Source organism: Daucus carota, chromosome 5 (assembly GCF_001625215.2).
Source record: "Daucus carota subsp. sativus chromosome 5, DH1 v3.0, whole genome shotgun sequence".
NCBI lineage: Eukaryota > Viridiplantae > Streptophyta > Magnoliopsida > Apiales > Apiaceae > Daucus > Daucus carota.
In genome coordinates, this window is record NC_030385.2 from 8315323 (window position 1) to 8459501 (window position 144179).

General features: G+C 34.6%; 7 protein-coding genes and 2 long non-coding RNA genes across 16 annotated transcripts; 8 read left to right on the plus strand and 1 right to left on the minus strand.

Annotated features, from left to right (window-relative positions):
- Positions 1–2322: 2322 nt before the first annotated feature.
- LOC108219810 (zinc finger CCCH domain-containing protein 37-like) lies at positions 2323–13098 on the plus strand. The gene is made up of 12 exons (XM_017393336.2): positions 2323–2588; positions 4483–4730; positions 5740–5799; positions 5902–5979; positions 6073–6135; positions 6228–6419; positions 7260–7297; positions 7403–7449; positions 7550–7668; positions 8074–8127; positions 8217–8354; positions 12719–13098. The coding sequence occupies exons 1-12, from the start codon at positions 2486–2488 to the stop codon at positions 12842–12844; spliced, it is 1266 nt and encodes a 421-aa protein (XP_017248825.1). The 5' UTR covers positions 2323–2485; the 3' UTR covers positions 12845–13098.
- Positions 13099–13376: 278 nt separating this feature from the next.
- On the plus strand, positions 13377–24502 carry LOC108223123 (ABC transporter D family member 2, chloroplastic). The gene is made up of 10 exons (XM_017397220.2): positions 13377–13653; positions 13744–13945; positions 14087–14154; positions 18754–19080; positions 19184–19348; positions 19552–19780; positions 20753–20991; positions 21079–21394; positions 22106–22374; positions 24030–24502. The coding sequence occupies exons 1-10, from the start codon at positions 13453–13455 to the stop codon at positions 24213–24215; spliced, it is 2202 nt and encodes a 733-aa protein (XP_017252709.1). The 5' UTR covers positions 13377–13452; the 3' UTR covers positions 24216–24502.
- A 2636-nt stretch (positions 24503–27138) lies between these two features.
- On the plus strand, positions 27139–29109 carry LOC108222681 (protein SOMBRERO). The gene is made up of 4 exons (XM_017396565.2): positions 27139–27302; positions 27593–27822; positions 27934–28205; positions 28321–29109. Exons 2-4 carry the CDS (start codon positions 27651–27653, stop codon positions 28879–28881), a joined length of 1005 nt encoding a protein of 334 aa, XP_017252054.1. The 5' UTR covers positions 27139–27302; positions 27593–27650; the 3' UTR covers positions 28882–29109.
- Positions 29110–40616: 11507 nt separating this feature from the next.
- LOC108220941 (NAC domain-containing protein 46) lies at positions 40617–42941 on the plus strand. The gene is made up of 3 exons (XM_017394840.2): positions 40617–41005; positions 41321–41625; positions 42073–42941. Exons 1-3 carry the CDS (start codon positions 40810–40812, stop codon positions 42703–42705), a joined length of 1134 nt encoding a protein of 377 aa, XP_017250329.1. The 5' UTR covers positions 40617–40809; the 3' UTR covers positions 42706–42941.
- A 1635-nt stretch (positions 42942–44576) lies between these two features.
- Positions 44577–48316, minus strand: LOC108222640 (uncharacterized). Its single transcript, XR_001807025.2, has 3 exons — positions 46244–48316; positions 45785–45982; positions 44577–45129 (listed from the first exon to the last, which is right to left on the minus strand). It is a non-coding gene; the product is annotated as an uncharacterized LOC108222640 (long non-coding RNA).
- A 12-nt stretch (positions 48317–48328) lies between these two features.
- LOC108221925 (myb-related protein 2) lies at positions 48329–51254 on the plus strand. 2 transcript variants are annotated; one of them, XM_017395783.2, is made up of 7 exons: positions 48329–48581; positions 48685–48901; positions 48984–49060; positions 49361–49418; positions 49506–49590; positions 49673–49742; positions 50124–51254. In XM_017395783.2, the coding sequence occupies exons 2-7, from the start codon at positions 48691–48693 to the stop codon at positions 50745–50747; spliced, it is 1125 nt and encodes a 374-aa protein (XP_017251272.1). In that variant the 5' UTR covers positions 48329–48581; positions 48685–48690; the 3' UTR covers positions 50748–51254. The 2 variants fall into 2 exon arrangements, with proteins under 2 accessions (XP_017251272.1, XP_017251270.1); XM_017395781.2 differs by having other exon boundaries at positions 48424–48581; positions 49503–49590.
- A 1659-nt stretch (positions 51255–52913) lies between these two features.
- LOC108223027 (uncharacterized) lies at positions 52914–70771 on the plus strand. Of its 6 annotated transcripts, none has more exons than XM_017397068.2 (16): positions 52914–53225; positions 53306–53437; positions 55874–56011; positions 56194–56244; positions 56432–56521; positions 56609–56755; positions 56994–57101; positions 60361–60429; positions 62168–62890; positions 63206–63373; positions 68159–68327; positions 68526–68671; positions 69083–69349; positions 69446–69580; positions 69689–69867; positions 70537–70771. In XM_017397068.2, the coding sequence occupies exons 1-16, from the start codon at positions 53133–53135 to the stop codon at positions 70601–70603; spliced, it is 2682 nt and encodes an 893-aa protein (XP_017252557.1). In that variant the 5' UTR covers positions 52914–53132; the 3' UTR covers positions 70604–70771. The 6 variants fall into 6 exon arrangements, with proteins under 6 accessions (XP_017252557.1, XP_017252559.1, XP_063949077.1 ...); XM_017397070.2 differs by having other exon boundaries at positions 52922–53225; positions 55895–56011; XM_064093007.1 differs by having other exon boundaries at positions 52951–53225; positions 55895–56011; positions 68171–68327.
- A 38692-nt stretch (positions 70772–109463) lies between these two features.
- Positions 109464–122586, plus strand: LOC135152972 (uncharacterized). Of its 2 annotated transcripts, XR_010292355.1 has the most exons (4): positions 109464–111395; positions 111507–111598; positions 121913–122179; positions 122289–122586. It is a non-coding gene; the product is annotated as an uncharacterized LOC135152972 (long non-coding RNA). The 2 variants fall into 2 exon arrangements; XR_010292356.1 differs by lacking the exon at positions 111507–111598.
- A 14125-nt stretch (positions 122587–136711) lies between these two features.
- Positions 136712–138905, plus strand: LOC135152717 (uncharacterized). Its single transcript, XM_064093799.1, has 10 exons — positions 136712–136834; positions 136932–137201; positions 137278–137327; positions 137392–137562; positions 137644–137823; positions 137908–138012; positions 138098–138176; positions 138256–138360; positions 138450–138540; positions 138661–138905. Exons 1-9 carry the CDS (start codon positions 136712–136714, stop codon positions 138534–138536), a joined length of 1170 nt encoding a protein of 389 aa, XP_063949869.1. The 3' UTR covers positions 138537–138540; positions 138661–138905.
- The last annotated feature ends 5274 nt before the right edge of the window (positions 138906–144179 follow it).

Here is a 144179-nt window from a genome sequence, read left to right on the forward strand (position 1 = left end):
TTCATAATGTTTGGATTTGGACTCTTTTCGGTCGCATCGCATTTACAACTGTCAACAGATAATAAGCCTGTGCATATTTGTTTTTTAGATTTTAAGATTTAATAGCTCCTTAATCACTAAAAAACACGGAACAGGCGACCAATAGTATCCGAAAATCGGAGGCACAGGGCAATTGGCAAGGGTTTTAAACAATTTAGCAATATCTGTCAATTTTCTTTATAAATATCTTATATTTTTATATACTCTGATCAATATTTATTTAAATTTTATATTTATATATAAACTTTTTAATTTTATAATACATTCTTTCAACATCTGATATCATATTATATTTAATTTTCTTTGTAAGTATCTTATATTCTTATATTATATTTTAAATATTATATTATATGCTTTTCGTATATAATACAATTTAAATGATAATGACATTGAAAAACTATTATTTTGTTAATAATTTTAATAACGGGAATGATATCTTGTTTTATATTAATAGTTATTTATCAAACGTTACTACATATATGATACTAGAATAATATATATAAGTGTACAATTTTCAAGAAATAAAATAATATTAGAGTAAAAAATTCTTAGCCCAGGCAAGATCAAAATCCTGGATCCGCCCCTATCTGCTTCCAAAGCATATTAGATCCTTAGTAGTTTTTCATCCAATGACTCTACTAGACATAACATCGGCAAGAACATTATGTAATAAGTGCCTCACTTTTGCATCCTTGCTAATTGAGGAGATATCATCTGGAGTATAATCCTTAATCTCTTTGGATATCAGCTTTTATTGTTGTTCACCTACTGCAACAGAGATCTTTGTAGGCTTATGTGTACTATCATAAATTCAGTCTGGATATTCTGGATCTGTAGCTTCCAAGAACATAGCCATTTTCACTTTCTTAGAAGGATACTTAAATATCCTTAATATAGGAACCCTAATAGATTCATATCTACTGGTTGTTAGAGTCTGTATCTTCTCAGTCATGATTGTATAACTTTTTGGGTCTTAATTGTTGTACAATAACAGAATATCTCTGATACCATTTGTTTTGCCTGGAACCACTATAGAAATATAGTGGATATAATCAAATCATACTAAGAAGATAGTATAAACTAAAACTCAGCTTTTATTCAATGTATATAAGAGCATCTCCAAGAGGCTCTCTATTCAAGCTCTTAAGTGAAAAAATAAAGAGTCATGCATAAATTAGAGCTCCAAGAGACTCTTAGAGGCTTTTCAAAAAGTTAAGAGCCCACTCTCTCTTCTCTTTTTTAGGAGCCACAACTTGGCTCTTAACCTATTTTTATGAATAAAAAACTCTTTTCCTCCGATTCATCCCCACTTTTGAATTTGGATCTTTGTTTTAGTGGAGCCCAACATGAATAAAATATAATATAGAGAAGAAATATAGAGAACATTATTGGAGTTCATGCTCTTAACTTTGTACTAAATCACTAAAAGCCCAATTTTTTTATATTATATTTACGAGCCAGTTAGGAGGCTCTTGGAGATGCTCTAAACTAATACAATAGAAGAACTACTACTCTCTTGGTGCTATTAGGTTACAAAGAATGATACTATTAATATGCAAAATAAGTTCTATAAAGTAAACATATCTGTGTTTATATAGAGACATAATTACATGATATCTACCGATTGATATAATAATGATCTTCTTCCTAAAAGATATTAATAAGAGATTATGTATTAATATTCTCTAAAACCCTTAGCTGTCGTATCTGCAAGATATATATCTACTTTATTCAGTCCAGATCCACTCTGGATTAATCAAAATAGTTAAGTCTGATATCATCAAATAGGCAACAAGTTCAACCAGCAGCTTGCTTGAGTGATCTGTTCCTCGACTTGCTACACTTGATTTTGCGCCTATACGCAAACTCACATTCATCTATGCGGAGACTAGAGAGTTCATCTATTACTTATATCTTCTACTTTTCGTGTTTTATTATTTTGTGATTATACATATATAAATATACTAATAAATGATATATATGTATATATAGAAAACATTACAACTATAATTTAATAAATACATATATGGATAATACGAAAAATATATATTTTTATCATTTCATATGTATTATAATATTATTATTTAATATCTATTTTTTTATGTCGTTTATCCTCGTGTTGTTCTTTCAAATGATAAAACACGAGCACTGTTTGTGTCGTCAAAAATAAAATTAATAAAATTTGAAGTTATTCGGATATTGAGTATTAAATTGATAAATTCACTGTCGAACTTCACTTATTTGTAAAAAGAATTTAGAAAAAAAGCAAAGAGAATGAAAAAGAAAGAACATTTACGATAAACAACAGTGCTAGGGCAGTCTTAAGTGTATAAAACAGATTCGGTGGTTGCTCATCGGCCGTTTTGCTAAAAAAATAATAAAATAAATAGGAAAATTCCGACCGGCGGCGAATATACTTCCAGAAGCTACGACGGATCGTTACTCAATGCTATCCGGCGGTTACTCCTCCGCCGACATCTGGAGTGCTCCTCCCGGCGTTAATGCTGCCGCCGATCCTCTCTCTGCCTACAAACGTGTCTCCGCTGAAGGTACTACATATAAACCCCAATAAATTAATTATCTCGATAAAGTTCTATTTTTTGGGTCCCAACATAACAGAGAGAGACACATTGTAATTTCCAACTCTGTGGATAGACTAATTTAATTCTCCAGTCCTGAGACTCAATTTATTTGTCTGAGAATCATAATGACCATTTTGTTATGTAGTTTTAGTATATACTCTAATTTGGTTGGTTAGTTATTGCTAAACATGAATTTGAAGTACATGTCTGTTTCTTCTTATTGGCTTTGTGTCATTTGTAGCTCGGCAAATGTTTCTCTGTGTCTTATTAGGGAGCAAGTTAGGTTTTTTTAATACTTTTGGTTTGCGTTTATAGTTTGGGAAAATCGAAACATTTCCAAAATCTGATTCCGTAACGTATGATGTTAATTTTTAGTGGAAATATAGACAATTGCAAACGTTAAATTACGATGATATGTTTGCTTACGTTACAACTCACTGCAATTCCTAAAGTAGCACATGTTTACTACACAACTTGCATTGCCACGCCAATGTTTGTGTAGGGTTGTAAGAGCAACTACAACAACATCTTAGTTCATTCCTCAAATTTAAAATAAAATATTGGATCCTAGTAACTTAAGACATCAATAGCTATTCTCATCTCCAACAACATTCCTTATATTCTTTCTTTATATAATATTTTATCATTAAAAGGTATCATTATTACAAAAAGTGAAAAGAGAGAAAGTGTTTGTTTCTAACTTATATTATAAAATAAGAGTTAGGAGAGGAGAGATGTTAGCTAAAGATAAGTAATGAGAAGAAGATCTTAGTGATTTAAGGAATCACTAGGATACTGTCGGACTGGTTTTATTCCCCACATTCCTTATATTTTAGTTTAAGACTCCAAAGCTAAGCTGTTGGAGTTGCTCTAAGTAACCTAATTAGGAATGGATTGACACAATCAAGAGTTTGTAGTGTTGAGGGAGGAGGTGCTTGATGTGACATTTGCTTTGTTTTGGTGTTATCTAATTGTGCATTTGTTATACTGTTGTTTGATTTTAGTGAGTTAGGGGGATTCAGCCACACATGAGCGATATGATGATTGAACTAGCTTATATTTTGGTATAAGCCGAATTCTTGTAGGAGTTGCTTATGGGTTTTAATTTAATTAAAACCATAAATTTTTGACGAAAGGAATTTTGAACTAACCTAGAGATCTTTATTTGTAGAATCATCCATTTCTCACATTTCTGTAATGATTGGCGCAAATCTAACAACCCAGTCCCACATGAAAACTTTGAAACACGTGGATCAATCAGTTTAGAAAAGGTAAGCTCAAGTCAAACCACCGAGTGCACAACAAAGGATATCATTTTGGTTTCTGTATTGAGGTTTGTGGATAACCCAATTTAGTTGCATTTGGTCCACTGGAGTTAATACTTGTGTTGGATTTGGGTTCGGGATAAACCCAATCTTCAATTAAGCATAAGGATTTGATCTGGGTTGTCACTCAATCTTTTACCACATCTTTCATTGCGATTTTAATTCGGTCAATCTTTTAGGAATGGTCATACCTTGAGTTGGACCTCTACTAGGAATGGTAAAAGTGGTAGTAGGTTATATTTCGGCTTTTACATTTGAGTGCCTCCTATTCTTATCTATTATTGAGAGAGATATGAATTGAAATATATTATTTTCATATAGATCTGGGAGAAAGCTTTCACTATAGTATTAGGTGATTCTCAATTTTATTTTGTGTTATATACAATTATTATAAGTATTTTGTTGTATATACTTGCTGTTGGAATTCTTCTAGTACTCTTTTAGTTGTATACTATATATCTCTGGTAGACCAATATCATAAATTAATAACATATATTTCTTCTGTGTTTTTTTGTGCACATCTACTGTATACTTAGCACTCTATCATCAGACTGTTCTGGGTGCTTATAATACAACTGGTCAAAGTGATGCCTGGTATACTGCTAGTTCTTTAGCCAAGCGCCCTAGATTCGACAATGCAATCAATTTGCCAATATATCCGCAGAGGCCAGGGGAGAAGGATTGTGCCCATTATATGCAAACGAGAACCTGTAAGTTTGGAGATACCTGCATGTTTGACCATCCTCTTTGGGTTCCTGAAGGCGGAATCCCAGACTGGAAAGAGGTGACAGTTTATTGCCAATGTTATTTTCTTCTTATTTAAGTAATATTTAAGTACCACTTTCATAGTAAACATATTTTATAATACTAAAATCTCTTAAGAGTATGTTTCAATTAATCTTCATTTTGGTAAAAGTGTTTTCCTACTACATTTTCTTACTAAAATTATATGGTTCTCAGCCAGCTGTACAAAAAATATTCTACTAAATAAAATACTAATCAGTTTGACATGAAATTTGAATAACATCTTGAAGGCATATTCATGCAAAATTATATGAAAATTTTGATTCATGTCTAGATTTTGATTTAGTTGTTAGTGACCCGGAACTGGTGAGTTATGTGTGATAGTGTAGGAATGTGTACTGTACAGGTGGTTTATGCTCAGGCTATTGTTATTGTAGTGAAATTCTGTGCATCAGTTCAGGCCTTTCTAGTTCTTTCTGAGCACACAGTAAATTTTAGTGGGGTCAACTAACTTATAATTTTCAGTAAAATGCGAAAGCATTGGTGTTAAAATATACTCGCTCCGTCTCATCTAATTCCTAGTAGTGTGAAAGAGTAAAAAAAGTGGAGTAAAATGAGGGGACCCATTAATATTTAATTGATAGATTTAGAAAAATGGATGACAGTATTGGGGGAGATTAGCTTTTATATGATAGAAGGTAACTATTTTTGGAAAGTTTTGATATGTCTATGTTATCTTAAATCTGTGTTTGTTTCATCTGTAAAAGTATGTAATAATTGTTTATACTCTATTTCTTTAGAAATTATTTAAAAAACGGTAAATAAAGATGGTTATAACCTGTCTAGTGCCCAGAGGAAGATGGGCCTGAGTTTTTGTAATCATTATTATTGAAAAAATTTCTTCTCTTTTTCTTGATTTGTATATTTTACAATTTGGTTTCGATAGTGGCATCTTTATGCCATTTAATGGGACCCTGTATAGCTTAGCTAGTTGATGCATGTTTTGAACTCGCAAACCATATTTTTTGATTCTCTACTATTATTTGCAGGTTCCCCTTAATGTTACAAGTGAAACTCTTCCTGAGAGACCTGGATTTCCTGATTGTCCAGTAAGACCATCATTAAATACTTATACTGTGGATTAATTTTTTTAAAGAACTATGTTTGTGTATACTTTTTTCTGTTTAACTGGCTTTTTTCATGCATCACAGTACTTTCTGAAAACCCAGAGATGCAAATTTGGTCCCAGGTGCAAATTCAATCACCCACAAGATAAAATAGCTCCTTTGGTATAAGTACCTGGACTTTGTCTGGTTAAATGTTCATACTTCTGTTTCTGAATTGCTAACAAATTTTCTTTGTTTTATCTGAGTTGAGTGTAGGCTGCTCTAGGGAGTGCTGATGTCTCTGTTTTACCTGAGAGGCCATCCGAGCCCCCATGTGCAGTATGTTATTATCATTTCTAAAGTATGTTTGTGTCACTATTGTATATGCTTTACCTGTTGATTTGCTGATTCTTGATTTAACGTCTGATAAGTTCTATACAAAGACTGGGACATGTAAATTTGGAGCAACATGCAAATTCCATCATCCAAAAGATATTGTAATTCCATCAGCTGGACTAGATAATACTGGGGCAGTTGTGAGTGCTGCTGGAGATGTTGCAACTGCGAAGCCAGTTTTTTCCCCTGCATTATTGCACAACTCCAAAGGTCTTCCTATCAGACTGGTAATTTACATGTGTATCTGAATTGATAACAGTTTAGGTTTTTTGTATATATTCTAATTTATATTGCATGTGAGGTTAAGAATAAAGGCACAACCGCACTAATTCTCTATCATTTGAAGAAGCCAGCCTTATCACCTATACAAAGATTTTCCAATAGAGTACTAGCTTCTCAGATGAAATTTCACTAATTCAGAAGGTGAACCATACATCTCGGCCGACCTCAGTAATAAAAGGAGGATCTTTCTTGAGAGAAGTTGGATATCAACTTAGTGAAGTTTTCAGCCTTCAACTACCAGTGCTAGATCTTAAAGAATCGCATTTGTTAAAATCATACCTTTTTAAACCACTAAGAATACGCAACCATTAGTAAGCCTCCAAATTTTGGCAGAAATTGTTTTGTGTACTAAACTGATTTGAAAAATAATCACTTGTCTCAGAGAAAAATGTAGTACATTAAGGAGAGGGTTTAGCATCTGATGTGAGACATAAAAGGTAAAACTCTTCTGTATATGGTGCGTTAATACTTAAGCGTAATGGTAGAATTTGTACCCAAGATAAAGCTATTTTGCTACTCAGAATATGAAGTCTGAGATATATAATTTGCACACCAAAGATAAATATTTAAAAAAACCAGAACTTTAAAGGTATACTCCCAAAAGATAATGGTGAAGTGGTGGTATCTCTTACACAGAGGAGATTGTAATTGTGTATTTGATTTTTTCATTTGTGTTGTATTAATACTCTTCCTGCCATCTTGAGCATGGATATTCTTTCTGTGGCGACATCTCTCCCATCCTTGATATTTATTGAGCTTTTTTTATGTTTTTTTTTTAATATCAGGGTGAAGTAGATTGCCCGTTCTACCTGAAAACTGGCAGGTTAGTCTATCTGCCTCTCTAACAAGTAATGTCCTTGTGCAAAAATTGATTAATATTCGATGGATGAATTTATTTTGTCTGAAAATATTTGAACTGTTATTTCAGTTGCAAATATGGTGCTACTTGTCGCTATAACCATCCCGAAAGATATGGTATGTTTGTTAATTTGTTTGATTTTGCATACTGGAACTAGATGTATCCATATTTTTCTATCTTGTGTGTTTTAGCATTAATTGGTAGTGCTTTTGACAGCAATCAATCCACCTGCCGCTGCTGCTGCTTTTGTAGCCCCAGCTTCTCACTTTAATATTGGTTTTAACCCTTCTGCATCATATATACAAACTGTTGACCCTAGGTTGACTCAAGCTACGGTAAGTGAATCATTTATGCTTATATGGGCTTTCTAGTTTGTATAAAAGTATATTAGTTCAAAAGCATTTATATTTTGGAATTTTTTTAGTTCCTTCTTTTGTGCTGCATTTACTGATCTCAAGTATTAAGCTACCTGCGAGGTGAATTTATGTTGTTTGAGTAAAGTTTGCATTACTATTATGTATTCATCTACTTTGACAGGTTCTGTGTACCTCAGTTGTTATATCTTAATTTTAACTATTATTCGAATAAGTCTGATTCTGAACATGTATTCCTACTAGTACCACTCCGATTACCTTTTTTGAGACGCATACATGAAAAAGCCAACATAATTAATCTTGTAGTCGCATATACGTGGGGATATATTGTTATACACTGACTGATATTCTGGTCTGTTCTTGCAGCTTGGAATGGGTTCAACTATCTATCCCCAGCGACCTGGACAAATTGCATGCGATGTGAGTGATTAGTTTTTTTTTCCACATATTAATCTGCTCTCTAGTGATTGTTTGTAGTCTATGTGTTATGTACCCGTCTTCTGTTTTAGTTTTATATGAAAAGTGGAGCGTGCATGTTTGGGGAGACATGTAAATATCATCATCCTATTGATCGGTTGACGCATGCACAATCTGAAGCCCAGCAACCAAATGTTAATCTGACTCTTGCAGGGCTACCCAGGAGAGAGGTATCTGTTTTATGATTTTCAATACTTAAACTTGCATATTTAACCCGCTATATTTTGATTTAAGATTTGAGTTCATCATGGCAAAATTATTTGTTGCTACTTTTGCAAGTTGGCCAATTTTTGTAGAGTAATTATGCAAATCTTTGACTGCATGTTACATAAGTAACATCTTAATATCTTCCATCTTAATATCTGAAATTCATATCCTTTATTTTCAAAGCTGATATGTCCTCGGCACAAAAATATAAAAAATGCTTTGTCTGCAATTTTTTACTAGTGCGGGGATAGGGACACAAGAATGTAGTTTTAAGCAGCAGTATCGTTGTTAACTAGTTTGAGGCATGACATCCGCAGGGACACATCTAAATTATAAAATGATAAAATGACTTGGACATAATGAGAGAGGGAAAAAAAGGGAAAGATAAAAGAACCCCATTGGGAATGGAATTTTTACGCATGATTAAGGTTTTTCTGAAATTAATGTAAACATTCTATGAAAGGTCATGCGCTTAAAAAACTCAGACTTGGGCTTAAGCGATATCTGCTTCTTAATACTAATTTATTGTTAATCATCATAATAGAAGCTAATTTTGATACAGTATTTGCTTTCTGTATCACTTCTGCACCATAATCAAATAATAAAATAACTCTTATTATAAATTTAGTATCACAATTATTTAAGGAAACAACTTTTATATTCAACCGGGATCGGGTACGAATGATCTGGTACAAATGATCTGGATCGCTGTATGTGGCTGCATCCCACGTTCCTTGTTTCCATGGGCAGCACTTAACGTGGCATCCCACGTTCCTTGTTTCCATGGGCAGCACTTAATGTTCAAGTTTCAATTTCTTAAAAAAAAAAGTTTTAAGCAACTCATTGTCATTAGATCATGAAAACGTAAGCAATCGAAAAATTCCGTCACCTAGATAGGAAACATCTTCTGGTGGATTCATTTTTTCTGAAATTTTAAATAGTAATATTCCCTCCGTCCCACCCATATGAGTTGGGCAAGTTAAGAAAAGTGTGCAAGAGCAAGTCTAACAAAATCCTAGTATATGCATTATAAATATAATAATATATAGTGTCCTATTGATTTAAGGCATGAGTTTTGTATATCAACTCCAACAATATGCCTTATGATAGTGCCTTATGATTAATATAATATTATATTTTAAATTATAATTGGAGGGAATGGAAAAGATGAGAGAGAAGAGTGTAAAAAGTGAGGGAAGGAAATTTTTTATTGGTAGAAGTGAAATAAGGCACGCGTAGTGATGCCTTAAAAATGAGGCACTTGATGGATGTGATGGATGTCCTAGTGTTTTAAGGCACCACCAGGACATTGTTGGAGTACATATTTATATGAAATGCCTTAAATTCTATTTTAGAACACTAGTTTAAGACACTCTTGGACTTGCTCTAAATTATGTAAAAAAATGGTTGGGACTACAGCCGTAAACGAGTCGAGTTGTTCGTGAACAAGCTCAAATCGACTCAGTTCTTTATAAAGTTGGAGTTCGAACAACAAATTTTGTTCATTGAGGAACACGAGTCGAGTATCATTAGTGTTTGACTCGAGCTCGACTTGACTCGTTAAGTTCGAACTCGAGTTGTTAGAACAGAATATATATGAATTTTTTTTAACTTTCTCATGTGTAAAAAAACAGAGGTAATGAAAAACAATATTTGTATGTTAATTTCTAGTTTTCTACTAACTTCCATCAATCACATGGACCTAGATAATTATATACTATTTAATATGTAAAATTTGAAAGTATGCAAAAAAACATTGCTTCATAAGACTAGCATAAGTAGGGATGGCAACGGGTTGGATCGGTTCGGTTTGGATATCTAAGATATCCAAATCCAAATTATTTTTAAAATCCAAATCCAAATCCAATCGGGTTTCACGTATCGAATCCAAATCCAAATCCACGGATTTCGGATCGGGTTCGGGTTTGGGTTTATCCAAAACCTGAATTCCAAAAAGTAAGTAGTACTATAGTGATTTTCAGTGGCGGATCTGACTATAATGTTAAGGGGGGGTCAAACACTAAAAATTAATTTGAGAATTTCAAACAAGAACATACATAACAGTTAGCAAATAATCATATATTATAATAATGTTATTTTTACAAGATCATCAGCCTATCCTTCATACTCTGAAATCTGTTCATAAGTGCTTCATTTTCAATTTTTTTTGAATACATCTCTCTCAATATATGTAATCAAACAATCATTCAACCAAGTATCTCCCATTCTATTTCGAAGCGTAGTTTTAACAAGTTTCATAGCAGAAAATCGTTGCGGTTGCAACTGGTAGAACCAATGCCAATTTTACCAACAAGTAAACCCAAAGAAATCCAATATCCTTTTGTTTTTCAACCATCTTCTGAGCAAGATCAGGAATTCCTTTAAGACTTTGAAAATCAGCATTGCCTCTCATATCAATTATATAGTTTGTAAGTTGATCTTCAAGTACCATAAGACGAGTATCATCAAATTCTGAGAAATCATAGTTCCGAACACGTTTTGTTTTAATAACAAAGTTATCTCTATATCTGGTAACATGCATTATCAAAAAAATTATAGTTTAGTTTACTAAATAACTTAGGAAAAGCAAGTAAATAAGTAATGGTTCTGGTCCAGACATTTAATCGAACATGTTAGTGACAAACAAAAAACCTATAATTCAAGCATAAGAAAAACAGAACTAATCACAAGATGAAAGAATCGTTATTAATTATTATACGGTGTTTACCAATAAAAGAAAATTTACTAAGACATTGAGTTTTTCACCTTGCAATTTTTTTATTTGATCGCTGGTTGTAGTCAGTGGTTTAGCTCAATATCTGGACTCAGTGGAATTGTTTAGTACTTTAGTGGCCGCGAGCAACTGAGGGGGTGTGTCTGTTTGTAAAAAGTGTGTTAACTTTTACCAAACCCTACTTATGTTATATTATAACTTTATTCTTTGAAACAAAGCAAAAGAAATATATTTTTTTCCTTATTAATTTTGCCCTTAATAAAAAATATGTATAAAAAATATATATGAAGTGGGGCCAATTTTTTGTAAAAAAAATTAAGAGGGGTCACAAAAAAATTAAGGGGGGTCAATTTTAATTTTACAACCTAAAAATATGTATAATATTAAAAGAAATAAATTAGGGGTCAGTTTCCCCCTTGCCCCTACTAAGATCCGCCTCTGGTGATTTTACCTTTGATTTCCTCACACTTGAATTTCATTTTATTTTATATTTAAACTACATTGATAATAAAGCATTACACATTAATAAAATCTTAAATCGTATTTAATAATTTCTAAATAAAAATCTTCATTATATGGAGTCTGAAAATTTAAAGTAATTCACTAATTAAACAAAAAAAGACACCATCACCCAGGAATATACACATTTGCACTTATATATATATATATATATATATATATATTATTAGCAAAATTAAGTATATAGTACATTAGTATATTATATACTTATATATGTGTGTGTGTGTGTGTTCGGTTTTTTTTCGGGTTTCGGGTTCGGATTGGATATTGGATTTTGGGTCGGGTTTCGGTTTGAAATACCTAATATCCAATTCCAAACTCTTTCGGGTTTAATAAATGGATCCAAATCCAAATCCAAAATATCGAACTCATTAAATTCCATTCGGGTTGAAATGGATCGAATATCTATCGGGTCGGTTTTTTTTGCCATCCCTAAGCATAAGTAGTACATATTAACATAACTTATTCTGGCCTGCCCCTGTTCATAGAGTGATACACCAACATTACATAATTGCTCCATTATTTGCTCCATTGTTGATTGAGATTTGTTTTATCATAATTTTGTAATTTGAGATTTAAAAATTTTTGTATTTAAATGAGGCCAAAATTCAAATTTTCACGAATTAATAGACTCGAACTTGACTCAACTCGTATCTTCGCCAGCAACTTGAACTTGACTCGGTTCTTAATAGACTCGAGTTCGAATAACAAAATGTGTTTGATAAGCTTAACAACCTAACTTGACTCACAAAGCAAAACTCGAAATCGATAAGCAAGAACTCGTCTGGGCTCGGTTCGTTTACGGCCCTGGTTGGGACTATAAGAGAGTATTAAACAGTTTCTTCCTTCAAAACTAAGAGCCTGTTTGGGTTTACTTAGAGCAAGTCTTGTTAGGATTTGTGGCCCCAAAACCTTCCCTCTCAATCTTATTGAGGTAAAAGGTCTTGTTTGGTCCCTCTTTGTAAGTGTGTCCTGCTAAGTTCATGGCTGTGTTGTATATATTTTCGTATGTATGTGTTTTAAATTTATGTGGTATGAATGTTTATGATGCAAATTCTGTGATCATGTCAACAGGGTGCTATTAACTGTCCGTATTACATGAAGACCGGTGCGTGCAAGTATGGTGTTGCATGCAAATTTGACCACCCACCTGCTGGTGAGGTCATGTCTACCAAATCTGAAGGGACATCGGCTGTCTGAGTGCAAGATGGAGAAACTTTTAACTTCATGGCAGCGTAGCCGATTGTTGCAGTTAGTTAATAGGACTCCTGGTTTTTTTAAAGCGGAGCTCTCCTTCAGCATATATTTGATACTGGGTCGACATCTGTGTTAAAGATATTTATCCTGTATAGCTGGTGCAATTGCCCAGCTTATTGTTTCTTCTGTATGTTATGTCAAGACTGTTTCTAGTATTTTATTTCAATACTGATTATATCGGGGTGTTGATTCTTCAAGCTATTCTTGAATTTCTTTTTTGCATCAAAATGTGTAACTTAAGATTTAGGATAAATTGCAGTCAAATTGGATTATCTTCACAGATCTTGTTTTTCGCAAGTCGAACGTTTAGTTAATATGAATGTATTATTGGTTGTAAACGGTCAGATATTTGTGAATATAAGTGATCTGGATATGGTAAATTGGCTGCTATTTATTTATGATTTAACAACCCAAGAAAATATGATATAATAATTATCAAAATGCTATTGAAAAATATTTATAAAAAATATAACAATAATTTTCTTTCATGTAGTGATAAGAAGCGAGTGAAGGAAAACAAAACTCTGAGAGAGAGAGAGCGCGCGAGAGAGATGCAAGCACAGTGTATCTCGACAAAAGTGTCTGTTATAGTAACCCCTCGCCACCGCAACCGTCGTCAACTATGCCTCATCTTCTCCCCGCCGCCTCCTTACAGTCTCACAGTGTCGCCGGAAAACAATCTTCTCCGTCGCCGGAAAAATTCGACAGTCACTCATGTTTCCTCCTCGTCAGCATCTGAGAAGCCTAACCAGGTTTCGTGAAGCTTGAAATTATTGTACAAGTTTGTTATTGAATGTGCTTGATGGATTATAAACTCACTCTATGTATATGTGTGTATCTAGAGTGATGAACAAAGAAAAGGCTCGGATCTTCAAACACTTGCCAGGAGGTTCTGGAAAGTAGCAGCTCCGTATTGGTATTCGGATGATGACAAGAAGCAAGCTCGATTACAGCTTGCTGCTGTCTTCGCCTTAACTTTTGCTACTACTGGAATCAGCGTTGGATTCAATTTCCTCGGTCGTGATTTCTACAATGCCCTTTCCAGTAAGATAGCTAATCGTAGTTTGTTGTAATCTGAATTAACCACATACCGAATATTTCTTTCATTTTAGCTTATATGTAGTGACCTAAGTTGTTGTTCTCGTTTCTTGCTGACATATTGTTGACTGTTATTATTAATGCAAGATAAGGACCAAGAACAATTCACCAAGCAATTGCTTTACTACCTTGCCAGTTTTGCTGGAGGAATTCCGGTGAGCACATTGCTCCATTCTCCTCTCTTAGGTATTGCTCACTTAGTCTTTTATGCATTTTTTACTAGGAAATACCAAAACTTCAATGGTAAACATGTCATGGAACAATTTAGGAAGCTCGTGCTGACACTTACTATTCCCTCCACTTCCAAATTTCTAGATAAAAACTTGTTCTAAATTTATTCCTAATTAGAATTAAGTTCTATTATATATAATAACATCAATATCTTGTACCTTTTTCCTAATGGACATACAATTGTTGTAATTTTCTTGGCACTAAAGCAAGTCATTACTTCTTTCCATATTTCTTGTACTTAGTCGTGGATTCTTAGTAAAGTATATATCGTTTCTAAAGACTTCATTCAATCTCCGGTTCTTAAGTATGGCGAGTAGTACAATGATAGCTCTTTATGGTTGGTGATAGCAGGATTTTTTTTCACATATACAACCGTTAAAATATAGTTAGAAGAATTAATTTATCTACCAATCGGGACTAATGTAATGCCTTAGCATCCACTCTTAAATGAGAGCAAAATATACACTGTTTCATACAATTAGAATTCACGAGTGTAACCAAAATGCTTAATACCTTAACTACTTGATAATATCTTAATTACTTGATTTAGAATCTGAATTTTAATGAAAGTAGGAGTCTAGGATTGCATGTATGGTGTAACTTCGAATTTTATTTAGTAAGTTCCAAATAATATACTTACTTTGGATTGAAGTAACAATATGCTTTTTTGGTATATGGATCACTGAACATGTAATGTGTTTATAGCATTACCACTATCAGTATTCTAATACTTTGATGACATGTATTAAGTAAAATCACCGAGGTTACGTAATACTTTCATAATTTTTGTTAAGGAATGAGGAAAGGAAGATAATTTAATATTTTGAATATTTGTGGTTAAAATTTTATATGAGTTGGGATTTTTATTAAGCGATTCAGTGCTTGACTTGATACGTGGTCGTCTTTGATTTGACTCGTTAAAATTATTTAACGAGGATCAATTTATTGCTCAAGGCTTATTATATGTCTGATAATATATTATGATCTTTCTACCTAAAAGTTTTAAATGTAACAATTACTTAACATGATATTAGAGTTCGGTTGAGAGAGCGGTGTCGGATGCGAGTCCTCTTGCCCCTATATGTTTAATTTTTTATTTGTTTGTCTAGTCTGGTTTGATGTATATTTGTTTAATCTTATAGAGAAGTGTTGAATAATTTGTGATCCTGGCAAGACCTTCCTCTAATAATTTTAGGTTTTAGATGAGTTGGTTACTTCAAATTATATATATACCATATATATACTCCCTCCGTCTCAGCAGGTTGTTTACTTTCACTTTTTGCACGCATTTTGAGGCTCTTATAAAGTATAGTTCCAATTTTTTTTTTTCTTTTTTGAATAAAAGTTTAAATGTCAAACTTTTATTCAGGGAAAAAAGATTTTAAAAAAATATTTAGAACTATACTTTATAGGAGCCTCAAAATACTTTATAGGAGCCTCAAAATACGTGTTAAAAAACCCTGTTGGGACAGGAGTAATGGTTATAAGCCTCACATATAAAGCATGTAGATATATATATTCGGGTCTGTCTTATTTTACATCTCCCAAGACTTTTTGAACTTAATTTAAGGTGCATAAAAAAGATAATTCTAATTATTATTTTTTGAATTTTTTTAATGAGTAAAAGTTATTAGTTCTACTTTTATTCAGAAAAAAAAATTTAGAAAATAATAAACATAAGTACTTTTTATACTCTAAGTTAGTAATGTCTTTGACTTATTATTTTTAATTATAACAATATATACAATAAATATGTTAAAGTTTATAATAATATGTATGAAATAAAAAAAATAATCAGTGACAAATCCGATATCGTCGATCATGGTAAAACCTTGAGGAAAAAAAATGGAGTTGGGATGTTGAAACGATGGTAACTTATAGTGCAAAGGAAAAGCGGTGAAGGAAAAAAGGACTAGATAAAGACGAAGTTAGGTATTTATGTTCAAAACTGTATTTTGTGATTCATAATTCTTCTAAAATCTGGAGGGTTAATTTTTTTTTTAAAAGTGTGGTTGAGGATATGTTGCTCAATTTTCAACAGTAGTTCGTTCGTCATTGGGCCTGAGCAAGCATGAGCATATATATGTATCTATTATATAATGGTTTGGGTCAATTTTAAGGTTATTTCGAGATGGCTCAGAAATGACCCAATTTTTTCAAGGTAGTTTAAGGCTCTGTCTATGATTGCTATTCACAACTGTAATGCTTTTAGGAAAAATTGCAATAAAAAAAGTGTTTTTGCTGGAATCAAGTAACTGTTTGGTAATATTTTTGATGTTTACGTTAATTTAGGTATGATATTTTTGGTGAGTTTTGGTTGAGATTCGTCACAAATGTTAAAAAGCAGCTTTTTTCAAAAACATTTGTGGAGCTGCTTTGCTGCAATTCAGAAAAGCGAGCTTAACTGAAATGTTGTTGCTGTCAGCAACAGCAACCAAACAGGGCCTAAGTCAGTCCAAAATTGACAAAAAAATCCCGACCTTATTCGTATAGTTCGGGTTGTGTTGCGTCGGATTTTTCCACCTTAGTATGCATGCATCGAACCTTAATGAACAGCTCGAAGCAAAGTTGAGTTTGGAAAGTTAGCATTGAACCAAAAATGATCAACCCAACTCAGTTCAGCCCGACTTGGTTACAACCATAGCCATGGTAGCTAGAAAGCAGGGGTGTGGCACTCACGTGGTGCATTGCGCACCCGGTGCGGCGGTGCGCGGCAGCATATGCACGGAGTGCGCCACCTGGCGTGTCGCCGTAATTCTTTAACGGGATTCGTGAGGGTGCGGAATAGGGGGTGAGGGAGGGGCACTTTTGGTAATGTTTTTGGTCTCTGTCACCACCATCGGCCAGCTTTCTTCTTCTGCCATCTCCATTCTTTCTTTGCAGATCGTAATTTATGTTGTGCTAGATACATAGCCATTTATTTGAATATCCATGAGTATATGTATGTTTATGTTTGTGTGTTCAAAAGTTATGTACGTGTATATGTGAATGTGAATTATTGATTCTTGACTTTGTATCTTAGTGTTTGGGAAGAAGCAAAAGTTAATGCTGTACATGTAGAATGGGAGTAGTCAATCACATAGACAACACGCATTCCTAGTTAGAATATTATTATTATAAACTTAATGGTTGTCTCGAAAAGAATAAACAACTAATAAATAGACATAAGGTAAATAGGTGATATCTTTTACAATAATGTTACCCGAACAACTAGATTTGAGAATTTAAATAATATATTTTAAAAAAAAAATACAGTATTTTAAATGAATTTTTTATTAATTAAAAAAATATTAAATAATATATATATAGAGGGTTACTCCAGTGAGAACTTCTTAAAATGAGAATCGTGAGAATTTCCTTAATTTATCATATTTTGACTAATCTAAACATCAAACTAGTGGGTTACCCAATATAAAAAAAGTATATTAAACTAGTCTCTCCCTAGCTAGTCAAAAAAAAAAAATTTAAAAAAAATTCAAAAAAAAAAGTCCACTGCCACGTCATCAGTGTTTTTTTTTAAAAATTATTATTATTATTTTTTTTCGGCTAGCTAGGTGGAGACCTTAATGATATACATTTTTTGTGAAGGTGCCCCTAGCGGGGCCCTTCAAATGAATGAGATTTTGATAAATTAAAAAAGTTTTCACGGTTCTCATTTTAAGAAAGTTATCATTTGAGCAAGTGCCTATATATATATATATATATATATATATATATATATATATATATAGTGTTAAGTTCTATGGAGTACATAAAAACAATGGAGTATTGGAGTACAAATCATAATTTATTAGTTTGATCCTATATAATATCTTTGATTATCCAAATTTTGATATAATCTATCATTTATAAGTTGTCTTGCACATAATTGTCAATTAATCATTAATATCTTTCAACTTTAACAAGTATTAAGATTATTGTCCTGCTTATTAGTTATATTGCAGAACATAGAGTCCTATGATTTATAAAAGTAATTATTCTACCATTTGATCACGATGTTTATGTTGCAGAACATAATGGGCAGGTTGTCAAATATTTACAAATATTATTGGACAAAAAAAATTGAAATTTAGATGACTAGATTACATTTTATCAAACTTTGTACTCCAATACTCCAATTTTTTTTGTACTCCATAGAACTTAACTCTATATATATATATATATATATATATATATATATATATATTAAAATATTATTTTATTTACCGTATCCCGCCGCACCCGTATCCCCATATATTCAAATTTCACGAATTTACTTATCCCCGCACCGCGTAACCCCGAACCCGCACCCGCACCCGCACCCATGCTTCATAGCATGGTAGTGTTTTCTTTCCTGGATAGCTGATAGGCTTATAAGTATAGGGGTGGGAAAGGTGATTACCAAACTTTAGCCTCGTATGGCACTAGGAGCACCTTTCCAGTTGTCGAATTATATATTTCCAATATTATATAAATTGTCATAGTTATACTTTTCATTTCATTAATGTTCAGGATTGTAGCTCATTCTTTCTTTTCTTTGGCAGGTTTTTGTGCTTAGAGATTATGCTAAAGATACCCTTGCTTTGAGATGGAGATCATGGATGACCACCTATTACATGGAACGCTATCTGAAGAATCAAACCTTTTACCAAATACAGTCTCAATCTATAATTGATAATCCAGATCAGCGAATTGTAGATGATTTAAGTTCCTTTACAGGGATTGCACTTTCATTCTCTTTGACACTCTTCAATTCTGCAGTGGACTTGATATCTTTTAGCAATATTCTATTGGGCATTTATCCGCCACTATTTGTCATTCTTCTGGTGTATTCAATTGGTGGAACAGCTATTAGTGTTTTCCTTGGGAGGGTAATATTCTTGAGCATGACAGTTTAACTTTTAACTTTGCCATAGTTTCATGATATGAATTTCTCTTAATCGAATTAAGGCGGGCTGTTGCATATAAATTCAGGGACTAGTCACCTTAAATTTTTTGCAAGAGAAAAAAGAAGCAGACTTTCGCTATGGACTTGTGCGAGTTCGAGAAAATGCTGAATCGATTGCCTTTTATGGTGGAGAGGAAAATGAATTGCAACTACTGCTGCAGCGCTTCAGAAGTGCCTTTGAAAATTTAACTGTATGTAATCAATACAGTTGTTTATTTTATAGGCTATACTTAAACATAAAAAATAATATTTATACTTGTATGCAAATATTTTGATGGTCATCTTTCCAATAAACGTCTAAATTATGGTTTTAAGTTGGATTAGGTTTTGGCAATTCTTTACAGAAAAAAACTAACAAACGTATTTTTGTGTTACATTCATCTGAAAATTGCAGCAATTGTTGATATCTTCCAGAAACCTGGAGTTCTTCACCAATGGATACCGCTATCTGATTCAAATTCTTCCCGCTGCAGTTGTTGCGCCATTGTATTTCGCTGGAAAAATTGATTTTGGAGTCATCAATCAGTCTGTATCTGCATTTAACCATATTCTTGGAGATTTCTCCCTTATTGTGTTTCAGTTTCAGTCAATCAGTGCCTTTTCAGCTGTTATTGACCGTCTAGGTACCTTCTTTTGCTTCTTATCCCATGCAATCCAGTTTCATAACTAATCTGATCGAGTCTCATAAAGCTAGGTGCTAATTACTCACTTTGCCTATACAATAATAGTAAGCTTTAAGTGAGTATGTTTTTAAAAAACTGAAGTAAGAAATGAATCATGTATTTCTTTACCTTGATCACTAGACTTTAGATGCAAAAAGACACCTAATATTTGCCATGTAGCAGCAAAATAAGATATGCTTATGATTTCCAGATTTATATGAATGACCTTTAAGTTGTGCTTTGGCTATAATAATTTTAATATAAGTGTGTGTGTGTGTGTGTGTGTGTGTGTATTTCAAATTTATCGATGCTATGAAGCTTCTGTGTACCTAAATGTTTTAGCTCTCTCCCTCATTTTAAATTTCTTAAAACATCTCACTTTGGCACCGAGGAGAAAAGAGCCCTCGACATGGATGCCACAACATGATGTAGCTGTTATTAATTATCTGCTTCTTTGCATATACTACACCAACTTGGGTTCTATCAAACTCATTCTTAATAAAGCTTCCAGTGAGCTCAAGTTTGACATTCCACTTGCTAGCATCATGGGCAACAAAAGCCTAAGTTTTATCCTGTACTAGTCACAAGTAGTCGAACTGTATTCTGAGGACTATATACTTTGAGTTGCCTTTGACTATCTACAGAAGGACAGGTAAACACTCCCAAAAATCTGTCTTATACTGTTGTTGGGGTGATAGCTTTTACCTCCCAGTTGCTAACGTTTATTTCTTCCCAAAATTCTGTCTTACAATTTTGTTGGGTTGATAGCTTTCACCGCACAGTTACTGATGTTTTCTCTGATTAAAAGCAGGATTATTCCCTGTGGTTGTACACCTGGATGTGGATATTGTTTTGCTGAAATTGAAGTTATTTTTTTGTTTCTTCCCAAATATTTTGCGATGTATCATTTTTTGAGCAAATCTGTACATGTAGGTGAATTTGATGATGTTCTGGATAGTGGAAGTTCTAAATCTTCTGAGGACTCCTTGATAGAAATTCAACTTTCATATGACAATGTCAAGAAGTTAACCTTACCAGAAGTTAATGGATCCATGCCCCTCGATGACAATGAGAAGTTGTTGGTCATAGAAAATTTGACTGTACAGACACCTACAAAATCTGTACTTGTCAAAGACTTGTCACTGCAGATAAATGAGAAGGATCATCTTCTGGTTCGCAATCTGTTAAATGAAGTTTAAGTACTGAACTGACAAGCAAGTATAGCCCGAGCTAATCTAAGTTTCTATCCCCATTTATAGGTTACCGGACCAAGTGGGAGTGGTAAGACTTCATTGCTAAGAGCTATCGCTGGTCTCTGGAGTACTGGTAAGGGAAGCATCAGATTCTATGGGAAGACTGCTGTGGATTCTAGCATACCCCCTTCTTCAGATTCAACTCCTCTAATACCAAGTGCTCCAACCAATTCCAGTGGAAATCTAGAAAGACCTAATTCTAGAGGAGTATTTTTCCTTCCACAGAGACCATATATGGTTTTAGGAACACTTGCTCAACAGTTGCTTTATCCTACATGGACAGAGGAATTCTCTTCCACACCTGACACTGCCAAGTCAGCTGGTATGCAATTTACTTCTTTATCACCACTTATCTTATGCCTTTATATGCCAATACATAACAAAAGGAGCTAATTTTTTCATTATATGCGTAAGGGTTGTTAATTCCAGACAGTCTCAGTCGCAGTGGGTTTTATTTTGTCCAACTACTTCATGTGAAAATGTAAATTTTTTACAAATTTCTGTGTATGTCAGAGAACTGTATAGTAGCCTACCAGTCTCTCATATGATATTTTCTTTGCCAGGTAGTCAATGATCATGGCATGTCTGTTAATTTTACAAAATTTGAACTCAAAATATAAAAGACTAGTATTTGCCCATGTGTTCCGATACCTTTTCTCATGATTATTAATACAAATGTATATACTAGTAAAATTAAGTACCATATAGTCAAGAGAAAAACACGGGCTGATACAGTGTTTTACTTGTCCCAATTTTACTAGTGAACATTTCGGATATTACTTTATGAGCTTGGAGACCATTTTTAACGGTTGTACTTCTCCCATTTCTTCCAGCTTTGTTTTTGGTGCTTAGATAAGTTTCTTTCAAGCTCTCTAATAGTTTCAAATAGACAAATTAATAGAGATAACTAGTGATAAGCTAGTCTCTCTCTGCATCCATGACCATCATGATGATTCCATAAAAGAGATAAATAAGTAGTGGTGGAGGTATTACGCTTCTTAAACTAATGTTGTTACTTAAAATTTAAATATAGGTTCACTGCCGTTCCTTGTTCGGGCAGCACAGGTAGACTCTGCCAAAATAAAATCTCCGAAGCCCACATCAGATGAATTACTCCAAGTCCTAAAAGATGTTAAGATTGAGTACATATTATCCCGCTTTTCTCTTGATTCTACGTGTGAGTGGTCAAGTGTCCTTTCTCTTGGTGAGCAGCAACGTCTTGCATTTGCACGCCTCTTGCTATCGAAGCCATACTTGGTTCTACTTGATGAATCTACAAGTGCTCTAGATGAAGCTAACGAGGTATACTCTCTCTACTTTTTTGCCGTCTGTCTTGAACTGTGCAGTATTGTGGAAGCCTTGGATTAAATTGCTAATATTGCAAAAATACTGAAAAAGGTTAGAAACCAGAGCTAGATTCTTTAGGAATAGGATTATAGATTAGATTATTATTCCATTTCTGTTGGTCGCTACTGTAGTTACCACCTAGAGAATATTAGTTTTGACTAAAGGAATTGAAAATGTGTAATGACAATGTTATTTCTATGACTTGTTTCAGTTATCTGGTCAGTCAGTGAGTTTGGATCAATCTCTTGTTCTCTTTATTGGTTATAGTTTACTAGGCAGAGTGATTTGTTGGTTTGCCAGCAGTTGTCAAATCATAGATAAGCTGTGGGTTTTGTATTTAACACATGTTATTCAGTTATTTTATTAAGCTTAGCTTTTATATTTTCCAACAAACTAAATTATTTGTTTGTCTGCCTAACCGAGAGGGAGGTTGAGGGGGGAGTAAAGGGACTTCTTATTGTGGCTGGTTGCGGGTGATATTCATGCATTGAAAGAATCTGTTTATATGAGTTGGAATGTGAATGGAATGATAAATAAGAGAAGAACAAATTGGTGTAGCAGTGAGGAACCATCACCTTCCACTTGTTTCTTCTCAGTGCAATGGTATTCTAGAAATCGGGAGAGTACTTGGGGGTGTACTTGATATCTTGTTCTTTTCGCAATCCGGTTCCCTCGAAATAGGGCGGCTAATCATTTTTCCCAAAATTAGTCTAAAATCCAATCCAAAGGTGGAAAAACAATTTTTTTTGTAGATTGAAGTCAAAAAATAAAGTAATTTGATTTTGAATATTTGTCTATAAGAATTTTTGTAACTAAAAATCAGGCACAATTGATTGTTGTATCTGTATAAAATTAATAATTTACTGGCAGACATTTTCACCGATTAACCCTTCCAAGTACTCCAATTTACCCTAGTAATTGTGGCAATCCTTCTCTAGCCTTGTCAAACCGGTTCCCCTAATATGCCATATTCCTTTGGATCAGTGTTTGTCATCCAGAATGTTAATTGTTGTAACACAGTCAGTTCCTCATTATTTATCATGTATTGCTTTCTATGACAAAGCCAAGCTCCTAATTTCTATATCATTAATGAAAATATTAGGCACCCAATCAAGAGGCATCCCTGATGCAATAGAATTCTTTATTTTCTCAAGGAATGCCTGTGAGCATCAAATTCTTGACTGTTCTTCAGCTAGCTACTTGATTCCCCACAAATTCTATAAAATGTTGCTCTATAAAGTAACTGAATATTATCTTGAGGTAAAGATATAAGACGATAGACATGAGATCTCAGATTCCCACACCATTTTGCTTGCTCTCATTTTCCTAAGCAACTTCCTAAGTTAAATCATTTCTATTTTCTAGCTAGCATATAAAGACCATAACTGATATGGTCAGTGTACTTAAAATATTGTAATGGACCTCATAAAATTGTTAGGAGTCTAAGACTAAATGATTCAAACACATCAAGATAATTGCACTGTACCATATCTGATTATGGCAATGTGGTACATTGCTAGTTATTTCCAACCTTGGTGCATATACGTTCTATATCTAGATTGATTAGACTCTTCTTTCCGACATTGTACATTGTTTGCTTTTGCCTGCAGGAGCACTTGTACAAGCAAATTGAAGCTGCAGGAATAACCTACATAAGTGTTGGTCATCGAACATCTCTTTATAAACACCATAACAAGAGACTATGCATATCTCCTGCAGACCCTGATAGTGACGAGCAGAAGTGGTTTATCGAGTCCATCATCAAAGAACCTATACCCAGCCCAACAAGATTGTAGCCTCACTATACAATGGACTACATTTCGGCAGATAGCAGCTGTCTAGCCTGATTAGTTAGATCTCAAAGGCGCATCGGTTACATAATCAAAACCAAAGGATGATAAGAAAACAGAACAGCTCTAGTATAGGGTTTTTATTTTTGAGAACCAAAATATAGATCAGATGAATGGGATATTGACCACGGATAAACTCTATGTAAAAAATTGGTTGGACTTTGTTGAACAGTCTTAAAGTTATGTATAACAGTTGAAGTTGTTTTATGGTAAACTGATGAATTGTGATGGCAGCAAGTAGCATGTTATGTTTCACAATAATTGCACCATTCATTAAGTAGATTGATATTATTATGCAGTGTTCGTAAAGGCAACGGAGGTTGGTTGTATCGGTGAGGCGATACATTATACTATATATATAACAGGGTTTTCGTTTTTCTAGTGTGTGCCCATGGTCACATGTTAAGCGTGAAATTTTATATGTTTGGGAGATTTTGATTGGTGTGATGATTATTTATGCAGGGGTTCACCATTATTAAGATATGAGAGTCAATAAGAATGAGTCCACTTATAAAATTCAGCGCTTAGCATGTGCTGATGGGCACACACTAGAAAAACCGTACTCCCTCCGTCCCTTTTTACTTGTCCCTTTTGAAAAAATAACGCATCTTAAGAAATTGTTAGTTGAATATCTTGTTTTCATACATATCCTTAATAAATGTAATGAATTAGATAGAGTTGTGTATATATATATGCTAGTCAAACATTGGAAGTTGTTACTTTTTGGAAAAACATACAAAAAATTGCTTTGAAAAGAGAAGTGGACAAGTAATTTGGGACAAATTTTTTTTTCAAAGTGGACATGTAAAAAGGGACGGAGGGAGTATATAATATGTAGAGGTCTACACCAATATATTGCTTGCCTTGTGGTGCGGTATGGTGTAATGTGAAGAGTAGTGGTGTTGTGAATTTATACAGCGTCAGCTCTTGTAACCTCCTCCTCCGTGTTTGACCAGTAATCATCACTAGTAACATTGCGTAGGAATCCCTTTGGGTGTGAAATAAAAGCCGTTCTGGGCGGAGGGGTTATTTAATTGTAGCGTATCAAGGATGAGTTTATGAGGATCGAGGGGGCCTGGGATTTTGTATAATTTGTTGGATCAGGAAGCGTAAATCCCACGGAGTTTCGGGCATTTTGCTTTCTCTGCGCCTGCCCAAATCCCCTGCTTCACGTGCTTCGTTTTGATTTTTTTCAAGGAATAGAACCTCCTATTCTTTCCATCCTTGTATTTCTTCAAGATTTACTGTTACTTTTACAATATAAACTTGTAACTCGGCTCTTTTCCTTTTTATGCCAAAAACCAATAAGCAAGGTACCATACTTAACATCAGACGCATTAAGATCGTTTATGAATTAAATTTAGTTCGACTCAGAGTGATTGGATTTATTTACCAACCAGTCCCCAGCTTGAACTAAGTAAATAAATGAGATTCAGGACTCGATTAGTTCACGATCAGGTCGAACTTTTTCACGACTCGATGAATTTTTTATATCAAATTATTATTTATATATGTGGCGGAGGTAAATATATACTATTATCATTCAATAGAAATATAAGCAAAATCTAAAAACCCAATAATATTTAGAATTTAATATTTAAAAATATTGTATATGACTTGATATGTTCTTAAATAATGCATTTCATAAATAATACTTATTATTAACGAGTCGAACTTATACAATTTTTGTAATTAGTTTAAAAAGTCACCTCAACTGGTTAATATTTATAATTTTTTTAAATCAACCGACTGAGACAAAACTCAGCTAGACTTTGCTAGTACACCATCACAGCACCCTCCGGTTAATATTTATTAAACGAACTTGCACATTTGATGGTTTCATAGCCGAAGAATTCACATCTCCTTAAACAAATGGAGGAAAGTTGGCATGGATTTTATAGGGATTAGGTGCATATAATAAAGCAGCAAGCACGTGAAGCCTTTAGATGTGGAATAATGGAATGAATAGGAGCTTCTATTCCTTGATGTCTGTGTGTACTTATATGTATAAATATTCCTCGTTTGACTGACAGACCATTCATGACTGTAAACAGATGAATACTACCAATAAAAACCATAAAACTATTGCAAGGGAATTGATTGATGATAAAAGATAGGTAGCCAGGTCAAAAGTAAAATCAAGGAAAAGTGTTTAGATAGGCTTGGCTGGCTTGGATTTAGTAGCCTAGCTCTTGACAAATTACCTGAATTTCATGCCCTAATGTGGCGACTATTGGATTAAGGTCTCCTGTTCAACCAACATTTTCCATTCCTACATCTTTTCTTGTTTACCTCTCCTCTCCATTGCTCCATGCTTCTTCCTAGCTTGACATTACAATATGGGATGTTAATTTCAATAATATAATGTTCAAAACTACTATAAGTTTTATACTTTAATAATTTGTCAAATCAAATAATACACAACTTATTTTGTAACAAGATATTCTCTCCGTACTCTTTTACATGTCCATTTTAACTTTGAACCATACAAATTGACTATAATTTACATGTATCTCATAATTAAAATAATAATACAAATTATATTATTAAAAAGTATATTTAGTCTATTTTAATATGTAATTTTCAGATTTTACAAATATTATTGAATAGATAATTCGTAATATTTAGTCAACAATTGATCAATTCAACTCCTTAAAAATCAAAATGGATATATATGTAAAGCCGTAAAGGGGATGGAGGGAGTAAATTATTTTTCCACTTTTAGAGTTATTATGAAGGTTTAAATGAAAAATATATTTTCTTAAAATTAATAGTATGAGAATAGATGGAGTAATAATATACAATAAATGTGGCTCATAGGATCCTAGATAGCTAGTGAATATTAAAAGAAATGGTCTATACTTCTGTACCCAACAATCCACGAACCCTCGGTTATATCAACTGCATACTTTCCTGCTACCTAAGCTTCACACGGAGCCACACCCACCTCTCCAGCTCTCTCTTTCGATCCATCTCTGTCCTTTTCTCTCTGTCTCTCTCACCAAATCTACAGAAAACATTTCACAAACTCAGGTACGTTAATTCTCTCTTGTTTTTACTATCTTGGCACTCATCTCTTGTTTCTTTCCACTTCAATTCTCAGAAAACACTGACCTTGTTCTGCTCTACTCATGCATGCTGTTTTCTTACATCTTTGTATCTAGCTGTCACTTGTCACAGTTGAAACTGGCTCTATGGTTTTATTCGATGAATATTGTGAGATGAACTTGTCTTTAGGGTTTGGCATATATAGCTTTAGGGTTTTTTTCATGCAGTACAGATTATTGACTATGGTTGTTTCTTTTCGACTTTGATTTTCACAGGGGTTGATTCTAATTTGAGCAAGCTTAATTAATTATATAAGCTAGGGTTGCAGCGTCGATGATGATGACAGGAAATGGGCAGCTATCAGTTCCTCCAGGGTTTAGATTCCACCCAACAGATGAGGAACTGTTGTATTACTACCTCAAAAAGAAGGTCTCTTACGAATCCATTGACCTAGATGTCATCAGAGAAGTTGATCTCAACAAATTAGAGCCTTGGGACCTCAAAGGTACACTTATATAACATATACTCCCCCTGCCCCAATGGGATGTATACGTTCACTGTTATGTAACACATATGTAGCAAGTGCTAATTTGGTAGTTGAATTATATGCATGCAGATAAATGTAGTATTGGATCCGGGCCTCAAAATGAATGGTACTTCTTCAGTCACAAGGATAAGAAATATCCAACCGGAACCCGGACAAATCGGGCCACGGCTGCAGGCTTTTGGAAGGCCACCGGGCGAGACAAGGTGATCCATCACCTCACCAACACCAAGAGAATTGGGATGAGGAAAACACTTGTTTTTTATACGGGACGTGCCCCTCATGGCCTCAAGACTGACTGGATCATGCATGAGTATCGTCTCGAAGATGATAACGACATTCAGGTAGTACAATACTAATCTTAAAATATACAATTCTAGACTTATTGTGTATTGTGATTATTATGTTAATACCTTAATTTTACTTATTATTGTGTATTTGGTTTCAATATTTGAGCAGGAAGATGGGTGGGTAGTTTGCAGGGTATTCAAGAAAAAAACTCACACAAGAAGCTACGAATCCGAAATCCACTCTCACGAAGAAGACCAAGCGGCAAGTGTTCGTAGGCTCATGGAGCCGAAACAAAGTGACCAAAATCTGCACACACTCTATCATGATCATCACAATGGTACAATATTTCATGGATCAATGCAGCTTCCACAATTATTTAGCACCGAATCATCCGCGGCCATTCACCACCACCACCAACATCCATCTAATTTCCTATGCCCTCAGCTCGGCTCTTTGAACAACAACATTAATGAGGACAAGGACTGTTCTCAAAGCTTGCTAAGGTTGACATCCACGGCTAGCCCGTATTTCGTTCCACAGGAGAAGTTCACCACGGATTGGTCTTTTTTGGACAAGCTTCTCACATCTCATCAAACTATGGATCATCAAAACAGATCATCGTGTAACCCCTCGTCCCAACCGATTGATCATGTGGGTTCTTCGATGTCAGTGCCAAGGTTGCCATTTCAATATCTTGGTTGTGATGCGAGTGACAATTTCAAAATCTAGGTGAGATTGTAGTATCACTATGACTATGGATCGGATACGTTCTTTTCTCCGGCCAGCTATACAATCAATGTCAATCTTTTTGCTTGTTGATCAATTTCGTTTTTAATACATCGTCATATCTTTTGGAGTTTTGGTTGTTTTAGTTAGTGTGACTTAATTTATATAAACTCTCCTATGTCATATATAACTTATTGAAAGTAATGGTATCGCAATAAATCAATGGCTTACTTAACTTTTATTTTGTTATAAAGAAAAATAATGATTTTTTTTTTTTTGAGTAAATGATAAAGTGGTGGCTGTTGTTTTTCAAATTTTACGAGATGTTGGCTAGATTTTAAAAACTACGTAATAGTGGCCGCAGTTTATTTTCTTATTTTAATAAGGTGGCGGTCGTGAACCTCCGTTAATTTTCCATCGTTAAATTCAAAAAATAAAAGAGTAAATGATAAAGTGGTGACTGTAGTTTTCCAAATTTTACAAAATGTTAGGTGGATTTCCACCACTTTGTTATTTACTCTTTTATTTTTTGGAGTTGGGCGGAGAAAAATTAACGGAGATTCACAACCGCCACCTTATTAAAAGACAGATGTAAACTCCGGCCACCATTTTGCCTTTTACTTTCTTTTTATTTTTTGTGTTATGGGCAAATATTCACCCTCTGTCAATCGAGTCTTGGCTTTGTAATAGGTAGTGAATAAGGAAAGATTTAAGAGGGGTCCGTTCTTGCTAAGAAAAGGGCGCGTCCCCCGAATGAGCATGGCCTGTAAAGAGAAAAAATCAGAAAATCAAATTCTGATAAAAAAGAGTTACTCCCTCCGTCCCTTTTTATCTGTCCATTTTGGAAAAAAAAACACATACCAAGGAATAATTGATTGTATGAACTTTTTCATTAAATACCTCTAATTAATATCTTGAAAATGGTGGAATACCCTACTTTATGTCTTGAAAACATGAATTCAACCAAGTTTTAAATAAGCCAAGCCTTGAAATTTGAAATTATGGAGATATATTTGAAAAACTATCATTAAATATAGTTTTGAAAGTATAAATGGACAGATAAATAGGGACAAATTTTTACTTCCAAAGTGGACAGATAAATAGGGACGGAGGGAGTACTATTTATACCTTGTGTTTGGGGTAATTGGTTCCTCTATCAGTGGTTGAACATCCAAGGGGACAATGAGTGGTAACTCTCCCTTGGTTGCCCTTCAAGAGATGAACAACTCCCTCCATATCCTTTTCAATTACAACAGGATTTCAAATGTGATCATCCAAGTTTGATTCATGATTCTGAGTACCAGCAGCTGGAGTGAAAAATTGAGTAGTACCTATCGATCAATAATCAGAGTTTGGGGTTGAGTTGTGTGCAGGAGAAATGTGAGTGAAAGGATATCTTCCATAAAAGTTTATTTTGATATTTGTATAATTTACATAAAATTTAAATTCACTTGCAATCCTCTGTAATAGCATATTTTATTTAAATGATTCTGTCAAAAGCCAAATGATCAACTATAACTCAAAAATATTGTTCCAAATATAAAATATAGTCCTTATTTTATCAAAAGATTTTTAATTTACTTATAAGGAGTATTCAAAGTTTTTAAACCATAATTCATTAGAAAAGAAATATCATTTAATGGTATTTTTTTCTTATTCTAATTGCGAAAACAAATTAAATGCAAAAAAAAATTCAAAGGAATATACATCCGTTATATTCTTTTGACATTTATTTAAAAAGACAAAATTTATTATCAAAGTCTTATACTTTAAAGTAATTTATTCCAAGATACACAATTTATTTTTACAGAATAAATTATTTTAAATCCCTCTAAATTATTTTCTTCATTCTCAAAATATTCTATCCTCAAGGAAATATATTTTAAAGTGTTTACTTAAGTCAAAATATTAGCCAAAGTTCTGTTCAAAATTGCAAAAGGCTAATTGTATTTTATTCAAACCCGGGAACCGGTTTTTATCGTTTTAAATCCAAATAAAATACTTCTACTTGTTAAAATAACTTGAAACTTGATATGATCATTTAAATAATGTTTCTGGTGCATAATAAAAGTTTCGTAATTTTCTAAGAACTTTGGTCCGGATACCACTTTCAATGGTTTGACTGTATGTTCAAGTCGATGTTAGACCAGAATTTCCAGACCACCATTTTTTATTATTCTATGATTTATCACAATTTTTCTGGAATTTATTTAAAATTGTTTGAAAAATCGTATTATTTAGTGTAACCATTTTTACGTGCGACTCTTCAAGGACATTTTGGATGCTGAGATTTTTGTCATAAGATTTAGGTCAACTCTTGCATAAATCTACTTTATGCTTTTGAGAGACAAGGGGACAAAATGGGGGATAAACCTACCTTAATATAATTTATTCAAATTTCCTTTACTTTTCATTTCTTTTTCCACCCCAACTTTGCCTATAAATACAACCTCTCCTCAATCCATTTCTACCAAGTTAAGAGCCATCAAAGTGCTGAGAATTTTCAATAAGTGTTAAAGTATTCAAGTTTATATTCCCTCTTTAAAATACTCTCTTCAGAACCTTCTTATTTAAGATATATAGTTATATAACACACACACACACACACACACACACACACACACACACAAAAGGTTTTGATATACAAGCTCTCTCACACCAACCAAGCTCAACCACCACCACTTCCCGGAATCCGTAAGGGCTGTCCAAGGTTATCCAAGTGCCAAAATTCGGTGAACCTCCGGAGAATTTTTCCGGTCATCTCCAAAAGTGGTAACTTCTCTTAGCTTCTTATTTGTTTCTTACCGACCCTGTTTTTTTTAGAACTTTTTGCTCAAACTCTATTCATCTTTAAAAGTTCTTCAACAAGGTTCTTTGAACGAGAACGAGAGATTCGGATTTGTTGAAGATATCAAAGATATATTCTTCATTTTCAAAATGAACAAAGAAATAAACAAAGTCTGTAAAAATACCCAATCTCTACAAAGAGTCAAAAGATTTGAACAAAGCTTCAAGAGTACTTTATCTCTATAAGAGATATATTTGTGGTAAAAACATCGTAGTTCTTCCATCTATCACTTTCGTGCTGCGTGGAAGAAATATATACGACCAAAAAATCTTTTATTCGCTATAACTTCAAAAAAAGAAAGTTCAGCGACTTATTTGTTATTATTATCTTAAGCTGAATTTTGAAGAAGCTAAAGAAAGCTCATTCGATCTCCCAACTAACTTAAGTATATTACCTTAGAATAAATATCGAATATTTCGAACTTTGTTCGAAGAAGCTTTGTTATATTCTTAGACTTCAAAAGTCACAACTCAAAGAGGTTAACCACTATATATTGTTTAGTGTAATTGTTCTTGACTACACCAAAGTTGTGTACGAAGCTGAAGAAAGGATTATTTAAAATCTCCGAGATCTCGATGTATATCTCTAAACGGAGTTTTGTAATCCAATTATTTCTTAATCATCATTTAAATTAAAGGAAAGAATGCTTGTGAAGTTTTGAGCATAACTTGCTTGACTTAAAAGACTTCTCTAATTACTTCAAAAAAAAATCTTCCTTGGAGTAATTTAATTTGGCCATAATATTAATAAGTTAAATATTATTGTCACTCCCGGACTAGTACTGTAACATACTAGTTCAAAACATATCTTCTATAATTGTTTGTTTGTCATAGATATTGTGTTCTAACATTTGTAGTGAGGTGATAATGAAGTGAGGTGATTCTTGTTCTAAGACCCAAGTCAAGACGAACTAACGGGGAGTTAGTCATCTTTGCACCGTGATGAACAGAAAAGATCCAAAATCTAAGAACTAAGATCCAAGATTGGTAAAAGCTTGGGTGTACAAAAACTACATCAATGTTCTACATCGACTTTGAAAAAGTAACGTAGAGTTACGTTCTAAGATAAGTCACGTAAAAGTTTTACATTTATTGTGAAGTTGTAACGGGTAGTTACAAACCAAGATAAATATTTGTAAGGTTAGATGTAACGGCTTCTCCGCCAGCTATAAGGAGTACACGCATCTTTCTTATAGTGAAAAATATCGAGTCTAGAGAGGAGTCCGGGGACTGGACTAGAGGTGAGCGAATCTATTAGAGGTTGTGCCATTTAAAACTTTTAAATATTTAAAACTTGGAAAGTATTATTTTGAAACAAAGGTGTTAATCTAATAATAGAAAGCCATACGACATCTACACCAATGATCGAGTCGAACAAACTGATAAATTGCAATCGCCTGTTCTACTCCAAATCACTAAATCCTAAAGAGAATATCACTAAATTGTACTAAGAATATCACTAACTTGTATTGGTTTCTAGTTTTTATTTTAAGAGTGGTTTCTATTTGATCATGAGCCTATATATATATATACATATATATATATATATATATATATATATATATATATATTTAGAGTCCTACTCCAATGGAAACCAAATTAGCCTAAAAACTAAAAACCAGTTTCTGGACAGTTTTTTATCACTATTTTTAACTACAGAAATCACTAATTTGTACATAACATATCACTAATTTATATATAGCATATCTCGCGAATATAAATATACACACACACATATATGCAATGTATATGACCATCATCTTCACCCGAATCGTAATAATGGAACTCTTACCACCATTACCAAACGTTTCTATGACTTGCCACCATTGTCTATAATCACCATTAGTCACATACACTTTCCATCATAACTTACAAAACTAACGACTACTTACCATCATCATACAACTTCTCTTGCGGCTTCCTACCAACAAGAACCTTTAGATAAGTAGATTTTCTCAATTTTGATAATAAAAATCGCTGTTTACATTATGTATAAAAACAGTGATTAGTGCAGTATAAATTAGTGATACCCGTAGTTATAAATAGTGGTAGGGAAACTGGTTTCTAGTTTTTATTTTAAGAGTGGTTTCTTTTTGATCATGAGCCTATATATTTATTTATATTCAACTGGATCGGGTCATTAACGGATCGGATCACCTTAAATCCATATCCGCTCCATTTATAATCGGATTTTTCTTATCGGATCAGATTTCAGATCGGATTTTTTCCGGATGAATCCATATCCGTTAAGAAGGTTCCGGATCGGATCGGGTCGGAGCTCCGATCCATTGACAGCCTAACTGCAACGGATCCGTTTCGGTGATGACTACATCTATAACAAACTCGTGAAAACAAATCATTTATGATTTAGTTTTTACAATAATCTTGTACAATCAACGAATAGAATTTGGGGATACTATTTTCTCCATTCTTAAATAATAACCTATCATATGTGAGAATCAGTCAGATTAATAATGTATTACCAATCCTCCTTAATTGCGCTTTTGACGGAAAAACCTGCCCCAACCCCAACGTCGAAGAACGGATTTATAGTAATAGCAAAACATGAACGGATTTTCTATGGTGTGCCCAAGGGCACACAATAATCCCTAACTCCAATAAAAATAGCTTCTTTTGATTGGTGGATGAACAATAAATGATGATGGCCCCTCCTGCATTCACATCAATTCCACCAATCAAAATAAACCATTTTTATAGAATTTAGTGTTTATTGTGTGCCCTTGGGCACACATTAGAAAGACCGAAACATGAATGCGTGTATGCTAAAATTAACATCTGTTTCGATCTTTGTTTTTGTTTGTATGTAGGATTAATTATGTTGTCGATCAGAATTTTAAAACTCCCTGATTTAATCGATTAATTCTTGTAATATGAGACCGACTGATTCGATTTTTGAAATCTTTATAAGTTTTCTTAATCGGAGTATGTATAATAATTTATTAAATTTAAGAGACTGTATTACTTTAAATATGATTTCTGTGATACTGTTGTCAATACATATATGGTTGAATCAGTTATGTTTATTAACATGAGCTAGATGAAAAGATAGAGGGGTTGGCATGTGTGGCAAAATATTAAACAAACTACCAACAACCCAGTAGATGAAAGTCAAAAATATTGACATTCAGAAAACAAAATCCACTTGAATATTAATTTGTTTTATAGTGCTAATTGGTGATTATGACTTTTAATTAAGATTATCTTGGGGACGGTACGGCATGGGGTGTGAGCCTGTGACTCACTTCCCTCTCTTTTTTCTTTCCTTTCGTGTCACTATGATAATTAACGACCGCTAATGGTTTGATTTTGTTCCAAAAATGACGAATTATAAATTATATATTTATCGGTATGACTGTGCTATATCATTCACAGCGTAATAGTGAAGACATTCTGATAACTTAAAATAAAAATATAGATTTTTAATGGCTATCATATAGAATATGGTGAGATTCTCATGTTATTTTTAAATTTCACATTTTTCTCCCACTCTATTCTTACATTTTAAATACTCATATAATAGTGCAAATCATTTAATTTCAGAAAACAATACCTTTTTTTACCCACCACTTTTCAGACTCATAAACAAAATTATATTCTCTAACTTATTTCGAAGCCTTCATTGCCTCTTTAATATCTTCCTTTATTTAATTATTTTACTATTTCAGAAACAATGTAGAACAGTTAATCACATAAAATAATATTAAAGCTTTTACAAGTCGATATTTTATATTTGAACATATACATGTATACACAAATTTGTGAAAAAAGGAGTTGCTTACTTAGACGGTGTTTGCCCCAGTTTATAGCCCATGCCTTCACTTATCTATGACTTTTAATATGAAAAATATCTGTTTGTATAATAAATCAGAAGTCAGCTTAAAGTCAGAAATAGGTCAGAAACTGATTTAAAACCAGAAGTTAGTTTGAAGTATTTTTTCCGGTGACTAATGAACCTTTTTTGATAAAAAAATTCCTAAATCATAAGTTACTCATAAATTATTTTTATTTTTATTATTATATTTTTAATAATTTATAAGTTATTAATAAGTCAAAATTATCTAAATAAACATTTTAAACTCTAAGTTTATCAGACAAATCACGTTAAGTTATAAGTTATAAACTCTGTCAAATGGACTCATGATCAAATCAACTTTTCTTAAATTCGTAAATAAATTAGTTGACAATTTATGAATGAGACAAAATATGTCGTAGTTCTTACTTGTACTGTTGTACACATGTGCAGAGGGTTGGGTTGTTAGCTGTATATACATCACCACTACGTGTAACTAGATTGACAAATTGATGATTTTGACATAAAAAAGACTAACAAAATGGAGTAATAGCGCCAGTACTACACATATACAGTGCACATTTGTTTTAGAGAAGTATTTTTAGTAAAAGCTAGCATTTTTATCAATTGAGAATGCTAGTTTTTTTTAAAATTTTTAAACTTTTTAAAAATATTTTACAATTTATTTATTTCTCAATTTTAATTCATATTTTTACTTTAAAAATAAGTCTTTTTTTAAATTTGTCCAAACCGTCTCGCGATGTATTCATCCATAGAGAGGTAATCAAATAGTTAAGGTTTTATTGTCATCTTTTTATTGTTGATGAGCGGAGCTATACGTCAGGATTGGTCACTCTGATCCATTTTTGGATCTGCAAAGCTGGCCACACTGGAATTAGAGCGGGCCCGGCTGGTTGTCGAGCGGCTTGAGCTCGTTCCGTCATGCTCGTAAATGATTTGCTGTTTTGCGAGGCCGTGTCACAATACATCCTATAACCGTTTATATTAAATTCGGAACCGATACAAGGAGATCCGGGTAAGCGGTTACAATTTGCAGAATTGCGTGATCGCCGTAGAATTATGATACAACACACCACTATACGTTTTTACCAGTTCCTGTGCTGGTGCATAATATGATAAGAATATGTTAACGTATATATTTTGCGGTATCATGAACCAATAAAGTTAAAATCTGAACCGGCACACAGGCGGAATAGGATAACTGTTATTTTTTACAGGATTGCAGAAAATGTTGCCGACATGAACGTTCAGACGACTGTGCTGGGTCAGGAACCAACTATAGAACAACTCTGAATCTAATGGTGAACAAACTCTAGAACAAACTGTAAAAATTAACCATGATTGAAAATGAAGTCTATAAATAGAAGCCAACGTAATTTGTTTTGAAACTAACGACACACATTAATATAATTGTGCACACTACCGTCAAACAGTCTGCAACGATTTATTGAGATAAATTGATAGAATTGTTGAACGTAGTAATGAATAGTGATTGTTGTCTTGTAACTGATGTAATAGTTGGATTTGTAGCACCACTCGAGAATTCGACCAATATGATTATTCCTGAACTTGTCGTGTTTAATTATGATTAAAAACGAACATGAAACAAATAATTTCTTAAATCAAATTGAAACTGACAATTTGATATTAACGTATTAAATCTCCATTTACATCAACATGGGACTAACGAAGTGCTTGTATTACAATTTACAACTTTACTAAAAATAAAAGAAGTTCAAAAAAAATCTTAGATCATGGCAATTATTTGATCAAACAATTTTAAAGTTTTAAAAAATTTGAAAAACAATGTTAATATTAAAAGTTCAAATATATATTCTATGAATCTTTTAAGTGTGATATACACAAGACTATATATTTAATATCATTCAAATCATATATATATAGTTACACTTGCTAGAGAACCATCTTATAGTCTATTATAAAATCTGATATATACATAAAAAATACACTTATCAATCTTATTATTCATCAAATATATGATTAGTTAATCTAAAATAAAATTTAGTCACTTTTTTCCAGAAAAATGTTAAAAAGTAATTTTAATATCCAAACTAGCCCTACAATAGAATCATATTCGTCCGAAATAGTTCTACACTAGATCCAAATTTGGAAATAAAAATTTTTGCTTAGATATTATGTGTTAAATTGTTTGTACATAGTATGTATGGTTAATATTTTACATTATAATCAAATTTTATGCATAAATATGACTAATTTTAAAATAGTTACAAATGGTTCTATACTGAACTCTATATAAGATGTCTCTTTGGAATAATGGTGTGTGTATATTCTGTCAAACAATATTAATCAATATTATATAATATTTTACTATTGCAAAAGCGGCTTTTTATGATTGTCAGAAACTAGTCCAAAATAGTCATTTTTGACTGTTAAAAGTTGAATATACGCAAGTTCGACTGTTTTACTGATGGTATAATATAATCTAGTCGAAAATAAAAATAGTCAAACTTATTTAATTTCGACAGGACTTTTTCGATTTTGTTAAACCGATTATTTCGACCACTATTTTACAATAATTAATAATCGAATTTAGTTGCTATAGTTTTTGGCCAAAATTTTCAAATGTGGCCAAAAAAATTAAATACCCCAAGAAATCGATTTTTTTGGTTGGACAAAATTATAATTTCGACTGATAATTGATATTTTTCCACTCATTACATTTTATGGTCAAACACGATCGAGTTAGAATTTTGATCAAATCAAGTCATATAAATTCGACTAACATTAGTCAAAATTACTTATTTGATAGAAATTATTTATCTGAGTCACATTTTCCTCTAAAAAAATTAGGCGATAGAATTTTCATCACAAATTAAATTTCGAGTGTCTTATTTTTTTGGATTGGGATTGTAGGTGGGGAAGCCCCCGCCTAACCTTGGAAATAAAAAAAATTAACTGGGAACATAACGGTCGAATATAATGATAATTTTGACGTGAGACAAATTCAACTGTATGTTATCATCAATTTTAAATTTTATCTTTGTTTCTTACTGTCTTTTCTCAACTATTTCTGATCAAAAATATCTGTGATCAAGATTTCCAGTCTGACTGCTTTTATTTCCTATACGTGGATATAGTCTAACAAAATTATTGTTAATATATTTTTTTGTACTAATTTAGTAAACTAGAGGCCTGCTACCCGTGCGGGCACCTTCGAAGAACTTGATTAATTTAAATCATAAGTTAAATAATTGAATGTAATTAAACTTTACCAGTATTCACAGATGGTAAATAAAATGTAGTGTAAAGGAGTAGTCTGTACTCAGCCGCAAAAGCACGTATTCTTTGACCTGATTAAGGTGCCTGGCAAAAAAAGGTCGCGGATCGGCTTCCTTAAAACTTGACTATGGAGTACATATTGGAAGATCCAGGCCCATATGTATATAAAAATATGCACACGTACACAAATTGTGAGGTTACAGTATTGTATAAATTTAGCCACTCTTACATGTTTCGATGCTGCTACTTGCAGAAAATATTTTTTGATATAAACGTAGTGAATTAATATAAATTATCATGAGTTGCTCCGTCGTCCAATTTGAATTAATATAAATTATCATGAGTTGCTCCGTCAATATTCGAAGGTGTACTTGACGAAGCATTCCATTCATATACGGTAAGCGCAGAGCTCCTGTATATGAGCACATACGAACAATACACGAGCTTTCTTAAACCTACTCATATTGTTGGTCTTCTTTGGATCTTTCCTAGCTTCTTTCTATCAGCTCTTTTTTTTTTTTTACCATTATTCGTTTCTCATCATTTTTTCTCGCATAGTAATTTCGGGTTACATCCTTTCTCGTAAGCAATAAGAAATAACAATTCTTTTTTAATCAAACACATTTAGTTATTATATATCGTATTCGATTGGAGAGAGCAGAATTTAAAGAATAAAAATAAAGTGAAATATTAAGAATGGACCAAAAAGTTGTGGAAAAAATGAATAAAATTAATTATGATGAAATTTAAGAAGAAATTAAATATCTTAAATAATTCATTACTTATTCTTTCTCAAATTAGGTTGGAACTTCTGATATAGGGCACAAAAAATAAATGAGAGAAGCAATTATATTAATATAATTATTTGCAATTTGAAATTTAAGAAGAAATCGACACGCGAAATGCCAAATGCGAGAAGCTGACATCCACATATGCATTTTGAGTACATAGAAAGACTAGCCAACTCGAGCCAACTGGATACCTTGGAGAATAATAATAAGATTCTTCACACTGACTGCGGATAAAAAGCCGAATTCTGTAAAAATTAAGAAGATGATCACATTTCGTTGATTCGTACTTTGGAACTTGTGCAAAAGGCCGTCATTGACTTGAAAACACAATATTTTAATGCCTACAACTTCCGTGAAGAAATTGTTTTACTGTTTCAAACCTTTGAAAATGGAAGTAAAACACTGTTTTACCCCCTTGTCACCCAATTTTGGAGCCAAAAACAAATGTCGTATGGACACAACATCAAGAAGCTGGCCTGTGTGTGTAAAATGAGCAAGTAATAATATTATTCTAATAAGAAGATAAGGTGATGATAGTATAATATTGAATATACACATGCATATATGTTTCCTCCTCAACGGCCTCTACCTCCTAACAAATAAATTTAACCTTTTGTGACTAATTCCTTTTCACATCTGTTTACATTTATATACAGCCAGCCAATAATATTGAACACACCCAATATTTATCGTACACTAGAAGCCAAATACTACTTATGTCCCCACGCTTCTTTACTTTATTTTTTAACATGTATTTTGAGATTTTTATAAAATATAATTTAATGTTAATTTTTCATTTTAATTTTTTTTATTTGAATAAAAATTTTATGTTTAAATTTATTCAGGAAAAAAAAATTAGAAAACTATTATGAAATTATATTTCAGGAGTCTTAAGATACATACAAACGGTGAACTAAAAAAATTGCTGGAACGGAGGGAGTACAAACCACCATTTCAGCTCAACTAGTTCCTTGTAGCAGACGTATCTAACTCTTATTGCCTACGCCGCTTTCTCCCTATTTAAACCCCTTGTTTCGCCTGCCTTTCCTTTCTTCTTTTTTAAACTGCTGCTTCCAGCTTCTTCTCTCTCGAAACAAATTGTTTCCAAGAGGTTTTTACGTTATCAGAAATCTATATATATATATATAAAGCTAATCGAGAGCCTATATTATATATAGTTTGAGATTAGTAAAAATATTTATGGAAGGAGGTTCAATAGTGGTTGATCAACAAGGTGAGCAAGAGCTGCTGAATTTACCACCAGGATTCAGATTTCATCCCACAGATGAGGAGATTATAACTCATTATCTCGCACCCAAGATTGTCAACCCCCGATTCAATGCAACTGCTGTTGGAGAAGTTGATCTCAATAAGTCTGAGCCATGGGATTTACCAAGTAAGTCTTTATATTGCTTAATTCGGTTTAAATCGTGTTACGGTGGATTATAGTGCCATGAGACATTATGTAATTTGTAGTTCAGTCGTGTAAATTTTTATAGATGGAAATTTGGGGAAAATATTTGAATAAGCCAATTTACTTATCGGACGGATACTTGATTTCCGTCGGAAATTTATGCGCGCCGCAGATCCGTCGTAAGTTATCCGTCGTAAATGGACCAGTTTCTTGTAGTTACACGCCAAAATTTACTATAATGTATTGGAGCTAGAGGTGGTATGTATGTGCTTATAATTTTCACACAATTACTTGCAGAGAAAGCAAAGATGGGAGAGAAGGAATGGTTCTTCTTCTGCCAAAGAGACCGGAAGTATCCTACGGGGATGCGAACAAACAGGGCTACAGAACAAGGATACTGGAAAGCTACCGGAAAAGACAAGGAGATCTACCGAAAGGCCAAAAATCGCGGCGACGGACAGCAGCTGGTGGGGATGAAAAAAACTCTGGTGTTTTACAGAGGGAGAGCTCCCAAAGGAGAGAAATCCAACTGGGTGATGCATGAATTTCGAGTGGAAGGAAAATTATCTTACCAGAACTTTGCTAATAAAACAGCTGCAAAGGTACGTACGTATTTTCTGTTTTGTTTTGTTTCTATTTTTAGTTGGTTATTACGGAAGCACTATTATTTTGCCTATGCAATTCATAGGAAATAAAAGGAACACGTTTTTAATGCAATATAACCCAACCAAACCAACTTTGTTTTGACTATTCAACTAACACCCAGAAATATTGACCCTAGTTTGTATTTCTTCTAATCTCGCCCACTGCATATGATTTTGACATGTATAATGAAATGAATACTGCATCAAATTGTCAAAAGAAGATTCGTAAAAAACAGCTGTTATGTTGATTTTTATATTTCAATATCTCTTTTAGTTGTTCGGTGGGTGCACGTGATAATGGTAACACGTGTTGAAATATAGCATAGCATTTATTCGGGTCTTCCTGTAACATTAAGGTTTTTAGATGGACTGGTTCTCAACAACGCGTGTTTATATTTGCTGCAGGATGAATGGGTTGTGTGCAAGGTTTTTCATAAGAATGCGACGACAGCGCCTCTGATCAACAAGAAAAACTCAATGGACTCCTTTGTGGAAGGCCTTCTGGACAGTAATTCTCTGCCACCACTCGTGGATTCTCCGTACGCTGCCAATGCAAACATCAACGCGACTACTGATACGGTTACCACTAATCAGTTACAAGATTCGAAAGGGACAATATATCCGCCTTCGTTTTTTGGATCCTCCGACCAAAAATTTACCAACCAAATGCAACAGCATGGCTACATGGCCCCTGCTCCCGGTATAACTCAAAATACTCATTTTTACAGTTATGATCAAGTGCCAAACACCATGTTTTACTCTCAAAATGTGAATTTTCCTTACCAAGCATCTTCTAGTCTCGGTAATTACTTGCACCAACAGAGGTTCGATTCTGTGCCTAATAAACGGCAGTGCAAGGTGGAGCAGTACTCGTCGAATCTCACTCGTTCTCAAGACACCGGACTCAGCACTGAATTGACGGCTGAGATATCCTCCAAGCAACAAATGGATAGAAGCAAACCTACTTATAATGAAGATGCTGAGGGTACTTCAGCTAGCCATCTTGCAGATTTTGATCCTTTCTGGGATTTTCAATAAGTTTAGCATTATTTGTGCTCCAAATTATCTTTATATGTTTGTTTAATTTATTAATTGCTTAGGTCTTTCCATTGTAATCAATCAGCTAGCTAGCTATTTATTGGGAAATATATACCGGTCGGATCATGCTGTCCTCGATCATTTTAGAGGATAGCTACTCCAATAGGAAAGTTCTTCATGCAGTTCGAATTTTAATTTATTGATGTATATATAGCTTAATTAGCTTCTTGTTGGAATTTCTTTTTTTATTTTTTGTACAATTCCTTCTAGTCATCAATAGTGATAGATATTTTCTGTACTTATTCATACCAGTAATACACAAATTCGATTTCTTCTTTAATTTGATGCACACATCATGATCTTAGGCAGGCTATCTTAGTTTCGGCCAATATTTTCCCATTTCCATGTAATTGAAATACTGAACTAAGCTGATCGCATATGCATATTAATCTGTTACGGATCAGAGTTGGATATCAGTTGAATTTGATTCGTGCAGGGGATACTGCTCATGTAATCTGTTACCATCAGAGTTGGATATCAATGGTAGTATCCGTTCTAATAATTCTCTGAGGTGAACACTGAACAAGAATTGAATTGAACCAAAACCTTACATGACAAAGTATAAGTACTTACGACTGGATTAACACATCACGCTCAACAGCCTGAACTTTTCAAGTCTCGTGTTCTAAGAATTTTTAGGAAAACCAGATAATCTCTGCTTCGCAAATTTAATATCTATTTCTAACTCTTAGAGTAAAAAGCTTTTGTTATTATATTCAAAATATTTAAAATCCCGCCAGGAATTTTGCACACAACATGCTGATGTAATGTTGTATGTTTTTGTGGTAGAAGGCTTAAAAAGTGTGGCAAACTGAAATTAAAAGGCTTCAAAATATTATCTGCATACTTAACTTTGGCACTAAGCGTTTGATGACACGTTTTCTTGATAATCACCTTAAGTGTAGAACAGATGATAGTTGAAAGATGATCTGTGTGAAGAATCTTTGAGTGTTCTGAGTGTGAATGAATCATGTGATGCGCTGGGGGCATTACAAATACATGTTGCTTAATGTCCCTCGTTTAAGTGCGTCAGAAAACACCCGTCTTAACTAATATCTGAATCCAACCACTTTAGCCGTGTATTGTGCCGCAATTCTGATTATGAGGTTACCTTTTTTCTCTCTGTATTAAGAAAGCATATGATTTCAGTAAAACGGTCAGGTTTACATGGCCTTTTCTTCAAACTGAAGAGACAAATGCTAGTACAAGTTTATATAACCTCGGCCAAGACCATAATTATTAAGCTCAATTTGCGGAAAGTAATTCACTAGGATCCACATACATTTATAGTTTCTGCGCTGTAACAAATTAAATGTGCCTTCTACTCTAACGACCATCGTGTTTAAACAAACATGGTACACACTTGGCATCTATTCCTTTTTGTAGTATAACGGAGGTGCTTGTGGGTATGGGAATTTATATAGGCCCTGTTTGGAAGTCAGAGGTTTGGAGCAAAATTAGAGGCGTGAGGTATTTAGAGGTTTGACCAATAGAATCCGCTAAAATTAGTGTTTGATAGTTAGCGGATTGAAATAGAGGTTTGGATCCAAAAAGCTAATTCTAAAAAAGCTACTTTGAGGAGTTTTTTGGGTTTGAGGTTTTGGTTTATGTCAGAAAAGCTAATCAACCAGCTATTTACCAAACAGTTTTACGAGAAACAACTAATTCAATCCGCTAGTCAAAACTTCTACTTCAATCAGCTAGTCAAAACATCTGATTCAATCCGCTAACAGCTAACCGCTAATTCCCAAACAGGGCCATAGTCAAGGTCGGGGTTTATATACAGCTGTACCAGGTACAAGGTTCTTACAAAACTGCATTGCTTCCGGAGCTAGTTATACAAATCATATGTTCAAACGCTGGCAAATGCCAAGTAGTGCCTCTCTGGATGCTCACAAAATAAGAACATCTCCCATGCTATTAATTATAAAAAAATAAAAAAAATATTATTATTATAATATATTAGTTAAAACATGTTCTGTGAATATGTGTAAATATGTCTAATAAAGAAGATACTGCTCAATATAAACGAAAATATGGTCAGGTTTTGGTTGGTTATATGGCTTTGAGTCCTAGTTAAAACTAAAACTGCAACATAGCTTTTATCCGTAGTTGTCACCGTTGAGACGAAAATAGAGAGGCTAAGTTACAGCTGGCACCTTTAGTTTGTTGCAGTGAATTTCAGTTTCCACTACAGAAGGTTCAACTTTTCAAGACATGGATGATTGCCAAATTAAATAGTTTGCTCCGGTTAAGATGCATTGCACACATTGTCCCCAGGGTGGATGATGTTGTCCAGATGTACCAATGATTAATATTATGTGCAGTGTAGGCTGTGTAATATAAATCCCAGAGCACAGTCCACTGAAAATAAGAAAGGAGATAAATTAGAGAAGATGTTGCAAAAAATATCTTGCTGGTCCAAAAAGTAGAACCCATGTAAATTTACATGTGACAAATCAACTCAGTTACTCAACTGCACTAACAAAATCAGTAAAGATTTACTAGGCTAAAAGGACACGGACCATCCGATGTTTGGGCTCCGCTACTGCCCTGCACCAATCACTAGCAGCAGCGGCAGCAGGAAGGGTTAAAGAGGAAAGGGCGAAACTTGACCCTTCATAGTCACTTTGTTGTAATAAATTTGAGTAGCTTGAATGGTTTATAGGAGAAGTTTTAAGTCGGATCATTTTTCAATTTTTTCTAATTTTCTTTATTATAAACCTGCAGTTTTCAGACTATCTGATCCTCCCTAATTAGTTTTTCATTCTCTTCTAAGATAGCTTATTAGTAGTTAAGAAAGTATTAGTAGTCGTAAGAGCACAACTATAGATTGTGATTGTTGGAAGGCATCAATCCTAATCTATCCACCTAAATTTAGATACAAGTAAAAATTGGTAGGAAGTGGGAACCCATTTTTCGTGGTGTTGAGCAGAAAGAATATGAAAAAATTCTTGGCTTCAGAATACAATCCAACCCCAGAGACTTTAATCTGAATTAAGATTCTCAAGTTTCATACCTTAGAATCTCTCCCAACTTTCCTAAAGAGAATATCATTCCGTGGTCATTTATTTCTTTATTTTCCCGCCGATCCTTGTCAGATGTGGTCAATAGATCACAAACCAATGAGCATCTGGCACTGACAAACATTTTCACTAATGATTGACAGGCCAATGTAAAATGCCATTCTTGTTACTTTTTTAAGTTTCATCTGGTCCTGCAAAGAAAACTAGAATTGTACATGAGAGGGCCTTAAAAAGGTAATTTCCAAGTACAGCCATGTTTCCATCTCTTAAAGTGGAGAATATATACACTAATACACACTCAGGAATACAAGATCCTGCGTTACATGAAGCAGTCGGTAATTGGTTAAGCTTATATACTTCCCTCATACCATATGCTTAAAGAAACTCAGGAGAGTCAATCACAGCAAAGCTTTATATCCACATCAAGGAAAAGAAAAGAATTTTTCATGTACCATTACTGGAAATATAATTGAGTCCTTCATAGCACCACAACTGAAACTTATAGTAGTAACATGTCAGCTCTCTCTGTAACACAACAAAAGTTACAAAACCATATTACAGTTCAGAAACCGCATTACCCAAAATTTTAGCATCGCAATAAATGAGCATATGAAATAGAATCCGGAAATTTGGAGTTGGTTAACCGGTACATATATTATAAGTCATGTAATTGCTATTCATATTGAACGTTCTAGCGCAGATTGCTTCTGCATCAATTAGCATCCAGAAAATGGCATAAGCTATGATACTGATAAGAAATAACAGAGAAGATGTATGTACAGTAACGTCTATATTATAAACTGCAAGACATATAACCCTGTTCTGGTGCAAAATTTTCTCATCCAAGGGCCAGCAAACTATTAAGGTTTTTATTCTTATTTTTTTCGTATTTTGTGTTTGTGAATCATACTCATCAAGAGGCACCAAACAGATTCTTGAAATGGTATAAAAATTTTAACATGTCATACTTAATTGTTAATTTACATATTGCAGTTGGAAGCTAAAAACAGTTTATGAAGATATCGCCTCTCACTTATGTTCATAATCTCAGAACAAGTCCAAACTTAGCTACCAAACACCGGCACCTGTAGCTCTCATATATCCTAGTTTAATTCAGCTCTAATATCTACCATTCTTAGAATAACAGTGACTTGGCAGAACTAATACCTTTTTTCTGTCATATTATTTTATGCTGTTTCATCTGTTTATCATATCTTTGGATTTTATATTTCATATTCTAAATAGATCATAAGGGAATAAGGTGCTATAGCTGAAAATGAAATAATTATACCATGCAAAAAAGCTTGCTGCTTCGAATAGATAATAAAATTAACAAGAGATCAAAACCTGCATGATAGCCATGAAATATTAAGCAATACCAGCATATATATATTAGAACATTTAATAGAAAACTTGTAAAACCATACACAGAATAACATCTATGTGTATTTAAAGACACATGCTTAACTACTTGCAAGCTTTAAAGAAAGCAGAGAACATCAAAACAGTTTGAAGTATACAAAGAAAGATGTTTAGATTCATGCAAGTGAATCTGCAAACCCAACCAAGGGCTCAATTGCTCAGGTCAAGTGAAAGGCAAATTGGTCATCTCAAAGCCACTGACTAATCATACTTTACATCAAATGCAAGTATGGAGCAAGTACAACCATTTTTCTTTTCCCTCTGTAGATTGTAGGGCCAGGCATTAACTTCAACAAAGGGCAAGCTTCCTTATTCCAGTTGAAGAATAATTACAGATTTATTTGGGGCCCTCATTCCATGATTTTTAAATTCCATCGAAGCTGAATAAGTACCAAAGATATGGAAGGAGACAAAATTGCATGTATTCCTTATTCCATTCTTGGCTCTTCAGACAATCTTAAAGAGGAGCATCTTTCAACTTTTCTACCTTTCTCCAGTTTGTATCCAATTCTGAGTTTCAGATGCTCCAGCCAAGAGAATCTTCTTCTCCATTCTCCAAGTTAAACGGTTGTAATCTTCTAGTAAGAAAACCTATCATTGGAGTAGTGATAAGTTCTGCGTACATTTTTATTCTAGCGAGACCTTTCATAGTGGAACACAAGTGGTATATATTTGTTCGGGTCAAAAGCTAGTCAGTTTTTGCAATGCAACTGAAAATGAACATAAACTTTGACAAGAATTACTAAGAAGTGAGTAGTCCATTAGAAAGAAAATGATAGGTGTTTATCAGGTTATGTATCTACCTCTTATGAGGAAGAAATGACGGCTTTAAAGTTTTACAGTGACAGCGAGTGAAATCTTCCAATCAGGTCAAAATATTCTACTCCAAAAATCATGAATAAGATTCCCCAACTAGTATAATTGCACACAAAAGTCTGGTGGATTGATTCCGGTATCTATTGTAGGGTGTCAAGTGTAGCAGCACATCGAGTAATTTAGACTGATAGGGCCGTCTGAGAATAGAAAAAGGTGATGTTCCAAAGTAGGTCCGGCAGATGCTCAGGACTGGAAGGACAATATATCTTTCTGAGTTGCTGTGAGGATTGGATTGGGCTGTCCAAGATTCTGTGCCTATGTGAGAACCCCCTTCCCTTAACCCTAAAGTCCTTCCATTTGCTTTATAAGGACATGCTTGAGCACAACCTTAACTGTGAGAATTGGTCATATAAAATAGGTCATAGATAAGGTCTGCAGCACACAATTTATACAGTTTTCTCTTTTTCTTAGTTTCTGCATACCAAGGATCAGGTTTCTGTATTGCATAATATAACATAAAGTTTCAAAATTCAGCCTAAGGATACTAAACAAGTAAGAAGTTCTTGCAGGCAATTTACAAAGTTATTTCTTACTTCTTCGCATCATATTGTTGTGCTCTTATCCAAATGCTAACCATAAGGAAATCCTTTTGAAGGCAAAAATGTATCATCATCAACATTATCACGCAAACAATATGCAGCCTACCTCAAGAATGTCCATTACTCCGGAAAGGCATCTGTTCCTGCAAGGTGGGCATGCTGCAGGAGATTCGGGACTTGTCCTTTCAACAGATGCAAAGCCCAGACTGAAGTGGACCCCAGACCTTCATGAGAGATTCATCGAGGCAGTCAATCAGCTTGGTGGAGCAGACAGTGAGTGCATAGAATACAATAATGTTTGAGATTACCATAGAGTAGCAACACTGCTTAACAATAATCTTTCCTTCTATTGCAGAGGCTACACCAAAATCAGTTTTAAAACTAATGGGGATTCAGGGACTTACATTGTACCATCTTAAGAGTCACCTTCAGGTATATATATTCAGCTATAATTAACATTCAGGGCCTGTTCATGATTTTCTTTTTTTTGATCAAGTTTAAGCAACCTCTTACAGTAATTGGTAATATGTAGCACATATTTGACAACATAAACAAATGCATTCGTCATTCCTTTCATCCGCAGTCGAACTCCAATCTTGATTTGCATACTGTGGAACGAAGCAATCTAGAGAATACAAAAAGCACTGATTTCTTCAAATTTTTATTCTGTATTACATTCCTCAGAAATAACACATACAAGTTGGAAACTAACTCTTGCCTTTTGACTGGCAGAAGTACAGGCTCAGCAAAAATCTGCATGGTCAGGCAAATAATGGGGCTAACAAAATTGGTGAGCTTCTCAAGTTTAATCAGACATGCTTATAATAATATCTACCACTCATTGTCAAGAGAACATAACAATATTTTTCTTCAGTAGCAACGGTTGCACCGGCAGGGGAAAGGATGTCAGACTCACCTGGACCTCACATAAGCACTTCAGACCAAGGACCTCAAACAAATAAGTAGGCATGCAAGAATCACATACCAATAATTTGTAGTTCTAAATTTCATATAATTACTCTAATATCGAGATTTTCTATGCAGAAATTTACACATAGGTGACGCAATCCAGATGCAAATCGAAGTGCAGAGACGGCTTCATGAACAGCTTGAGGTATGACACTTTAAAATAATCATTGCATGTTAACTTGAGTTATAACCTCGGGATATTTGCATATATGTCATAGTCAACAATCAACATAACAGAATGAATCGTCAGACAAACACAGTCTTATAACCTATATAAAAAAATCAGTTCCTTCCTCCTAAACCCCGTAAGAGTGTGTTTGGGAACAGGAAATTCATTTCATATGACATGAATTGAGTTGTCATTTAAAGTTCACATACTTATGTTTATATATAAATGTGTTGGAATCAATCCAAATTCGTTTGCTTATGTTAACATGTTTTTGTACCAAATTCAGAATTTCAATTAGATTCCAAGTTTCTGAACACAATAAGGAACCTTATTAATCAGTTATGTTCTAAATGACAGGTACAACGACATCTGCAGCTTCGTATAGAAGCTCAAGGAAAATATTTACAAACAGTGCTAGAAAAAGCTCAAGATACTCTTGGAAAACAGAACTTGGGCACAGTAGGACTAGAAGCTGCCAAGGTCCAACTATCCGAACTAGTCTCAAACGTATCCACCAAGTCCCTTGATTCTGCATTTTCAGGAATGATAGAAGTTCCTACTTTCTATCCACAACAAATACAAGCAAAGCAGCCTACAGATTGTTCGATACAAAGCTGCTTGACCTCATATGAAGTTTCCCAACAGGGCCAAGAGATACAAAACAGATGGAGCAAAGACATTAAAGAGAACAGGAACTTCATGTCTCCTATAGTTCAGAATACAGATAAAGCATACGAGATGCAGCTTCATGCCAGTGACTTGTCAATGAGCGTCGGAGTTAAAGAAAAAATGGAGGAAAGGGATATTGATGCTAATCTCTTTTATGAGAGAACAAACCCAGTTAAGCAAGAGGACAGGAAATCAAGACAAGGCTTTCAGATATCTAACTCAGCCCCACAGTTGGACCTGAATATCCATGATGATAGCGATGCCGCTTCAAATTGCAAGCACTTCGACTTGAATGGTTTCAGCTGGTCCTAATTCCTAAAGGACTAGTCGTGTAAAAGCAAATGGTTACTAAAGTAAAGATAAGGAGGACTCTACTCCATCAGATCTTTGGTTTACAAACACGTATACCGTAACAGTAACATATCCAACTGTAATGTTGGTCTGTAACACTAATGTATGCAGTTGTGATCGTATTCAAGAAGTTCTGCAGTGAAGTTAAGACTGCGGCAATAAAATACACATAACAAAGTCTCCGCGAAATTTCTTATGCTCTGAACCACAAAGTAGAAGCCATTGAGCAAGGAAAAAACAGAAGTCACCTGAAAATTCAGGGAGGGTTCGATCACTCCTAGCCCCGAGCTCATCAAATAACCTGTAAAGCAGAAACAAACAACCTATAGTACTATCTGTAGATATAATTTGGTCATCCTTCTTTTAGTTTGATCATGTTTTCACAGGGCCTTGACCCCGTTATCACTATATTTATTGTTAATGTCTTGAATATCATGATCCAAAAAAATGAGTCTTGATTATCATTTATTAACGATATTCATACAAAACGCTTCAAATAATGGAACGTTGTAGCATTTTGTTGGGGTTAAAACAATAAAACGCTGCACGATCTTCTCAAATTGAAAATTTAGAGGGGTGTATTGGATTGGGATTTTAAAGCATTTTTTTGCATTCATGAAATCCGAGGGTATTCGATTGGTATTGTTTGAAATCCATTAAAATCTTGAGGTATTCGATTGGGATTTTAAATTATGCTACAAAATCTGGTGGTATTCAATTGGGATTTTAAATTATGCTTTAAAATCCGATGATATTCAATTGGGATTGTTTTAAATCCATTAAAATCTGATGGTATTCAAATGTTGATGGATTTTTTTGCATTTAATAAAATGATGGATTTTGTGGCATTCTTCAGTGTATTTTAAGTTTTTTGAAATCTCATCAAAATCAATGGGATTTTGAAGCATTGTACTTAAATCCTATCAACTCTGCGACATTTTATCAAGAATCCACACAAAATCAAAATCTCATACAATCCATTAAAATCCATAGACTAAAAACAATCCATTAAAATCCCAATCGAATACACCCCCCTAACTTTAATAACTGATATTTGAGGTCATTTTTCTCCAATCAATTATTTCGGGCATTACTTCCGTTGTTGCGTGATCTCCATTGTGTGATCTCCATTTTGTGTTATCTAAGACCATTTTTCGTTTGTGTATGATCATTTTTTCGATCATTCCTCAAGTATGCTGCTTAAAAAAGAAAAACATATCAAAAATTAAAAATACTATTATCAATAGCATATATTAATATTTGACAAATAGTTATAGACAGATGCATAAATTATAAATATAAAACAGAACTCGAATAAAAAATTAGAATTAATAAGCGTGAATCTTCTTAACTCTAATGTCTTTGTTCCGAAACAAGCAAGAAATTAATATAAATGATATTACATATTCGATTTAATTATTTAATAATATAGTATCAATGTGTCAGAATTTATTCATATAATTTATTTTTTTTTGAGAAAAATTCATATAATTTATTATAATTTTAATCGGGCATATTATTATATATATATATATTAGATAATTAAAATCATTTTATAAATTAGAATTTTTATTTTTTCCTTGTCACAAATTTTACTTTCAGTTAAGTTGACAGTCAAGAGCAGGGGTGTAAACGAGCCGAGCCGAGCCGAACACTATCAGGCTCGGCTCGAGCTCGACTGAAAAGTTCGGGGCTCGAGCTCGAGTTCGAGTTCGACCGAGCTTTTAATTTCAAGTTCGAAGCTCGGCTCGTAAATAGTTCGATAGGCTCGAGTTCGGCTCGAAAGCTCGAATCGAGTCACCAAATATTGAGAAAAACTCGAAATATGATCGGTTCGACTCGAGTTCGATTCGATTAAATATATAAATTATAAATAAAATATTAAATATATTTGTAAAAATATATTTATAATAAAAAAATTAAAAAATAATAGAGGCTCGATAAGGCTCGCGAACCTTACGAGCCGAGTAATTTGAAGCTCGAGCTCGGCTCGGTAAAACATTTGAATAGTTCGAGCTCGAGTTCGGCTCGATTATTACCGAATCAAATTCGAATATTTTCCGAGCCGAAGTCGAGTAGCTCACGAATAGTTTGGTTTGTTTACACCCCTGGTCAAGAGTGATATGGAATGAAATATGGGCAGGTAGACTGAAACAGGGTCCATGGGTGCAAACGGGTCGGAAAAGTACCCAACAGAGCTTCACAAATTCAACACCTAAACTAAACCCCCAAATTACCAATTTCAACATAGCCTAACTACTATTGGAGTTAAATTATACATACACACACATCTATATATAAATTAGCTAGGGTTTTGAATGATAAACTCTTTTGATTTGATCTACAATGGGCGCTAGCAGAAAATTACAAGGCGAGATCGATCGAGTTCTGAAGAAGGTTCAAGAAGGCGTCGATGTATTCGATAGCATTTGGAACAAGGTTCGTCTTAATTCGATGTTTTATCACTTGTGTGTGTGTGTGTTTACTTCACTGATGTATGTTTACTGTTGTGTGTGTAGGTGTATGATACTGATAATGCGAATCAGAAGGAAAAGTTCGAGGCGGACTTGAAGAAGGAAATTAAGAAGCTCCAGAGGTATAGAGACCAGATCAAGACATGGATTCAATCCAGTGAGATTAAGGATAAGAAGGTTGGTCTTCTCGGTTGTATTTACGAGTCAGTTATGCGTTTTGAAGTAAAGCGTTTATAAGGTCACTGTGTCTTCTCTATAGGAAATTTGATTACGGAGAAGTGGGAAACGTTAATTAGTGCACACAATTGTAGTATGAAATGTTCTATATTTTTATAGGGTGTGTCCTTAAACACATTTGAGTGGTACGTTGGATGTTTTTATGTACAAAATGTTGATGTCAATTGTATTATGTGAACTTAAGTACTTGTTTATAAAATTTGTCCTTGTTTAATATTGCCAAGGCCCAAGCAAAGAACCACGAATCTCCACTATAACCTAGAAGTAAATTTTTTTATATAACACTAACTGGTGGCATTTACACCACTAAATTCTTATCAGCTACAATCCTTGGCGATATGAAATTGCCCAGTCAATTTAAATACTTTGTGGTGAAGTGAGCAAGTGTTAGGAGATGGTTTTAAGATTTATGTAAAACACTCAGTATAGGGAAGGGGAGTCTTCTTATGTTGAAATCAAGATTTATGCTGGTGAAATTGCCCAGTCAATGTAAATACTTTGTTGGTGAAGTGGGCAAGTGTTGCAAGATAGTTCGAAGATTTTTGTAATGCACTCAGTATAGGGAAGGGGAGTCTGCCTATGTTGAAATCAAGATTTTTATATTATATTAGTATTTCAGCAGGCAAGAAAAATCACCAAAAGTAGAATACAGCTAATGTGAATATATGGTGGCTGCGGGCATATGAATAACTATGTATATACTGATTCAAGCAACTTCAAAAGTTCCAAAAGTTGAACTTTTGCACGAGATCATTGCAGTGCGTAAACAAACTCCAGAATATAGACATGGTTGTTAATTATCTTAGAATTAAGTAGTTTCACTGAGCCAAATAAGAGTAATAACAAAATGAAGTCAATTAACATCATCAGGGACACAGATACAAATTCTATTCCTTTCCTTACAGTTTGAACAACAAGTTTTTTGTTAACTTAAGATCTCCACCCACAAACAAATAGGCATCTTCATTTTCCTTGTTCAACATTATCCTGTTGAGTAATTTTTCATACTTATAACCTGGGTTTTGATTAAGAATTTCAAGCAAGATCTGATCTTAGTTATATAATTAAATAATTTATATATATTTTATGTTGCTTGGAATCCTAGATATTAATCTAGATGATGGTCAGCTTAGATTGATCTAGAGATTTGAAATTAGAGCAAAGTTGATGCGCTTTACAATTAGAAGATGAACTAAAATTGTAATACATGTCGGTCTTTTTTCATGGTGTTTGAAAATGAAAGAGAAACATGCATGTGTAGAAACTTGGAATTTTCGTTTAGTCTATACCAGGATGCTTGGTTAGACCAATTTAAGCCTTGCTGGAGTACTACACACACACATATGTATATCTTTACAATATTATCAAAAACTAAACATGCAAAAGTTAGGTCGGTTTGTAGTCCAATACAGTGCATTATAACTGTTAGATCACTTAGTCAAATTGATTGGAACCGTTAGATAATATTCTATATATTACTATCAATGCTACTAAAGGTCAAAGGTTCAAATCCCATCAACAACATATTAAAATATTTATACTATAATATTTATCTAAAATATTACTCCCTCCGTCCCAATTTATCTGTCTTGTTTGACTTTTTGTGGTCAAATTGACCAAACTTTGACCAGTAATTAGTAATTATTCTTACATGATCTTGAAAATCGAAAAATTTACACTTTAAAGTAGAATAGATGTAGATTCTAGTAAAATATTTTTCATAATTTTTTTCTAATTATTTTATATATGTAAATTTTAGTCAAAGTTTGGTCAATTTGACCATAAAAAATAAAACAAGACAAATAAATTGGTAAGGAGGGAGTAATAAATAAGGTTCGAATCCCACAAACAATATATAAAAATTATATGTATATATATAATATACATATATATATACACACACTATACAATATTTACTTTAAATTTACAAACAAAGTACATTAATATGTTATATTTTAATTTAATTAAAGTTATAATTTATTATTAAAATTAGATTCATTAAAATTATTAAAATACACACACACACATTCCTGATTTTTCTTAATTAGTTAGTTAGTAGCTTTAGTAATAATTTATAAGTACAAAACAAATATTTTAGTAAAAGAAGTGGAGTCAAATGTTCCTTAGTTTGTATGTATTAAGGGTTCTAATACTGTAGAATGAATTAATTATGTGTGCAACCTTTTCTTTTCTTATATGCATTATTGTAAGTACAATATATACATGTCTGTTTATGTTAACATCTAGCATTTGTTTACGGAGTATTAACATTTTCTCGTGTTATTAAGCTTAGTTTGTAATAAGATTTTGTTCTATTTTAATGTCTACTTTGTTCTCAAGTTAATAATAAGTTTTTTTTGACACATGTTGACGTAGGTTAGTGCCTCTTATGAGCAGGCTCTGATGGATGCACGAAAACTTATTGAGCGTGAGATGGAAAGATTTAAGATATGTGAAAAGGAAACAAAAACTAAAGCGTTCTCTAAGGAAGGTCTTGGTCAACAGCCTAAAACAGTATGCACTGCTACTTCCTCTCATTTATCTTTGTTATAATATTTTATTTAGGATATTGTCTAATAACTGATTGTACTATATGAAATTTACTTTTCTCTTATGGTGAAAAATCAAAATGTGTAATAAGTATGTTTTGGTCTCTGCGCTGACTGGATACAAATATGACTATGGTCTTCTGATAGGACCCAAAGGAGAAGGCTAAATCCGAAACAAGGGATTGGTTAAACAACGTGGTATGGTACTTGATTTTGCGCAACTCACATAAAAATTCTTATATGTGCTGCTTTTAAGAAAAAAATATGGTTTAAAGAATGTAGTTTGTACATCACTAGTCCAGTTTCATGGAAGTTGAAATTTTTTATGGTGCACTGAACTTGTGTTTATTAAGTAATACAACAGATTCTATGTCATCAAGCGTAGGTTTCAGAGTTGGAATCCCAAATTGATAGCTTTGAAGCTGAGATGGAGGGGCTGACCGTTAAAAAAGGGAAAACCAGGCCACCTAGATTGGTACACATTAGGATGTCCTTTGTCTTTGAGATTTTCTTTTTGCACTTAGTTAAATTTTTTACTTCTGATGGATGATATTCACTTCAGACACATTTGGAAGCTTCTATAACTCGACACAAAGCTCATATCATGAAGTTAGAATTGATCCTTAGGCTCTTGGATAATGATGAACTGAGTCCTGATCAGGTCAATGATGTCAAGGATTTCTTGGATGACTATGTGGAACGTAATCAGGTATATGATGCTAGCCTTCTTCTTTCTTCTTTTTTCGTTAAGTAAGCCTTCTACTATCTTCCCTTGCATCACATTGTTGTGATTCGAATATTGTACTTCCCTACTATCTTTATCATTTGCAAAGCATCATTAGAACATTGGAGTGTGCAGATCTAGCTTTATTTAATTTGAAGGACATAAATTGAATTCTGTTGGAAGCACTAAAAAGCTGATTATTCTTTTATGCACTTAATTTCAGGAGGACTTTGAAGAGTTCAATGATGTTGATGAACTTTACATTTCTTTACCACTGGAAAAGGTGGAATCTCTTGAAGATCTGGTCACGATACCCCCTGGCCTTGTCAAGGTATATTATATGAGCTACAAAACATTGTTTAATAGTATTATGTCTGTTCTGTTACTGAGCGACTTTGGTTTGTCTTTGTCTACTCATAGGGTTAAAACACACGTGCATGTTTCTGAGAATAAAGATTCTTTTTAACCTTATAGAGTGTCCAATCTTTTTTTAAGAATAAAGATTCCTTTTTAACCTTATAACAAGAGGGAGACTAAAATAGCACTACTAGGCTATTTGCAACAACAATATGTAGACTGATGTCAATTTACCGAAAAGTTGAAGAGGTGTTATTGTTCATGGGTGCTGATTATGAAGTGAAAGTTCATCATTTTTTCTAAAAGCACTTAGAATGACAATTATATTTCCCACTTTTAGACCCCCATCCATTATAAGTATTTATTAATCATTTAATCTTGCGAGACCTTGCTTTTGCTGCCATATAAGTGTGCAAGTCTTTGGATATCATTCACTTTGCTTGGGTGTCATTGCCAAGCTCTTGTGGCTTTGCTAGATCTAACTTTAAATCTTCTCCCTGGGTGATGCTTACACTCGCATTCACTTTGTAGCTTGTTTGTAATGTCAACATGTAGGGGGAAACTAACAACACAGTGTTTCCAACACACAAATTCAAAATTTGATTTAACTCACATATTTTCTTTGTTTTGGTTATTAGTTCCGTTACATAACTTGCTAAGAGAATTTTCTTTTCCCCGAGAACATTTTATAGAAATTTTTTACCCTCATATTTGGAGCATCTACTCTAACACAATTTAGAGGGTTCAACAAGCAATTAATCACACGATGAAGGCTGTAATACTCTTTGTAGTAGCAGTGCATAGATATATACATGTTTGCTTTGTTTTGTTTATGTGTTCAGTGACAAAAGATTTTGACTGATTAAGAGACAGGATAGCAACATATGTGTTTTAGTGGCTCTTTTAGCCTAGTAGGTGTTATGGGCTTGTTGTGAAACGTTCTGTGTTGTGGAACTTCTGTAATTATTTGGCATATGGTTTCGCTCAAGTTTCTTTTTTCCTTTCTACAGGTAACTACACTCACAAGAACATAAACACACACCTTCGTTCCTATGTAAATGTCCCTCTGGAAAAAGATTTAGCGAGTTTAGCAATGTTTACTCTAATACACACACACACACACACAAAGACACACACACACACATATATATAAATATATGATCCGGTTCACATGGAACCAAATTATTCTTAGAACTTAGACTTGCTATAAACCATTAGATCTAAAATGTGTGGCTGAGATTGTAATTAGTATTTAATTATATACTCTATATCTACTTATATGTTATGTATGTGTATACTTATAGAAACACAATAAACAATGGTTTACAGCTAACTTAAATACTTTCTATAATTAATTCAATTTTTCATTATTATTTATTAACTACATTCACATGATAAAATAGTACGATAAATTATATTTCATAAATATTAATGCATAACACAATTTAAATTATATTATTACAAAACATGTTTTGTAGAAATACGGCTGTAGAATATTTTTTATTTCAAAAGGTAAAATATCATTATATAAAATATAAAATATTACTGTAGTATATTATTTATATTTATTATTCGTTAACAGGCATAAAAAATAACATATATTGTTATAGTACGTTATATATTATAGATAATTTAATTAAATTATTAAATTGATACTGCTACAGAACTTGAATTGGTTAGCTATGAAAGATAATTTATGATTATATTATTTTTATGGTGAAATATAACTTGCACATTAATTGTCATAATTATGATTAATATACAACTCATTATTTCTATATTTAAATGATCGTCATATCAATGACCATTCATTTTATCTTAGTCTATTGGATATGTATATGGTCTAAGTTCTAACGTGTGTGTGTATATATATATATATATATAGGGATAGGATCAAATAAAACTTTTTTAAGTTACAAACTTACAAACTTTTTTTTATTCTCCCGTCGTGTTGATTCTTAGTTATAGAAAGTATCTGCATTGAAATTTTTTGAAAAAAACATCACAATTTTTAAAAATATCGCATAAATAAATCGCCCTTTCAACTGGTGTTCAACATCGGGTGTAGAACACTAATTATCATTATGTTGAATATATCTATAAAGATGTTTAAATTATACCTTTGGGGTGGGGGTAGGGTCTAGAATCATAAATATTAGTTATATAATACGTTTAACTAAGTTCTTACATTGAAAAATTAGTTTATGTACTTGTCCAACACAAATTTTAATCGATTTTCAACAAAATATGTTAAAAAAATGTTGAACTCAAATTATATATGTGCTGAACGCATAAAGTTTGTAAGTTTGTATAAGAACCCGCCCATATATATATATATATATATATATATATATATATATATATGCATAAGAATTGAGTATAAGAATACAATATTTAGAAAATGATGTTGGATCATGCAACAGACACTACTGTTCTCATGTTCTCATTTATAACCTGTTTTCCACTGAACATGATCATATATATATGTACACACACACACACACATTATACAGGCCATTGCTCGAATAATGAGCAGTAAAGAATTTATCTAATATTTGATTTGGTTCTAATCTTAAGCCAATTAACCTTTCATTATGAATAATAATAGTATCTATTATGGTTCAACAATAGCACAATTCTATGTAATTTACACACACACACACACATATGATTCTATTTGGATTTTATGCAAGATTTAATAACATTTGATTTTTTATAATTTGGATGAGATCCGATATGTTAGCTCAATTGTTGTTTAACTTTGTGACTCTATTATTAACAAATTAATTATTCTTTATGAAAGATGAAATGTTGTGATAGTGTTCTCTCTAAAGTGTTCTTTATGGAGTGCAACCAAAGTACTTTTTCATGAGCTTTTCGAAATTGAAGACATTTATTTAAAAAAGGCTTTATTTTGTCTTCAGACATTTTTTGAGTATGCCAGTTAGATGGTACATGTATTTATGGAAGTGCTGACTTATCTTTTTAATTGTCATTTTACACATCGCCAATGTGTTGCATATAAATCCTTGAGTTGTCATGGTCTCATGGATACTTTTGTTTGTATTTGTATATATATAAACAACAAGATGATACGGACATAAACACTGAGTTTGCTTGATACTAAACGCCAATTATCTGTCTGCAATCGTGTGGAACATGCATTGAACATGTTCCACTTGTAAGTCTAGATGCTCTTATAAAAGAGTAGTTTTATTTTTCTGTTTCCGCAGGGTGTTGGTGCAACCAGTGCAATTTTAAGTTTGAAACCCTCTCTGACAACATCTTCAGCTCAACTGCCGGTATGTTATCTCTCAGTATACAGACTAGATGGTATAACTTGGAGGTGATTGTTTCAGTTAGAGAAGCTTGTTGGAGATTTCCTTAATTAGGACTTTCCGTCCTTTCAATTTGTAGATCATATAGTAAAAGGGTATATCTGCCACGACAAGTATATCATAAGTTTTAAAACTGTTATTCCAGTGGCATATGCTTTGAGCATGAATGCTTGATATATGAGAGATTATTTCTGGGCTTTCCCCTATAGAGCTTCTAATGATGGGGCATGTATAACTTAAATGTGAACCATATTAATAATCTTTAAATTCTGACACATGTTTCCACATTCGAATCATCTTTGTTATAATTGGTCTAAGGCCGGTTTTATGTCGCCCCCAACTTGCCGCATGGGAAAGTGCTGTGGGGAAAAATGATAAGTGTTTGGGATATAGATAATAAACAGTTTAGTTTGAAGCTTTTTTTTTCTTTTTTAAATTAAGTTGAGGATTAAGGTCATATTTATCCAACATATTAATACAGCTTTTCTCTTAATTTGTGAAAGCCTTTTTCTTCAAAATTAATCTAACAGTCGCTTTCCCAGCTTATATGCAAAGCAAGTGTAGTGTTACATACTTGAAAAAGTACCTTTTGGGTTTGGAAAGCAATGCCAGATAGGCTCTTATTGTGTTGTTCTATTACATAATGTGTCGAGGCAGGAATATGAACAATAGCTGCAACATATTTAATTTGCATGAATATGGTTAAGTTAAAAATTGAATAGGCGAGTTGAGTCTTCGGAGATTTCTTCCATCTATGTCTGTGTGTGTTCGCAACCCCCCCCCCCCCCCCCCCCCCCCCAGACATCTAATGTTCTTATTCTTTTAAATTCTTTGATCTGCAATGGAACAACTTTTGGTAGGATGCCCTATAATAATGTGGTTCTCTGTAAGTATCTAAGTTTTATATCTTTAACTAATAATTTTGGTTATAGTTCTGGTCATCTGAATATGCAGCTGTACTTGAATTTTATGTAGAATTTGTGATTCCTTGCTATATATTTTGATAAATCTCTAATCTGTACTGCAATTTGGAGGTTGCTACCCGTGACTTGCTCTAATTACTACTGATTGATCTAGTGTATAGTCTTTCGTCTGTTACTTAGTGAGCAAATTACTTTAATTAATGTAGTGCCCGTCTAGAATATATGTATGAACCAACCAGACTATAAGCTATTCCCACTCTTTCAGGAAGCTTGTATTTCTGGGATATCTTTGTCTCTCGTCTTTTTTGGATGGAGAGATTTTATATTCTTCGAAATTTTACATGGTATTCTACATTATTTGTATCGCCAGAGGATACTGATTAATGGATGAAAACCTCATATATGATAGTTTATCTTGGCATCTATTTTGGAAAAGAAGCCATATAGTGGTGATAGTTCATGTTTGCTTCTGATAACAGAGACATAGTTTATTACTAATTTTAAGAGGTTCGACACCTGATAAGTCTGCCAATGCCGGCCAATTCTTTGACCATAATTATATGGTGAGCCAAGGTGCAATAAACATTTGGGGTATGTCAGTGGATCAAAGAGTTCCACAATGAAAAATGTTGTGTGTTTTAGAGGACAATAACTGCTAGGTTCACAATCCAAATATGTTCATATTGCATGTTGGCTTGTATTAGTATTCTCTTCAGTCTTGTTTATCTGTTCTGAATATTTTACATGCATTGTTAACTGTGTGGTGCATGCTTTTACAGGCTGCTCTGACATCTACAGACCAGCCGAGTTCTTCTGTCCTTGAGCAAGTTGAAGAGACTGTTTTCCAAGACAGTACTTCAGATGTTCCAAAAACTCCATCTTCTAAAAGTACTGCTGTTGGTGCTTCTGCTCCAACACCACCAACAGGTAGCCATACGACTGGCATTCCAAATAACACTGCTCATATCTTACCTGGCATGTCTACTGCTTCAGCAATACAGTCAGGTCCAAGTCCTGCTAAGGGGATGTTGGAAATTGCTTCTGCTGTTGTTTCTTCGGCTCCAGTAAGTATATCTGTTTCTACCAAGGAAGAAGAATTTACTGGTTCTCCTGGTCGCAAATCATCCCCTGCTCTTTCCGAAACTGGTTTAAGAGGTGTTGGTAGAGGTAGCCTGTCCAGTCCACTATCAACTGCTAATCCTCCAAGTTCTGGCAGTACTATTCCTAACAATGGAGCCTTTGGTGCATTAACTCCTGCCTCCGAAATTGCAAAGAGAAATATGGTAGGTGCTGATGAGAGACTTGCCGGTACTGGTATAGTGCAGCCATTGGACTCCCCTCTGAGTAATAGAATTATGTTGTCGCACGCTGCTAAAGCTTTCGATGGAATTAACATGACTGAGAATGGGAATCTTGGTGAAGCTGCAGGTATTTCCCCCAGGATTTTCTCTCCTGGGATGCAATGGAGGCCTGGAAGTTCCTTTCAAAACCAAAATGAAGTGGTATGTGTCGCCTTTATTTATCATTCTAATTTTATGCTTTTAGCCCATCATCTGGTAACTGCTTTGAAAATGTGCCATCTTATAGTCTGGTTTCTGAAAGGAACTTTAGGATTCTAATGATGTATAAATTTAGTGACAGTGTTGGTAAATGTATAAATGATGTATATGTTTCATAAATTCTTAAGCTTCTTTCATAATTTGGTGTACTGATAGGTCTGCTTGAGGACATTGTTTTTAGCTTTGGCCAATGTACCATTGCTATATTCTAATGCTGCAGTTATTCATTGTTGTGAAACTATGTATTTGCATTTTCAGGGGCAGCTTCGTGGAAGAACTGAAATTGCACCTGACCAGAGGGAGAAGTTTTTACAGCGTCTCCAACAGGTACAACAAGGTCAAAGTACTATGCTGGGCATGCCTCCCCTTGCTGGTGAAAATCACAAGCAATTTTCATCACAGCAACACAATTCGCTCCTACAGCAGGTAATTTTATATTTAATATCATATAAATTGGTGCTGATGTCTATGTATCTCATAGTTGCCCAATTGTGAATTGTGTTGGGAATCTGAAATTTTGAGTTGCAAAAAATAATTTTACAGATACATCTTTCTTTGTTATGGGTAATTGGGTATCTATATTATTGGACAGTCGTATACTTGCGTAATGGCGTATGTATCAACTTAGTCCAGTATATCTATTGAAAACTCTACATGGATGAAAGCTAAGTAAGATCTAGTTCTAATAGTAATATGGAGTTGGAAGTGAGGATTAATAACTTCTAAATTTAGGTGACATGGAACAAAATGTGGAGGGATTTATTAGAAGAGACATGACTCATGAGTACTCTTTTAGGGTTTCCAAAGTAGAACAGGTTGTCACTTTTAGAAGTTGGACATAGTTTAGTGTTTTTTTAAGATGTTGCTAGTCTGTTTTGAACTTGATGTTAAATCTTTGTAAGTAGTCGTAACTGAGCTAGAATCCTATATCCCAATACATAGTATGGTGAGAATTGCGGTTTGAACCTTAATTGATGGTTGTTTCTGTGACTTCTAGTTGCATTCCTGCATGTGATATGTAAACTTCGTTTTCGTTCTTGTATCATAAATTTGTAAAAGTATTAGGTTTGAACAGTCTTTCTTTCTGAGGTCTGTTCAGAAGGTCCTTTTTGATATATAACCATGATTGTTATGAACTGAAGGGGCCAAAGTGAATTTAAAGAAAGAGACACTTTGATTATTCAAATAACTATAGATATTTTGACGTAGAAATGAAGAAGTGAATGATAATGATCATCCTAAAGCTTTCAAGTAACTTACCTTGTGCTTGAGGTGAAAATAATGAAACTGCACCTTATTCACATCCTCAGCCTTTCGTGTTGACACTGGAAGTTTTTATTCATTTAATCAGCACCTCCGTATATACTAGCTGAATTTTGATCTGACTTTGAATGTCAAGTATCTTTCCTGGGCTGGTGAGCTGGTGATAAGCTCGAAGTCTGGTAACAACACTGGGCCTGCTCCAACTGCCCTTTTGTGCTGAGGCACGTGAAACACGGGATAAATCATGCTCGTTGGTGGCAATTCCAGCATTTTTTTGCAACTAGTGGCAATTATTAATTGTTACCCACTTTTATAGAAACGAGTTGCTAGTTTTTCAAATGACCATTTTTCTTATGATTTCTGGCTGTAAGCGTGTAGCTTGAGCAAGACTAAATTTCATACTTGATGTGTATCTCTTCATGATCTGTTGAGATCGAAGGAGATTAAGTCGCCCATCCGATATAGCATCGCAGAGTGAAGAGGAACAGAGTGGAGAATATCTATATATGTTATAAATTAGTTTATATGAAGTCAGTTCAGAGAGAATTATATTACTCCATTGTTTAAATGGTTTATGTGGGGCTAGTAGTTTATTAATTATGTAGGTTTATTTAGATAAGCCCAAATTTTTACGGGCCTTGGTCGGTTATGATATTTTATTAGGGTTTCTATTTCCTATAAGCATTATAATCCCCACATATTTAATTAGACTTTATTTTAATATATTATTCGTATATGAAATTTGCTCTATCATGGGTTGAGATCCACGACTTTTATCCCTTCTGCGGTTGGGAAACCCTTGGGGTAGTGGGTGTTCTGTGGTTCATCCACTCGAGTTCTAGCTTTCGCATTGTTCTTATTCATATATCACAAATTCTGCAAGTTTTCCTTCATCACGGAGCTGGAGGGATTCTTCCACAGGCTGTAAAGTGGTGTGCCCTGTCCATAGGCTGACCAGATTGGATGGTTCATGTCTTTACGAGTTTGGGATGGCGTCATTTTAGTCAACAAATGAGGAAAGGTGTTATACCAAACTCAGCCCAGTGAATTCACTTGGCCATATGCCAGGCTGGCCTGAAACAAAGCGACAGAGGTTGTTTTTGAGTCGCTTATTTACCATTTCTGACTGCCCTTTTGGATGACACCCGTACTTCTTTTCAATAAAGTGCCCTGTAGTTGAAAAATCTTGCACCAAAACAAGTTCACAAAAATCCTATCTCTGACTGAAATTATTAAGACAGTAAATCCATGTAACAGTACAATCTCTGTGATAAAAGCTGCAGTGGCCGTCAATGCTCAAAATTGTTGCTTCAGCCTTATAAAGTGTGCATACAACACGAAATATGATGTATCCTTTTGATGGTGGTAATCTTTCAATAAAATTGTGTGACTTGATCCCAGACTTTTGGTCGGCAGAGGCAAGGGTTTTAACAACCCATCTGGACTCTGATTTGACGTTTTATGCTGCTAACATGTAGAAAACTTCTGGACATAATTCGTGATGTTCTTTTTCATGCCTGTCCAGAACTAATTAGCTGCCATCCTCAAGTAAGTCTTAACTTCTCCAGAATGTCCAGTGAGGGGGGAATCATGATTTCTTCAGGAGATGCGGAATGAAGGATGATGTTTTTTGAAGAGTATATTTCCTTTTGCACCCCGCTGGTTTTGGCCAAAATCACTTTATTACCTATACTTTCTATAATTGCACTGTGCATCCCTTTACTATTTTTGGCGCGTCAGTTTGCACCCTTCCGTTAAAAAACACAGGGTAGTTTGGGCAATATATAAAAATTAATTATTGATAGATCTTTATTTATTTATTTTGACCCTCTAAACGATATTTTTTGAAAATTCTTAAAGAATGAAAGTTGTAGAGAACGAAAAGATCCTTTTAAAACAATAAAATTCAAAATTATTGAAATCTTTTTTGTAATTTTTTTCTAGATTACAAAAATTAAAAATCTTGTAAAAATTCGTAATAAATTCAATTAATTTAGGATTTCGATAATTTTTGATGATTCAGAAACCCTTTCAATTACCTATAACTTTCGTTCATGTTGTCTCCTCATATTATGTTTTGAAATATTTTTGAAATAATAAAAATGTATTTACAACTCATGTTTTTAGTTTAAAATTCAATTTTTCAAAAATATTTCGAAACATGATATGAGGAAACAACATGAACGAAAGTTATAGACGATTGAAAGTGTTTTCCGAATCATCAAATATCATCGAAATCCGAAATTAATTGAATTTATTACGAATTTTTACAAGATCTTTAATTTTTGTAATCTAGAAAAAAATTACAAAAAAGATTTCAATAATTTTGAATTTTATTGTTTTAAAAGGATCTTTTCGTTCTCTACAACTTTCATTCTTTAAGAATTTTCAAAAAATATCGTTTAGAGGGTCAAAAAAATAAATAAAGATCTATCAATAATTAATTTTTATATATTGCCCAAACTACCCCTGTGTTTTTTAACGGAAGGGTGCAAACTGACGCGCCAAAATTAGTAAAGGGATGCACAGTGCAATTATAGAAAGTATAGGTAATAAGGTGATTTTGGCCAAAACCAGCGGGGTGCAAAAGGGAATATACTCTTTTTTGAATGACCCGTCTGCTGATTATATACCAACCTGTCACCGAGTGAAGCCTGTCTACCCCCCTTGTCGCTTACTGACTTCTATATCAGCCTTTAAACAGGTGTGAATAAGTCTCGGTCAATCTCCTTACGTATCAAGTCTTGGTCAATCACACTTGTGTAAGTCGTCATGCTTAGCACTACCTTCTCTTCTGTCTCGCTTGACAACGCATCTGCAAATCAGTTTGAAGCACCATTGTTGTAACTTATATCAAAGTCAAAACCTACGCTATGCTGCCCATTTTAATAGTTCGCCCCTACTTCCTGTTGCTGCATTATAAATCAAAGGCTTTGTTGTTTGGTATGGATGCCTAAATGATGACCCATAAGTTAGTACTTAAACTTCTGCACTGCCAAACATATAGCAATTAGCTCCTTTTCATACCCCGACTTCAAACGAGTTCTCACGCTCTAGATCTTACTGAAAAAAGCACTGATATTCCTAACTGTATCAACTTCCCTGGTATGCTGTAAATGGACACATCAGTTTCAAGTACAAACAGAATTGAGAAGTCAGGCATTGCTAATATGGCGAGAGCAACCATGGCATTCATCGGTTTTTTAAAGGAGATCGTGGCAATGGAGTTGATCTTTCTTCAATTGATCTGTCACGGGCTGAGCAAATTGGGCATAATGGATTATGGACTTGCAGTAGTAGCCCATTAACCCAAGGAACACTTCCAGAACCTTACTAATGTCTACTGCTGTACCTTTTTCAGATGTCACGTGCCCCAGATATGCTATTTATCACCGCCTAAAGTCACACTTCAATTCAAGCAAGCACAGTGTGGTCAACCAATGTGTGAGATTCTGCATTGTGCAATGAGGCAGAAAAGCGGCGAGCCTAGAAAGGTTCAAGCTCCTGGTGTCTGTTACTTTCTATCCTAGAAATTAAGTGTCGCACGCATTGGTTATCCTCGTAAGATGAAAGTGCCAAGCTATGGGGTCTCCCCATCTTTTTATTAAGCTTTTGGACCATAAGTTATATCGTACATGTTGGCACTAACTCCACTGTTATTGGCGACAGATTAAGCTTGACTTGGTGTCAGTGTATATTAAATAAGAAATAGCATTTAACTGCTGAAGACATACCTCATTCTTCAAGAGTACTAGAAGACCCAGAAATGAGAATTTGTGGTGTCTGAAACTATAAAAATTTCTCTTTCTGCTTGGTATACCAATCCTCTTTACCTTATGTGTGTGATAAATGATGCTGTGTATATGCTTTGTGACATTTTTCTGGTCTTTGCTGTTACATTTTATCAGTAAAGTAATAAAATTATGCAAATCAAAAACATATTTTCAGTTCAATTCTCAGAGCTCAGCTGCCTCACCTCAAGTTGGGTTAGGAATTGGAGTTCAAGCACCTAGTGTCAGCACTGTCACATCTGCCTCGTTGCAACAGCAGCCAAATCCGACTCTTCAACAACAATTTAGTCAGCATGGACCAATGTCAACTAGTCTTAAAGATTCAGGTATCCTGGTGTAAATTTGCTATAACACCTCAAATATATTTTCCTTTGCTTTGTTATCTCGATTTACTTCCTACAAGTAATACTTCAATACAGCTTAATTCACCTTCTCTACTAGTCCACTCAAAGTATGTTGAGGACTCGTGGAATAGGGGAAGTCCTTAGACTCATTACCTTTATTATCTTTTGTATTTGATGCAGATGTAGGTCATGCAAAAGTTGACGAGTTGCAGCACCAGCCGAATGTATCCGATGATTCAGCTGCCGAATCTTCCCCGAGGACAGGCGTTGTCAAGAATCTCATGAACGAGGATGATATAAAAGCTTCATATGCTTTAGACACACCAGTATGTTTACATATATATGGATCACTTTGCATGATGTATATGACTATCAGATGCTTTCATGAAGTTCATTCTGTTCTGATAGTCGTATGTTTTGTTGAAACCGGGAAATGCAAGGCAACATTTTTACTCACTGTTTTGCTTCTTCCTTGCGAAAAGTATCTCATAAAAGCAAATTTAAATTATTATCCAGACTATGCTTTCTTGATCTGATGAATTTCCTTGAGCAAATATTTAAATGACAAAAATTTGATAATATCTGTTAGTCACAATGGTTGGGAGCTTCATCGCTAAAGCAGTTTTAGCTTTTTAAAGTCCTTCCATAATAATGTAATGGATTCCCTTTGTTCCAAAACTATGGAATGTGCATATCAAGTCACTGATGAGGTGAGCTTTTCTTGATCTCTACTGCAGGGTGGAGTGACTGGATCCTCAACAGAGGCCGCCCAAATGCCAAGAGACGTTGATCTCTCTCCTGGGCAACCTCTACAATCCAATCAGTCTTCAGGAAGCCTTGGTGTTATTGGTCGGAGAAGTGTTTCTGACCTTGGTGCCATTGGTGGACCATCTCTGAATTCTGCGGGTATGCATGATCAATTATACAATTTGCAGATGCTTGAGTCTGCATATTACAAACTTCCTCAGCCAAAAGACTCAGAACGTGCAAAGAGCTACACCCCAGTATGATACAATAATATACTTATTTCACCTTCTATTACACTATTATACATATGATTTGAGATTACTGTATAACATATGGTATGTTGGAATTCACAGAGGCACCCTGCCATAACCCCTTCCAGTTATCCTCAAGTACAGGCCCCTATTGTCAATAATCCTGCCTTTTGGGAAAGACTTGGAGCTGATAATTATGGCACTGATACCCTATTTTTTGCATTTTACTATCAACAGGTAGGTTGGGATATATGTTGGCCATTCAATTGAGTTGCATAATTATTAGTAGATGTGGCTAGATAAGTGTTATTTTGCTGTTCTCAAGTTGCCGCTCATTTTATGCAGAATACTTATCAGCAATATCTGGCTGCAAAGGAATTAAAGAAGCAATCATGGAGATTCCATAAAAAATACAACACGTGGTTTCAACGACACGAGGAGCCAAAACTGGCCACTGATGATTATGAGCAGGGGACATATGTGTACTTTGATTTCCATATCAGTGACGAGTCGCAGCATGGATGGTTCGCTTCCTTGACTCTGTTCTTGCTTTCTTTTCCTGGTGACGTACATATGTTTTCGCTGTTTTTGTGTTTGTCTTTACTGGTGATGGATATTTCTTCGACGACTTCAGTTTAAAATCATGACATCTGTAGTTATAAGTCAGTCATGATTATGCAGGGGACATTGTGTGAATGAATTTGGTAGAGGCATATTAAATATTAGTGGATTGGGCTGATTTTACCTTTTTTTCCTGCAAATTATTGGATGCACTATAATAGCCGGGATAGTCAGCTTATAAATATCTTATGGTCGCAACCTTACATGCTTATTTGAATTCTAGTTTCACAATTCGGCTCTTTAAAAGTTTCTCACTTGGAAGTTAATATAGTCAGCTTATGTCTATATATGGCATATGGCTTTTGAAATCCTTAATTATCTTATGGTTGCAACCATATGCAAGGTACATTAATCATTTTAATTCTAGTTTCACAATTTGGCTCTTTAAAAGTTCACCGCGTGGAAATTAGGGATGACTCCCTGTAATGAAATAGAATTGCTTAGTTGGTTAACTTTATTCTGGGAATGCTTCATCTGTTTAATTTGATGTCAATAGTTAAGGATACACATAAATCCCAGACATGATATAATTTCTAATTATATCTTTTTCTGATGTGTGTGTTGTTGGTCAGGTGCCAAAGAATCAAGACCGAGTTCAGATTCGAGTACAACTATCTTGAAGATGAACTTATCGTTTGAAATGTATATAGTCCCTAGATACTGTGGATTGGAGATTAAAATGTAGTTTTGATCATGCATTGTTTTCTTTATTTCCTGTCAACGTTTACAAACTGTATTCAGCATTCAAATCGCATCAGTGAAATTGTGTATTTTTCGCTATCTAATAAATCCCGCAAGTTTCCAGTATCTTCTGTACCTTTTAATTTGGTACATGCTATGGAATGTAGTATATTAACATGAAAGTACACGTGTGTGTGTGGAGAGAGAGAGAGTGTGTGTTTGTCCCTGGAAAATCACTATAGAGTCTAACAGAGAACACTTATATATACACATAAAATTCATGTATCGATGTCATTATTCATCAAATATATAGTTAGTAAATCAAAAAATAACTAAAGTTTAATATTTTTTCCTTCAAAAAAATGTTGAAATTTAATCATAATATAGGAACTAGATTTATAATAGGAACTAGATTCATCCAAAGTGCTTGTACAGTAGAACTAAATTCAAAATCAATTATTTTACTTAAATTGTAGGGATCTTTTTAAAAATACCCATCTGTAAAATTATTTTTTTAAAAATACTACCATCTTTTTCATTGTTTTTAAAAATACCTTTTCATAAATTTTTTTTTCAAAAATACGATTTGCAACCTTTGCAACCTCATTTGCAACCTTGGGCGGCGCAGCCGTAAAAGTTGCAAATGAGGTTGCAAAAGTTGCAAATAAAAATGGAAATGAGGTTGCAAAAGTTGCAAATGAGGTTGCAAAAGTTGCAAATAAAAATGGAAAGTTGCAACAGTTGCAACTGCAATTGCAACTAGTTCAACTGAAAACTGTAAGTTGCAAATTAGATTGCAAAAGTTGCAACTGAGGTTGCAAACGAGGTTGCAAAAGTTGCAACTGAGGGACCACCCCACCCACTACAACTACCACCACCCACCACCCACCACGACTGCCCAGCGCCACTCTCTCTCTCTCTCTCCACCATCCACCACCAACCACCACTGCCCAACACCTCTCTCTCTCTATCTCTCTCACCCACCACCACCAACCACCACCACCACCACTGCCAGCGGCTCTCTCTCTCTGGTTGTTCGCTCACCGATTAGTGATATACACACACAAACACACACATTCACCACTGCTTTTCTCATCTCCCTCAATCGTGTTTCTAGCACTGCCCTCGCACCGGCGTCGCGGCTGCCGCCGGCCACGCTGCACCACCACTCGGCTATGCCGCCCCATAAGTGCTCCCCTCCCCTTATCTCTCCATCAGACCCCCTGGTAGATTTAGTGATTATGTTCAATCATTTAGTGATTCTGTTCAAGTCATTTAATGATTGTTTGTACGTTTGTACACTAAGGTGTTTGTATTTGAGCACTTGCCTATATATATATATGCCAACATCCCAGAGAAGTACTCCTTATATGGAGTTACATAGTACACCATTGCAAATCATCAATTTTATTATAAATTCTATTATAGAATTCATATAAAACGTGTTCTAATATAGAATACTATAACATATATCTATTTTAAGTAATTTAACACTTAAAATTTGATGAAAAAAGTATATTTTCGAAACTGATTCTACAACAGAATAATTCTGGATAATTATTATTCTGTTATAGAATTATGTTGAGATATTGCATAACTTTAGATGATTTTTGGAATTAAAAAATTGTATAACTTTTTTTTCGGTTTAATAATCAAAATTTGTAATTATATTACATAGAAAATATAATATATATATACATATATATATATACATATATATATATATATACATATACATATATATATATGTTATGTATATATTTATAATGGTGTGCTACGTAACTCTCTCTCTCTCTCTCTCTCTATATATATATATATATAGGGATAGGATCAAATAAAAACTTTTTTAAGTTACAAACTTACAAACTTTTTTTTATTCTCCCATCGTGTTAATCCTTAGTTATATAAAGTATCCATGTTGAAAATTTTTCAAAAAACATCACAATTTTTAAAAATAACGCATAAATAAATCGCGTTTTCAACACATTTATAACTGGGGTTCAACATCGGGTGTTGAACACTAATTATCATTGTGTTGAATATATCTAAAAAGATGTTTAAACTATACCTCTAGGGTTTGGGTAGGGTCTAGAAACATAAATATTAGTTATATAACATGTTTACCTTAGTTTTTACATTTAAAAATTGGTTTATGTACTTCTCCGCCATTATTTTAATCGATGTTCAACAAAATATGTTAAAAAAATGTTGAACTCAAGTTATATATGTGTTGAACAAAAAAAGTTTGTAAGTTTGTAAGTTTGTACCAGAACCCTCCCCTATATATATATATGACTTCATACTTATTGCATTTTAGGGTTCTGTGCATAAACTTGGAAACCTACATATACATCAAGAAATTGTTATTGTTTCCATAAAGTTGAAACTGCCGTCATGTAACAGTTGTTTCAAGCCATTTTCAGGAATAATAGAAAACATGATAAATTAGCATAAGTATAATTAAATGGCAATATACCCGTCATGAAATTGTTTCCTAGAGACTCCATTATGGCTCGCAAATGACTTAAATCCATTTCTGCCTTGCTACTTGCATCCTTGATTTGTCGCCAGCACTACCAGACAACACTTTTTTAGTGCTTTCCATACAGCTGCATCAGCCTCCTCTGAAGTCATATTCCTTACTTTCTCCAAAACTGCTTTAATGTTCTCCTCAGCAGCGAGAGCTTCATATTTGCTCATGATTTCCCGCGATGATGGAAAAATAATCAGTCCAAATCAAGTAATTGTGAACTTGCCGCAAACCTGTAGCAATCCTTTACCTCTACAAAATTTTATCTACTTACCCAAGGCCTAACACTTATATTAATTATTAAATATTGTACATTACATAGTTCCTTATTTTATATTTTAATGTTAAAAGAAAAAAAATATTGTAGACATGTAGTATTCAAAAGCACTCAAACAAAGTTTCAAGAACAACAAAAATAATTGAAAAAAATATTAAATGCACTCTATTTAGTTATGGACATAAAAATAAAAAGTCTTTAGAACTATTAAAATTTTGGATTTTGTATAATGATGCACATAAGCAATAATCTTATTCTTTTATAATACTATTTAAATCCCAATTTTTTATATACACAAGAATCAAACATATTCCATAATAAATTCATTAATTTATAATACAAAAATTGAAAATTAGAATTTATTAATATCAAGAGATGAAAATTCATAAAAAATCATTATATATGATAGGCTAAATATACAATCACTTAAGTAAGAGCTACACCAAAGATCATATCTAACTAGAGAAATAAAAACTACTAACACAGTGTTTACCAAGCATACCAGGACCATATATTATTATATATGTTCATGTGGTATATTTAAAATATAAAGCCCATGAGATGAGAAAAGATCAGAAGAGGGGCTACCTAGATTAGGGTTTTTCTGTAAAACAATGTGCAAGGTGAGATGAATCACGAGATGAGAAGCCAATGAGACGATAAGAGATCGGGAGAGGCCCGCTACCTAGATCAGGGTTTTTTCTTTAGAAAAATAGGTTACAAATGTCGGGGGGTAATTATAAGTAGCTCACTAGGTGGGCTGGGCCTTATTGCAAAAAAGTTTAAAATTCTAATAGTGAAAAATATAGACAGTTAGTATAAATTAATTTAATCATATGCCTAATCTTCTTTTAATTTGTAAGTCACAATTTCAAAAAAAATTAGTTTGTTAATATATGGAAATTAAAATTAAATCTAGAAAAAATATTTAATTATATCCTATAATCACAAAATAAATCATATAAATAATTACATACTATAAGCGTGATAGTTTATATTAGTACATGTAAATCATATAAAAAAATTACTCTTCAAGAAAACATGAATTGCGAATATGAATTCCCCAACAAAGAGACATTCAAGAGTAAAAAACTGAACCCAAATCTCTGGAATCTCATTAATTTCCTTTTTGCCATAACACTTGAAACCAAGATCCTACCAAATATAAAACCTAACATATTTCAACAATAAAAACTTGAGTTTGAAACTTGTAAAATAGTGTTAGATGAAACTATATATTATATAGCAATCCAATTAATAGTAAACATGATTTTATTCTTACTCTTGGATGTAAGGTGCTAGGATATAACGTTTATCTTTATCGGTAACCAAAAAATTTGTCATGTACTCAATTGCTTTTTCATACCGTGGTTGCAATAGATGGTCATATGGTATTGCTAATCTAGATGGCAACATGAATGCAAACGTATCATCTTTCAATTGTTTGCACGATGTGCTAACATACCTACAAATATTATTCATCACAATAAACATGTGTGTGGTAATAGATTTTAAAGTAAATTTAGAAAAAGAGACTTAGTCTTACTTCACAAACATTTCCACAATGGGTATGTTTTACCAACTCATTGTCAAAAATTGATTGACAATTGATGGATGTGCTTGAACAAAAGCTGGTGAATATGGGTGTTGAGAAAATAGGTTTGCCTCCAATTCCTTCTGTTGTAGACACCTGGACCAGTCCCCTCGTTTGGGTGTTGAGAAATGAAAAGATTTGACCCATCCAAGTTGATTAACTATACCCTACTAAGTTTTCCTGACAGTGTAACATGCCAAAAACAGTTGGGTGCTAATGTTCTTGGATCAAAGAATGTGTAAAGAACTCATGATGATGATGTTCTTGAATCAAAGTGTGTGGAAAGAATTGATAATGCTGTTGAATTAGAATCTGGAAAAGCCAGTGTTGATGCTTCTACAAACAAGAAGAGACGGCTGAGTTCTGGTGATGTTTATGGGGAAAGGATGTTGGCTTGCATGAAAGGGAAGGTAGAAGATGATGCTTTGGTTGAGGATGCTTTGTCTGAAGAAGAAAATTTTACAGAATTTTATAACGAATTGTGCAGGGAATCAGACAGTGAGAAAGTAACTGGTGGCACTGAATCGGAGGAGAATAGTTCTCATGACTTGTTTTTGCCTGCAAGGAAATATTATAAGGTGTCGAATAGGGGTAGAAAGAGGAAGGCTGGTGGAAGGGGGAGGTCAGAGGGTAAATTGGCTCTGTTTCTTAGAAGTGGAGTGATTAAACCTTTGGCAAAAGTGTATTACATAAAAAAAATGATAGTGTCATGGGAGAAGAAAGGGTGACTACTGAAGGCGTTGATTGTTCTTGTTATTATAAGATTGAAGACACCTTCACAACAACAATAACAAGAAAAATCAACCCCTTCACTAGTCATCCTTCCTTCTCCCATGACACTACCATCTTTTTTTCTCTAATACACTTTTGCCAAAGGTTTAATCACTCCACTTCTAAGGAACAGAGCCAATTTACCCCCTGACCTCCCCCTTCCACCAGCCTTCCTCTTTCTACCCCTATTCGACACCTTAGAATCTTTCCTTGGGGGCAAAAACAAGTCATTAGAACTATTCTCCTCTGATTCAGTGCCACCAGTTATTTTCTCATTGTCTGATTCCCTGCACAATTCGTTATAAAATTCTTTAAAATTTTCTTCTTTAGACAAAGTATCCTCAACCAAAGCATCATCTTCTACCTTCCCTTTCATGCAAGCCAACATCCTTTCGCCATAAACATCACCAGAACTCAGCCGTCTCTTCTTGTTTGTCGAAGCATCAACACTGGCTTTTCCATATTCTAATTCAACAAAATTATCAATTCTTTCCACACTCTGATTCAAAAACATCATCATCATGAGTTCTTTACACATTCTTTGATCCAAGAACATTAGCACCCAACTGTGATTGGCATGTTACACTGTCAGAAAACTTAGTAGGGTATAGTTAATCAACTTGGTGGGTCAAATCTTTTCATTTCTCAAAAATCCAAACGAGGGTATTGTGTTGCAGACCCAGAGAGGAAGAAATGGTTTTGTAGTGAAAAGTGCAAGGGCATATCTGCTGGCCTTGGTGAATTGTTGGGAAAAACATTTGTGGTTGGGGACAATAATTTAAGTTGGACTATTTTAAAGAATGAGGAAAATGTGATTAATGTCAAGACAACCAAAAAGCTGAATCAGGCTCTTACTGTGATGCATGAATTTTTCCAGTCTGTAAAAGAACCTTGAAATGGGAGGGATGTTGCTGAAGATGTAATCTTTAGCAGGCTATCGGAGGTGAAACGATTAGATTATCGAGGCTTTTATACTGTGATCTTGGAGAAAACGGCTGAAGTTGTCTCAGTTGCAACTTTAAGAACTTTTGGAGACAAAGTGGGAGAAGTACCCCTTATTGCTACGCGATTTCAATATCGGAGACTAGGTAAGTGCAAGACACTGATGGATGTGTTGGAACAAAAGAAGTCGAATCTCGATGTTGAGAAAATAGTTTTGCCTGCAATTTCTTCGGTTGTAGACACCTAGACCAGTCCCGTCTTTGGATTTTGAGAAATGACAAGATCTGACCGATCCAAGTTGATTAACTATACTCTGCTAGGTTTTCCTGACAATTGTGTAACTTGCCAAAAACTACCGGCAGGTTCAGGACAGTCATTTCCAGGTAACTGCTCGCAGGATCAGGTTAGTAGGGATGGGCACGGGGGCACTTCGGGGTCGGGGAGAGCTATCCCCGACCCTGATCCCCGAATTCAATACCCATCCCCGAACCCCGAACGGGGATTATTTTCCTCCCCGATCCCGCCCCGAACGGGGAACGGGGATCCTTGTGGGGATTCGGAGAATTTTAATTTTTAATAAAACAATAATAAGTTTATAATATATAATATACTTTTTAATATAAAAACTAACTACTAAATCCTAATATACTGATAAAATAGTAATATTTTATATTTTCAATATCAAATCATATTAAAATTGATTTATAATATAAATAAACGACAATTTAAAAATATTTATAATCTATCAATAAAAATAAATATCATTTTTTAAATTATATTATATTATAAAAGTTATCTATTTTTCATAATATATTTAGTATTATATATATATATATACATACACAATTGGGGTCGGGGATCGGGGAGACCCAATCCCCGAATTGTTTATAAAACGTTCCCCGATCCCCGCCTCCGAAAAATTTCCCGAATCCCCAACCCGATCGGGGCGGGGATCGGATCGGGGTCGAGCGGGGCGGGGTGAATGCTCATCCCTACAAGTTAGTCTCATTCTGTCACACCTTCATAAACAAGACAACAATAAATGTTTAAGCTGTCTAGCTTTGTTGCAATTGCTCATATTCTGTTGAACTTAGATTACCTTTTGAATTACCTATGTAAAATATTTTCTAATCATCTCCAAGTCCTATCATTGCTTAGATTGTATCTTTCAGATTTAATTATAACCTTATTAAACTTTTACATCTTCAAAGTTGAGTAGTTGTGTTATCTTAATCCTATGAATTTACTGTTTCGTTAACTTCTGTGAGCCACATATAGGGTGTACCTAACTATAATATCTTAATAAATCTACACAATAAAGTATGAATAATATTGAGGTACAAAAAAATATATTAATGTTATAATATTATAACTAAAAGTTTATGTTATACTACCCTGAGAATATAAAATATATTAGTGTTATAATTTTATATCTAAAAGTTTATGTTATAATACCTGGAGAATATAATTAATTTAGAGAATACTGGAGAATTTTCTTCATTGATTCCGCAAACAAGTAATTAGCCACTTGTATATTAAAATGTTGAAGGTGCAATATTCAAATCTAATAGCATAAAGTTTCAATTCAAATACACTATGTGTGTGTGTGTAACATTCATAGACTCCTTATTCACTTATGTGATCTATTTTGTTTGCATAGTGGACATTAAAATAAGAAGTTTTCACCACTATTATAATTTTGGATAGTGTATAGTAATGCAAAGAATCATTATTCATATTCTTTTACTGATTTTTTTCATATAAATAAGAATCAAACACATATTTCATAATAAATTCATTAATTTACAAATATAATATATTAAAATTAAAATTCACTTAAATCAAGATCTTATATGAAATATATGAGGAATAGAGATCACAACAAATTCATCATATATGTATACAATCATTAAGGAAGAGATACACCAAAGGTCATATCTAGCTACTGAAATCGAAAACCACTAACACACATGTTTATATCAATATGTGTTCATGTAGTACATTTAAAATTGTAAAGAGTATAAACATATACCTTAGACAGTATAACAAGAAGCACTGTGAGATGGAACCCATGAGAACAGAGATCTAGATAGGGCTCAGAGAAGAGATCTGGAGAGGACTCGGTGATACCTAGATTAGGGTGAGATATATTTTAATGTTAAAAGAACAAAAATATTGTAGACATGTAGTTTTAACCAAGCTTGACTAGGGTAAGACTCTTATAGAGTTACAGTAGTTACCTTTAACATGTTACATCTGCAGAAAGGCAAGTAACACAAATAACTAGGCCAACACAGATCACAAGAACAAACATATTGCTTCATATTTTCAAAGGGTGTCACCCAAATATATTAGTAACTGATTAATTGCAACACTTGATATTCTTTTAGGAATATTAAACTCAATATTTGTCTTAATATGTTATCATCTTAATATGTTATCATCTTCAATTGCGAGGGTCTTAGTTCAAGGAGGTATACAACGAAGGTAATCAATGAGGTTCGAGAGTTGTGGGCTGAATTTTTTTAATGTTGAATATCTATAATCTGGTATGATAACAACTTATTAGATGAATTAAATTAATTTTTTCATTCGAGTTGCCATAACTAATTAAGTTACACATGTATTCATTTGTAATCATAGAACTCATTTGTATGCATGTACTCGACTTATGCGGACGGACAATCTATGAAGGTGAGTCCAAATTTATAGCGAAAAGCATGAGTTAAGAAAGACTTCGACTGATTAATGGATATCCTAGACTTTCTCAGTGTTGATATATAGTTTCAAAAAAGAACTATGGGTTGTAATATGGTTTTAAGATTGTGTATTCTAATTGATGTAATAGATGCATATTTCTAATTAAATTTGTTTTATTTAAGTTTAATTTCGCGTTCTTGTCTTTTTGTACTTCCATTTGGATTTCTTTACATGAATTAAAGATTAAGGATGAGCGTGTTAAGAATATATATATAATATAATATATCATATTTAAGCGACAACATTTAGACTAGTCAACGCTATAAGCATACCCTACGGTTAATGTTTCTTATGCTTCGCCATTTGACCGACGTAAATATATTTTAAGTGTCGGCGGTTTACCCGACTCGATAGGTCTACGTATAGCATCGCGTTCATATACTATGCTGAAATGTCAAAGCGAAATGCCTAATCTGAACGACTCTAAAGGCCTATCCTGTATTGGTGGCCTCGATTTTGATAATCCTTTTCTCTTCCACAACAATGAAACTATCACGCTTGAGATAAGGGCCAAGATAGTTATTCCACCAAAGTCGACAACTCTTATGGTATCTGTCCTACAGTATTCATCAAAAGGGTAAATAACACACACATATGGACACACCAACAAAACTAATAAAATGAGCTCTATGGTTTAAAAAGGTTAAAAGAAATTACAAACTTTAACGTATGTATATACGAGCACTTTTAGGAATAGATGTCCAATTACCTGCACCATTTTTTTTTTTTTATTTAGAGTTGATGAGAAGTGGTTACAAAGTGGGGATATATGTAGTGTATAAACTTATTGACATTTATTACGCCAAACCAGCAAACTCCGGTATAAAATATGTCATAATCACTTTGTTTAGAATACCTTTTAAGCATAAAGCAAAATATCTTTATTAACATAGTTCATCATAACAATAATCGGCTTTAACATAGATGATCCAAACACTAATTACCAAATTTTAACCAGATTAACATATTTATCCAAATGTTATACTAAGTATCAACTATAATGCTCTAATAATTATGCAGAACAAGGTATGTATATATACCATTAAGGTCTAATTAGTAACTAAAAGTTCATGTTAGAAGAAAAAATATACTACTATTGTAATGTTGTAAATAAAATTAATATTATACCAAAAATATACTACTAAGTTTGTATCAAGCCTAATACCTGGAGATTATTGGAAGAATACTGGAGCATTTTTTTCATTTTTTCATCATCAATATGAGGAGAGTTTCTTAGGTTCTTGTTTGATCTAAAATATGAGTTAGCCACATTTATATTAAAGTGTAATATTCAAAAGCACTCAAACAAAGTTTCAAGAACAACAAAAATAATTGAAAAAAATATTAAATGCACTCTATTTAGTTATGGACATAAAAATAAAAAGTCTTTAGAACTATTAAAGTTTTGGATTTTGTATAATGATGCACATAAGCAATAATCTTATTCTTTTATAATACTTTTTAAATCCCAATTTTTTATATACACAAGAATCAAACATATTCCATAATAAATTCATTAATTTATAATACAAAAATTGAAAATTAGAATTTATTAATATCAAGAGATGAAAATTCATAAAAAATCATTATATATGATAGGCTAAATATACAATCACTTAAGTAAGAGCTACACCAAAGATCATATCTAACTAGAGAAATAAAAACTACTAACACAGTGTTTACCAAGCATACCAGGACCATATATTATTATATATGTTCATGTGGTATATTTAAAATATAAAGCCCATGAGATGAGAAAAGATCAGGAGAGGGGCTACCTAGATTAGGGTTTTTCTGTAAAACAATGTGCAAGGTGAGATGAATCACGAGATGAGAAGCCAATGAGACGATAAGAGATCGGGAGAGGCCCCCTACCTAGATCAGGGTTTTTTCTTTAGAAAAATAGGTTACAAATGTCGGGGTAATTATAAGTAGCTCACTAGGTGGGCTGGGCCTTATTGCAAAAAAGTTTAAAATTCTAATAGTGAAAAATATAGACAATTAGTATAAATTAATTTAATCATATGCCTAATCTTCTTTTAATTTGTAAGTCACAATTTCAAAAAAATTAGTTTGTTAATATATGGAAATTAAAATTAAATCTAGAAAAAATATTTAATTATATCCTATAATCACAAAATAAATCATATAAATAATTACATACTATAAGCGTGATAGTTTATATTAGTACATGTAAATCATATAAAAAATTACTCTTCAAGAAAACATGAATTGCGAATATGAATTCCCCAACAAAGAGACATTCAAGAGTAAAAAACTGAACCCAAATCTCTGGAATCTCATTAATTTCCTTTTTGCCATAACACTTGAAACCAAGATCCTACCAAATATAAAACCTAACATATTTCAACAATAAAAACTTGAGTTTGAAACTTGTAAAATAGTGTTAGATGAAACTATATATTATATAGCAATCCAATTAATAGTAAACATGATTTTATTCTTACTCTTGGATGTAAGGTGCTAGGATATAACGTTTATCTTTATCGGTAACCAAAAAATTTGTCATGTACTCAATTGCTTTTTCATACCGTGGTTGCAATAGATGGTCATATGGTATTGCTAATCTAGATGGCAACATGAATGCAAACGTATCATCTTTCAATTGTTTGCACGATGTGCTAACATACCTACAAATATTATTCATTACAATAAACATGTGTGTGGTAATAGATTTTAAAGTAAATTTAGAAAAAGAGACTTAGTCTTACTTCACAAACATTTCCACAATGGGTATGTTTTACCAACTCATTGTCAAAAATTGATTGACAATTGATGGATGTGCTTAAACAAAAGCTGGTGAATATGGGTGTTGAGAAAATAGGTTTGCCTCCAATTCCTTCTGTTGTAGACACCTGGACCAGTCCCCTCGTTTGGGTGTCGAGAAATGAAAAGATTTGACCCATCCAAGTTGATTAACTATACCCTACTAAGTTTTCCTGACAGTGTAACATGCCAAAAACAGTTGGGTGCTAATGTTCTTGGATCAAAGAATGTGTAAAGAACTCATGATGATGATGTTCTTGAATCAAAGTGTGTGGAAAGAATTGATAATGCTGTTGAATTAGAATCTGGAAAAGCCAGTGTTGATGCTTCGGCAAGTAAGAAGAGACGGCTGAGTTCTGGTGATGTTTATGGGGAAAGGATGTTGGCTTGCATGAAAGGGAAGGTAAAATATGATGCTTTGGTTGAGGATAATTTGTCTGAAGAAGAAAATTTTACAGAATTTTATAATGAATTGTGCAGGGAATCATACAGTGAGAAAATAACTCGTGGCACTGAATCAGAGGAGAATAGTTCTAATGACTTATTTGTGCCCGGAAAGAAAGATTCTAAGGTGTCGAATAGGGGTAGAAAGAGGAAGGCTGGTGGAAGGGGGAGGTCAGGGGGTAAATTGGCTATGTTTCTTAGAAGTTGAGTGATTAAATATTTGGAAAAAGTGTATTAGAGAAAAAAAGATGGTAGTGTCATGAGAGAAGTTAAACAGAAATTAAAATTTGAGCAATTGCAACAAAGCTACGCAACTTAAACATGTATTTTTGTCTTGTTTATGAAGGTGTTACAGAATGAGACTAACCTGATCCTGCGAGTAGTTACCTGGAAATGACTGTCCTGAACCTGCCGGTAGTTTTTGGCAAGTTACACAGCTGTCAGGAAAACCTAGCAGAGTATAGTTAATCAACTTGGATAGGTCAGATCTTGTCATTTCTGAAAATCCAAAGACGGGACTGGTCCGGGTGTCTACAATAGAAGAAATTGCAGGCAAAACTATTTTCTCAACACCGAGATTCGACATCTTTTGTTCCAGCACATCCATCAGTGTCTTGCACTTACCTAGTCTCCGATACTGAAATCGTGTAGCAATAAGGGGTACTTCTCCCACTTTGTCTCCAAAAATTCTTAAAGTTGCAACTGAGACAACTTCAGCCGTTTTCTACAAGATCACAGTATAAAAGCCTCGATAATCTAATCGTTTCACCTTCGATGGCCTACTAAAGATTACATCTTCAGCAACATCCCTCCCATTTCAGGGTTCTTTTACAGATTGGAAAAATTCATGCATCACAGTAATAGCCTGATTCAGCTTTCTGGTTGTCTTGACATTAATCACATTTTCCTCATTCTTTAAAATAGTCCAACTTAAATTATTGTCCCCAACCACAAATGTTTTTCCCAACAATTCACCAAGGCCAGCAGATATGCACTTGCACTTTTCACAACAAAACCATTTCTTCCTTTCTGGGTCTGCAACACAATACCCTCGTTTGGGTTTTGAGAAATGAAAAGATTTGACCCACTAAGTTGATTAACTATACCCTACCAAGTTTTCTGACAGTGTAACATGCCAATCACAGTTGGGTGCTAATGTTCTTGGATCAAAGAATGTGTAAAGAACTCATGATGATGATGTTCTTGAATCAGAGTATGTGGAAAGAATTGATAATGTTGTTGAATTAGAATCTAGAAAAGCCAGTGTTGATGCTTCGACAAACAAGAAGAGACGGCTGAGTTCTGGTGATGTTTATGGGGAAAGGATGTTGGCTTGCATGAAAGGGAAGGTAGAAGATGATGCTTTGGTTGAGGATGCTTTGTCTGAAGAAGAAAATTTTACAGAATTTTGTAACGAATTGTGCAGGGAATCAGACAGTGAGAAAGTAACTGGTGGCACTGAATCGGAGGAGAATAGTTCTAATGACTTGTTTTTGCCTGCAAGGAAAGATTATAAGGTGTCGAATAGGGGTAGAAAGAGGAAGGCTGGTGGAAGGGGGAGGTCAGAGGGTAAATTGGCTCTGTTTCTTAGAAGTGGAGTGATTAAACCTTTGGCAAAAGTGTATTACATAAAAAAAATGATAGTGTCATGGGAGAAGAAAGGGTGACTACTGAAGGCGTTGATTGTTCTTGTTATTATAAGATTGAAGACACCTTCATAACAACAATAACAAGAAAAATCAACCCCTTCACTAGTCATCCTTCCTTCTCCCATGACACTACCATCTTTTTTTCTCTAATACACTTTTGCCAAAGGTTTAATCACTCCACTTCTAAGGAACAGAGCCAATTTACCCCCTGACCTCCCCCTTCCACCAGCCTTCCTCTTTCTACCCCTATTCGACACCTTAGAATCTTTCCTTGGGGGCAAAAACAAGTCATTAGAACTATTCTCCTCTGATTCAGTGCCACCAGTTATTTTCTCATTGTCTGATTCCCTGCACAATTCGTTATAAAATTCTTTAAAATTTTCTTCTTTAGACAAAGTATCCTCAACCAAAGCATCATCTTCTACCTTCCCTTTCATGCAAGCCAACATCCTTTCGCCATAAACATCACCAGAACTCAGCCGTCTCTTCTTGTTTGTCGAAGCATCAACACTGGCTTTTCCATATTCTAATTCAACAAAATTATCAATTCTTTCCACACTCTGATTCAAAAACATCATCATCATGAGTTCTTTACACATTCTTTGATCCAAGAACATTAGCACCCAACTGTGATTGGCATGTTACACTGTCAGAAAACTTAGTAGGGTATAGTTAATCAACTTGGTGGGTCAAATCTTTTCATTTCTCAAAAATCCAAACGAGGGTATTGTGTTGCAGACCCAGAGAGGAAGAAATGGTTTTGTAGTGAAAAGTGCAAGGGCATATCTGCTGGCCTTGGTGAATTGTTGGGAAAAACATTTGTGGTTGGGGACAATAATTTAAGTTGGACTATTTTAAAGAATGAGGAAAATGTGATTAATGTCAAGACAACCAAAAAGCTGAATCAGGCTCTTACTGTGATGCATGAATTTTTCCAGTCTGTAAAAGAACCTTGAAATGGGAGGGATGTTGCTGAAGATGTAATCTTTAGCAGGCTATCGGAGGTGAAACGATTAGATTATCGAGGCTTTTATACTGTGATCTTGGAGAAAACGGCTGAAGTTGTCTCAGTTGCAACTTTAAGAACTTTTGGAGACAAAGTGGGAGAAGTACCCCTTATTGCTACGCGATTTCAATATCGGAGACTAGGTAAGTGCAAGACACTGATGGATGTGTTGGAACAAAAGAAGTCGAATCTCGATGTTGAGAAAATAGTTTTGCCTGCAATTTCTTCGGTTGTAGACACCTAGACCAGTCCCGTCTTTGGATTTTGAGAAATGACAAGATCTGACCGATCCAAGTTGATTAACTATACTCTGCTAGGTTTTCCTCACAGTTGTATAACTTGCCAAAAACTACCGGCAGGTTCAGGACAGTCATTTCCAGGTAACTGCTCGCAGGATCAGGTTAGTAGGGATGGGCACGGGGGCACTTCGGGGTCGGGGAGAGCTATCCCCGACCCTGATCCCCGAATTCAATACCCATCCCCGAACCCCGAACGGGGATTATTTTCCTCCCCGATCCCGCCCCGAACGGGGAACGGGGATCCTTGTGGGGATTCGGGGAATTTTAATTTTTAATAAAACAATAATAAGTTTATAATATATAATATACTTTTTAATATAAAAACTAACTACTAAATCCTAATATACTGATAAAATAGTAATATTTTATATTTTCAATATCAAATCATATTAAAATTGATTTATAATATAAATAAACGACAATTTTAAAATATTTATAATCTATCAATAAAAATAAATATCATTTTTTAAATTATATTATATTATAAAAGTTATCTATTTTTCATAATATATTTAGTATTATATATATATATATATACACACAATCGGGGTCGGGGATCGGGGAGACCCAATCCCCGAATTGTTTATAAAACGTTCCCCGATCCCCGCCTCCGAAAAATTTCCCGAATCCCCAACCCGATCGGGGCGGGGATCGGATCGGGGTCGAGCGGGGCGGGGTGAATGCCCATCCCTACAAGTTAGTCTCATTCTGTCACACCTTCATAAATAAGACAACAATAAATGTTTAAGTTGTCTAGCTTTGTTGCAATTGCTCTTATTCTGTTGAACTTAGATTACCTTTTGAATTACCTATGTAAAATATTTTCTAATCATCTCCAAGTCCTATCATTGCTTAGATTGTATCTTTCAGATTTAATTATAACCTTATTAAACTTTTACATCTTCAAAGTTGAGTAGTTGTGTTATCTTAATCCTATGAATTTACTGTTTCGTTAACTTCTGTGAGCCACATATAGGGTGTACCTAACTATAATATCTTAATAAATCTACACAACAAAGTATGAATAGTATTGAGGTACAAAAAAATATATTAATGTTATAATATTATAACTAAAAGTTTATGTTATACTACCCTGAGAATATAAAATATATTAGTGTTATAATTTTATATCTAAAAGTTTATGTTAGAATACCTGGAGAATATAATTAATTTAGAGAATACTGGAGAATTTTCTTCATTGATTCCGCAAACAAGTAATTAGCCACGTGTATATTAAAATGTTGAAGGTGCAATATTCAAATCTAATAGCATAAAGTTTCAATTCAAATACACTATGTGTGTGTGTGTAACATTCATAGACTCCTTATTCACTTATGTGATCTATTTTGCTTGCATAGTGGACATTAAAATAAGAAGTCTTCACCACTATTGTAATTTTGGATAGTGTATAGTAATGCAAAGAATCATTATTCATATTCTTTTACTGATTTTTTTCATATAAATAAGAATCAAACACATATTTCATAATAAATTCATTAATTTACAAATATAATATATTAAAATTAAAATTCACTTAAATCAAGATCTTATATGAAATATATGAGGAATAGAGATCACAACAAATTCATCATATATGTATAGCCTAAATATACAATCATTAAGGAAGAGATACACCAAAGGTCATATCTAGCTACTGAAATGAAAAACCACTAACACACATGTTTATATCAATATGTGTTCATGTAGTACATTTAAAATTGTAAAGAGTATAAACATATACCTTAGACAGTATAACAAGAAGCACTGTGAGATGGAACCCATGAGAACAGAGATCTAGATAGGGCTCAGAGAAGAGATCTGGAGAGGACTCGGTGATACCTAGATTAGGGTGAGATATATTTTAATGTTAAAAGAACAAAAATATTGTAGACATGTAGTTTTAACCAAGCTTGACTAGGGTAAGACTCTTATAGAGTTACAGTAGTTACCTTTAACATGTTACATCTGCAGAAAGGCAAGTAACACAAATAACTAGGCCAACACAGATCACAAGAACAAACATATTGCTTCATATTTTCAAAGGGTGTCACCCAAATATATTAGTAACTGATTAATTGCAACACTTGATATTCTTTTAGGAATATTAAACTCAATATTTGTCTTAATATGTTATCATCTTAATATGTTATCATCTTCAATTGCGAGGGTCTTAGTTCAAGGAGGTATACAACGAAGGTAATCAATGAGGTTCGAGAGTTGTGGGCTGAATTTTTTTAATGTTGAATATCTATAATCTGGTATGATAACAACTTATTAGATGAATTAAATTAATTTTTTCATTCGAGTTGCCATAACTAATTAAGTTACACATGTATTCATTTGTAATCATAGAACTCATTTGTATGCATGTACTCGACTTATGCGGACGGACAGTCTATGAAGGTGAGTCCAAATTTATAGCGAAAAGCATGAGTTAAGAAAGACTTCGACTGATTAATGGATATCCTAGACTTTCTCAGTGTTGATATATAGTTTCAAAAAAGAACTATGGGTTGTAATATGGTTTTAAGATTGTGTATTCTAATTGATGTAATAGATGCATATTTCTAATTAAATTTGTTTTATTTAAGTTTAATTTCGCGTTCTTGTCTTTTTGTACTTCCATTTGGATTTCTTTACATGAATTAAAGATTAAGGATGAGCGTGTTAAGAATATATATATAATATAATATATCATATTTAAGCGACAACATTTAGACTAGTCAACGCTATAAGCATACCCTACGGTTAATGTTTCTTATGCTTCGCCATTTGACCGACGTAAATATATTTTAAGTGTCGGCGGTTTACCCGACTCGATAGGTCTACGTATAGCATCGCGTTCATATACTATGCTGAAATGTCAAAGCGAAATGCCTAATCTGAACGACTCTAAAGGCCTATCCTGTATTGGTGGCCTCGATTTTGATAATCCTTTTCTCTTCCACAACAATGAAACTATCACGCTTGAGATAAGGGCCAAGATAGTTATTCCACCAAAGTCGACAACTCTTATGGTATCTGTCCTACAGTATTCATCAAAAGGGTAAATAACACACACATATGGACACACCAACAAAACTAATAAAATGAGCTCTATGGTTTAAAAAGGTTAAAAGAAATTACAAACTTTAACGTATGTATATACGAGCACTTTTAGGAATAGATGTCCAATTACCTGCACCATATTTTTTTTTGTATTTAGAGTTGATGAGAAGTGGTTACAAAGTGGGGATATATGTAGGGTATAAACTTATTGACATTTATTACGCCAAACCAGCAAACTCCGGTATAAAATATGTCATAATCACTATGTTTAGAATACCTTTTAAGCATAAAGCAAAATATCTTTATTAACATAGTTCATCATAACAATAATCGGCTTTAACATAGATGATCCAAATACTAATTACCAAATTTTAACCAGATTAACATATTTATCCAAATGTTATACTAAGTATCAACTATAATGCTCTAATAATTATGCAGAACAAGGTATGTATATATACCATTAAGGTCTAATTAATAACTAAAAGTTCATGTTAGAAGAAAAAATATACTACTATTGTAATGTTGTAAATAAAATTAATATTATACCAAAAATATACTACTAAGTTTGTATCAAGCCTAATACCTGGAGATTATTGGAAGAATACTGGAGCATTTTTTTCATTTTTTCATCATCAATATGAGGAGAGTTTCTTAGGTTCTTGTTTGATCTAAAATATGAGTTAGCCACATTTATATTAAAGTGTAATATTCAAAAGCACTCAAACAAAGTTTCAAGAACAACAAAAATAATTGAAAAAAATATTAAATGCACTCTATTTAGTTATGGACATAAAAATAAAAAGTCTTTAGAACTATTAAAGTTTTGGATTTTGTATAATGATGCACATAAGCAATAATCTTATTCTTTTATAATACTTTTTAAATCCCAATTTTTTATATACACAAGAATCAAACATATTCCATAACAAATTCATTAATTTATAATACAAAAATTGAAAATTAGAATTTATTAATATCAAGAGATGAAAATTCATAAAAAATCATTATATATGATAGGCTAAATATACAATCACTTAAGTAAGAGCTACACCAAAGATCATATCTAACTAGAGAAATAAAAACTACTAACACAGTGTTTACCAAGCATACCAGGACCATATTATTATATATGTTCATGTGGTATATTTAAAATATAAAGCCCATGAGATGAGAAAAGATCAGGAGAGGGGCTACCTAGATTAGGGTTTTTCTGTAAAACAATGTGCAAGGTGAGATGAATCACGAGATGAGAAGCCAATGAGACGATAAGAGATCGGGAGAGGCCCGCTACCTAGATCAGGGTTTTTTCTTTAGAAAAATAGGTTACAAATGTCGGGGGTAATTATAAGTAGCTCACTAGGTGGGCTGAGCCTTATTGCAAAAAAGTTTAAAATTCTAATAGTGAAAAATATAGACAATTAGTATAAATTAATTTAATCATATGCCTAATCTTCTTTTAATTTGTAAGTCACAATTTCAAAAAAAATAGTTTGTTAATATATGGAAATTAAAATTAAATCTAGAAAAAATATTTAATTATATCCTATAATCACAAAATAAATCATATAAATAATTACATACTATAAGCGTGATAGTTTATATTAGTACATGTAAATCATATAAAAAATTACTCTTCAAGAAAACATGAATTGCGAATATGAATTCCCCAACAAAGAGACATTCAAGAGTAAAAAACTGAACCCAAATCTCTGGAATCTCAATAATTTCCTTTTTGCCATAACACTTGAAACCAAGATCCTACCAAATATAAAACCTAACATATTTCAACAATAAAAACTTGAGTTTGAAACTTGTAAAATAGTGTTAGATGAAACTATATATTATATAGCAATCCAATTAATAGTAAACATGATTTTATTCTTACTCTTGGATGTAAGGTGCTAGGATATAACGTTTATCTTTATCGGTAACCAAAAAATTTGTCATGTACTCAATTGCTTTTTCATACCGTGGTTGCAATAGATGGTCATATGGTATTGCTAATCTAGATGGCAACATGAATGCAAACGTATCATCTTTCAATTGTTTGCACGATGTGCTAACATACCTACAAATATTATTCATCACAATAAACATGTGTGTGGTAATAGATTTTAAAGTAAATTTAGAAAAAGAGACTTAGTCTTACTTCACAAACATTTCCACAATGGGTATGTTTTACCAACTCATTGTCAAAAATTGATTGACAATTGATGGATGTGCTTGAACAAAAGCTGGTGAATATGGGTGTTGAGAAAATAGGTTTGCCTCCAATTCCTTCTGTTGTAGACACCTTGACCAGTCCCCTCGTTTGGGTGTCGAGAAATGAAAAGATTTGACCCATCCAAGTTGATTAACTATACCCTACTAAGTTTTCCTGACAGTGTAACATGCCAAAAACAGTTGGGTGCTAATGTTCTTGGATCAAAGAATGTGTAAAGAACTCATGATGATGATGTTCTTGAATCAAAGTGTGTGGAAAGAATTGATAATGCTGTTGAATTAGAATCTGGAAAAGCCAGTGTTGATGCTTCGGCAAGTAAGAAGAGACGGCTGAGTTCTGGTGATGTTTATGGGGAAAGGATGTTGGCTTGCATGAAAGGGAAGGTAAAATATGATGCTTTGGTTGAGGATACTTTGTCTGAAGAAGAAAATTTTACAGAATTTTATAATGAATTGTGCAGGGAATCATACAGTGAGAAAATAACTCGTGGCACTGAATCAGAGGAGAATAGTTCTAATGACTTATTTGTGCCCGGAAAGAAAGATTCTAAGGTGTCGAATAGGGGTAGAAAGAGGAAGGCTAGTGGAAGGGGGAGGTCAGGGGGTAAATTGGCTATGTTTCTTAGAAGTTGAGTGATTAAATATTTGGAAAAAGTGTATTAGAGAAAAAAAGATGGTAGTGTCATGAGAGAAGTTAAACAGAAATTAAAATTTGAGCAATTGCAACAAAGCTACGCAACTTAAACATGTATTTTTGTCTTGTTTATGAAGGTGTTACAGAATGAGACTAACCTGATCCTACGAGTAGTTACCTGGAAATGACTGTCCTGAACCTGCCGGTAGTTTTTGGCAAGTTACACAGCTGTCAGGAAAACCTAGCAGAGTATAGTTAATCAACTTGGATAGGTCAGATCTTGTCATTTCTGAAAATTTAAAGACGGGACTGGTCCGGGTGTCTACAATAGAAGAAATTGCAGGCAAAACTATTTTCTCAACACCGAGATTCGACATCTTTTGTTCCAGCACATCCATCAGTGTCTTGCACTTACCTAGTCTCCGATACTGAAATCGTGTAGCAATAAGGGGTACTTCTCCCACTTTGTCTCCAAAAATTCTTAAAGTTGCAACTGAGACAACTTCAGCCGTTTTCTACAAGATCACAGTATAAAAGCCTCGATAATCTAATCGTTTCACCTTCGATGGCCTACTAACGATTACATCTTCAGCAACATCCCTCCCATTTCAGGGTTCTTTTACAGATTGGAAAAATTCATGCATCACAGTAATAGCCTGATTCAGCTTTCTGGTTGTCTTGATATTAATCACATTTTCCTCATTCTTTAAAATAGTCCAACTTAAATTATTGTCCCCAACCACAAATGTTTTTCCCAACAATTCACCAAAGGCCAGCAGATATGCACTTGCACTTTTCACAACAAAACCATTTCTTCCTTTCTGGGTCTGCAACACAATACCCTCGTTTGGGTTTTGAGAAATGAAAAGATTTGACCCACTAAGTTGATTAACTATACCCTACCAAGTTTTCTGACAGTGTAACATGCCAATCACAGTTGGGTGCTAATGTTCTTGGATCAAAGAATGTGTAAAGAACTCATGATGATGATGTTCTTGAATCAGAGTATGTGGAAAGAATTGATAATGTTGTTGAATTAGAATCTAGAAAAGCCAGTGTTGATGCTTCGACAAACAAGAAGAGACGGCTGAGTTCTGGTGATGTTTATGGGGAAAGGATGTTGGCTTGCATGAAAGGGAAGGTAGAAGATGATGCTTTGGTTGAGGATACTTTGTCTGAAGAAGAAAATTTTACAAAATTTTATAACGAATTGTGCAGGGAATCAGACAGTGAGAAAGTAACTGGTGGCACTGAATCGGAGGAGAATAGTTCTAATGACTTGTTTTTGCCCGCAAGGAAAGATTATAAGGTGTCGAATAGGGGTAGAAAGAGGAAGGCTGGTGGAAGGGGGAGGTCAGAGGGTAAATTGGCTCTGTTTCTTAGAAGTGGAGTGATTAAACCTTTGGCAAAAGTGTATTACATAAAAAAAATGATAGTGTCATGGGAGAAGAAAGGGTGACTACTGAAGGCGTTGATTGTTCTTGTTATTATAAGATTGAAGACACCTTCACAACAACAATAACAAGAACAATCAACCCCTTCACTAGTCATCCTTCCTTCTCCCATGACACTACCATCTTTTTTTCTCTAATACACTTTTGCCAAAGGTTTAATCACTCCACTTCTAAGGAACAGAGCCAATTTACCCCCTGACCTCCCCCTTCCACCAGCCTTCCTCTTTCTACCCTAATTCGACACCTTAGAATCTTTCCTTTGGGGCAAAAACAAGTCATTAGAACTATTCTCCTCTGATTCAGTGCCACCAGTTATTTTCTCATTGTCTTATTCCCTGCACAATTCGTTATAAAATTCTTTAAAATTTTCTTCTTTAGACAAAGTATCCTCAACCAAAGCATCATCTTCTACCTTCCCTTTCATGCAAGCCAACATCCTTTCGCCATAAACATCACTAGAACTCAGCCGTCTCTTCTTGTTTGTCGAAGCATCAACACTGGCTTTTCCATATTCTAATTCAACAAAATTATCAATTCTTTCCACACTCTGATTCAAAAACATCATCATCATGAGTTCTTTACACATTCTTTGATCCAAGAACATTAGCACCCAACTGTGATTGGCATGTTACACTGTCAGAAAACTTAGTAGGGTATAGTTAATCAACTTGGTGGGTCAAATCTTTTCATTTCTCAAAAATCCAAACGAGGGTATTGTGTTGCAGACCCAGAGAGGAAGAAATGGTTTTGTAGTGAAAAGTGCAAGGGCATATCTGCTGGCCTTGGTGAATTGTTGGGAAAAACATTTGTGGTTGGGGACAATAATTTAAGTTGGACTATTTTAAAGAATGAGGAAAATGTGATTAATGTCAAGACAACCAAAAAGCTGAATCAGGCTCTTACTGTGATGCATGAATTTTTCCAGTCTGTAAAAGAACCTTGAAATGGGAGGGATGTTGCTGAAGATGTAATCTTTAGCAGGCTATCGGAGGTGAAACGATTAGATTATCGAGGCTTTTATACTGTGATCTTGGAGAAAACAGCTGAAGTTGTCTCAGTTGCAACTTTAAGAACTTTTGGAGACAAAGTGGGAGAAGTACCCCTTATTGCTACGCGATTTCAATATCGGAGACTAGGTAAGTGCAAGACACTGATGGATGTTTTGGAACAAAAGAAGTCGAATCTCGATGTTGAGAAAATAGTTTTGCCTGCAATTTCTTCGGTTGTAGACACCTAGACCAGTCCCGTCTTTGGATTTTGAGAAATGACAAGATCTGACCGATCCAAGTTGATTAACTATACTCTGCTAGGTTTTCCTGACAGATGTGTAACTTGCCAAAAACTACCGGCAGGTTCAGGACAGTCATTTCCAGGTAACTGCTCGCAGGATCAGGTTAGTAGGGATGGGCACGGGGGCACTTCGGGGTCGGGGAGAGCTATCCCCGACCCTGATCCCCGAATTCAATACCCATCCCCGAACCCCGAACGGGGATTATTTTCCTCTCCGATCCCGCCCCGAACGGGGAACGGGGATCCTTGTGGGGATTCGGGAAATTTTAATTTTTAATAAAACAATAATAAGTTTATAATATATAATATACTTTTTAATATAAAAACTAACTGCTAAATCCTAATATACTGATAAAATAGTAATATTTTATATTTTCAATATCAAATCATATTAAAATTGATTTATAATATAAATAAACGATAATTTTAAAATATTTATAATCTATCAATAAAAATAAATATCATTTTTTAAATTATATTATATTATAAAAGTTATCTATTTTTCATAATATATTTAGTATTATATATATATATATATACACACACAATCGGGGTCGGGGATCGGGGAGACCCAATCCCCGAATTGTTTATAAAACGTTCCTCGATCCCCGCCTCCGAAAAATTTCCCGAATCCCCAACCCGATCGGGGCGGGGATCGGATCGGGGTCGAGCGGGGCGGGGTGAATGCCCATCCCTACAAGTTAGTCTCATTCTGTCACACCTTCATAAACAAGACAACAATAAATGTTTAAGCTGTCTAGCTTTGTTGCAATTGCTCATATTCTGTTGAACTTAGATTACCTTTTGAATTACCTATGTAACATATTTTCTAATCATCTCCGAGTCCTATCATTGCTTAGATTGTTTCTTTCAGATTTAATTATAACCTTATTAAACTTTTACATCTTCAAAAAAGTTGAGTAGTTGTGTTATCTTAATCCTATGAATTTACTGTTTCGTTAACTTCTGTGAGCCACATATAGGGTGTACCTAACTATAATATCTTAATAAATCTACACAACAAAGTATGAATAGTATTGAGGTACAAAAAAATATATTAATGTTATAATATTATAACTAAAAGTTTATGTTATACTACCCTGAGAATATAAAATATATTAGTGTTATAATTTTATATCTAAAAGTTTATGTTATAATACCTGGAGAATATAATTAATTTAGAGAATACTGGAGAATTTTCTTCATTGATTCCGCAAACAAGTAATTAGCCACGTGTATATTAAAATGTTGAAGGTGCAATATTCAAATCTAATAGCATAAAGTTTCAATTCAAATACACTATGTGTGTGTGTGTAACATTCATAGACTCCTTATTCACTTATGTGATCTATTTTACTTGCATAGTGGACATTAAAATAAGAAGTTTTCACCACTATTGTAATTTTGGATAGTGTATAGTAATGCAAAGAATCATTATTCATATTCTTTTACTGATTTTTTTCATATAAATAAGAATCAAACACATATTTCATAATAAATTCATTAATTTACAAATATAATATATTAAAATTAAAATTCACTTAAATCAAGATCTTATATGAAATATATGAGGAATAGAGATCACAACAAATTCATCATATATGTATAGCCTAAATATACAATCATTAAGGAAGAGATACACCAAAGGTCATATCTAGCTACTGAAATGAAAAACCACTAACACACATGTTTATATCAATATGTGTTCATGTAGTACATTTAAAATTGTAAAGAGTATAAACATATACCTTAGTATAACAAGAAGCACTGTGAGATGGAACCCATGAGAACAGAGATCTAGATAGGGCTCAGAGAAGAGATCTGGAGAGGACTCGGTGATACCTAGATTAGGGTGAGATATAGGGAACCCATAAGATGATGAGAAGGGATGTGGAGGCGGCTGCTACTAAGTTTATACTTAGTTTAGGGTTTCCCTATGTGCAAATAGGTCCTAGGTATAAGTGGGCTACAAGATGGGCTGGGCCTAGTCGCAAACAACTAGCAAATTTTTTTGCTTTATAAACCACCTATTTTATATAAGTGTCAAAATATCCAAACACTCCCACATTAGTTTTAATTAAAATAAAATAAAACTATATGTTCATTATGAATAATTTATTTTATAAAAATTAAAGATAACCTTATATGTTAAGTTAATTGTGGTTACCAATTTTATATCACTATTTTTTGAGATACAAATTAATTATATTGTAGGAAGTTTATCATTTAAATTTTAATATATTCAATTTACGAAAAATTTAATTTTAAAAATTAAGTTTTTATAAAATATAATATCAAGTTTATCAGTAATTACTAATACATAATGTACATTACATAAAAAAAAGTCTATTACTAATTAAATTAAAGTAAAACTTATATTATAAGTATTCTCTCCCTCTCTTAAACACGCACATATATATGGTTAAGTTATATATAATTATTTAATTATAATTTTATATAAAATAATAAAGAGAAAATAAAATAGTATCAATTATTAACAAATGTAACTGCAACAATTTACCTTTGTATCAAATACCTTGCAAAATGGTTATAATATCGCTCTCATCTACAATAAGGCACAAAAAATGTTGCACAAATTCTGAAATTTTTTACAACAATCAAAAAATTGGGGTAGCAAAAAATTGATGTTACTTTTTTTATTTCTTGTTAGAGTGGGGAGTAGAATGCAAATGTGAGAATATGATTTGTATATAATAACATAATACCAATGTTGCCTACTTTATCAAGATATCCCCAAAAATGGGTCAAGAGGTAGGACTCATTTTGAATAGACTCATTTTGAATAGAGATGAGTCTCAGGGGTAATTTGATAAATCTGAACAATTTTTTTTGAATGATAATAATTTCTGAATGATATAATTTCTGAACGAGATAATGAGTGGTTGTTTGATAAAATTCAACCATAATTTCTTAACCGTTTAAATTTGTAAACAAATATATGTAAAATTTGATTATATTATATTTATTTGATTATTATTAATTAAGAGCTATGATTTTATAAGTTATGCATTCAAAAAATATATTTTATTTAAATATAATGACTTTAAGGTTAAACAAAATTTGCATAAATATAATAATAACAATAATATAAAATCAATATATTATTTTACACCTCACTATATTATAGTAGATAATTGATTATATTTATCATATCATAATTAAAATTTGGGAAATCTACAAAACTACCTATCTTTTCTTTTATTGTTTTCAAAAATACTACCTTCCAGAATTATTTTTAAAAATACCTTTTCATAAAAAAAAAATCTCAAAAATACTGTTTGCAACTTTTGCAACCTCATTTGCAACTACAGGCGGCGCCAGCCGTGTTGCAACCTCTTTTGCAACTTCATATGCAGCTGAATTCCTGATTTCAAGTTCCAGTTTTCAAATGTCATTTTCGACCTCATTTTCAGGTGCATATGGTTGCATTCAGTTGATTCTATTGTAATCTAATGGCCCCGCCAGGGGCACACCATACATCTGTTGTTACTTACAGTTTTCAGTTGCATTTAGTTGCAACTGAGGTTGCAAATGAAGTTGCAAAAGTTGCAACTGCAGTTGCAACCTCATTTGCAACTTTTGCAACCTCATTTACAACTATATATAGTTTTCAGTTGCATTTAGTAACTTTTGCAACTGCAGTTGCAACTTCATTTGCAACCTTTGCAACCTCATTTGCAACTTTTGCAACTTACAGTTTTCAGTTGAACTAGTTGCAATTGCAGTTGCAACAGTTGCAACTTTCCATTTTTATTTGCAACTTTTGCAACCTCATTTGCAACTTTTGCAAAATCATTTGCAACCTTTGCAACTTTTACGGCTGCGCCGCCCAAGGTTGCAAATGAGGTTGCAAAAGTTGCAAATCGTATTTTTGAAAAAAAATTTTATGAAAAGGTATTTTTAAAAACAATGAAAAAGATGGTAGTATTTTTAAAAAAATAATTTTACAGATGGGTATTTTTAAAAAGATCCCTTAAAATTTATGATACATAAACATTAACTTAAAATTAATAAGGAATGTTTATGCTAAAAGAAAGAAATACTATTTATTTGTTATTTCATGTTAAAGAAGTAACCAGCGATCTTGTTTATACACCATCTCAATGGTCGAGCTGCATTTCAGTGACCCAATCGTCCAGAAACTTTTTTGTCTCGTCCATACTCCAGAGACATGAAAACTTTGTTGGATAAACTAATATTATGGAAGTTGAGGAGTGCATTAAGTATGGTTCATAGAATTAAGGAGATGTATCTGATCATGTATCTTTTATCATTCATGTATTTGGTTTGTATTCTCCTATTATATAAAGGAGACAAAAGATTGAACAATTATAACAGAAATTAAAAAAAAACCTCTTGTTCCTTATTCTGTTCCACACCTCACACACTGAAACATATACACAAACTCTGATATACACAAACTCTGATTTACATAATTACAACAGCTTGGTATCAGAGCACTACAAACATGAATAACTCTTTTGCTGTTCCAAAACTTACCAAAGAAAATTATAGCCACTGGTGTATTCGGATGAAAGCTTTGCTTGGATCACAGGAGGCATGGGAAATTGTTGACAAAGGATACGAGGAACCAGAGAATGAAGGAGCGTTGAATCAAGCGCAGAAAAACAATCTGGCAAAATCTCGAAAACAAGATCAGCAAGCTCTGTCTATTATACATATGGGCCTGGATGAAGGCATGTTTGAGAAGATTGCATCTGCAACAAAAGCAAAGGAGGCCTGGGAGATTTTGCAGAACAATTTTAAAGGTGTTGACAAAGTAAAGAAGGTACGATTACAAACTCTACGTGGTGAATTTGAGTCTTTACGTATGAAAGATACGGAATCAGTCCTGGATTACTTCACGAGGGTTTCCTCTGTTGTAAATCAAATGAAGAATTATGGAGAAAAGATTGAAGATGCACGTGTGAATGAAAAAATATTAAGATCTTTAAATACAAAATTGCAACTTGTTGGAATCTCTATTGAAGAGTCAAATGATATAGAGACCATGACTGTTGATCAACTGATGGGATCTCTGCAAGCATATTCAGACAGATTACTAAAGAAGGAGGAGACAGAATCTCAAGCATTGAAAACTGATGTCTCAGTTGAAGACAAAGATAAAGTCCTATATACGCAATACAGTAGAGGAAGAGGACGTGGACGTGCAAAACAGTTTTTTACTCGAGGAAGAGGAAGAGGTCCTGTAAACAACAGATTTGAAGAGAAAGTGCAGACAAATCAACAAAACTGGCGTGGTCAAGGACGTGGCCGTGGCAGAGGTGGAAGATCATATTCTGGAAGAGGAAGCAGATCTGTAGAATGTTATAATTGTGGAAAGTTTGGACATTATGCCAAAGACTGCTGGTTTAACAAGAAGGTTGAAGAAAATGCAAATCTAGTCGAAACGGAGGAGCAACAAGACAAAGGTGTTCTACTAATGGCCTGCAAAGGTATGATTCCTGAAGATGATATTATGTGGTATCTTGATAGTGGGGCCAGCAATCATATGACTGGCCTCAAACATCTCTTTACTAATCTGAAGGAAGTAAATTCTGGAGTTGTGTCATTTGGAGATTCTTCGAAGATAGAAGTAAAAGGAAAGGGTGAAGTATGTTTCACTAGAAAGGATGGCCAACGAGGAAAAATTGAAGATGTGTATTATGTCCCTGACATGAAGAATAATATTCTGAGTCTTGGACAGCTAATTGAAAAAGGATACTCAATTTTTATGAGAGATAAAGTCATGTGCTTGAAGGACAAAAATGGCAGGACAGTTGCTAAAACTGAAATGTCTCCAAATCTAATGTTCAAGCTGAATCTGAAGAACATACAGGAGAAATGTTTACAAGCAAAATCAGAAGATACAGCAACTTTATGGCACAAGAGACTTGGCCACTTACACTATGGTGGTTTGAAGGAGTTGGCCAACAAAGGAATGGTTCATGGACTACCAAGCATGGATCATACAGGCGGTTTTTGTGAAGATTGTGTGCTGGCAAAACAAACAAGGAGTTCATTCCGGAAAAAGGCGACTTATCGTGCTTCAAAGCCTCTCGAGTTGGTGCATACGGATATATGTGGTCCTATCACACCTGGATCATATGGCTCCAAGAGGTACTTCATCACTTTTATTGATGATTATTCTCGAAGAACTTGGGTTTATTTCTTAATTGAAAAATCTGAGGCATTAAAAGTTTTCAAGAAATTCAAAGTGTTGGTTGAAAAGAAGAGAGGAATGCAAATCATGGGATTGCGTTCTGATAGAGGAGGAGAATATACTTCAAATGCTTTTACAGAATACTGTGAAGAACATGGCATTAGAAGGTTCTTAACAGCCCCTTATTCACCACAGCAGAATGGCGTGGCTGAACGGAAAAATCGAACAATTCTAGACATGGTTCGATCAATGTTAAAGAGCAAGGAACTGCCAAAAGAACTCTGGGCAGAAGCAGTGCAGTGTTCTGTTTACATTCAGAATCGCTGCCCACATTCAAACTTGGGGAATAAAACACCTCAAGAATTATGGAGTGGCAGGAAGCCTACTGTCTCACACTTGAAAGTTTTTGGGAGTGTGGCATATTCACATGTTCCTGATCAGAGAAGAACAAAGTTGGATGATAAAAGCAAGAAATATATTTTTATTGGCTATGATGAGAAAACAAAAGCCTACAGACTACTTGATCCAGTTGCTATGAAGGTTGTTGTGAGTCGAGATGTGAAGATACAAGAAGATGATGTATGGAGTTGGAGTAAAGCACATGATAAGGAAACAACAGAAGATGATATTCAGATTTCTACGATTTCAGCAACAAGTTTTGATGCTGAAAATGAAGAATCAGATGAGGATGAGCCGAGAAATCCTAGAACTCGAAGTTTACAAGATATATATGAACATGGTGAGGTGCACTTAGTATGTTTGGTGGCTGATGCAGAAAACATAGATTTTGGAGAAGCAGTAAAAGATAAGATGTGGAAAGCAGCAATGGATGATGAAATTAAAGCTATTGAGAAGAACAAAACCTGGGAACTGGTGGAACCTCCAGAAGGATGTAAACCTATCGATGTTAAATGGGTTTATAAGAAGAAACTAAATGCACAAGGAGAAGTAGAAAGATATAAAGCGAGGTTGGTAGCAAAGGGCTATCGACAGAAGGCTGGAATAGATTATGATGAAGTTTTTGCACCTGTAGCAAGGATGGAGACAATAAGGCTGCTGATCTCTCAAGCTGCTCAACACAAATGGCCTATTTACCAGATGGACGTAAAATCAGCCTTTTTAAACGGCAAGCTAGAAGAGGAGGTGTACGTGCACCAGCCACCTGGATACGCAAAACCAGGTAAAGAAGGAATGGTGTTGAGATTGTTTAAAACACTATATGGTTTAAAACAGGCGCCACGAGCTTGGAACACTCGCATTGATGCCTACTTTAAGAAAAATGGATTTGTTCAATGTCCATATGAAGCTGCTCTTTATGTCAAAGAAAGACGAGGTAATTTACTATTCGTTGCACTTTATGTTGATGATCTTATTTTTATGGGCAACAATGAAGTGATGATTAAGGAGTTTAAGAAGGAGATGTCCCAAGAATTCGAGATGACAGATTTGGGTTTGATGAAATTTTTTCTTGGAATCGAAGCAAAGCAAGAAAAATCAGGAATTTTTATATCTCAAGAAGCATATGCTAATGCTATATTGAAGAAGTTCAGAATGGAGCACTGTAATCCAGCAGCAACACCCATGGAATTAGGTACAAAACTTTCTAAATTTGAGGGAGGAAATTCAGTGGAGGCAAATTTATATCAAAGTTTGGTTGGAAGCTTGAGATATCTTACATGCACAAGACCCGACATTGCATATAGTGTTGGAATTATGAGCAGATTTATGGAAGATCCGAAACAGTCACACTGGAAGGCAATTAAAAGAATTCTACGTTATATCCAAGGAACAAAAACTCTGGGATTGTTTTATTCCAGAACTGAGGACTACAAATTGCAGGGATATTCTGATAGTGATTGGTGTGGAGATGTGGATGAAAGAAAAAGCACATATGGTTACTTGTTTTTTATGGGAAACACTGCCTTTACATGGTATTCTAAGAAGCAGCCGATAGTGGCATTATCAACCTGTGAGGCAGAATATGTAGCAGCCTCTCACTGTGTTTGTCATGCTATTTGGTTAAGAAGGTTACTTAGTAATTTGAGAATTCCACAACAGAGATCAACTGAAGTTTGCATCGACAACAAGTCTGCAATTGAGCTTGCCAGGAATCCAGTGCATCATGAAAGGAGTAAACACATTGATGTTCGATTCCATTTTATTCGGGAGCATGTAAAGGAGAAGAATGTGCATTTACGTCATGTTGCTAGTCGAGATCAGGTTGCAGATGTGCTCACTAAACCAATGTCCAAAGCCTTGCTGGATGCTTACAAAAGGATGATGGGAATGAAGGATCGCAAGGAATTAGTTTAAGGGAGGAATATGCTGGATAAACTAATATTATGGAAGTTGAGGAGTGCATTAAGTATGGTTCATAGAATTAGGAGATGTATCTGATCATGTATCTTTTATCATTCATGTATTTGGTTTGTATTCTCCTATTATATAAAGGAGACAAAAGATTGAACAATTATAACAGAAATTAAAAAAAAAAACCTCTTGTTCCTTATTCTGTTCCACACCTCACACACTGAAACATATACACAAACTCTGATATACACAAACTCTGATTTACATAATTACAACAAACTTAACAAATGATGTTAATAGTTCAATTTTTGTTCGTCCAGCTAAACTGACGTGGTTCAGTTGTTATCAAATGGGCCCTCACCCACTAGTGGAGCCCCGCAATGGGTCTACTATGAGCTTATTTGCATTGAAACATTTTCTCCATATTGTGAAAAAAAAAATGTAAAGTATCTATATTCTATTAGAACCATTCATTTTATAAGAACTCCAATATTCGTATTTATCAACAATAACCATTTTACTTTTTTTTTTTGCCAGAAAAGGAAAGATTTTATTGAACTTTCAAATCCTTTACTAATACAGAAATTAAGTCCGGATGAGTATCCTCTACCCCCATTTATGATCAGCTATGGAACTTGAGTATCTCGCTAAATAGAGCTACCATGTTCGCAGACCGCTTAACAAATTTTAAAGTCACATTTCGCGACTTTAATTCTACAAGTAATTGCTTGCATTCATCTACTACCCTCCCCAGATAAGACAGGTTAACAGACGAACATCTGATGGCTTGTACCACATTTAAGCAATCTGTTTCCAATACAGCTGCTGGCCAATTTTTGCTTTTCACCCAGCTTAAGGCTTCGCGAATACCGATGGCCTCTGCTATTTCTGCGTTTAAACTTCCTGACCTGCAGCTTGATATAGCTTCCATCAGTGCTCCCTCATGATCTCATGCCACCATGGCGTAATTGTAGTGATTGGAGTCGTCAAAAATAGCTGCATCGGTGTTTACCTTAACAATTCCTAGTTGTGGTGATTTCCAGTGCACATCGCCGTCCGCTTGAGTTATGAACCCAATAGAATTATCGAAAGACTTATCTTGTGCACTCTCCCAGTTGTTAAGTACCTGTAAAGATGATGACACTATCTCAACGCACTCCTTGCTTTTTTGTTGCCACACGATATCGTTTCTGTTGTTCCATATAGCCCATGCTACCATGAAAACCTTGTTGATAAGGTTTCTTCTGCTGTGGTGTAACATCTCAGCTGCCCATTCTTCCAAGCTCGTATTTGTGTGTGTATCAAATGTATAACCCAGATGCTGCCAGCAGAGAGCTGCAATTGGACAGGAGACTAGAACATGAAATGCTGTTTCTGCAGCTGTATTACAAACTGGGCATCTTGCATTAACTTCCACCTTTCTGCTGATCAACATTTCTTTGGTAGGCAAACGCAAACAGTCTCTATTAATAGCTCTCCATATGAAATGTTTAATTTTTAACGGGATCTTCAAGTTCCAGATTTTGTTCCAGAAACCAGAGTTGCTGCTTGAATGGTTGTTTGTTATGCCTTCGCGGATCGCAGCATATGCACTTTTAACTGTGTATTGGCCGAGCTTATCTTTCCTCCAGAACCGCGAATCATCCTCCCTTCTTTGAAGTGGAATTGATAGAATCAAAAGAGCGTCTCTTTCACAGAAAATATCTTTCACCAGATCTGTATCCCAACTAGCACTATTCGTTGTCATGAGGGATGAAACTTTATTTCCTTGTAAAGCTTCATGTTCTGTATGAACAAATGGATCGTTGTCGCAAGGCAGCCAAGGATCTCTTTTGATGTCAATAGTGCATCCATTACCAACGCGAAGTGTAGCACCTGATTTTAAATGGTCCTGAGATTGAAGAATACTTCTCCAAACATAACTTGGGTTGGAGCCCAGTTTAGCAGTCAAAAAATTACCGTCTGGAAAATACCGAGCTCTATAAATCTTGCTGACCATGCTATCTTTTCTTGTCATTAGCCTCCAAGCCTGCTTCCCAAGTAGTGCTATATTGAAGTCGTATAATTTTCTAAACCCCAAACCACCCTCAGATTTTTTCAAGCACATACGATCCCAGGACATCCAATGAATACTTTTGGGTTTATTTGCTGATTCTGGCCACAAGTATTTGCACATTAAGCTTTCCAGATCGTTACACAATTGCTTTGGCATCAGAGAAAAATGCTCATTGCGTATGTTGGTAAAGCTTGTGAAACCGTTTTGATGAGTAATTCCTTACCGCCCTTCGATAAATACTTTTTGTCCCAACCTTCAATTCTGGTTTGCATTCTACTTTTGAGGTAACCAAAGATTGCCTTCTTGTTACGCCCTACAGTGGAAGTCCCAGGTATGTAGTGCCCTCATTTTCTTCTGAGAAACCAAAAGTATTGCATATTGAAATCCTCGCATCCTGTAATGTGTTGGATCTGAAATGTATAGAAGATTTGCCTTTGTTTATTTGCTGCCCCGAAGCTTGTTCAAAGATTTGCAACATATGATTCACATGGGCTGCAGAATCATCATTAGCTTTGCAATACACATGAGTCATCTGCAAAGAATAAATGGGATAGACTCGGAGCACCCCTTGCAACTCTAATACCAGATAGGAGTTTTACTTGAAAAGCCCAAACAATATATAATTCTTTAGTTTTGTCTCCAAAGGCATTAACCTTCCAAGGCATGCTCCAGTACGTGTGTGTATTGTAATACTTAACTACAAACCTTCGTAAAATAATAACTAAAAATTAAATAAAAAGGAAATTCTAAATCATATCAAAATATAGCTCTGGTATGCACATTGATGGTTGCGAGATGAAAGAAAATAGAATAAAATCACATTTCAAAAAAAGATCACTGATCGAGGGAAAAATCAAATTTGAAACATGGGGGATTATGTGTGATTTCCTAAGACAAGATGGAGATCAACATGGAAATTGTTTCTTCTTCCGTAAATTCTTAATTTTCATCAGGAGAGAGGGGAACGACGTGAATTATATCAACAGAAATTGTAAATTATACTCACACGAGATAAATCTTGTACCATTGTGGGATCATACAGTAACGCAATATTGAGTAGGTAACTTCTAGCAAGATGCAAAAATTTGTGGGGAGATCGAGTTGGATCAGAACAGAATAAGCAAGCATTACAGCTTGAATAATGGACGTGACCAATGGTGACGGATAAAATAGATTCTAAAAAAACACTTGTGACCTAATCCTATCAGGGTTCTTTATCAGCCAATCAGCAAGTGTTGTTTGAAATTTTTTAGAGAAGAGTGTGTGTGAATGCTTTATGTTAATCTGATCAACTCTAAACAACTATTGTTCAGTTTTCTAAATAAACAAGTGAGGTAGAGATGGTGGTGTGAAATTGATTACCATCTCTACAAAAGAGAGTGGGAATTAGCTGCAGTTGTTGCTTTATAATTCATATTGGCTCTTAAATAAGGTAGCAGTATTCTTAGTGTTTTTAACCTTTGGAGTTGGAATAATATGTCCTAATAGCTTAATTGTTTTGATCCCTGCATATATAAGTGTGTTGGCTACATCTCCGAGTTGCATATATTGTTAATCAAGTACAAATTGTGCACAATCTTGTAAATTTTGTCAACTTAATGAGTGAGCATATCATTTGCTCTTTCATGTATTCAAGATCATTTATGTTGGTTAATTACAAAAGTGTGCAAGGTAGATGTTAGGTCACATATCCTACACTGTCATTACCAGAATATGTCACTACAACAAAACTGGCATCAGACAACAGACAACGGATGCTGAAAAAAGTGTTGGCCGAAAACAAGAGACAACAGTTTATTTTCATCATCGAATAACTATTGTCTAACACCTACTACCTACAACGGTTAAAAAACTATTGTCTACAAAATTCAATCAGACAACGGTATCTTAACTGTGGTATTGTGTAATGATGCACGATAGACAACTGTTTTCGGTGTTATTGTGTGAAGAAACTTCAGACAATATTCCGAGAAACCGTTGTTGTAATGAGACAATTGTTTTATTTGTTGTGTTGTCTACGAAAATTCATACAATGGTTTCATATAGTGTTGTGTGAATGGGAAGCTAACACACAAGTGTTTTTGTTTGCGTCGTATCATGGCCTCATAGACAAGCCTGTTCTAACTAATAAAATGTTGTCTGACTGAATAAATTTTATGAAAATAAATGTACATAAGAGAAAGCAAAGATTCAAGTCCTAACCAAAGTTATAATAAAATAATCAATTTCTTGATAGTCATTGGTTTTTCTTGCATAAGATCAAGAATTGATCAAGGAAATACGAATTTTTAACTCATAAAAATGAAAATTTATTATACAACGGTTTCCCTCCCATAAAATGTTGTCTGCACTACTTTTATGCAACGGGTTTTCCCTGAAGCATTGTTTGAGCTTAATTTAGACAATGGATTCTCTTACAACGGTATAACTTCCGTAACAGTTGTGTGATTTTCAATGATACAACATAGGTGCGTATAAAACCATTGTCTGTTAGACAATACAAGACAAAAAATGCCTTTTTATAATAAGACAAAATTTGGATTTGATTAGTATTGTTAAAAAAACATACAAAATAAACATAAAATTTTTTGATTTTTTTAATAAATGACTAATATTGTTAGTTCTCGACATTTGTATGGTTAGATCATCAAAATCAATATTTATAAATTAATATAGAGCTAATTGTATACATAACAAAGATTCCATTTGGTACTTCCAAATTGCAAACATAAAGCACATACTAATACTCATGTCTAAACTACAAAATTATCTTGGTAGTACAAATGAACAATAAATATTTTCATATATGAATAATATAAATATATATATTAATACAAAGAGTACAAAAACAAGAATTGATCAAGAAAATGCGAATTTTTAACTCTTAAAAATGTAAATTTATTATACAACGGTTTCCATCCCATAAACCATTGTCTACACTACTTTTATACAACGGGTTTCCCCCGAAGCGTTGTTTTAGCCTATTTAAGACAACAGAGTCTCATACAACGGCATAACTTTCATAACAGTTGTGTCATTTTCAATGATACAACATAGGTGCGTATAAAAACCGTTGTCTATCAGACACTACAGGACAAAAAATAATTTTTTATAGTAAGACAAAATTTATGTTTATTATACAACGGTTTCCTTCCCATAAACCATTGTCTACACTATTTTTATACAACGGGTTTCCCCCGAAGCGTTGTTTTAGCCTATTTTAGACAACAGAGTCTCATACAACGGCATAACTTTCATAACAGTTGTGTCATTTTCAATGATACAACATAGGTGCGTATAAAAACCGTTGTCTATCAGACACTACAGGACAAAAAATAATTTTTTATAGTAAGACAAAATTTATGTTTGACTAGTATTGTTAAAAAAACATACAAACTAAACATAAAATAATTTGATTTTTTTAATATATGACTAATATTGTTAGTTCTCGACATCTATACGGTTAGATCATCAAAATCAATATTTATAAATTAATATATAGGTAATTGTATACATAACAAAGATTCTATCCACTACTTTCTAAATTCCAAACATAAAACACATACTAATACTCATGTCTGAACAACAAAATTATCTTGGTAGTATAAATGAACAATAAATATTTGCATACATGAATAATATAAATATATATTTTAATACAAAGAGTACAAAAACAAGAATTGATCAAGCAAATGCGAATTTTTAACTCTTAAAAATGTAAATTTATTATACAACGGTTTCCTTCCCATAAACCGTTGTCTACACTACTTTTATATAACTGGTTTTTCCCGAAGCGTTGTTTTAGTCTATTTTAGACAACAGACTCTCTTACAACGGCATAACATTGGTAACAGTTGTATCATTTTGAATAATACAACATAGACGCGTATAAAAACAGTTGTCTATTATATACTACAGGACAAAAAATAACTTTTTATAATAAGACAAAATTTATATTTGACTAGCATTGTTAAAAAAACATACAAATTAAACATAAAAAATTTTTGATTTTTTTTATACTTGACTAATATTGTTAGTTTTCGACATCAGTACGGTCAGATAATCAAAACAAATATTTATAAATTAATACAGAACTAATCGTATACATAACAAAAATTCTATTCGGTACTTTCCCAATTGCAAACATAAAACACATACTAAACCACATAATATTTGCATATATACATAATATAAATATATTTGTTAAGACAAAGAGTACATAAATGTTACAATGGAGATAGATTTTATTTATAATTATTAAATATAATGTATATATGAAACATAGATGATTATGTATATTGACAAAATACAACTATTGTTTTTAAAATCTCAATTATATTCCAATATAATATGTGTGTGTGTGAATTTAAGTAATATAAATTTTAATTATATTACACATATTTCTAATTGTTTTTAATAAATTATTTAAATTAAAATAGTTTTAAGTATTTTTTTGACACAAAAAACGTTTTAATGATTAATATAAAAATTAAAAACAATTATATATGTGCCAAATACTGTAAAAGCGTGAGCGGCAAATTTCCCCCCAAAACCAAAACTAGAAACTACATAGGCGGTGGAGAAAAGGAATTGGGGGAAAAGAAAGTTAGGGTTCATATCCATTTAGTTCAATCGATTCGTTTGAGGGAGGTCGCCAGAGTGTGTGGAAGGGCGGCAGATGCTACGAGGGTCAACGATTGGGGGTCGCAGATCGGGGTAGTAAGATAAGGTTGCAGGGCGGTTAATGGAGGCTGGGGATTGTGTGTATTTGAGGGTCGTGGCGACGTGGCCACTGTTAATCTAAGAGAGGATTGGGGGTCTCAGATCAGGGTAGCAAGATAGGGGTCAGATTGTATTACGTTTTCATACATATATTTATATGCGGATGTTTTTGGGTATGTATTATGTGGAGATATCAATGGAGAGTGTTAGCTAGTTGTTAAGCGAAATAGAAAAGATGTGATTATTTTTAATATAAGCAGGAGGTATCAGCTGGATTACACCCAAAATCGAGGTCACTAGAATTGAAAGTGCAAGAGGAGAACAGAGAGTTTAATCCATTGTCACATGGTGAGACAGGAGAAGATTCGTTGACTCATCTTCTTTTTCAGGTCTTCCATTATACCATTGTTCTCTAATTTCCTTTGCAACTTTTAAGCTAGTATATATGATATATGGTCATTACTTCTTTTATAAGTAGAAAGCTTTTGGGAAGGGGACTGAAAATGCCAACTTTATCATCGATTCACATATTATCTGTCAGTATCCTATTAATGATTAATAGGCCAGAAAAGGATATGGATAACCTATTTCTTGTATGTTTTTATGTTGCTTCCAAGACTTCTTGTGTGGCAAATTTATTATTTTTTATGTGATTTCTACTGGCGTAATTCTATATTTGAAGTAGGTAATTTTATCATAGTTTGGATTCTTTATGTTTTAGGTTCATGCTCGTTCTCTTTTGAACATTTTTGCTTGTGGCCTTGTACTTGTGTAGGTTCTAAGTTGGAAACCTCTGTTAACTTCCCTAGTTTTTCAATGCCAGAACTGTGTGAAAGCAAATTAATATAGAAAAGGCAAGTCTTGTACCTTCAAGCTTGGCTTTACGCAAGGGAGTAAAAGCAGAAAACTTTAAAGGAGTTCGCACAAGGTACATATAATAATATTCTGTTGTGCTCCAACTAATGTGGAGACATATGCACATACTTGGCAGTTGGCATGCAGTATCTTCTCAAGTCTATTATATTTCCTGATCTACAATTTGAGTACCTTGTGCATCAGCTTGGAGGAAACACTAGTACAAAAAAGTCTTTTTGCAACACCCCTATTGCGTCGGTTCTATGAAACACCGTCACTTAAAAGCCTTTAAGCGTCGGTTATGACATTCAGCGACGCATAAACTTGATTTTCTTTCCTTTTAGCGTCGGTCCTTTAAATGACCGACGCATAAAACCTATTTCTTGCGTCGGTTTGGTTAACGCCGTAGCCTAAAATTACTCTTTGGTGTCGGTTGAGAAACCAGCGACGCTATATGTCATAGTTTTAGGCGTCTGCAAATTTTTTACCCGACGTACATTTAAATAATATATTAAAAAAAGAAAATGTAAAATCTGGATATATCTCTCAAGCAGCGTAACTCCCAACTATCACTAATATCAAGCCCACACCCTCAAGTTCGCTCCCACAACGAAGTTTGCTCCATCACCCCCGATTCTGTCTCGATTTATCCATTGCTCTGCAAATCAATTGCTCGTTGCCTCCATCTCGATTTCTCCATGTCAATTTCTCAGTCTAAAGATTGGGTGTCATCTCGATAACTTGCTACAAATATTCATCTCGAAAGGTTGGTTTTCAATTTGGTGGGTTTGAGAGCTTCAATTTGTTGGGTTTGAGAGCTTCAATTTGCTGGGTTCAATTGGTTGGTTTGAGAGCTTCAAATTGGTTGGTTCAATTTGTTGGGTTCATCAAAATTAGGGTTCTCCAAATCAGGTATGTATGTATTTGAATTATATACATTAATGTAAATTAACGCAATTTGAATGAACAGAGATTTGAATTCGAATATGAATGAAATTGGGTGTGTGTTGACTGTTTATGAAGGCGAAGAAGCTGAATAAAAAACTTGCCTGGTCTCCAAATCAGAAGCTTTATATTCAACTTCAATTTCCGCTTTGGAACTTAGTTCTGTTCTGGTGAGCAATTTTCAGGAATTTGTGGTTTTATATCGATATTTTGCATTACAATGTGAATTATGTCTTTAAACTCTCAATAACAGAGTTTCATTTTATTTATATTTTCAGTGTTTAGATGAGACGCAGTCTTACATTTTTGTCAAAAGAACCATGCTAAGACCCCACAAGCACAGGGCTCCACTCTACTTACATTTGCTAGAAGGGGAAGGAAGGGCAAGAAAGTCTAATTTTATAAGAAGAGGGGCTGAGTGGTAATTACAGGGGGGGAGTATATTAAGGAAGCAAGATGTTGCAATTAGGGTTATGTCTTTTGTGAATTGAATAGCCGTCTGTGGAGAGCTCCAACCTCTCGAATGTTGGCCTAGTTTCACTTGTAATTTGCTGTGACATTAATTGCAAGTGACTCATATCCTTTCGTTTATTCCATTTCAGTGTTCTTAGCTATTATATATCAGATTATATTATTGTGTCTCTAGCAAAGTGGTATCAGAGCAAACCCATGGCACCACCGACTGATAAAGACAGATTGGAGAAATTGGAGAACCTGCTAGAGGCCACTCACGGCTCGATTCGCGACACGGTCGCAGCAGAGGTAGCGGGGGCTGTCAAAGGCGCCGTAGCCGCTATGCAGCAAGTGCTGATTAATCGATTCGCTGCTAGTTTTGATGAGATCTCTCAAAAACACGACGAGAAGTTGTCTGTGGCTGTTTCACTTTTGGAAGGAAGAATCACTAGAGCTCGGGATACACAAGAATCCCTCATATCCACGATGCGTGATGACCAACTTCGTTTTCAAACGGATATCAGATCTGCGATGTCAGCTCTGGGGGCTGGGAAGGAGGGTGGAAAACCACGGAGCCCTAAGGCTGGGGCTAGTTTTCAGGGGGGTGATGAGGGTTTCCTTACTGGATCGAACTCGGGGTATGCCGGGTCGGGTTCGGGCAGTGGTCCGGGGTATGGGCAGCAACATCGTAGTCAATGGCGACACAAGAAGCTTGACTTGCCACTGTTTGATGGAACGAATCCTGATGGCTGGATTCTACGAGCTGAGCGATTTTTTAACTTTTATGGCCTCACGGAGGGGGAGAAAGTGGAGGCCACAGTGGTGGCTTTGGAGGGTCAGGCTCTTCTGTGGTTCCAGTGGGAACACAAACGCCGCCCCATCGAGCGATGGGACCAGGTCAAAATGTTGCTCCGGCGTCAATTTCGATCTCAGTCAGCTGGGTCACTCCAAGAACAATGGCTCGCGCACCGGCAAGGGGGTGCTGTTTCTGACTATCGCCTCAAGTTCATCGAACTGTTGGCACCCTTGGAGAATGTGTCTGAAGAGCTATCACTAGGCCAGTTTGTTAATGGGCTGAGGGATGACATCAAAGCAGAGGTGCGTTTGTTGGGACCTCTGACAGTGGATCATGCTATGGAATTAGCCCATAAGGTTGAAGCTAAACTCAGATGTGGGAAGGCTCGGGGAGAATTTAAATCCAGTCTCAGTCCCATCTCTAAACCCCAAAATTCCACGAGCCATTCGGTGTCGTTTTCCCCCAACAGTACCACCTCTTCACCGAAATCTTATTCGGGCATCTCATCTTCTGGTGTCTCTACGGGCAGTAGCCCTGTTTTTGGATCCAAGCCAACGGGGGAGGTTAGGAGACTTAGTGACAAAGAGCTCCAGGAGAAACGAGCTAAGGGTTTGTGTTTTCGGTGTGATGGGAAATGGAGCGCAGGGCATAAGTGCCTCCGTCGCGAGTTAAGCGTTTTGCTGGCACAGGAAGATCTTCTGCCGGATGAGGAGTTGGGGGTGGTGGATTTTGAGTCAGAAGAAGGGGGCACCATGGTCCAGGGGGAAGGAGCTCGCCCTGAGGTGTCACTAAACTCGGTGGTAGGCCTTACGAGTCCTAAAACATTTAAGCTGAAAGGCGAGTTAAATGGTTCTGTGGTGGTGGTCATGATTGACCCAGGAGCAACTCACAACTTCATAGCTACTCGGGCAGTGTCGAAATTGGGGGTGAATTGTGAGTCGACGGATGAATTTGGGGTATCATTGGGTACGGGAGAGACGGTGCAGAGCCAAGGGGTGTGTAGATCAGTTGTGCTTCTACTTCAGGGACTGACTATCATTGAAGATTATTTACCAATAGAATTGGGGAATTCTGACATCATTCTGGGCTTGCAATGGTTAGAAAAGTTGGGTACGATGACAACCAACTGGAAGTCGCAGACTCTCAGGTTCAGGTTGGGTGAGGAAATGGTAACTTTAGTGGGAGATGCGTCCCTGGGCAGATCGGGCATCTCTCTAAAATCTATGCTGAAAACGTTGAGGAAGGAACGATATGGTTATCTGGTGGAATTGAACTGTATGGAGAAGGAAACCAAAGCACAGAAATGCGCAAATGGCAGTGTGACGTCCCCTGAATTGACTACCCTCATCGAGCAGTACAAGGATGTGTTTGAGCTACCTACGGGCCTTCCTCCGGCACGTCATCAGGACCACCATATTGTGTTGCGCGAAGGTACTGACCCTGTTAATGTCAGGCCCTACCGCTACCCGCAAGCCCATAAGGATGAGATTGAAAGTCTCATTCGAGATATGCTTGCTGCTGGCATTATTCGTTCTTCTGATAGCCCATATTCTAGCCCCGTACTGTTGGTCAAGAAAAAAGATGGTTCGTGGCGGTTCTGTGTAGATTATAGGGCACTGAACAAAGCTACTGTGCCCAACAAATTCCCCATTCCCATGATAGATGAGCTGCTAGACGAGTTACATGGGGCCTCGATTTTTTCTAAATTGGATTTGAAATCCGGCTATCATCAAGTCCGGGTCAGGAATGAGGACATCCCCAAAACCGCTTTCCGTACTCATGAAGGGCACTATGAGTTTTTGGTGATGCCGTTCGGCCTCACCAACGCCCCTGCCACGTTTCAAGCAATTATGAATGAGGTTTTTAGGCCGCACCTTCGCAAGTTCGTGCTCGTCTTCTTTGACGACATTTTAGTATACAGCTCCTCTGTCCAGGACCATGTGCAGCATGTTGATACGGTACTCCGCACATTGAGAGCCCAGAAGTTGTATGCCAACCACAAGAAATGTGAATTTGGGAGGGAAGAAGTTTCTTACCTGGGGCATGTTATCTCGGCCGGGGGAGTAGCAGTTGACCCCTTGAAGGTCCAGGCTTTGGTAGACTGGCCCCTGCCATCATCCATTCGCGACTTGCGTGGTTTCCTGGGGCTCTCGGGCTATTATCGAAAGTTTATTCAGGGCTATGCGAATATAGCATTCCCCCTCACTGAGCAACTTAAAAAGTATTGTTTCGCGTGGAATGATGATGCTACAATAGCGTTTCATGAGCTGAAAAGGGCGTTGACAACTGCACCAGTGCTTTCCATGCCTGATTTCAAGCTCCCTTTCACCATAGAGGCTGATGCATCGGGGTATGGGTTAGGGGCTGTTCTGTTACAAAACGACCATCCCGTGGCATATTTTAGTAAGGTTTTGGGGCAGCGTGGGCGTCTAAAATCGGTGTACGAAAAGGAATTGATGGCCATTGTTTTGGCAATCCAGAAATGGCGTCCTTATCTATTGGGCCTTCCTTTTGTAGTGAGAACAGATCAGAAGAGTCTGAAATTTCTGCTGGAACAACGTGCGATTGGTATGGATTATCAGCGTTGGGTTAGCAAGCTCTTTGGTTATCAGTTCTCCATCGAGTACAAGCCAGGGCGGCTTAATAATGCTGCGGATGCTCTGTCTCGGGTGCATTATGAGGGCATAGAACTGGGGTCAATGGTGTCTGTTGGGGGAGTTACATGGGCCACAGTGCTCAAATTGATTGAAAAGGATGATTTTATTGTGAAATTGAAAGCTACTTTGGCCGCGGAGGGGGTCATCCCCAAGGGGTTTGAGCTGGTTAATGGTATTGTAAGGTATAAAGGACGCATTGTGGTTCCGCCGGATTCTGCATTGGTCCAAAAGCTGTTGGCAGAATATCATGATTCACCGGTTGGGGGACACTCTGGGGAATTCAAAACATATCAGCGACTCACGAAGGAGTGGTATTGGATGGGCATTCGAAGGGCAGTTTCGAAGTATGTGAGGGAGTGTTCTGTGTGCCAACAGCAGAAACAGTCCACTCTTCAGCCGGCTGGGTTGCTTCAACCTTTGCCAATTCCGGACAAAGTGTGGGAGGACATTTCGATGGACTTTGTGGAGGGGTTACCTAAGTCAGGGCGTATGGATACGATTCTGGTTGTTGTTGATCGACTATCCAAATATGCTCACTTCATTCCACTAGCACATCCGTTCACTGCCCCTTCGGTTGCTGCTGTGTTTATTAATGAAATAGTGAGGCTACATGGATATCCAGCCACTATTGTGTCCGATCGGGACCGGGTGTTCATGAGTTTGTTCTGGAAAGAATTGTTCAGGGTACAAGGGACGGGGTTGCATAGAAGTACTTCTTATCATCCACAGTCGGACGGCCAGTCTGAGGTCGTTAACAAGGTGCTGGAGAGTTATCTGCGGTGTTTCATCCAAGGGCAGCCAAACAAGTGGATGAAATGCCTACCATGGGCTGAGTATTGGTATAACACCTCAACGCACACTTCCACTAAATTCTCTCCATTTCAAGTTGTTTATGGTCGTGAACCACCTCGACTGGTTCGCTACAGCAGTTGTGATACCCCAGTGGCTGATTTGGACACACAGTTGTTGGAGCGAGACGCCCTCCTTGATGAGCTCAAATTTAATCTGCTTCGTGCCCAGCAGCTCATGACTCACTATGAGAATCGCCACCGCCGTAATGTGGAATTTCAGGTAGGAGATTATGTTTTTTTGAAGCTACAACCCTACCGTCAGTCGACCTTGGCTATGCGTACCAATGAGAAGCTGGCACCAAGGTTTTACGGGCCATTTCCTGTGATCAGTAGGGTGGGTAAGGTGGCCTATAAGTTGCAATTGCCCTCGCATGCTAAGATACACGATGTGTTCCATGTGTCCCAACTCAAGAAAGTCATAGGCTCTGTTCCAGTTGCGGCCACTATTCCAGCTCATTTATCTTCTGACATGGTATTTGAGGCGCAGCCTGAGTTTCTTCTGGATGTTCGCTCGACAACCCAGGGAAATCACTCTTCCCTGGAAGTCTTGATTAAGTGGCAGGATTCACCTACTTGGGAGGCTACCTGGGAACAATTTGATGCTGTTAACCGCCGTTTTCCCAGCTTCCACCTTGAGGACAAGGTGGCTTTTTGGGCCCGGGGTAATGCTAAGACCCCACAAGCACAGGGCTCCACTCTACTTACATTTGCTAGAAGGGGAAGGAAGGGCAAGAAAGTCTAATTTTATAAGAAGAGGGGCTGAGTGGTAATTACAGGGGGGGAGTATATTAAGGAAGCAAGATGTTGCAATTAGGGTTATGTCTTTTGTGAATTGAATAGCCGTCTGTGGAGAGCTCCAACCTCTCGAATGTTGGCCTAGTTTCACTTGTAATTTGCTGTGACATTAATTGCAAGTGACTCATATCCTTTCGTTTATTCCATTTCAGTGTTCTTAGCTATTATATATCAGATTATATTATTGTGTCTCTAGCAAACCAATGAAGCCAGTAGCTAGAATATTATGAATGCAAGAATGTGAATATAGTAGTAAAATTAACTTTTAATTCATATTAAGTAGCCAGGTTTAAAACACCAGATTTCTGTTAAATACTTCAATTTTTTATGCAGTGCCCTCAAAATTTATAAACATAGTATTGTGCATTTGTTACAATGGAATTGAGTGAAATAACATCTACAAACTTTTGTTTTACATTTTAGTATAAGCACACATGTTGAGGCTGTTTCTTCTTAGGGGATTACGAAATGACAAATCAAAACTTAAAATATAGCACAAGTTTGATTGAAGTACAGTTAAAACAGAGGAAAAAGACATTTATTGAAAGACAGAGTTTTTTGCTGTTTACATTCAGCTGTAAGAATCGTTTATGGCGGGAACTGAAAACTATTTGCTCGTTTCCAAATTCTATGTTTGTCGTGTGTTTGTGTAAACCTGTAATACATTAATGGTTACTATTGAACATAGCTTGTCAAATGCAGTGCTGAGGTGTCATGAGTTTTTTTATAATTAAACATAACTTATGTTCTGAATAGTGTAGGAAATTTATGTATAACATTTGCTTCATATCGTGTCTCACTATATGGGTTTAGTATTCTCTAGGAGGCCTGATATTTCTACGCCTGTATTTACACCACAAGTGCAGCCTCATCTACCAATTCCACCAAATACAAGAAGTCAAGGAATTGGTAAAAAAGAGTCTGAGTCTTCTGCTGAGCGTAATTTTCCAACATTAAGGTTCACTGCTCTGCTGTTCTTGTGTCTTTGAGTTTATAACTATTGTAGACTTCATCCGTAAAAATACTTAGTTTTTTAATTATGCGTTTTCAAGTTTGTATTGCTTTATTTAAACTTGTTCTTGGACTTATTGTATTAATAAGGTGCTACATATAACCTGCACTAACATCAATGATACACTAGTCTTAATAATTTCCTGAATTAATATGTTTGATTTGGAACTAGTATTATTTTTTTGGGCTATTATTCAGAAGACTGTGCTTATATGCTAATATTTTGGTTTGTGATGCGGTTTAATCATCAATTTAGATACATTTGCCCTTCATTCTCAATCAAAATCCTCTTGTGCATTTTTATTGCATTGTTACTTCTTCAGTATAATATATTTAGGCAGTGGTTGCTTGAATCATTGTTGTTGAAAATTAGTTGATTAAGCTGAGTCTGCTGCTTTAGGAAGAATTTGTTCCCTGACTGTACACTAAAGATCCTTGGATAGAATGGGCATTGAAAATCAACCTGCTGAGAATATCTCAGGGTTTGCTATTTGTGTGTGTTATTTGTAAAAGGGTTTGAATTTTGATTGTTTTTGTATATTATCTTCCCATTAGTCTCCTGCTATGAAATATTTGTGGTACTGGAAGTTTGCCCTTGAGATTTCTGTACTCCCTCCAACTAAACAACCATTATTAAATATACAAAACATGCATCATTTTCTCACAAAAGTTATATAGTTCTGCATATAAGTTGGTACTAGTATTTAATTAGTACTCTTTCTTATTGTTAGAAACATTGCAGCAGTTTTGTAAAGCCAGTACCTAGATTTTTTATTATTACTTTGTCAGGTACAAAAGTATTTAAATCTCGAAGGCCTAAATTTAAACAGTTCAAACAAAACGTCTGTAAACAATAGATTATATGTTTTGTTTCTGCTGTTGCTTAAGTTGTAACCATATAGTGCACCCTGCAGCCACTTGTATAATATATTATTTTGAAAATTTAAAATTAATTTAATTAAAATAAAAAATAAAAATTAAAGTAATTTGTGCTATCTTGTCTCAAAATGAGAAGACATAACAAAAATAGTAACCCTGTAGCCACTTGTTTAATATATTATTTTGAAAATTTAAAATTAATTTAACTAAAATAAAAATTAAAAATTAAAGTAATTTGTGCTATCCTGTCTCAAAATAAGAAGACATAACAAAAATAGTAACCCTGTAGTCACTTGTTTAATATATTATTTTGAAAATTTAAAATTAATTTAATTAAAATAAAAAATAAAAATTAAAGTAATTTGTGTTATCCTTTCTCAAAATAAGAAGACATAACAAAAATAGTAACCCTGTAGCCACTTGTTTAATATATAATTTTGAAAATTTAAAATTAATTTAATTAAAATAAAAAATAAAAATTAAAGTGATTTGTGCTATCCTGTCTCAAAATAAGAAGACATAACAAAAATAGTAACTAACTGAATTCAAATATGAAATTTTATAATCAAATTGTAATCTGTTTGAGTATTAATATCCGACATGACATATATTTGCTCTTGATTTATTTTAGAGCTTACTGCACTTTGCAACCCTCTACTTTGCTCGGAAAACACTTTGGTACATAGACTTCTAAACGTGTCAGTTCGCCGTCCAAACTTCTAATCCGTTAGCAGTTTGCCCCATTCCGTTAAATTTTCCGTTAACTTTGATGTTAAAAATAGTTTACAGCAGTTTGCACCCCTAACTTTATATTTCGTTTTAGTTTGCATCCTTGAAACACTTTTTCATTAAAATCAATCATATTTCGTTAAAAACATAATCAAGTATATTTTAATTTAATAGTTTGTATCTATAAAAAGAATTTTTATAATACAATATCAAAAAAAAATATGCTTAAGTTTGCTAATTAACTAATTGAATAACTGAGCAAAATATTTGAAGTAAAAAATCGTCACTAAAAGTACGAAATAAAGACTAAATTTTATTTTATTATATTATTTGACAATGCAGACTAAAATTTATCTGTTCTAATACTTTTCGGATGAGTCAAAGTCGAACCTGGGGTCTTCCGGGACAACAGAGGATAAACCCACCACTTGAGTCACTAAAAAGACGATTTGAGAAAATGTACACGAGACTACAATTAGATAACTCAAGCGGTGGGTTTATCCTCTGATGTCCCGGGAGACCCCAGGCTCGACTCTGGCTCATCCGAAAAATATTAGAACAGATAAATTTTAGTCTGCATTGTCAAATAATATAATAAAATAAAGTTTAGTCTTTATTTCGTACTTTTAGTGACGAATTTTTGCTTCAAATATTTTGCTCAGTTATTCAATTAGTTAATTAGCAAACTTAAGCATATTATTTTTTTGATATTATTGTATTATAAAAATTCTTTTTATAGATACAAACTATTAAATTAAAATATACTTGATTCTGTTTTTAACGAAATATGATTGATTTTAATGAAAAAGTGTTTCAAGGATGCAAACTAAAACGAAATATAAAGTTAGGGGTGCAAACTGCTGTAAACTATTTTTAACATCAAATTTAACGGAATGGGGCAAACTGCTAACGGATTAGAAGTTTGGAGGGCGAACTGACACATTTAGAAGTCTATGTACCAAAGTGTTTTTCGAGCAAAGTAGAGGGTTGCAAAGTGCAATAAGCTCTTTATTTTAATACCTACTAACTTCTCATGCTTATTTTGTATATAGAAATATAACATGGACCGTGCCACATGGATGTACAAATTGCCGCGGGTCGCACATGAATATGTTAGTGGGGTTAATGAATTCATTTCATTTGCTGTCGAGAACCTAAGGAAGAAAGGCATCGAACATGGCAAAGAAGAACTGATCACATGTCCCTGTCATGATTGTTATAATTTAAAAAAGTATCCTAATGCTGAGACAGTGCGTGAACATTTATTTCGGCGTGGTTTCATGAAAGATTATACAAAGTGGATCTGGCATGGTGAAGGAATACAATCTAAAAAAACAGAGACAATCAGCCAAAAAAATGAAAGTTACGCAGATAGCATGGATACCAATAAAGAAGATGATGTAGAAAATGACAGGGTCCATGAGATGATCGAAGATGTTGAAGATCTTCTAATGCATCAGCCGGAAATTCTCGAGCACTTGGTTGACGACTCCAAAAAACTTTTGTATCCTGGGTGCAGTGATCAGTTTACTAGGTTGTCAACTACTATTAAATTCTGTAAACTTAAAGTGAAGAATGGATGGAGTGACAAGAGTTTCACTGAAATGTTAAAACTTCTAGCAGACATTCTTCCTCCGAAGAATGAGCTTCCCACTTCCACCTATGAGGCGAAGAAGATATTGTGTCCGATGGGTATGAATGTGAAGAAGATACATGCATGTCCAAATGACTGTGTGTTGTTTCGCAATGAGCATGAACATCTAGACATATGTCCAAAATGCGGAGCATCTAGGTATAAGCGGGAGGGAAGTAATTCTTCTACTAATGACAAGAAGAGGCCTCCAGTCAAGGTGTTGCGTTATCTGCCTATAGTGGAACGATTCAAAAGACTCTTTGCAAATGTTAATGATGCCAAGCTTATTAGATGGCATAAAGTTTCTGTAATGTATGACACATTCATCGTACCAGACAAATTCAAATATTTGCTCTAATAACTCATGTCTCATTAAATGGTAGACACAAACTCATGGCATTTTTTATGAAAATTTCATATTATATAAATAAAATAAAATATCAGCTTATTTTTAATGTCATCCCTATTTAGACTGTGCATAAGATTCAAGTTCTTTTAGTAGTTAGAATGCAAAATAAAGCACCAGAAGTTATTTTATTTTTAATAATAAGACCTTTTATGTTCTTTTGCTGCAAGTTTACACCTATAGAGCTTGCATTTTCCTGTAGTCATTGTATAGACTGCTTTGCACAGTCTATTGTTGTTCTATTGTGACCTTTTTTGCCACTTTCGTTTTTCAGGCAATGAGTGAGAAGGCAAAACAAAGTCAGAAACATAACGAGCATGTTCATTTTCTTGGGCCGAGTGGATATCAAGCAAAAAGGACTAAGTGGTGCATTGAGGACCCCATAGCTAGGCTAGAAAATTCAGAATCTCTTGACTCTTCAATATTATCGAGTGATCATAGCAGCCGGAGTTATGACTGGGTTAGAGCACGTACAAAAAAAAAAGAGGACGGTAGTTATTACATCCCAAATAGTCAGACAAAGAAAGTCTTTGATAAAATGGTAACTTATTTAATTTTGTGCTTTAGTAAATTGTGATTACCTTTTTTCCCGTATCTTGGACATCATTATTTTGATTTCTCACGGCTTTTATATCTTTTTTATCATGTAGGGAGAGTTGCAGAAACAAGTTACAGATGGGAGTTGGACGCCCAAGGGTCATGATGATATATTATCACGGGCACTTGGACGTAAGGAGCATGGAGGACGTGTTAGAGGTGTTGGAGGAGGAGCAAAAATTAAAGCTGTCTTTGGATCAGGAAAAAGCAAACAAAGTGGGGTCATCTCGGTGGATGAATTGGCCAACATCACACAAGAAATCACCAAGAAAATTCAAAAGGAGTGTGATGAAAAGATGGAGATGATGAACACAAAACTTCATGGTATCTTTCAGCATTTAAAACAAATGGGTCTATGTTAGGTCCAGATATGATTGTAGAAGGGGGGGGTTGAATACAATCAGTACCAAATCGTCGCGGAAGTGAATCTGATTGAATATGATTTGTTAATCAGATTATAATTAATTAATATAACAATGTTTGAAGTCGTTATATAATTAATATGGTTCAGTTTTAATGTCCACTAAAGTTCGTAGAATAAATTCGACAGGGTATATTCTAGATTTAGTGATTAAAACAACCGGGTTATCAAAGCACAGAAAACTGTGGATATAACGAACAAGCAAGTTACTAACAACTTGAAAGCTTTACAAATGCTTTGAATACAAAGTGAATGAACACTTTCAAATGAAGAAACCAAGCCATATTTATAGGCAAGGCTTTGTACATGCAAGACAATCACTAGACAAGACAATTACAAGCTAGCAAAGACAATTACAAGAAGGGTAAGACAATCTAGGCTTGGGCAAGACAATAAGGGGCAAGGGAAGACAATCTCAGATTGTCTACCAAGCTTCAACCAAGTCAGTAAGACAATCAAAAGGGAAGGGAAGACAATTCCTTTGTCAGAAAGACAAACACTACAAACGGCAAGACAATGGAGGATTGTCTTGCACACCTTAAGCATTCGGCAAGACAAGACAAACAGATTGTCTTGCTGGAAGTGTGTCTCTCGGCAAGACAAGACAAACAGATTGTCTTGCAGACTTACACATGCCTTCGGCAAGACAATCTTCAAGGATTGTCTTGCACACCATTGAAATGAATCGGCAAGACAATTAGAGATTGTCTTGCTGATTCAATCAAGGCTAATGCAGACAATGAAGAATTGTCTTGGAAGCATGATGAATCCACTCGGCAAGACAATCCAGAATTGTCTTGCTGAGGTGATTTTTGTGATTAAATAAAGAAATAAAATGGTATATTAAAATAGAAAATTATTCACTTAATTAATTTAATCATATAAATTCATAAATTAAATTAATTCGAGAGTGAATTAATTTAATAAATAAATTACATAATTAATATAATTATTTGAGAAGTGAAATAATAGTCTATTAAAATATTTAATCACACAATCTTCAGTAGAACAACTTCCGGTCTTCTTTAAACTTGAATAATTTCTTCTTGATTTGTCGAACGAGCGAACTACCACTTCTGCTTGACTTCAAATATTTAATTTGGATAACTGATACATAGATGTACTGTCTGGTTCATCTGTATCTAGTTAAATCAAATATTCTTCGTCAAATAAACAATAAGAATTTGGTTAGTTCGTCGAGTCTTCGTCTTGTACGTACATCTTCATTAAATGGAATCTTCTGATGAAATAAAGTATAGAAACTTTATGTCTTCTGAATTCCTGGACGTGCCACAAAAGATTATTTGTGCACTGAGGCTTGAACATATTAATGAACTTCTTTCAGTGGCGTGCAGCAGCATCCTGGAACTTATCTGACATATGATTTCCATAAATCATTTGACGTTCTTCGTACTGATTCCGATGACTTGCTATTTACTGAGCTTTCTTATCTGAGTTGAGTTGTACCTCTTTAAATACAAATAGGCTGAACATATGCCTTTCAATCTCCCCCTATTTGTTTGTTAACATAACATGCAAATTTCCTAGAGGATAACTCAACTAACAGATAAGACAAAGATTTAAACAATAGAATGTAAATAGCAAAAGTTTATGGCTTGCATTAAACATTAAACCATGATCACAAATAGATTACAAAAGGATGTTCCTTGAACATATCTAACAAATATCCTAATCAATCTATTCACTCAGAATGAGTGACTTCTCCTTCTTCAGCATCAGAATAGTGAATAATTGGAGTAGAAGGCTCATTCTGAGTAGGCTCTTCAGCTGCAGTGGATTCTCCACGCTTCTTTCTTTCACGAGCCAGAGCTAGCTGGTGAAGAACTTCCAGATCCACAGGGTCTTCACGGAAGTCAGATGGCTGAGATTTTGTTACACCCTTCATCCTCCGAAAGTATTGAGAAATGTTTCTTCGAGTGCAGTAGGATGAGATTACATCATCAGCATCAGACTTGGCTTTAGATGCGAAGCCCTTGGTCCTTAGTAAGGTGGATGCTAGAGCCAGACGTTTGGCAGGGTACTTTGGCAAAGCCTCTTCATTTAAATAGACAGTGCAGAGGATTTCCAAGTGAACAAACTTGACACAGTAAGGGTTCTTAACAACCTGAGGACTGTTGAAAACAGCACAATCCAACAGTTTGTCACGAAGAAGTTCATTCAAGTTTGAGCAACGCTTGACTTTGTTGCGAAGTACCCAGAGCTCAGATACGGAGAATGATTTGAGAAATTCGACAGATAGTCTGAATGAACCATTTCTCCGTGTGTAGACAATCAGCTCCCATTCTTCTAGCAGTCCCCTAACAGCAGTAGTTACATATTCCAGTTCTAAGGCAAAGGCATGCATAAACACATCCTCATCAGGGTTCACCTCTCGAAGGTCATATATCAGAGATAAGAACTTCTTATCATCGAAAGTTTCCCTTTGAGGTCCATTGAATATTCTCCTAGCAATGTCCCAGCCTTTTCCTTCTTTTCTTTTAATTTCAAGATTCTTCTGCTTGATCGCAGCATCATAGATTTTTTGCTTTTCAATCTTGATTTGTTCCTCTGTGATCAACTTGTCTTCCAGAAGTTTCTGATAATCACGAAGCTTACGCTTCCTGGCTTCATTTTCTGCTTTGAACTTCCTGACATTCTCCTCGTGTTCAGGATCAACAGGTTCTTCCTGAAACAAATAGCTTTCATCAAATTTACCTTCTTCTTCAGCCTGACGATAGGTAGCATCGAATACGTCATCATCATCCATGTCTTTGGGATAATCATCATAATTGTCAGTGTTGAAGACATTTTCAGATTGATGTAGTGGTTCTTTGCCTTTAGACCTTTTATAGCTTTTATCAGCTTCAGAAGTTTCTTTGCCACTTGCTCTTTCTCCACCCTTATCACTCCTGTCAGCATCATCCTTATTACTCCTATCACCAGCATTGCTGTGATCATCTTTGTCCTTATCTTCCTTATCCTTCTCCCCCTTAGTTGAGGGATCCTCTGGAGTGGACTGAGCTGTTGACGGATTAAGCTTTAAGTGATGAATAACTTGAGCCAGAGTTTGCTCCAAGTTTCCAAGCTTTGTCAGACAGAGCTCCTGAGATTGATCAAACTTGTCCATCCTAGAATGAATACCCTTGACATGAGCATCTAATTCCTGTTTGAGAGAAGAATATGAAGGATCAACAACTTTTTCCTGTAGAGTCACCAACTCTTCACTTCTGAATCTGGCATTCTCAGCATTCAACCTTGAAATCTCAGCTTTCATAGCAGCCAATTGTTCCTGTAACAGATCAGTGTTGGTGTGTGCACTCACCTCACGAACACTCAAAGATTTATCACTATCCTCTCGTGCATGTGTTTCGCTCGGTGTTTGCCTGATTTCACTCGTGTTTGTCACACCGTCACCAGTACCTGTATAGACAACCATAGTACCATAAGATGGAACTGTAGGTTGTGAAGGAACAAATTGTCCTTCAGATGCCTGTGAAGGCGGATGTACTTGCAGGTTGCCAAGTATAGCCTGATCCAAAAAGAAAGATTGATCAGAAAGTTTTTCATATGACATTTTTTGAATATCTGTGCTCTCTCTAAGTGAAGAATCAAAAGACAAAGGTTCAACTAGCGTGAGTGCTAGTTGCGTGCTTGACTCTTTACAGGATACCGCGGTCGGACGGCCAATTTCAATAAATGCATTCTGTGGAGAGAATGAATCTAGAGACTGTATATTTACCATGTCAGTGTCCAAATCCTTTTGGGAGGAAATGGATGCGGCTGCAGTTGTCTCCGGTTCTGCCACCCTTTGCTTCTTATGAGACAGAGCTGCGGGTTCTCTCAGAATTGCACTACCACTCCGTTTCCGGGCTACCTTTCGAACAACTGGTGTTTGAGTAGTGTCGGTTGATGTGTTTGACGAAGAATCAGTTGTTGAAACGAAAACGTCAGCTTGGTTATGAACCTGGGTGTTGACAGGTTCAATGCTGGGAGTCTGGAAATCAAATCCAATATCACAATCAAAATCTGCAATATCAATATTAAAGGTATCAGTGAGATTAGAAAGTACCTGAGCTACCTGTAAATCTGTCCTGAAGTCCTGTAGCTCTGGATTGATAGCAGAATCAGCAGGCAGAGGCTGAGAGGTGGATTGTGGTGGAGGAATGGTATGTGGATGTGTAGGTGAAGGTATTGGTTCAGATTGAGAGGGAAGAATGGAGGCTTGTTGGTCTGGGAAGAAGTTGTATTGTGGAGGAGATTGGTGTTGAGAATTGTATGATGATTGGTGAGGTGATTGTTGTGGAGAATTATAAGGAGGGTTGTAGGGAGAGTAATGTGAGGATTGGCTGGATGATTGATAATCTTGTAGAAGTTGAAGTGGTTGGAAGTTGTGAGGAGGAGATTGTTCCTGAGGTTGGTTATCTTGAAGTTCAGGTTGATCCGGTTGATATTGTTGTTGTTGTAGTGGCTGAGGAACTTGGACAGGTTGAAGGGGAACATTAAACTGTTCCAACATGTAAGGAGTCACAACAAGAGGCACATTCTCATGCTTCTTTTGATTAGCAAGTCTTGATTGAATCTTGGTGCAAGTTCTTAGAATGGGCACCACTGCAGAATCAACGTACATTGCTCTATCAGCATCATTCATCTTGTCACTTAAGAATAGCATTAAGAACCTTGGAAAGTGACACTCCACTTTGTCATTTTCATGAATGGATCTCTGAGAGACAGAACCCATTTTTCTGATAATCTCCTTTAGTAATATCTTCCCGAAGTTAATTCGACGATTGTAAGCCACGGAGAATCCAAAGATTTGTAGCATGGAAGATATATTGTGAAAATTCTGCCTCGTAGTTGGAGCAAATACCTTTGCCAAAGTATCGAAGAAGACATCCCATTCAGCCTTCAATTTGCTTTTAGACATTCTAGGGAGAAAAATCTGTCCCTGGTAGTGGATGTCTTGGAAGAATTGAGTTAACTCAGCACTGGTTGGTTCCACTTGAAAGTTATTCCTTGGAAACCCTAGAATTCTGTTCACATCATCAACAGTTATAACAATCCTTCGTCTATTTGGTAGATCACCAATCAACTTATAATTCTCGAGAGTTGTAGAGTTGACGGCATTAGAGTAGAAGTCGAAGAGTGGTTGCACTTGAATAGGAACATCAGCGGTTAGTGCAGTACTGACAAGACTTTGTTGAGTCAGAAAGCGAATCCATTTCTTGAAACGATCAGAACAATCCTCGTAGTTTAGGTTAGCACAATAATTGGTCTCAGCAATCTCAAATTCTCCGGCCATTTTTAGTAATTAAAAATTGAATTAAGCGAGAAATTTTCAAATAAAAGATTAATTTTCAATTATCTCGCAAAGTTCAATTAATAATTAAACTTGATTAATTAATTATTAATTCGAAATATTAGAATAATCTCGAATTAAAAGTTAATTAATTAAAATGGAGCTTAGTCAAATAATCCAACTCAGCCAAACACTCCCTTAAGTTCAAACACCACAAACTCACAAAATCAGCCAAACAGTCCCTAATTGAGAAAATCCCCAAATTAACCAAGAACCCTAACTCCAAATCCTTTCAAATCAGTTCGAAGGTCACACGAATAACACAGATTAATCGAACTCTAGTCAATCCACAGTACAAACTCAGTCGAAGAGCTTTAAAAATCGACTAAACTTCGGCGAAAATCTGACTAAAATCCGGCAGAGTTTCGTTTAAACAAGGACGAAATCGAGTAACCAGCAAGCGTGAAAGCTTGTAAAAACCAAACCCAGCAAGTTTTTGATGATAAAACTTGAAAAACAATGAACGGAAATCGTGTATAGGAGAGGGCAGATGGAGAAGATGAAGTAGGATCAGCAAGACAATCGAATTGTCTTGCACGATTGTCTTGTAGATATATATATACACGTACGCAGTAAGACAACGGGAGAGTAGTCTCGATAAGACAATTCAAAATTGTCTTGCCGAGACCAAGTATAACAGACAAAAGGCTGTGTCAGTAAGACAATCTGATTGTCTTACTGATACGACAACTGACTTAAGACAGACTCGGTAAGACAATGGGATTGTCTTGCCGAGTTGTTTGAAAATCGGTGAAAAACCGGTTCAGCAAGACAATCTAATTGTCTTGCCGAGCCTAATTGTAGACAAAACCATTGTCTTGCCGAAAATCAAATAAAAATAATAGGATTTTTGATTATATTAAAAGATAAAACATTTTGCAATTAAACTAAAAAAACTATAATAAAAACAATAGTATATAATACACGAATATTTTGTAAATTTCAACTTTAGTTAAATATAACTATTTACGACTTTAACTTTAATTCAATAAAATGAATTAACTTAAAATCAAATATTTATACTTAATTAATTTTGAAAAATACAAAATAATTACAAATAATTATCTAAATGCCTAGAGAATATTACAGGGGAGTGTATGAGCATTTAGAAAATCATTTACTAATTTACAGGCATGCATAATTAATTAGAATAATATCAGATAATATACAGAAAATCATATAAAATCTAATAAAATAGATATAATTATACAGAAAATTCACAAAAATATACAAAAACATATAATGCATATGAAAAATATATACAAGAGAACTATGTCATATTTAACATCCCTAACTCACAAACCAGCTTAGAGAAAGTGGATTCATCCAGTGGTTTCGTGAAGATGTCAGCAATTTGCTCAGTCGTGGGTACAAAATGTAACACCACTGTACCATTTATGACATGTTCTCGAATGAAATGATACCTGATATCAATGTGCTTGGTTCTTGAATGTTGAACCGGATTGTTGGAAATGGCTATGGCACTTGTATTATCACAAAATATAGGAATTTTGTTTACTACAACACCATAATCATTCAGTTGGTTCTTGATCCACAAGATCTGAGCACAGCAGCTACCAGCAGCTATATACTCAGCTTCAGCAGTAGAGGTAGACACAGAGTGCTGCTTCTTGCTATACCAGGAAACCAACCGACGTCCTAGAAATTGACAGCTTCCAGACGTACTCTTCCTATCAATCCTGCATCCTGCATAATCAGAATCTGTATAGCCGGTTAAGTCAAAACCAGTATTCTTAGGGTACCAAATACCTAAACCAGGTGTACCCTTAAGATATCTAAAGATTCTTTTGACGGCTATAAGATGTGATTCTTTAGGATCAGCTTGGAACCTAGCACACAAACATGTTGCAAACATGATATCTGGTCTACTTGCAGTAAGATAAAGTAGAGAGCCAATCATACCACGATAGCTTGTGATATCAACTTTCTTACCAGATTTATCCTGGTCAAGCTTTGTGGCAGTGGCCATGGGTGTCTTTGCCGGTGAAGAGTCTTCTAGATTGAACTTCCGAAGAAGATCTCTGACATACTTGGATTGGCAAATGAATATTCCATCTTCCTTTTGGCTTACTTGAAGACCAAGAAAGTAGGACAGCTCACCCATCATACTCATCTCATAGTTACTCTGCATCAACTTAGCAAATCTCTTGCACAAGTTATCGTTAGTAGAACCAAATATAATATCATCAACATATATTTGTACAAATATCATATCTTTATCATGCAATTTGTAAAAGAGAGTTTTGTCTATGACACCTCTAGTAAAGTTGTTTTCTATTAAAAACTCAGAGAGAGTGTCATACCATGTCCTTGGTGACTGCTTGAGTCCATAGACAGCTTTGAATAGGAAGTATACAAAATCAGCAAACTCTGGATTTTCAAAGCCAGGGGGCTGTTCCAGATATACTTCTTCTTCTAGCTTTCCATTCAGAAATGCACTTTTCACATCCATTTGATATACCTTGAAGTTGGAGTGTGCAGCAAATGCAAGAAATATTCTGATGGCTTCAAGACGAGCAACTGGAGCATAGGTTTCATCGTAATCAATTCCTTCTTCCTGAGAATAACCTTTTGCAACCAGTCTGGCTTTGTTTCTTACAACAATGCCATCACCATCTAACTTGTTACGGAAGACCCATCTAGCTCCAATGGTAGATTTTCCTTTTGGTCTTGGAACCAGGGCCCAGACTTCTTGTCTCTCAAATTGATTGAGTTCTTCTTGCATGGCAAGAACCCAATCAGGATCAGCAAGTGCTTCTTCTATTTTCTTTGGTTCTAGTTGAGATAGAAACCCAGAGAATAGACATTCATTTGTCGTAGCACTTCTAGTCCTTACACCAACATCAGGATCACCAATAATCAAATCAAAGGGATGATCTCTGCTCCAAATCCTTTCCCTTGGAAGTTGTGTCCTTGATGATTCAGCAGTATTATCATTAAGCTGAAATGTGTGACTAGTTGATCCATCAGCTCCCCCTGAGTTGTTGCCAGGTTGACTTGATGATCCACCACTGGCATCAGTGGAATCTCCAGCATTATTGCTATTTCCTCCACCATTGCCTGGATCATCATCATTGTTGTCATCTCCTGTTGCAACCTCAGGTGGAACATCATCATCTGAATCAGAATCTGGATAGTTGTCAAACTTCAGAGATTCAGATGAATCAGCAGATTGTATACTTGGAAGTTTAGTGTCATCAAATGTAACATTGACACTAACTTTCACTGACAGAGTATCAATTATAAAAACTCTATAAGCATTATTTGTATAACCAACAAAAATTGCTTCAGAAGCCTTTGGTTCAAACTTGTTCAAGTTCTCTTCACCATCCTTGAGAACAAAACACTTGGCTCCAAAGACATGAAGATGTTTAACATATGGTTTCTTGTCTTTATACAAATGAAATGGAGTTTTCATATGATCCTTGTTGATCAAAGTCCTATTCTGGGTATAACAAGCAGTGGCCACAGCTTCAGCCCAAAAGTACAGTGGAAGCTTTGATTCAGCAATCATAGTCCTTGCAGCTTCAATCAGTGTACGATTCTTTCTTTCGACGACTCCATTCTGCTGAGGAGTCCTTGGTGCTGAATACTGCCTTCTAATTCCCTTTTCAGAGTAAAAGTTGATTAGAGTTTGATTCTTAAACTCAGTTCCATTGTCTGATCTTACAGCTTTTACAGGAACACCTTTTTCCAACTCAACCAACTTGATATGATCAATTACTGTCAGGGGAGTTTCATCCTTGGAAGAGAGGAAGTAAACCCAAGTAAATTTCGAGAAGTCATCCACAATGACTAAGGCATATCTTCCTCCATCAATAGATGCAACATTCACGGGGCCAAACAAATCCATATGCAACAAATGAAGTGGATCTGTAATGGTATTGATGGTTTTGCCTTTGTGAGATGCTCTCTTCGCTTTTCCTTTCTGACAAGCTTCACAAAGATCATCAGTTGAGAATTCCAGGGAAGGCAACCCTCTCACTAGATCTCTCTTGACTAGAGAGTTCATGGTTTTGAAGTTGAGGTGTGAGAGCTTCTTATGCCATAACCAACTATCTTCAGCAGACGCTTTGGCGTAGAAACAGTGAACTTCGTTTCCTGGTCCTGAAGACAAATCAGCTACGAATATATTGCCTTTCCTTATGCCACATAGTGAAGGACGCTTATCCTTGATATGTTTGATGATACATATCTCCTTTTCAAAATGAACATAATAACCTTTGTCACAGAATTGACTGACACTCAGGAGATTATGTCGAAGTCCTTCAACTATTGCAATATCTTCTATGATGATCCTCCCAATTTTGTACTTGCCATATCCCACAGTACGACCTTTGCTATTATCAGCAAAACTGACTGTAGGGCCAGCTCCTTCTCTTATGTCCTCCAGCAGGGATTTGTTGCCAGTCATGTGCATTGACGCTCCACTGTCAAGCACCCAGGTAACACGAACAACTCCACTGGCACCCTGCAAAAGACAACTTGATTAGACAGTCTTTGGGACCCACACTTGATTGGGTCCGGCAGTCTTAAAGAACTGATTTCTATCAGGTAATACAACAGAGCCTCTTGGACTGATACTTGGTTCAGATTTGACTGAACTTACTTCCTTAACAACAGCCTTATAAACCTTGGTTTTAGGCTTTGGAACATAAGTCTCCTTTCTCTTGTGAGAAGGACTAGCAGTCTTTGATCTAGCATGCTTGTTGTTTGTGTGTTGTCTAGGTGATGTGTTTTCATTTTTAGCATGCAAATTTTTAAAATAAGCAGACATCAAATTGAAAGCACAAGTCATACAATTATCAACACTACAAGATTTATGACATGCATCAAAAGCAGGAGCAACAGAAGTATCAGTCACAGTAGTAGGAACATCAATAGATTCTACTCTAACCTTATTATCAGATTTAAAGTTCTCAGTAGAATGACATCTATTGTTCTTGTTCTTACTATTAACAAAATTATTGGGCTTGTTGAATTTAGTTCTCTCAGAGTTGACACCTAAACCAGCTTTAGGCAACCTAACATTGCCTTTCACTTTAATTGGTTTCAGGTTTGTCAGAATCTCATCTCTCATCTCATTACTCTCTTTCATTTTAAGGTCTTCCTGTTTTAGTTCATATCTAATGACAACAGGAGTCTCTAAAAGAGGTTCAGCTTCTGAGGTTTTAAACAAAGGTTTAAGGGAATCTTTCAAAACAAAAGGAATCCCTCTCTCTTCAGCACTCTTCTTAAAAGGAGTAATGTTACTAGCCTTACCTACAGATTTGTTATAGTCAAAGCCTATTCCAACAGTTCTCTTGATCTCTTGTTTATCATTGAGTTCTTTGACTATCAAGGAGGCATCCTTAAAGGCTTTACATTTCACTTTCTCTTCGTCTAGCTGAAGTCTTAAAGCAATCTCACCTTTCTCTAGAACTTTGACTTTAGCACATTGTAATCCTAAGTCCATAGTCAATTGTTCTATTTTAGGTTTTAATACTTTCATCTCATTCATTTTATAAGCATGAATTTCTAAGACTAAAGTATCAATTTTAAGATTAGCAGCTTTCATCCTTTTAATAGCATCATCTCTTTCAAGTCCTAATTGCATAAACAGTTTAGGGCATGTAGGATCTACCTGAAAGCTTCCAGCAGGAGGAGGTGAAGATGATCCAGTAGTAGCCATGAAAGCAACATTCCCTAGCTGCTCCTCTTCATCACTATCTGTATCATCCCAGCTTTTGCCTTCTGCCAGATAAGACTTGCTTTTGAAACCTTGACTTCCAGAAGTACCATGATGCTTTCTAACCAGTGCATCATACTTCTGCTTCAGCTCATCATACGAATCTTTTCTTTTTCCTTGAACCTTGGGCTGTTTGCATTCAGTTGCAAAGTGTCCAGGTTCACCACAATTGAAGCATTTGAACTTGCTTCTGTCCACCATCCCAGTTTTATATCCTCCTTTACTTGTAGAAGATGAATAGCCTCCCTTCTGAAACTTACTAACAGTAGGTTTGTATTTATAGGAAGGGTTCTTCCGGAATCTCATGTTTCCAAACTTCTTGGCAAACAGTGATAGAGATTGATCTTCTAACTGTTCCAGCTCTTCCATTGTATAGAACTCTTCATCACCACTGGTAGAAGCAGTCTGACCCATCTCAGGTACAACAAATTCCTGAGTAGTCTCAGAAGGAACAACAACATCCTTCTTCTTTTCTTCCAGTACAGGTGACTCAACAACTAGAGCTCTCGAATGGTTCTGTGTTTTACCCCAGCCATATCTCTGTTTACTCTGAACTTGCTCCAGTTCATAAGTTTTCAAAACTCCGTAGAGTCTTTCCAGAGAAATCTCATTCAGGTCTCTGCTTTCCCTGATGGCAGTGATTCTGTGTTCCAGATGTTCAGGAAGGGTTAAGAGAAACTTCATGTTGACCTCTTTCTTGTCGTAGAATTTCCCATTCAGATTTAAATTATTTATCAAATTATTAAGTCTGATAAATACTTCTGAAATCCCTTCACCGGGATGAGAACCAAACTGTTCATACTGGGCCATCAGTATCTCTTTCTTGTTTTCCCTAACTTCCTCTGAGCCTTCATTGATAATCTCTAATGTATCCCAGATTTGCTTGGCGTTCGTACAATTTACAACAGCATTGTACATTACTGGGTTTAGAGATTCAACCAAGATTAGTTGAAGAGCATCATCTAAGTTCATCTGATCACTCTCTTCGTCTGTGTACTCAGAAAGTTCTTTCGGAATGACCTGATGAGGTATCAACACACCATCCTCTTCGTGTGCTAATATGACCTTCATCGGAGTAGTAACACCTTTGTCTAAAATCCCGATGTATTTTCTGTTCGCAGTTCGGAGGAATAAGAACATATGCCTTTTCCATAGGCCAAAGTGTTCCTGGCTGAACGGTGGGATTTTAATGCTACTGATCTTTTGCGTACTCATTTTTTAGGAATTTAAAGTGAATAGTGTTTGGAGAGATTTAGATTTTTGAAAGAAAAATATTTTTAATCAAAATTAATTTTTGGAATAAAATTAATTCGAATAAAAAATATTTGGACGTTACAGAGTGTGTATAGGATCTGATACGGAAAAATGGTATCAACCGCTCTGATGCCAATTGTTAGGTCCAGATATGATTGTAGAAGGGGGGGGTTGAATACAATCAGTACCAAATCGTCGCGGAAGTGAATCTGATTGAATATGATTTGTTAATCAGATTATAATTAATTAATATAACAATGTTTGAAGTCGTTATATAATTAATATGGTTCAGTTTTAATGTCCACTAAAGTTCGTAGAATAAATTCGACAGGGTATATTCTAGATTTAGTGATTAAAACAACCGGGTTATCAAAGCACAGAAAACTGTGGATATAACGAACAAGCAAGTTACTAACAACTTGAAAGCTTTACAAATGCTTTGAATACAAAGTGAATGAACACTTTCAAATGAAGAAACCAAGCCATATTTATAGGCAAGGCTTTGTACATGCAAGACAATCACTAGACAAGACAATTACAAGCTAGCAAAGACAATTACAAGAAGGGTAAGACAATCTAGGCTTGGGCAAGACAATAAGGGGCAAGGGAAGACAATCTCAGATTGTCTACCAAGCTTCAACCAAGTCAGTAAGACAATCAAAAGGGAAGGGAAGACAATTCCTTTGTCAGAAAGACAAACACTACAAACGGCAAGACAATGGAGGATTGTCTTGCACACCTTAAGCATTCGGCAAGACAAGACAAACAGATTGTCTTGCTGGAAGTGTGTCTCTCGGCAAGACAAGACAAACAGATTGTCTTGCAGACTTACACATGCCTTCGGCAAGACAATCTTCAAGGATTGTCTTGCACACCATTGAAATGAATCGGCAAGACAATTAGAGATTGTCTTGCTGATTCAATCAAGGCTAATGCAGACAATGAAGAATTGTCTTGGAAGCATGATGAATCCACTCGGCAAGACAATCCAGAATTGTCTTGCTGAGGTGATTTTTGTGATTAAATAAAGAAATAAAATGGTATATTAAAATAGAAAATTATTCACTTAATTAATTTAATCATATAAATTCATAAATTAAATTAATTCGAGAGTGAATTAATTTAATAAATAAATTACATAATTAATATAATTATTTGAGAAGTGAAATAATAGTCTATTAAAATATTTAATCACACAATCTTCAGTAGAACAACTTCCGGTCTTCTTTAAACTTGAATAATTTCTTCTTGATTTGTCGAACGAGCGAACTACCACTTCTGCTTGACTTCAAATATTTAATTTGGATAACTGATACATAGATGTACTGTCTGGTTCATCTGTATCTAGTTAAATCAAATATTCTTCGTCAAATAAACAATAAGAATTTGGTTAGTTCGTCGAGTCTTCGTCTTGTACGTACATCTTCATTAAATGGAATCTTCTGATGAAATAAAGTATAGAAACTTTATGTCTTCTGAATTCCTGGACGTGCCACAAAAGATTATTTGTGCACTGAGGCTTGAACATATTAATGAACTTCTTTCAGTGGCGTGCAGCAGCATCCTGGAACTTATCTGACATATGATTTCCATAAATCATTTGACGTTCTTCGTACTGATTCCGATGACTTGCTATTTACTGAGCTTTCTTATCTGAGTTGAGTTGTACCTCTTTAAATACAAATAGGCTGAACATATGCCTTTCAGTCTATCACTCCCAGAGGATAATTTCATGGATGATATCGGAAACCCAAGCCCTAATATTGTTCGAAGCAGCTGCCAGTCAGTAGGCAGAGAAGATCATATATTAGAGGTGAAGGTATAACAATTGTCTAGTTAGTTTTCATACTATAATTGTCTTCATTTTATGAATTTGAACTTCTAATTAATGCTATTGTACTTGTTTGAAAATGTAGACACCCACTCTTTGTCAGCTTTGCATGCTAGATAAGGTAAAAGGTAGAGTTGTTGTGGCTAGGGGAACTGTATTCCCGACGAATAATGAAGGGGGTAACATGATTCATAATAATCCAGTTGCCACTCAAAATGTTAGAGTGTCGGTTGATGATGTTGTACCAGAATTTCAAATGACTCCCCTTCCAGTGCCCTGTTCTGAACATGAAACAATAGGAAATGCTGAGGGTAGTTTTGTGCAGTGGCCTAAGGAGCTTGTGATCTTAGGACAGGTATATAATTTATATTAAGGCATTAAATTTTTTCACATTCAATTGCTTTTTTGTGCTTCTAATTGTGATTTATTAGGATCCTGTGTTGTTGGAGAAGAAAAAAGGCCCGGAAAATGTTGTTAAAAGGCCAGAGAGTAAAGGTTCAGTGACACCAATAAAGAAAGGCATGAGTGATGAAAATTCAACTCAGTTCAACTCAGAATTGTCGATCTTTACGCTACTTGCTTGAACAGTCTGGTTCCAAAGGTGCAACCTTTATTTTTCAAGATGGAGGAGTTCCTATATATGTGACATATGAAGATGTTGATCAATTTCTGAAAAAGTGCTGGTTAAATATACCCATCTTGGAAATCTTTTTGAAGTAAGAATAGTCCTTTTTTCCTTAATCTGCTCTTGAATTGTTTATTACTATGCATGTTTATTGTGATACATTATGTTGTAGGTACATAGCGAAATTGTGCAAAGAGCTGAACAATGATACATTTGCATTTATGTCACCATCTAGACTGGTGATAAATCACAAGCGTGATTATAAACGTATAGAGGAAGTGAGTCAGTATATGACAGAGTTTTTAGGTACGAACAAAGATAAGCGTTTTATCTATGCACCATACATCCAAGAGTAAGAACAAAATTAATATATTTCATTCATTTTGTTGGTATTAGAATCTATGCATGTTTACCATTTTTGTGTACATTGTTGTAGTGATCACTGGATGTTGCTTCTGTTTTGTTTGGAAGAAAGTGTAATTTATGTGTTCGATTCGTTGAGAAGGGAACGAGATATACGGTTGACGACACCTGCACGGACGTAAGTCATATTTTAATTTTAATTTCCAGTACTTAATTATATATAAGATATGCGAATTACGTGCTGACCTATTCCTATTGCACAGCGCATTTAAACTGTATGTACTGCAAGGTGGCAGGAAAAATAACAGAAAGGAATTTCTTTGGTATCATACAGATGTTCAGGTAGTAATCTTGTTCATTAATAAGATTTTCTTTGTTTACATGATTCTTTCTGATAATTACTTTTTGTTTCTCTTTGTAGTGTCCTCAACAAGTAGGAGGTACGGAGTGTGGTTTTTTTGTTATGAGGTACATGTATGAAATAATCATGCTTTCTCAAAAAAATCCTAACACCAAGTGGAAAGAGGTAAGAAATAACTCTATACTTAATAATTCTTTTAAGAATATTAAACTCAATATTTGTTTCAATATGTTATCATCATTTGCATTTGCAAGGGCCTTGGTTCAAGAACGTATACAAAGAAGGAAATTAATGAGGTGCGAGAGTTGTGGGCTGAATATTTTACAATTGAATGTCTATAATCAGGTTTGAAAACAACTTCACTGAATTAAATGATTTTTTTCCACTCTAGCTAGTTATCATAACTTATATGTATTCATTTGTAATCATATACATTACTGATTTATTCGTGTTATATATATGCAGATAGTTGACACTTTGTGGAGGCCACTTCAAGCTTTTTCATGACGTGGACGAGTGAAGACAGGGGTAGACTTATTCCTCCATTGATTTCATAGACCTTTTTTAGTGTTAGACTTGTACTTTCACAAAAAGAGATGGGGGTAATTTGATTCTAATGTACATACTTGATTCCTAATCGAGTTCGTGTTATTTAAGATTAGTTTAGTGTTAGACATTTGGTATTTGTTGTTGGATTTCCTAACTAATGCACATGGTTAATTTTATATATAAAGCAATGGCTCAGCACGTGAAGCACATAAATATATATTTTTATTAAAAAAAAACACCTATAGCGTCGGCATTCTGAAGAATACGACCGACGCTATATGTTTGCCCTTAAGCAACACCATTCTGACCACCGACGCATTAAATGTAACCTTTAGCGTCGGCTGTTTGACTAGCGACGCATATAATACACAGCAAAGAGACTTTAAGTAAGACTTCTAGCGTCGGCAATCTTTATACCCGACGCTATAGACTATACTTTTAGCGTCGGTTGTTTACTATGCGACGCATTTACGTTACTTTAAGCGTCGGTTAGAGTATCTCTTGCGTCGCTGTTTAACCGTGGCAAGTGGACTTTAGGCGTCGGTTATTTACCCGACGCAAAAGAGACGTACCTACAGCGTCGGGTTCATATACTACGCTGGAACGCCGACGCTAAAGGCTTAATTTGACCGACGCTAAAGACCTATTCTGTACTAGTGAAACCCTTGGTCATGTAAATTTATCAAAAAATCAATTATATATGGATTTAGTTATTTTGGCATGTGACTAAGAATAACTCTACCATATGGAAAATTTATGTCCTTAATGTGATTGTATCTTTGTTTATATTAGCTCTGCCACATTTATAAAGGCATCTGAAGACAAAAGTGGAACCTTTGACATCATTGAAGATCAAGCGCCCCAATGATTCCTCGCCCTCATGGTGAGGTATGCAGGTCCAACTTTAGCTACTTTTCTAGTCTGAGATATCATGTTTGGTGAAACAATTTAGTCAGTTAGTTAATGTTCCTTTAGTTCTGTAGATCAGTTTCCTACTAATGTAGTATCATGTAAATTTATGGTGTCTGGTCAACCATAGAAACTAGTAGTCTTCTTCACCATGTAAATCAATGGTACCTTGTCAAACTAGAGTTACCAGATGTTGTTCTCAGTACTTGTTACTATTGGTGTATCCAGAAACTTCAATAGTTCAATTTATCATGCTAGGTGTTTTCGATGGACATTGTTGGAACATATATAATGCTCTGTAATAAACACACTACAGTACCAATATTCTAATTCATAAAACTTATAGAGCATAGTATCATTAACTCTAAAATTAAATTGTGATGTTTCGGCATTGTTATATTCATTTATTTGCATGTATATGGTTTATTATCAAGTTTAATCTTAAACTACATGCATATATGTTAACTGCATATTTAAGCAACATGCTTTAGTGCACAGAGTGTTGCTGTCATGCTGCCATCCGAATGAAGAATCCTGCCAGCAATCTGCCAAGTCACCGATGAACTCTAGATTCCATTACTGCACCACCAAGGCAGCCAATGATGGAGCTCGCAACTATAGAAACACATATTGACTCATATACAAGGCCAAGTTGATTAATTTCCGGTGACGTTGCAATTAAAGATTGATTATTTATGTTTTGTTTATTGTATATCTTTAGGTTATTTAGATATTTGGGATTTGTCATCCTCACGGGACATATTGGTGGATATTTGATGATATATTTGGTTGGCTGTAATGGTGTTTATTAGTTTGGAATGATAACTTTTGTTTACAAATTTTTGAATTGTTAATTACATTTTCTAGCCTAGCTTGTTAATTTCTTATTACAAAACTATTGTCCAAACAAATGATTTACAAGAGTAATGAAATAGAAACAGTTGTCCAAATATTTAAAAGACAACAAGTTGGTAGGAAGAAAACCATTGTATGAAATAACCAAACACAAAAGAAAAAGAAAAGAAAACCGTTGTGTGAAAGTCTACAAACAATGTAATTTGAAAAATAAAATTGTTGTATAAGAGACATACAAACAAGTTAATAATAGAGCTAAAAATATTGTCTAAATGGATATTTTTCAAGCATTTGTAGAACAAAAATCATTGTACAAGAGCTTTCGCACAACTGCCGCAAAAGTTAAAATATTGTTAGAAGGGTCTTTATACAAGTGTTCTTGTGCTCATAACCCATTGTGATAGAGAGTAAAACACGAGCATCTCTACTTCAAATTTCGTTGTATGATCCTCTTACCAACAAGTCTAGCTAACTATTAAAACTGTTGTGGATAGTCTTACTAACAACACAAATTTGTAAAACTACTATTGTTAAGAAGCGTTTATAACAACACTCCTTTTTAAGAGTAACGTTGTTGTTTCTGGGTGTAGCACAACATTTTATTTAGCGTAAACCATTGTGTTTCGCACTATCACACAACCGTTCGCCCGTTGTCTGATATGCATATCAGACGGCGTCTCGATAGACCACGGTTTTCCGAGATCTGAGACAACGGGCAAAAACCGTTGTCTGATGCTGTTTTCCTTGTAGTGTGTCCTCGACCCTCGCTAAATGTAACTGCTGAGGAACCTTTTCTTGTTGTTGACAAGCAGCAAAATTTTAGATCTATGAGATGTGCTTGGATTTACTCTAAATTCATTCTGAATTTTTGCTGCGACTTCATCCTAATAATTGCTGTGAATTATTATTGCAAATAAAAAAAACTCTCTTTTTCATTTACAAATTCTAAAGTCTCAACATGAAAATATCAAGCGACTATTTGAATGTTACGCTTACGCTTAACTTTGAGTAGGTCGATTAGAAGAACAAATAGTAAACCCCAAATTACCATATTTGGTTCTATGATTTTTCCATATAATTGGTTAATAATGAACTTTTATAGTCTTTTTTAGCAGTGAAGTCAAATGTTCGGGTTCTGCTCCTATTTCATTTATTTGAATCTTCTATTATAAATTTAGAATGAAATCGAAATCATACTGCTCTTAACTATAGTCTATCCTCACATATAAAAGACTGAGTTTGTGCCTACAAAAGTTATGTCGGCAAAATTTTCAGATATCAGATTCACTACAAGAAAAATGATTAAAAGTCACCATCAATTCCGGTGGCTTTTAGCTAAAAGAGACCGAAACCAGTTGCTTTTGATTAAAAGCGACCGAAGTAAGTTGGTGACTCATAAGAGGGTAGCTTTTCTTATTTTCGGTGGGCGGTGGCTTTTATATAAAAGTCACCGCGTTGTTGGTCGCTTTTATGTAATTTTTGATTTCTCCAATTCACTTCATTATTTTGCTCAAATTTTGAATCTCCCGCCAAAACTGAATAAATACCACCAAAATTTGGTGAAATTTTATAAGCTACCACACTTTCGGTCGCTTTTATATGGTAATTTCACAAAAAAAAAACTGCTACCTTTTTTTGCTACCCTCTTTCAAAAACCATTCACCTATTGTACAATACCCAACATCATTATATCAAAGAGGGAAGGGGTATCAACAAAAATTGAGATAATAATTATCCTAAAACTGCATTAGCATGTTAACACAGCACACAATTTCAAGTTCAACAGCCCTCCTTAATTTCAAAGAGTATTTGCCAAAAGATTGATTACATAAGATTCAAGCTAACAAATAATCATCCCATAGATTCTAATTGGTACATACTACATATTTAACCTACTAATTAGGAATTATGGATAGAGTGTATAATGAATCAAATTCCTATCATCATCATCCCCGTTGAGCTCCCCATTGAACAAGAAATCAGTCTCCCAGAAATCAGTCTCCTTTGGGCCTTCCGGAACTTCTGGAACTACTGAAACATTATCCTAGACGATTATCAAAAGTAGTCGGCTAAATTATAAATAAGCAAAGATGGACTACTTCACAAAATCAGGATAAATATATAACTGAGTGAATAAGAAAATAATACCATCACAAATAACATGGCCATAAAAGCAAATAAGGCAGGCATCGGAGGACTCACGTAACATGATCATCAGGTAATTAATCCTTATAAAGCCATTGTCACAGTAATGACTCCAAAAGATTAAAATTATAGACCACCTAATGTGTAAATAAATGACTACTCCAACGCAGGCTCCTGTTAGGTATAATTTTACCTGCCGAAAAAAGGGTACATCACATTTGCTGATCCTCCTACCATCATCTAAAACAATCCACGTCACCTTCAACTTACAAAACATCTTCTCGGTAGTCTAAACCAAACCTTCTTTTAATTCTTATTTTTATTTATAACATATAATATAATATCTTAAATCACTTTTTAAATATATAATTTAAAATATTGAATATATATAGCTAAAAGATATATATTTAACTTGTATATTTTTACTTATATTGAATATACATATACATACATACATATATATATATATATATATTATTTTATTTAGTCCAAATCTTATTATTTTTTATTTATAATATATAACATACTAACTTAAATCTTTTTTCAATACTTAATTTAAAATATCTAAATTATAGTTTAAATATATAATAATATAATATAAAAATAATTTATATATGTTCATAATTACTATATGTATAGATGTATTATTTAAATTTTTAATTTATAAATTAAAATGTTATTTAATAAAAGGTCAAAAAATATGATTTTATTGTTAACTACATTTAAAAAATTCTAATAATCAATATATAACTTAACATATGTCAAGTAAGTTTTTGATACATAATATTATAATATACAAATTATATATATGTGTATCATTATATTATATATAGATATACTATTTATATTTTTAATTTATAAAGTTATGATGTTATGTAATATTATTAAGTGTTATAATTATTTTCTTATTTTATAATGTTTATTTTAACATATTGACATAAATATTAAAATGTTATAATTTTGTTATAGTTTTATAAAATGCAACATTGATTTTCATGCATAGCAAATTTATTTAAATGTATTTTAATTATATATTCAAAAATAGTAAAAAGATAATATTTTAAATATAGCTGATTGTTATAGCTAACCCCATTGGAGCAAAAATTACTACAGGTTCAATAAAATTTTAGCTAAGCATCATTTAGCTAACAGTTTTCAATGTTAGCGTTGGAGATGCTCTACTAAAGTCCAAAAATTCTTGCCACACTATAAAACTCACAAAATTACTATCCTGTACAAATGATGACCAGGAGTGAATTATCTTTTAGTAGTCCTACTTGTTCCAGATATGCAAATTACGCTAGCTTAATTAATTTAATATTTTAGACTCCCCGGTAAGCTAGACCCTTTCATGTCTTATGACTTATGATCACAAGAATGTTTGTTATTATGGTACTTGGCCAAACTAGTCTGATGTATAATATATAGTGAGAGAACGAGAGAGAGTGGCAAAAAGAAAAAAAGGAAAAATGATATACTTGCAACGAAAATTGTACAACAAACAAAACTGTAGATGCATGTAAAAA

Bases quoted from the DNA above. Each gene is read 5' to 3' on its own strand.
- LOC108219810 (XM_017393336.2), top strand. From the start codon at position 2,486: ATGCTATCCGGCGGTTACTCCTCCGCCGACATCTGGAGTGCTCCTCCC. The intron at 6,136-6,227 runs GTATGTTATTAT...ACGTCTGATAAG, and splicing joins CATCCGAGCCCCCATGTGCA to TTCTATACAAAGACTGGGAC. The intron at 8,355-12,718 runs GTATCTGTTTTA...TCATGTCAACAG, and splicing joins CAGGGCTACCCAGGAGAGAG to GGTGCTATTAACTGTCCGTA.
- LOC108223123 (XM_017397220.2), top strand. From the start codon at position 13,453: ATGCAAGCACAGTGTATCTCGACAAAAGTGTCTGTTATAGTAACCCCT. The intron at 13,654-13,743 runs GTTTCGTGAAGC...GTGTGTATCTAG, and splicing joins CATCTGAGAAGCCTAACCAG to AGTGATGAACAAAGAAAAGG. The intron at 13,946-14,086 runs GTAAGATAGCTA...TATTAATGCAAG, and splicing joins TTTCTACAATGCCCTTTCCA to ATAAGGACCAAGAACAATTC.
- LOC108222681 (XM_017396565.2), top strand. From the start codon at position 27,651: ATGATGATGACAGGAAATGGGCAGCTATCAGTTCCTCCAGGGTTTAGA. The intron at 27,823-27,933 runs GTACACTTATAT...ATATGCATGCAG, and splicing joins AGAGCCTTGGGACCTCAAAG to ATAAATGTAGTATTGGATCC. The intron at 28,206-28,320 runs GTAGTACAATAC...ATATTTGAGCAG, and splicing joins AAGATGATAACGACATTCAG to GAAGATGGGTGGGTAGTTTG.
- LOC108220941 (XM_017394840.2), top strand. From the start codon at position 40,810: ATGGAAGGAGGTTCAATAGTGGTTGATCAACAAGGTGAGCAAGAGCTG. The intron at 41,006-41,320 runs GTAAGTCTTTAT...AATTACTTGCAG, and splicing joins TGAGCCATGGGATTTACCAA to AGAAAGCAAAGATGGGAGAG. The intron at 41,626-42,072 runs GTACGTACGTAT...TATTTGCTGCAG, and splicing joins CTAATAAAACAGCTGCAAAG to GATGAATGGGTTGTGTGCAA.
- LOC108221925 (XM_017395781.2), top strand. From the start codon at position 48,691: ATGTATCATCATCAACATTATCACGCAAACAATATGCAGCCTACCTCA. The intron at 49,061-49,360 runs GTATATATATTC...TTTGACTGGCAG, and splicing joins ATCTTAAGAGTCACCTTCAG to AAGTACAGGCTCAGCAAAAA. The intron at 49,591-49,672 runs GTAGGCATGCAA...TTTTCTATGCAG, and splicing joins CAAGGACCTCAAACAAATAA to AAATTTACACATAGGTGACG.
- LOC108223027 (XM_017397068.2), top strand. From the start codon at position 53,133: ATGGGCGCTAGCAGAAAATTACAAGGCGAGATCGATCGAGTTCTGAAG. The intron at 56,012-56,193 runs GTATGCACTGCT...GTCTTCTGATAG, and splicing joins TTGGTCAACAGCCTAAAACA to GACCCAAAGGAGAAGGCTAA. The intron at 60,430-62,167 runs GTATGTTATCTC...ATGCTTTTACAG, and splicing joins CATCTTCAGCTCAACTGCCG to GCTGCTCTGACATCTACAGA.
- LOC135152717 (XM_064093799.1), top strand. From the start codon at position 136,712: ATGCCTTTCAGTCTATCACTCCCAGAGGATAATTTCATGGATGATATC. The intron at 137,202-137,277 runs GTATATAATTTA...GTGATTTATTAG, and splicing joins AGCTTGTGATCTTAGGACAG to GATCCTGTGTTGTTGGAGAA. The intron at 138,177-138,255 runs GTAGTAATCTTG...TTCTCTTTGTAG, and splicing joins GGTATCATACAGATGTTCAG to TGTCCTCAACAAGTAGGAGG.